The sequence below is a fragment of the Macrotis lagotis genome, chromosome 2 (genome assembly GCF_037893015.1).
Source record: "Macrotis lagotis isolate mMagLag1 chromosome 2, bilby.v1.9.chrom.fasta, whole genome shotgun sequence".
Lineage (NCBI taxonomy): Eukaryota > Metazoa > Chordata > Mammalia > Peramelemorphia > Peramelidae > Macrotis > Macrotis lagotis.
The window spans coordinates 147,534,193-147,678,371 of record NC_133659.1 but is presented as its reverse complement, the minus strand read 5'-3'; the positions used below and the strand labels follow the sequence as shown (position 1 = coordinate 147,678,371).

The 144,179-nt window shown below is 37.4% G+C and overlaps 1 protein-coding gene and 1 non-coding gene across 4 annotated transcripts; both read right to left on the bottom strand.

The window, feature by feature from the left end:
• Positions 1-28,774: 28,774 nt before the first annotated feature.
• LOC141515722 (U6 spliceosomal RNA) lies at positions 28,775-28,880 on the bottom strand. The gene has a single exon (XR_012476474.1). It is a non-coding gene; the product is annotated as a U6 spliceosomal RNA (small nuclear RNA).
• Positions 28,881-56,518: 27,638 nt separating this feature from the next.
• GNG4 (G protein subunit gamma 4) lies at positions 56,519-143,959 on the bottom strand. 3 transcript variants are annotated; one of them, XM_074220451.1, is made up of 5 exons: positions 142,492-142,696; positions 115,948-116,003; positions 90,651-90,791; positions 85,461-85,575; positions 56,519-57,301 (listed from the first exon to the last, which is right to left on the bottom strand). In XM_074220451.1, the coding sequence occupies exons 4-5, from the start codon at positions 85,557-85,559 to the stop codon at positions 57,173-57,175; spliced, it is 228 nt and encodes a 75-aa protein (XP_074076552.1). In that variant the 5' UTR covers positions 85,560-85,575; positions 90,651-90,791; positions 115,948-116,003; positions 142,492-142,696; the 3' UTR covers positions 56,519-57,172. The 3 variants fall into 3 exon arrangements, with proteins under 3 accessions (XP_074076552.1, XP_074076553.1, XP_074076551.1); XM_074220452.1 differs by lacking the exons at positions 115,948-116,003; positions 142,492-142,696 and adding an exon at positions 143,904-143,959; XM_074220450.1 differs by lacking the exon at positions 115,948-116,003.
• Between the last annotated feature and the right edge of the window lie 220 nt (positions 143,960-144,179).

The following is a 144,179-nucleotide window of genomic DNA, read 5'->3' as shown; positions in this document are numbered from 1 at the left end:
AAAACCAAAACCCATACAATGTTCTGTTTATAAGAAACATAGAAGCACAGTGACACACACAGAGTAAAGGTAAGAACTCCTCTAAAGATTTAATTACAGTTTTAAAAAAAGGGGTAATTCAGACAAAGCAAAATTAGGTCTAGAGATAAGGAAGGAAACTGTCTTGCTAAAAGTATCATAGACAGGGGTGGCTAGGTGGCACAGTGGATAGAGCACTGGCCTTGGAGTCAGGAGTACCTGAGTTCAAATCTGACCTCAGACACTTGATAATTACCTAGCTGTGTGGCCTTGGGCAAAGCCATTTAACCCCATTTGCCTTGCAAAAAAAAAAAAAAACTAAAAAAAAAGTGTCATAGACAATGAAATAATTTCAGTACTAAATCTACATGCACCAAAAAATATAGCATCTAAAATTTTAAAGAAATTAAATGAGTTATAGAAGGAAATAAATAGTAAGACTATACTAGTGGGAGACCTCAACTTTTCCCTTTCAGAACTAATTTACTCCAATCCAAAATAAACAAGAAAAAAGTTAAGCAAGTGAATAGATTTTTTGAAAAGTTACAACTGATAGATTTCTGAAGAACATTGAATAGAAATAGAAAGGAATATATACTTTTTCCCCCAATGGTACATGGCACCCAGGCAGAAGTTGACTATGTAGGAGGATATTAAAAACCTCACAACCAAATATAGAAAAGCAGAAATATGAAATGCGTCCTTTTCAGATCATAATCCAATAACAGTTATATTCAATAAATGGCAGTAGAAAGATAGATTAAGGGTGACTAGGTGGCATAGTAGATAAAGCACCGGCCCTGGAGTCAGGAGTACCTGGGTTCAAATCCAGTCTCAGACACTTAATAATTACCTAGTTGTGTGGCCTTGGGCAAGCCACTTAACCCCATTTGCCTTGCAAAAGCCTAAAAAAAAAGATAGATTAAAAACTAATTGAAAATTATATAACCTAATCCTAAAGAATAAGTGGGTCCCATCTGTATCGGGAGAAAGAACTATGGAGTTTGAACAAAGACCAAGACTATTACCTTTAATTTAGAAAAATAAAACTGATATCTTATTGTCTGATCTTGCTAACTCTTATACTTTATGTTTATTCCTTAAAGATATGATTTCTCTCTTTTCGCATTCAGTTTGGATCAATGTATACCATGGAAACAATGTAAAGACTGGCAAATTGCCTTTTGTGGGGGTGGGGGGGGAGGAAAGTAAAATTAGGAGGAAAAATTATGAAACTCAAAATCTTTAAGTGGAAAAAAAGTAAGTGGGTCAAAGAACAAATCATAGAATCAATCAATTTCATTAAAAAGAATGATGACATATCAAAATTTAGGAGATGCAGCCAAAGCAGTATCTAGGGGAAAGTGTATATATCTCTAAACACAAATCTCTAAACATAAATAAAATAGATAAAGAGAAGATCAATGGATTGGACATGTAACAACAACAACAATAACAACAACAAAAAAGCCCAAGTTAGAGATCTCCAAATCAACACCAAAGTGGAAATCCTGGTAAAGTAGAGATTGAGTGGGTTAAGTGGAGGTCTCTCAGTCTGAAGAAAAGAGCTATCAGTCCCTTTAAAAATAGGTCAGGAGGCCCGTTTCCAAGAACTATCAGTCCCTTCAAAATAGGTCAAGGGGGGGGGTGAGTTTCTAAGGACCCCCCCCAAGCAGATGTCAGGTATTATCACTGCAGCTGTCATAACCACAAAACCCCCCCACACTATTGCAAGGCTTGAGCCAATCATTTGAAAGGTCAACAGAAATTAGGAAGGTTGTGGTTTTTACCTATAAAGCTTGGCTGCTAACGCTTTTCAGGTGGCCTCCACCCCTGGGTGTCCCCATTGCACCCTGGGAGGACCACCCACTTCTTACAAGATTCTAATAAATGACATTCTGCTCTGAACTTTGAGAAGCCTCTGAGTAGTCAATTTGAGTAGGGGTCTTCATCATCCCATACAAGATTAATAAATTGAAAATAAGAAAACTTAAACTAATAATCTAGAAGCTTCTTTCATAGGGAAACACCACCAATAAAACAGATAAACCATTGGTTAATTTGATTTTTAAAAAGGAAAGAAGAGGGTGGCTAGGTGGAGCAGTGGATAGAGAATTGGCCCTGGAGTCAGGAGTTGGGAGTCAGTTCAAATAAGGCTTCAGACACTTAATAATTACCTAGCTGTATGGCCTTGGGCAAGCTACTTAACCTCCATTGTGTTGCAAAAAAAAAAAAAACCCTAAAAAAAAAAGGAAAGAAGAAAACCAAATTATCAGTATCAAAAATGAAAATGCTGAATTCACCACTAAGAGAAAATTATAGCAATTATTAAGAACTATTTTGTCCAATTATATACCAATAAATCTTTCAATCTAAGCAAAATGAATATTTACAAAAATGTGAACTGCCCAGATTAATAGAAAAGGATATAGAATCTGTACTTAAATAACCCATTTTAGAAAAAGAAATTGAATAAGCTATCACTGAATTCCTTAAGGAAAAAATCCCTAGAGCCAGATGGATTCACAAGTGAATTCTAGGAGTGGCCTCAGACACTTAATAATTACCTAGCTGTGTGACCTTGGGCAAGTCACTTAACCCCATTGCCTTGCAAAAGCCCCCCCCCAAAAAGTGAATTCTACCACACATTTAAAAAGAAATTAATCCTATACTATCTAAACTATTATTAGGAAACCTTACAACACAAGTATGGTGCTACTTCCTAAATCACAAAGAGACAAAACAGAGAAAGAAGCCTATAGACCAATTTTACTAATGATTATTGATACAAAAATTTTAAAGAAAATATTATCAAGGAGATTACAGAAATAGGATCATATACTATGATTAGGTGTGATTTAAACCAGGAATGTAGGACTTTAGGGAAATTGTCAGCATAATTGACATATCAATAACAAAACCAACATATCATATGATTTATCTCAATAGGTGAAGAAAAGACTTTTGACAGATACAGTATCCATTCTGTTCTAAGAACTTTAGGGAGCATAGGAATAAATGGAGCTTTCCTTTAAAATAAGTAATATCTATCTACAACTATCAGCAAGCATTATCTGTAATGAAGACAAGTTAGAAGCCTTCCCAACAAGATGAGGAATGAAACAAGATTGACTATCATCACCTCCATTATTTAGTATTGTACTAGAAACTTTAGCTTTAACATTAAGAGAAGAAAAAGAAATGTAAGGAATTAAAATAGGCAATGAGAAAACAAAACTATCACTCTTTGCAGATGACAAGATGGTTTACTTAGAGAATCAACTCCAAAACTACTTGAAATAATTAACAACTTTAGCAAAGTTGCAGAAAATAAAACAAATCTACACAAGTCATCAGCATTTCTATATATTCCAACAAAGTCCATTAGGGAGAAAAAAGAAAAATTCTAGTTAAAATAACCATAGACAATATAAAATATTGAGAGTCTACTTGCTAAGACAAACCCAGGAACTATATGAATACAATTATAAAGCACTTTTCACAGAATTAAGTCAGATCTAAACAATTGGAAAAATATCAATTGTTCATGACTGGGCTAAGCCTATATAATAAAAATGATAATTCTACCTAAACTAATTTACTTGTTCCTTGTCATACCAAGCTACCAAAATTATTCCTTAAAGAGAGGCGGCTAGGTGGCGGAGTGAACAGAACACTGGCCTTGGGGTCAGGAGTACCTGGGTTCAAACGTGACCTCAGACACTAAATAATTACCTAGCCATGTGGCCTTGGGCAAGCCACTTAACCCCATTGCCTTGAAAAAAAAACCTAAAAAAATTATTCCTTAAAGGTAGGAAAAATAATAACAAAATTCATCTGGAAGAACAAAAGGTTAAGGATATTAAGTGAATTAAGGGGAAATATGCAAACAGAAGGTGGCCTTTACACACACACACACACAAAATATAGTGACAATCATCAAAAATATTCTGATATTGGCTAAGAAATAGAGTAGTGGATCAGTGGAATAGATTAGGTCCAAATTACACCTTTCCATATAGGAAGTCTCTCTAATATCCCAGATATGATAAGATAAACATTTTTCACCAAATTCCAAAGATCATATACCCATTTTGTTTAGTTTAAATAATCACAAGGTATAAAACAATGCAACCAATAACAGCCCTTAGGCAAAATTTTCAGTATAAAATTAGAAGTGCAATCAATTTGTTCAGAAGGCATTTGAGGAAGAGTAACACCAACTAAAAGAAAACTTTATAAAATGAAAATTTCAGCAGTTAAAATTCACAGTGGAAAAAACAAATTTCCCTAAATAAGCATATATATCACAAATTGGGGTGCTGAGTTCAGTGCACAGATCTATTTAACCATAAAGATCAGATCAAGCACATATTCCTACATACACTATACTCTTAAATAGTTCTCTGACTCTCCACTTAGACACAGGGAGATACTGCTTAACTCTTTGATCTTGAAAATTTTTATACATAGGTTACCCAATTAGGTCTTATGGATCCAACCCCCTTTCAGTTAGCTTCAACCTTCTTCCCTTCATTACTGTTGATCAAATTCCTTTACAAAAAAGCAACATTATATAAATGCCTTATTTAACTAGCTTACATAAAAAAGAATTGTTGCTTCTCCCCACTCCCCATTTCTGAGGCATTGTTATAATCTCTGGTTCCTTGAACTTAGAGGCAGCAGGACTCAATGTAGAGAGTACTGGGCTTTGAGTTGATGTCGGTTCAAATTTACTTCCAACACTTACCAGCTGAGTGACTATGGGCAAGTTAGTCATTCTCTCTTGGCCTTAAGTTCTTCATGTATAAAATGAGAAAATTGGACTAGATAACTTCTAAGGTCCCTTACAACTTTTAATCTCCAGTCTAGTTTAGATGCTTAATTCAGATATGTTTGAGCTACTGTTACTGCTAGTAAAAGAAGTGTCACTACGACAACTTCTCCCTATTTTCCTTAGCTTGTTCCTCAATCTGGAAAGGGCTTCTGCTCTTGCTAATCATCTGAGTGTTTGAGACCTCCAATCTCTCATTGTTTGAACATTGCTAGAGAAGGGGCATAATTAGACTCAAGGACTGGTCTATCTAGTTTCAATTCAACAGAACCAGATGTCCCTGCCTGGATCTTCTAGACACTCCACCAGAGTGCCAACTCAAGACTTTGACTCCACCTCTCTCAGTGTGAGGACTGGAGGGTAGAGGACCAAACTCCTCACAATGCCTTCTTTTCTAGAGGATAGGGATTGGACTCTTAGATCCTTCCACTTTGCATCACTGCTCAATCTGGTTTCACCTCCACCAAACAAGATGCTTTCTGGTGTTCCATCCCTCAATTCTCCACCCCTGGCCCTTCACTTCCTCCTTTTGTGTGTGTTGTCTCCTCCTTTAAACTCTAAGACCACTGAGGGCAGGGATTGTCTTTTTTTTTAATTAGCTGTATCTCCAGCTCCTATCGGAGAAGGTAACTATTTAATGTTTATTGGATTGGAGTGACTTCTCCAGACCTACAATTCTCCAACCATTTAAAGATCCAGAGAGGTTCTTCTGTCACACACTTGCATCATCTTGTTTCATATTCTTTTACCCTGTGGTAGTATAGATATGAGTAGGGAAACATAGTCAAATATTTTCTGTCTCATTTGTTACATCTAACTTTACTCATATTAATAGACATATGTCCTGTCTCTCCACTTCATCTCTTGGTGAAAATAAGAGTTAGCAGTAAGTTACCTTAACTTCCTAAACTGGGATAACATATAACCCAATTGGACTAACTAATTTCCCAATTGGACTAACATATAACTAAAAGAACCTCTTATTTAACAACATTTTGAGACAGAGGGGTACTTCTCAATTTTTTAAATTTTAAATAGGCTTATTTTTTTTATATCATATAATTTCCCTAGTATCTCTCCCCTTCTCAGAAAGTCATCGACATAACAAATAGTATGTATGTAGGTATGTTATATATCATATATAATATAGTATTATATAACATATATAATATATAAATTATGTTATAAAATAATATTTTATATTATTATATAACTATATGTGATATTTAATATATCATATATAACCCATGTATACATATGTCTGTTGTTAACATATCTTGGATATCAAAACCTTATCAGAGAAATGTAATACAAAGCAGTTTTTCCCTTCTTTATCCTTAATATATTCTATTTGCATAGAAGTATTTTTAGTTTCATATAATAAAAGTTATTTATTTTATTTTGGTGATTGTCTCTATTCCTTATTTTATAGTATGATCTTAAATATTAAGATCACGACTCCATTTAGATGTATTTTGGAATATAGTATAAGTAAGGTATTAGTCTATGCCTAATTTTTGCCATATTGTTTTTTGAATTTTTCTCAGTTGTTTTTGATTTGGTTATATGATAAAAATGAACAAGTAGGATTTTCTTGTTTTAAATTGTATTTAAAAAAAAATAGGCAACTAGATGGTGCAGTGGATAGAGCATCAGCCCTGGATTCAGGAGGTCCTGAGTTTAAATCCTAACCTCAGACACTTAATAATTGCCTAGCTCTGTGACCTTGGGCAAGTCACTTAACCCCATTGCCTTAAATAAAATTTTAAAAAAATATTTTTTTCACTTCATCCAACATTTAATAAACACTTTAAACATCTACAATATGGGAAATATGGGTTGTGTTTGAGAAATGCAACGAGTTAATGCTTGTAGACTACTAAAAAGCTCCATATACATAAATACAAAATGCAATTGGTCACATATAATTGAATTTGTAATTTACTAAAGCATTAAGTACTATATATGCATATGTATATCATGTACAGTGATGATCTTGATAAAAATTGAGAGGTAGAAGGATTTTGAGGTCTCAATTGGACAGATAACAGAATTATGATTCATAAGGCAGAATGAACGAGAGTGATAAAATATTATGATCAAGTAAAGAAATTCCAGTGTTTGTGAACATGAAAGTAGGACAGTTGTGGGTAATGACAAAATCAAAAGTATGAACATCTCTGTGTGTAGCTGAGGTGGAGTAAAGGAATAAACCATGGGAAATGAGTAAATTAAAGAACTGGTAAATTAGAATGTTTGAGGGAACATCAATATGTGTGTGTGTGTTGAAATTCATATGAGAGCTAGAGTTGAGTTGGAGAAAACATTGTGAATTAGGCATGGACTCACTGAGTGTAGAGAGTTTCCTGAAGCTTCATAGATCATATTGCTCAGAATCTTACTTGCTTTATCTGTTTGGATTGAATTAACTTCAAAGGAGTAGAGGGTTTTCAATGATGATGGTGGCTAAAAAACCTAAAAGTAGCTATTGTGAGCAAGCAGTATCTAGATTCCACCATAATCAAGTAGTTGTAGGATATGAATGAAAGTACAGCTAGTATTGAAGGGCATTGTCAGGAATTTCATAGCATCAGGAGCTAGTTAGGTTTCAAAGGAAAGATTAGATAAAATTAAATTTGTTATCTAAAGAGCAACCATTTCAAGACAGCATAGTGCAAGGGATGGGTAAATCTGAAGTGTAATATTTGAGGGACAAAAATGTAAAGACAAAGGTGAAAAGTCTGATACCTATGAACTTTCTTCCTAACAGAACAGAAATAATGCACATATGGAGGTATGTTCAAAATATACAAGGTTATCTTGGAAGGCAAGATGTTAGAAACTGGTCTAAGGAGACAAACTCACGTAGAAAGTGGCACTTGAGCTATGTCTTTTTTTTCAAAGTATGTTTGCCTAAGTGTCCTTGGACTTGAATTTTTTAATTTTATTTTCCTTAAAAATGCTTATCTTTAGTATTTTATTTTCCCCCAATTACATAAAAAACAATTTTCAACATTTGTTTTTTTTTAACATTTGTTTTTAATATTGGATTCCAAATTCATTCTCTTCCTCTCCTCCATCCCCTCACTGAGAAGGCAAGCAATTTGATATAGGTTATACATGCATAATCATGTATAACATATTTCTACAATAGTCATGTTGTAAAAGAAAACATAGATCAAAACTTAAAAGACCCAAGAAAAAGAAAGTTAAAAAAAAAGTATGCTTCAATCTATATTCAGACTCCATTGGTTATTTCTCTGGGAATAGATAGCATTACTTCAGAATTGTCTTAGAATTGTTTTACTGAGAATAGCTAAATCATTCAAGTTAATTATCTTACAATATTGCTGTTATTGTGTACAATTTTCTCCTGGTTCTACTCATTTCACTTTGTATCAGTTCATATAAGTCTTTCCAGGTTTTTCTGAGATCATCCTGATCATTTTTTTTTCTTTTTGGTTTATTTATTTTACATTATTACAACAATCTTATTGTGAGAGTAAACATATTACCCCCTCCCCCCCCCCAAAAAAAGATAGAGAAACCTCAAGAATAGTGTGAGAGAAAAAAAAAGTGAACTTCAGTTCGTGTTCAGATTCCAATGGCTCTGTCTCTAGGATGAATTGCCTTTTTTATCATAAGTCCACCAAAGAAATTGCTTCACGATTTTTCCCACAGTTGCTATTACCATCTGTATTTCCCTCTACTCCAGTTTATTCCATTCGCTCTCTCCTTTCATCCTGTCCCTGTGTGTTGTATCTGAATACCCTCTCCCATTATCTTCCCTCTCTTCTATCACCTACTCCCCCTTCCCTCCCATACCTCCTTATTTTTCTCTAAGGACAAGACAAATTTCTTTACCCTATTAAGTGTGTATGTTATTTCCTCTCTGAGCCATTTGTTTTTTAGATTTTTTGCAAGGCAAATGGGGTTAAATGGCTTGCCCAAGGCCACACAACTAGGTAATTATTAAGTGTCTGAGACTGGATTTGAGCCCAGGTACTCATGACTCCAGGGCCAGTGCTTTATCCACTTTGCCACCTAGCCGCCCCTCCTGAGCCATTTCTGATGAGAATGAAGGCTCGTTCACTCATTCCTCCTTGCCTTCCCCCAATTCCATTACATAGCAAAAGCTTTATCTTGACTCTTATTGTGAAATATCTTAGTCCCTTCTTTCTCTCCTTTCCCTTCCTCCCAGTACTTTCCTTTATCACTTATTGACTCCATCTTTTTACTATATTATACCATTATATTTAGCTCCTTCCTGTGTCTTGTCTATATATGCTCCTTCTAATTGCTCTTATGAATGAGAAAGTTCATATGAGTTATTAGTATCTTCTTCCCATGCAGAAATACAAACAGTTCAACATCATTAATTTCCTCATAATTAATTCTCTTCCACCCCTCTCTGTGGTTCACCTGAGTCCTGTACTTGGAGATCAAACTTTCTGTTCAGCTCTGGTTGTTTCAATAAGAAAGTTTGAAAGTCCCCTGTTTCATTGAAAGTCCATCTTTTCCCATGAAAGAGGAGGTTCAGTTTTCCTGGTTAGCTGATTCTCAGTTGTAAACCAAGATCTTTTGCCTTCTAGAATATCATATTCTAAGCCCTATGAGCACTTAATGTAGATGTTGCCAGATCCTGTGTAATTTCTGACTAAAGAGCCAAAGTAGTTGAATTGCTTGTTTCTAGAAGCTTTAGTATTTTCTCTGTGACTTGGGGAGTTCTGGAATTTTGCTATAATATTCCTGGGAGTTTTTCTTTTGGAATTTCTTTCAGGAGGTGATTGGTAGATTTCCTCAATTTCTATTTTACCCTCTGCTTCTAGGATCTCAGGGCAATTTTTCTGTATTATTTCTTGAAAGATGAAGTCTAAGCTCTTTTCCTGGTTGTAATACTTTTTAAATTATCTCTCCTAGATTTGTTTTCAAGGTCAATTGTTTTTCCAATGAGATATTTCACATTTTCTTCTAATTTTTGCTTCTTTTGGTTTATTTTTGTTTCTTTTGCTTCTTTTGGCACGGTTTTATTTGTTCCTGGTTTCTTGCAAAGTCATTGGTTTCCTTTAGTTCCGTTATACATTTGAAGGATTTATTTTCTTCAGAGAGCTTTTTCCAGCTGGCCAATTCTGATTTTTAAGGCACTGTTTTCCTCATTTGCCTTTTGTGTTGCTTTTTTCATTTGGCCTAAACTGGTTTTTAACATATTATTTTTTTATTTTTTTTTTAATTTATTTTTTATTCTCATTTTATACAAATGTTTTTCTTTACATTAATAAAATATACTTGTTTACAAGTAAACAGAATACCCCTCCCCCCATGAATATAGATAGACTTGCTTGGGCAAAAAAGTAAAGGGGGGAGAAAAAAAATTAAAATTAAAAAAATAATAGTAATAACTGTAGGTACGGCCAGGTGGTGCAATGGACGAAGCATCAGCCCTGGAGCCACGAGCACCCGAGTCCATATCCAGCCTTGTAAACCCAATAATCATCCAGCCATGTGACATGCAAGCCACCCGATCCCCACTGCCCTGCAAAAACCAAAAAGAAGGGAAAAAAAAAGACCCAAAATAAACTAAAATAGTAATAATAGTAGGGGTGGCTGGGTGGCAGACAGAGCATTGGCCCTTGAGCCAGAAGCACCTGGGTCTGAATCCGGCCCCAGACACCCAATGATCACCCTGCTATGTGGCCCCAGGCAGGCCACCCAGCCCCACTTGCCCTGTACCCTCCCCCAAATAATAATAACAAAAAATGTGTTTCAGTCTTTGTTCCAACACCATCAACTCTGTCATGAGTGGATCACATTGTTTATAAGTCCATCACAAAAGTTACTTCCATATTTTTCCAACGTTGCCATTGCTGATCGCAACTCCCTCCTTTCTTATTTCTCCACTACCATGTACTATATTTTCTCTCTCCTTTCACTCTGACTCTGCTGTAGGGTTGCTGAGTGGCACAGCAGACATATCCCTGGTCCTGGGGCCAAGAAGCCCTGAGCCCCCATACCACCCCTTAGGCCCAGAATCCACCTGGCCCTATGGTCCTGGGCAGGCCATCCAATCCCAGCCCCTTGCAAGAAGTAAAAAAAAGAAAATGTGTTATATCTGACCACTGTCCCCCCATGGTCCATCCTCTCCTCTTTTTATTTACATCCCCACCCCTTCCCCCTGCTCCCCCCCTCCTTCTTACTCCAGTTGTCTATACCCCATTGAGTATATCTGCTGTTTCCTCTCCTAGCCATCTCTGATGAGAGCAAAGGTTCCCTCATTCCCCCTTGCCTCCCCCCTTCCATATCATTGCAATAGCTCATTGTAATAAAAAAAAAATCTTATTATGTGAAATAGCTTGAACTATTCCCCCTCTCCTTTTTCTTTCTCCCATTCCATTTCCCTTTTTTTCCTATTGACTTCATTTTTACACCATATTTTATCTTCGAATTCAGCTTTCTCCTGTGCTTCAACTATTAAAGCTCCCTCTACCTGCTCTATTAATTGAGATGGTTCATATGAATATTATCAGTATCATTTTTCTATACATGCAGTTCATCCTCATTAAGTCCCTCATATTTCCCCCCTCTCCTCCAATCTCCATGTTTCACCTGAGTCCTGTATCTGAAGATCAAACCTTCTGTTCAGCTCTGGCCATTCCAAAAGGAACCTTTGAAATTCCCCTGGTTCATTGAAAGTCCATCTTTTTCCCTGGAAGAGGACATTCAGCCTTGCTGGGTAGTTCATTCTTGGCTGCATTCTAAACTCTCTTGCCTTCCGGTATATTGTATTCCAAGTCCTATGAGCTTCCAATGTAGCTGCTGCTAAGTCCTGTGTGATCCTGACTGCAGCTCCACGATATTTGAACTGTGTCCTTCTGGCTGCTTGTAATATTTTCTCTTTGACTTGGGAGTTCTGGAACTTGGCTATAATATTCCTAGGGGTTGTTTTTTTTGGGATCTCTTTCTCTGGGGGATCGTTGGATTCTCTCCATTTCTATTTTGCCCTCTGCTTCTAGAATATCAGGGCAATTTTCCTGTAGTAATTCTTTGAAAATGATGTCAAGGCTCTTTTCCTGATCATGACTTTCAGGTATTCCAATAATTTTCAAATTATCTTTCCTAAGTCTGTTTTCCATATCAGTTGTTTTTTCAATGAGATATTTCACATTTTCTTCTAATTTTTCATTTTTTTGGTTTTGAAGTATTGATTCCTGATTTCTGGTAAACTCATCAATCTCCCTGAATTCTATTCTTTGTCTGAAGGATTTATTCTCCTCAGAGAGTTTTCTTATCTCTTTTTCCATCTGGCCAATTTCACTTTTTAAAGCATTCTTCTCCTCAATAACTTTTTGAACTGTTTTATCCATTTGACCTAAGCTGTGTTTTAGCATGCTATTTTCTTCAGCATTTTTTTGGATTTCCTTGACTAAGCTGCTGACTTCATTTTCATGTTTTTCCTGCATCTCTCTCCTTTCTTTTCCCAGTTTATCTTCTAACTCCCTCATTTGATCTTCAAAGTCTTTTTTGAGCTCTATCATAGCCTGAGCCCAATTTCTGTTTTTCTTGGAGTCTTTAGATGCAGGATCTTGTGCTTCCTCATCTTCATACTGAGTGTTTTGATCCTTCTTGGGCTCATTTGTGAAATATTTCTCAATGGTCTTCCTCTTGTTTCTTTGTTCATTTTCCCAGTCTAAGCCTGTTTTTTGGGGCTACTTCCTGAGCTTTTGGGACACTCCCACAAGGATCTCAGTGTGTGAGGTTCTGTCCTCCCTGCTGGTCTGTGAATGACCATAAGTGCCCCACTCTGCTAAGGGGCTGAGGTGGGGGGGGGGCGCCTGCTGTTCTATGGGGGGGGCCTAGACTGTGATCAGGATCTGAATGTGGTCAGAGCTCCAGAGTCCTGTTCCAGGGGCAGAGGACAGAGCTCTGCAGTCTCTCTTCACTCCCCTCCCTCAGCTCAATGGGCTCATGCCCTGGGGGCTCCTGCTTACCGGCTCCACCTGCTTCTGTTTCTGGGTCTAGGCTGCCGAGAAAGACCAGGCTGTGTGCCCTGAGGGTTGGGATCCACGTGCTTGCTCTGGCAGAGGTCCCCTGCTGTTCCCCCACTTTGTGCCAGTGCTCCCCGGGGTGCAGCTCAGGAGACTCCCCCCACTGCTGTGAGCTGAGGCTCCCAGCACCCTGGGGCTGCCTCCAGGAGGCTGAAGTTCTTTGGCTCTGGCGGGCCACCCCTCTGGTGGGCTGCCCCTCCGCCCTGGGGAGCAGAGCCTTTCTGCTCTTTTCCAGGTTACCTTGAATAGGAGAACTGCCTCACTGGGTCCCTTTGTGGGTTCTGTCTCTCAAAAGTTTAGTTAGAGTCCTTAGTTTATGAGTTTTTATCAGAGAGCTCCTAAGACTCAATCCCTTCATGTCGCCATCTTGGCTCCGCCCCCTAACATATTATTTTCTTCAGTTTTTTTTTTTGTATTTCTTTCACCAAGCTGCTGATTTAGTTTTTATGATTTATCTGCACCAATTTTCCCTCTACCTCCCTTAATTGCTTTTCAAAATCTTTTTTGAGTTCATCCATAGCCTGAACTCATTTTCTATTTCTCTTGGAGGTTTTAGATACAGAAGCTTTTGACCTGATATCTTCTGAGTATGTATTTTGATACTCCATACAACCAAAGTAATTTTCTGTGATCATATTCTTCTTTTTTCTGTTGTTTGCTCATTTCCTCAGCCTATGACTGATTTACTGTGCTTCCAAAGCTTTAGTTTTTTTTTGGGGGGACATCCCACAGGGTCCCCAATTCCTCCAAGGTCTTACGAGAAGCTCTGATTGCTCTCTTGCCTGTGCTCTGGGCTATGGGTGATCAAAGGCCCTCCCCTCTGCCCTGGAGCCGTGAGGAGGGTCCCTCCTTGGCTATGGTGGTATGGGGGCCCAAACTGCACCCTGGATCTGAGTGCAGGCAAATAGCTGAGTTCTGCAGTCTCCTCCAATCCCCTTACTGTCTGTGGGCTGTGCTCTGGAAGTGCTGGGTAGCTTCCCCAATTCCTGCTGCAGGTTCTCTCTGCAGGGCTGCTCTGAGGCTGGCGCTCACTCTGGTACAGCAGAGTTTTCTCATCAGCCCTTCAGGCTGTCCCCAGTGATCCCTGGGCCAAGAGATCTGGAAACTGCCCCCTCTGCCATGGACCCAAGCACCTCCAAGCACCCAGGCACCCACAGGGCTGTTCCTGGAGGGCTGGAACTGGTTTGCTCTGGCCTGTATGCATTGCTACAGATCTTCCAAGTTGTCTTGAACTGGGAAATTACATCACATAGTCTTTCTGTGGGTTCTGCCCCTCTAAATTTTGGCTAGAATCATAATTTGATGACTTTTGGAGTTTTGGGGGGGAACAAGTTTCCAACAATTCCTGCTTTCATGCCACCATCTTGGCTCCACTCCTAAAAAATATTTTTCCCAGAATAAACTTTGCCAGTAATCTAAAAGAGATCTAGTTATCAATGGGTTAGACTTCTTTGCTGCCATATTTAACCTCTTTAGTTTGTCTCCTTTTCGTTAGGTTGGGTTTTTTTTGGCAAGGCAATGGGGTTAAGTGACTTGCCCAAGGCCACACAGCTAGATAATTATTAAGTGTCTGAGATTGGATTTGAACTCAGGTCCTCCTGACTCCAGGGCTGGTGCTCTGTCCACTGCACCACCTAGCCACCCCAGTTTGTCTCTTTTTATCTATTTGGTACCTTGAGCAAAATTTGCTTGGTTTTTCATCAGAAGGAATAATACTTGACCCATTGCTAAATTAATGTCTACATTCCATTTTCAAGTCCATCAATAGTTTTTCCCCACAATAATTTTACCATGAAATATCATTCTAAAAATAATCTTTGAAAACTGAATTTTTAGTGCAGTATCTTGTTTTGTTTGAGCATTTTATATGAGCATATATTAAATGGTTGTTTGAGTCTGTGATTTTAGAGGAATTTTCATTTCATTTTTGTGCCCTTAAAAATGTAGACTGTCATTCTATCTTTTATCCCTTAGTTTCTCCAATTCTATATTATGCATACTCTGCTAAATTTTCCTTAGTATTCAATTGACTCTTTTTTTTTTTAGGTTTTTTTTTTTTTGGCAAGGCAATGGGGTTAAGTGGCTTGCCCAAGGCCACACAGCTAGGTAATTATTAAGTGTCTGAGGCCGGATTTGAACCCAGGTACTCCTGACTCCAGGGCCAGTGCTCTATCCACTGTGTCACCTAGCTGCCCCCTCAATTGACTCTTAAGTGAAATATCTTAGCCCCTTCTTTCTCTCATTTCTTTTCCTCCCAGTACTTTTCTTTATCATTCATTGACTCCATCTTATTACTATATTATTCCATGATATTCAGCTCCTTCCTGTGTGCCTATGCTCCTTCTAATTGCTCTTATGAATGAGAAAGTTCATATGAGTTATTAGTATTTTCTTCCCATACAGGAATACAAACAGTTCAACATCATTAAGTTCCTCATAATTAATTCTTCTCATCCATCTTCTTTAATGGTTCATCTGAGTCCTGTACTTGGAGATCAAACTTTTTGTTCAGCTCTGGTTGTTTCAATAGGAAAGTTTGAAAGTCCCCTGTTTCATTGAAATATAATGCCTTATGTACTCCAGAGAAATTGATTTTATGCACATATGAAATGCTAGTTTTTATTTCATCTTCCTTGGCCAATTTCTTTTTTTATTATAATAAATTCTATATTACTGTTAGATTCTTGCTTACAGGAGATCAAAGCTAAAGCATAAAATTCTTCTACATGACTTTGTTACCTATTTCGCTAAAAATCAACATTATCATTTCCATTTCCCTGAGGTCATCAATTAAAATGGTTCCAGTATGTGCAGAGAATTTTTTTTATGCTAAATTGCAAAGATGCTCTACAAATTTATTTCAAGTTTCTGAGGGAAGAAGGTGTTAAGATTTCAAAAGAAGAGGGCAGATAGGTGGCACAGTGGATAGAACACTGGCCCTGAAGTCAGGAGTACCTGGGTTCAAATCCGGCCTCAGACACTTAATAATTACCTAGCTGTGTGGCATTGGACAAGCCACTTAACCCCATTTGCCTTGCAAAAAAAACCCAACAAAACCTTAAAAAAAGATTTCAAAAGAACATTATAGTAAATATATGGTATATAAACAGTACATAGATACTATATGTATTATATGCAGCAAATATATCTAATACATATTTACTATATGTAGTAAGCATATATAAATATGTAAGTTCAGCAACATCTTGAAATCAAAGGAGAAGTTTTTCAATAGTAAAAGATAAAAGAGCAATTTAAAATTGTGAATTATAATTAACATTCATTACCTATGTGATTATAGGTGTTGGGAGGAATTCTCACAGAATTAAATTTTCACTTAATATTCAATTTAAGCGACTTTCATCTTTACATGAAATAAGGCTTTTGTTCATTGAAATTCTTGAACTTAGTGTCTATAAACATTAATTTAACTATTGGTATCCTCAGTGTGAGAAATTTGTTTAGTGATCAGTGAGTGGACAAACTTTTGGAGTAAATGAATCATCTCAAAGTTGAGATTCTTGTTAGAAATGAAACTAGAAGATAAAAGGAAGTTATAATTAAATAAAAGGATGGCTCATGGGTCTTTCCTGGAGAATAAAACAAAGGAATAGGTTTTATTGTTAATCTAAAAGGAATGAGAAACATTTCATGCTATATTTCATCATCTAGTATTATAGACTTTGTGATAAATATTTGCAAATACAAATAATTGCAGCTTAGGTGCCAATATCTGAAACAACAACAATAACAACAATAACAACAAAGAGAAAGTAGAGAAGTCTACTAAGAATGTGGTAAAATCCTCTGAATGTAACTATAATTAGTGTTAAGGTGGGCATAGGTAAGCATGACAAAAAATTGTGTTGGTAAATATGCTTTAGGAGTAAGAAAAGAGATATAGAACAAAGATTTATAGACTGTATAAAAACCTCATACATACATATCATAAATAATTTCTTCGAGAGGCCCTGGATGGTGAACATAGAATAATATCACAAAAAAAATGAAGCTAATACAGGAGAAACAATTGTTAACTGATGTGAGATCTATTTGCAAATTGGCTACTATGCCCATCTATAATAGAGAAATGACAGAAATAAATACCAAATTGGAAGAATAAAAATTCAAACTTACAGTATATTATTGAGGTCATTCTAATTTGACTTGATTAAACAAATTGTTGATATTTCCAAATGAGAAATAGATAAAAGAAAAGACATTGAAATAGATCATTACCATTTCCTAAGGAAGGATTTCTCAATGTAAATCAGTAACAAAAAAAATTAAAATCAGTTGGCAAACTTTTAATTTCTTTGCCAAATGAAGAGATCTGGCAGTCCTGGGCAACACTAATTTAGCATATATTGGTAAAATGTTAAAGGATGACAAAGGATCATGAGCATTATAACCTTTAAAACAGAATCATTGAAATGAAAAACAAGTTTACAAAAAAACTTGTTGAATGATTCAATTAAGCCAGACGATCTTGAAAGTTTTTTTAAATTTTTTAAAAATTTTTATTTAGGTTTTTTTTGTAAGGCAAATGGAGTTAAGTGACTTGCCCAACCCCACACAGCTAGGTAATTATTAAATGTCTGAGGCTGGATTTGAACTCAGGTACTCCTGACTCCAGGGCCTGTGCTCTCTCCACTGTGCCACCTAGCCACCCCTTGAAAGTTTTTAAGGACAAAAGTAAGAGAAATATAGTAAACAGGAAAATGGAGGTGAGGAATGTAGCTTCCTGAAACAAAGTCTTTTTTTCATCAATCACACTTAAACCACTACATTTGCAATCTGATATCACAATCCTTGTTATGCATGATGAAGAAATGGAAATAGCTTCAAAGAAATAAACATGCCTTAAAGTGAGCAGAATATACCCAGAAGAGTTCCATTCCTTTTTTTTCTCTTTTTTTAGGTTTTTGCAAGGCAAATGGGGTTAAGTGGCTTGCCCAAGGCCACACAGCTAAGCAATTGTTAAGTGTCTGAGACCGGATTTGAACCCAGGTACTCCTGACTCCAGGGCCAGTGCTCTATCCACTACGCCACCTAGCCGCCACGTTTCTCTCTTTTTTTAATTTATATTTTTATTTATTTACACACTACTAAAATAGTCTTGTTTTAAGATTAAACATAATCTCCTTCACCCCCACAAAACTAAAAATCCTCATGAGAAATAAAATGAAAAAAAGAGGAAAAAAAATGTGCTTCAGTCTGTGTTCTGATACTATCAGCTCTGTCTCTGGGGTGGATCAAATTCTTTATCATAAGACCATCAGAGAAGTCACCTCCATATTTTTTCCCACAGTTGCTGTTGCTGATTGTAATTCCCTCCATCCATTCCTCCCTACTACCATCTATTATATTTTCTCTCTCCTTTCTCTCTGTCCCTCTCCTAAAATGTGATATGGGGCAGCTAAGTGGAACAATGGACCGAGCACTGGCCCTGGGGCCAAGAGGCCTCAAACCAACATCCCACCCCAGAGATCCAGCAACCATTGGGCCCCATGGCCCAGACAGACCACCCAAGCCCACCACCATGCAAAAAAGTAAAAAATTAAATATGTTATATCTGACAGTCATCTCTCATGATATACCCTCTCCTCTATCACCTATATCCCCCCTCCCCTGTCCCCTTTCTCCCATACCCCTTTTCTCCTTTTTTCCTCTAGATTTCTATACCTTATTAAGTATGTATATTGTTTCCTTTCTGAGCCATTTCTGATGAGAATGAAGGCTCTTTCATTCCCCTTCACTTTCCTCCCTTCCATACCTTTGCAAAAGCTATTTCTTGACTCTTTCACATGAAGTATCTTAGCCTATTCCACCTCTCCATTCCTGGGATGCCATGATTTTGAGGGTACTGAGGGATTTTCTGAAATCATGACCAAAAATTGCCTTGAAAGTGAAGATAGTACAATGTCTGGCACAAGATGGGCACTTATTAAATATTTGTTGATTATTTGTTGTAAAAAAAAATAGTCTGAGTCAAGTAAAATGCTATTTTACAGGAATTCTCTCCAAAAATGTTTCTCCTGTGCATACATAGTATTGAATTACCAGATAAAATTTTTATATATAGGACAAACATATATATATGTTTGTCTATTTTAGTAGTGTGTAATATGTATATATGTATGTCTATTTTAGTAGTGTGTAATATATATATACATATATATATATAGGACATACATATGCATTCCAGTTTTGATGCTTCATTTTGTATTTAAAATTCACACACACACACACACACACACACACACACACACACACATATGGAGTTTGGTACTCAACACTTATATATGTCACAGCTTCAAAGGTTGGGTATTATTGCCTATAAGTTTCTGTTCTCGATGAAATGTGCCATGAATGAATAATTTTATTTCAAACTAGATGTGGAAAAGGCCCACTCAATTTAGATTAAGAAGATGGGGCAGGGATGTTAAGATAGATTTCATAATAATTAACAACTGGTAGAATATACTAAAGTAGACTTTATTTTCTTTCCAACTAGATGACCCTTGATGTCCTTTCCAGTGCTAGATTATTCTTCGGGCAAAGTTCATGAGACTTTACACTTCTAATAGCCCTAATCTTTTGAGTGTCTATCTGTCTCTCTGTTCCCTAAACCCTAGAAGACCTAAAAGATTTCCATTTCTTCCACCTGGCCATTAGTTCCTATGGAATGCTTTTGTCAGAGACTCCTTTAGCAGTTAAGAGAATGAGAACATTTATTCCAATGAATAACAGGTATTCATTGGCAAATATTCCCCAACTGTTCTTTCTGTTGTTGACAGAACTGTCTGTCACTGTTGGAAATTAGAACCAATAGTCTTGGGGGCTGAGGTCAACTAAGTATTCACTGACAAAATCTTGGCTTGTCTCTGTTCTATGTAACACATTTGCTAACCTAATAGCAGTTAGGGTATGGTATATGCTTAGCTCTCTTTTTTCCTTTCTATTTCTGCCTTTAATTCATATTGTGCTTTCTTTTCCATTTTTACTGAGTTGCAAGTCAAAAAATCACATTTAAGTCTAATTATGATTTTTAATTTCTTCCTTTGACATTACCACTTCATTTTCTCCAATTCTTTGTTTATCTCTTACAACTTAGATAACCTCTGTTACAAGTTAGTGGGGACCTCTTTGCCTTGATTTAATAACTTTTTTCCTGGTCCATTTCTGATAATTTAATTCTATATTTTCTGCTTCCAAATCATATTTCATTATTTCATATTATGTTGCAAGGCCTTGTCTCTCCATCTCTAAGTAGGTCACCTCATTAGTTTTCACATTTAATTTTATGTCTTCTTTCTGCTTCGGTTTCTGTTTCCCTTGTAAGCTAATTTATTTTTTTCCTTTAATGAGCTAAAAATGTTTTATTTCAAGATATGTGAATTACAGTGCCCAATCTATACAAGTTTCTTCTTTAATTCCACATGGCTTAAGGCCTATGCAATTTAAAAAATATTCTACATATAATATGGTTCTAGGATATCATATCAAATTACTAAGCAGAATTTATTTTCTTCCTAAAACGTTTTTTTTTTTTTGAGTTTGGCCTTTTGCTTAATTATGGTGGCAAATGTTCCTGCTGGCAATTGTATAGCAGTTACTTATCTCTTTACTTAGTTCTAATTTCATTTAGCTATTTCAGGCACCATTGCCAGTGTTTTATAACTAGACTTGTATATAATTTCTTGAGAAACAATGCAATCTTAAATTATTTGAGCAAGTCATACTCTCTAATTTTAAAGCAAATATCTAAATGTCACCTTTGCTGTTATCTAAAAGGTAAAGCTACAATTTTATAATTTTATGTAGGTTACATCTATGTAGTCATATGAAATATATTTCTATATTAATAATGTGAAAGATAACATAGACCAACCCTTCCTCACACACATAAAGGAAAAAAATAGTATGCTTTGGTCTGTAGTCAGATAGCATTTTTAATGTAAGTCCTTCAGAATTGTTTCACATTTTTGTATTGCTGAGAACAGCTAAGTTGATCATATAACTGCAATATTATTTTAAGAATGACATTAAGTGAATAAATCCTTTTTACTTTTATAAATATCCAAATTAACTACAAAGGACATATGAAGGACGATGTTATCTTTATCCAGAGAAAGACTGTTAAATAGAAGTATGTATAGAATGATTTTGAATATACATATATATTACACATATATACATATTTGTGTCTAATAGTAGCCATCTTTAGAGGGGAGGGATGGAAAAAAGAAAAAAAAAGAAATTTACATTCCAGCTTTATTGTATACCTAAAAGGAATAGCAAATTGTACTTAATAGATTTGTAGTTTCATGATGATCATCTTTTTAAATTATTCTGTTTTTGCAATGCTCATTTTATTCCATAAATTAAAAATAAAATAAATTTAAAATATTCTTATTTGATATTTTCCTATTTCTACTCTTCACTTTGTATTGGTTCATGTAAGACTTTCCAAATTTTTTGAAAGCATCCTATTCATAATTTAATATAGCACAATTAGTATTCCATCACAATCAACAACATTTTAGCCATTACTCAATTGACAGACATCCCCCCTGCTCAATTTTCAATTCTTTGACACCACAAAAAGAACTGCTATAAATGATTTTATATATAGGTCAATTTCACATTTTCTTTTTTTTTTAGGGTTTTTTTTTTGTGAGGCAAATGGGGTTAAAGTGGCTTGCCCAAGGCCACACAGCTAGGTAATTATTAAGTGTCTGAGGTCGGATTTGAACACAGGTACTCCTGATTCCAGGGACATGCTCTATTGACTGTGCCACTTAGCCATCCCCAATTTCATGTTTTCAAAGGAGAAAAACCAACAATTTGTTCAAACTACACCCCCAAGGATGGTTTCCAAACTAAAAGGCTGCTACTACTCTTTGCTGTAGGCTTCCATGTAAGAAGAAAAATCTAATGAAATAAGGGAATTGTCTAGGATAATTGAGAAACACTATATGAGATAAAAGATAGGAGAAGCTAATCAGTAAGAGTAAAAGCATATGAAATTTTTGTTGTTTATAAATCAGCCAGTTGGGCAAGTGGAAGGATTGAGGGGCCTTATCGCCAGTAAAAATGTATTTGAAATAAGATTCATCCGGTCTTGAATCCTAGCACTGTCACTCTTGCAAAAACCAATGCAACCTACCCTTGAATGACCTGTTTTTGCTTTTTTTTTTTTTAACCAAACTGTAATTTAAAAGCAAACACTAGGGGTCTCTACTAGATTTGTTAAAAACACTCTGGGAAGATGTCGATATGTTAATGGATAGATGCTTGGATTATATAGCCTTTCAATCGAACTTAAGAAACTGGGCCCAGCTCCAAGAGAAGGGGGTTCAATCCAACACTCCTTTTTGGAGGTATAAGAAATAAAGCATCCCCTTCTTCCCAGACAATAACTTCTGATCTTTAGTCACTAAATAATAAGGTGCTTGGTTGGCTGAATCCTGATGAATAAGCCAACTCTATAGTTAGCCAGAAGTGGTAGTAGTAGGGGTGGGCACATTTTCTTTATCTCATATGGAACATGAGATTTTCTGTACGAGTATATGGGCTAGGGGCAGAGAGGTGGCACAGTGGATAGAGCACTGGCCCTGGAGTCAGGAGGACGTTCGTTCAACTCTGGCCTCAGGCACTCTTGGGCAAGTCACTTAACCCCATTGCCTAAAATAAAAAAATAAAAATAAAAAAAGAGTAAATGGACTGGTAATATGATCAATTTGGGATATTCCCTGCAAGAAACCTGGATCTCAAGGCTGTTGTAGAGGGTCTGAAGTTTCTCCAGTCAGTCCCTTGTCAGTTCTTGCCCGTGTCGATCTCATTAAGCCTTTCCACCCATTATATCCCATATGATCCTAAGAAAATGAATATTTCTATGCCCACTTGTATAATGTGGGAAAAAACCTTGTCTCTGTGCCCAAGTACAATTTACATAAATTCTTGATTTTGTGATTCACTTCCCTCCTAATTGGGTTCTAGTCATAAATGGGATTGCTAGAAACTCAAGAATAAATTTATCATGTCAAAGGCAGCTTACTTTTAAAATTCAGGTATCTCAAAACCACAGAATAGGGTTCAGATGTGGGGTTCAAAATGGGGTGCCTAAGCTCACTAAATGGTAGCACCTATAGTATTGGTAATTCTTTTTTTAAGTCAGGACTGTCAGAAGTCCATTTCTGTTTATCATTGGCAGGTAGATGATGAGAGAGAAAGCAAGATGATGTAGAAATACAATATTTTTTTGCCCTGTGTTCTGTTGAATTTTGTAACACACTGGTAAATGAGGCAGTTAACCTTGGTCTGGTAAAAAGGAAACAAATGTACAAACTTTCATCTCCAAAAAAAAGAAATAAGAAGGAAAAAAAAGGACCAGCCAATTTTCCTACTGCTCCTGCAAGTTCCCACAGAGTGTCTGGAGCTTATAGCATTGTTTAGCTTGGCAGGGAGTCTCTTGCTACACACAGAAACCCTAGTTTCCTTGCTTTTTATTGAGAAAGCCTGTGTGGGTGTATGGGTGGATATGCATGAGTGAAAGACCTTGCTCGAAAGGTCTTATGTTCATCTTTTCCCAAGAGGTGAGTGATTTGGGTGGGGAAAGGATCCAAGATGCTTTAAAAAAATTCCTTTAAGAATTATGATTTTTTTAAAATTTTTTTTCTATCCCTACGGAGAAAAACCAACTGGAAACTAATTGCAACAGTCAAGCAGTGATAATGTGATCTAATACAAAGAAAATAAACCAAATCTGAGCTTTTCCCTACATGGAAAACACAGTCATCTAAGATTTTATAGCAAACATAGCTCTTTTTTTAAAAAACCATAGCTCTTTGTCACCTCTAAGGTACACATTTTGATAAACCAAAGAAAGGTGGCTTTCAGAAGAAAAAACAAGAGCTTTGGGATATTATTTCCATTTGATTTAATAAGATCCTCTGGGGACATCTCTTCGGCAAGATAATTTTATTTGTTAACTTTAACAAGGGTGCTCTGGTTACCATAGCAACATGTGTGCTGATCCCTTTGTCCAATGAGGCTGTAGTTTAGACCTGAGTGGGGATGTGGTAGCAGGGAGAGATTTAGGCCATATCTTTATTTGCAAAGGTTTTACATGATGGTATTGATGGTTTTGGATATCAGAATTTGTTCCTCTTTCCTTACTGTAGGACAAATTTTCCTGCAAACTATTGTAACCTTTAAGGGATAAATTAGTCTTTCCCCAATCTAAAATTGGCACATTAGTATATTTTTGTTGATGAAAAAATGATTAATTTGTTTTCCAAATCTAGATTTTAAATTATCTTACATCAAAGATGTAGATTGTATAGAGGATAAAGAATTTTCTTTGAAGATAGGAAAACCTGAGAACAAGTATTGGCTTAACATACACACTGCCTTTATTACTTGTCTCCACCCCTTCACTACTCCCACCAGTTTCCTCCTAGAATAGTTTCATATAATGTGCATTGGCAGAAGGAAGTCCCTGATCTGGAGATCCCTATAATCAATGAAATCACAGGTCCAGGTGAACCCATCACTATGATGGGAGATAAAAACAGTTGAATATCAGGGTTTGTGTTTGTTTTTTTCAGGATTTTAGTAATTTTGGAAGAAAAAAATTAACTAAAAGTCAGAAGATCTGTATTCAAAATCTTACTTTGTGGTGTGCCAATTTCATGACTTTGGAGAAATCATTTAAGCCTTCTGCATTCTGAAAAATGTGAATAAATTAGTGATGATAATATATGTGGATTTAAGGAAAATGTCTTATAAACCACAAAGTGCTACATAAATATGAGTTGTTATCTGGAAAAAAGGTTAACAAATTTAATACATACAATCCTCATCCCCAGACAAATTGATTTGCCAATGCTCCAAGGCTAAACCTTGAGGCATGTAATTCTCTAAACTTCTTAGCTCAAATACCTGCATACTTTCCTCCAAGATTATAATGCAAATCATGTATTTGGTCAGGTTCATCACTTTTGGAAAAGAGCATTTAGCTTAAGTTAACACAAAAAAAAAACATTTGGTACAAATGAGATAATTATAAAACACAGCACAAGTGTCAGGCACATAGTAAGCTCTCTCTATATGTTAGTTATTATTCTTGATATCCTTCCTAACATTTCTGATACATTTATGCACAAGTATACACAGAGTCCAGGGGAAACTGGGCTCCATCTTAGCATGTATGGCAAAGGAGTGATTCACAAATTCTATTTGTTGAAGGTCTTTTATTCTCCCATTTATGGGATGCTCAAGAAATTCCTATTAAGCACAGCGAATCTCCATCCATCTCTCCACGACTCCCAATACAGACATCGCCACTAGCTGGTCCAGGGAAATTGCTGCTGTTCTTGGGTAAGGCATGGGACATAGTAGGAAGATGGGAAGTCCAACATATTTTGGGCTTTTTGAAACTGGATACCCTCCTCAAAGGGGAATACCTGGTTGAATCCAAACTGAATTTTTCCTCCACTCCTGCCCAATCCCCAAGTGATTTTTTTCTGCTGGGGGCTTTTTACCATAACTTTGAAGTATCCTCCAATTTCCAGAAATCCTCTATTCTAAGTCACTTGATGCTGTTACACAGTCTCCCATGTTTCATTCCCTCATCCCAGCCAAGTACAGCAGACTTCTTGCCTGGTGACATTTCACTTCATCAAATAGCTTTCTATGGTAGTTTTACATTATTTCTATAGTAGATGATCAAATAGCTTTCAAATAGTTTTCCACTTAACCCAAGGTCTATGAGTGAATGGTTGAATAGGGAATTTGTAAGACACCTCTGTGATAATAAGCACCTTGCAAACCTTTTACCACCTTATAAATGACAGCTATCATTGATTGAGAAATATTTTCATCTAGTTAAGACATCTAGGTTAATGTGAAATGTAATGATTTTGACCCAACCTCATAAATACATCAATAAATCAGTCTAATTGCACTTAGCCCCACAGGTGGGTTCTTTCATATTAGAGGTACAATTAGCCAAGATATAAAAATTTCCATTGTAAAGTACTGTTAACTTTATTTTTCATTCCTAAATGCTGAAACTAGGACAAAGCAAAATTGATTCCCACCAAATTACTTTTTTCTTAGAATGAAGCTTCAAGGTCATTACCATCCTTAATATGACAGAGCGGATTAATGAGTTAAATTCAAAAGTTAACACTTTACCAAGAAACTGATATGCAGTGGAGGAAAGGTTGCATGGACAGATAAAACTATATTTACAATGCATGTCTGTGAGAGATAAACAATTCACAGGAGTGCTTTATGTAATATGGAATCCTTTGTCTTCTGCCTTCTCTAAAATGATTTTCATTTTCTATCACCTCTTCTCAGATGACTACAACAAAGGCAAATAGACTAATTTGAAGATCCTGATAAAACATTAATGTCAAGTGTTTAATTCTTCTGGAGCCTTTTGAAACTTTAGAATTCTTCTGATTATATTCAATAGTGTAGTAACTCTAGACACTCAGGAGGATGAATGATAATATAGAAATACAGAATGTTTCTAGGAAAACTTTGCATAGTTTCCATGCTGACAAGGCATTTATAAATTTAAATGGAAATAGTATCACTTGTACTGTGCTGTGACTCTGTAATTAGCTACTGGCTGTCACTGGGTGGATTGTTATGTGATTTCACTAAGACAATAAGGGTATATGAAAAAAGAATTTGAAGTGATTCAATAGTCTTATAAGATGGAAAAACCTGAAAAGCTGTAAAAATAGAAGTTTTTAATATTATATATGTAAATTTTTTCAAAGAAATATCTTGATAACTACATTTAATATGATCCTTTGTAATTGTATGTATTTTAATTTTTGCATTTAAAAATATTATTCAGTTATTCAAAGTGGTGTTCCATAGGCTTCACCAATTGCCAAATGGGTCCATGATACAAAAAAGTTTATGAATCCTTGCATTAAAGATCTGAATTCAAAATGGAACCACTGATATGATTTATGGCAGGTTCACCAAACAAAAGGCCTTCTTTACCATAAGGCCCCTCTCAGGTGCCATTACCATTGAGTTTCTTCACCAACTCTCCCCTCTTCCAATTCAATCATTTGAGTTTTTTGATAAACAAGTATCTCTCCAGGGCTGTGGTTAGCAAATTTCTACCTCTTTTCCCTTAATTTCTTTGATTTTGAGTTGTTTTCTCTGGAGGGGGAAAAAAAGAAAAGATCCTTTCCCTTACTGTCTCTCTTCAATCACACCTCTCCTATTCCTTCCTAATCTCTGTTCTTCTCTCCCCAACCTTCCAACCCTCCTTCAAGATCCCATGTTGCATCATGAACATTCATTTAAGCTCTTCTCCTTCTCTCATATATTATCCATCTTCTGGCACTCAGAGAATTCTGGTTTTCTCTGGCAGATACTTAATTTACCTCCCTCTAGATCTGGCTACTCCCCACTGCTAATTCTAGACTCTCCCTCAGAAACCCAGAATTTGAATTAGAAAGATCCTTAGAGATCATCTAGTCCAATCCATACCTGAACAAGAAACTCCATTAAACACATAACTGAGAAATCTAGCCTTTGCTGAAAGACAAAAAAGGAATCCCTAAGATATTTCATTCTACTCTGGAATTATTCTAATTGTTGGAAAACTTTTCTGTCTATCAAGCTTAAATTTACTCCCAGCTCTGATTTCTATTTTACAGTCAGCTTTATTTAAAGGTAAAAAAGCCTCATAAGCCAGACATACTTTAAAATTTAATCCACATTATTAAAATTCTCTCTATCACTTCCTTGAGTCTTGATAATCCACAAAATAATAAATGTTGTATAACTGCTCATAATGAAAATTTAATAACAAGTCTCCTTAGTGGGTAGCTAGGTGGCGTAGTGGATAAAGCACCGGCCTTGGAGTCAGGAGTACCTGGGTTCAAATCTGGTCTCAGACATTTAATAATTACCTAGCTATGTGGCCTTGGGCAAGCCACTTAACCCTGTTTGCCTTGCAAAAACCTAAAAAAACAAAAACAAACACACAAACAAAAAAAAAAACAAGTCTCCTTAGACTTTTAAGAGTTGGGTCCAGAACTCCTGCTTGGGACCAAGCCACTCTGTATTCTCCTTTTTTATTTTATTTTATGGGATAGAAGGTTGGATTTTAAAAGGGAAAAAAGTTCATATCATATGGGTGTATAATTCTGTCTGGAAGCTTATTGTTGTAATCTGCCATTTTTCAAGTCACTCTCCATTCAGGTAGTTTAGAACCTGCCTTAGTAGTCTCCACCCAAAGATGCATCGAGACTACAAACAGAATCTAAGCAACTTTCCCTTGTATGTTTTCAGAAGAGTTCTGCTAACCTGGGGTCCATGAAATAAGTCACACTTAAAATCCTTTTCCTTCACCTTTAAAACATCCCAAACTGTTGCCTTGTATCTCTCCTTTTCAATGCCAAACACCTAGCAAGAGTTATTTACACTCTTTGCCTCCATTTCCTTACTAATCCATTTATTTTCTCAAAGCTTTGCAACTTGTCTTCTGACTCTTTCAAAATGCTTACTTAAATGTTGAAATGACTTTTCTCAGTCCTCAGCTATCCTGACCCCATCCATCCCCTTTTTTCTGTATGCTTTTTCAGAAGTATCCTTTGCATAATACTTCTTTCTCTTGCCACTGTTCTCTGTCTGACAGCTATTCCTCAATCTCCTTTGTTTGATCATCATAGATATCCTATCCCTTAAGTATGGATGTGCCTCAAGGCTTTGTGCTAAAGCTTCAATTTGTTTCCCACTTTTTCAGTGATTTTTATGTATAATGATGGTTTCAATGATAACTTTTTTTTTAAATGGAAGCTTATTGATCTTTTAATGGTCAAATTACAAGTAAAAATTTGAATTGTTCTACAAAATATATGTAATCCTTGCTCAGGAGCCATGCCAATCTTCTTTGTAATGTCAAAGTAAACATTTCAATGATCATTTCTACATGGATTCCCAATTCTATAGATGCAGCTTCAATCTTTCTCCTAAACTCTGACTATATCTCTAACCGCTTATAGAACAACTCCATCTAGATGTCCCCTTCGAAACTTTAGCTGAACATATCTAAAATTTAACTCATTATCTTTGTCCCTTCTTCAGACTTCTCTGTTCCATTGAAGGTACCTAGCTTTGCTACCTCATCATCATCACTGACTCTTCTCTCTCAACTCCCATATCCAACTAAGATGCTAAGTCTTGTTGATTTCATTACTAGGGTATCAATAGCATTGATCTCCTCTCTCTTCACTAAATTCACTGGCTTCAGATACATCCCCCCAACTCTAGTCTTTCCCTTCTCCAGTCCAACTTCCATACAAATGCCATACCATGTGACTCCATCACTCTCCTCTGCCATCTTTAAAAGCCTTCAATGAATTCCATTTGCCTCTAGGATGAAATACAAACTGAATTTGGCTCTTGAGGGCTTTTACAATCTGGTTCCAGCATATCTTTTTACCTTAATTTCTAGCCACACTGTCCCTAATATATTCTATGTTCCAAGCAAATTCACTAGCTGTTTTCTGAGCTCCAGTGTTGCTGCCACAACCTTACAGTCTCTCTTGTCTGGAATGTACACCTTTCTTCACTCTACCCCACAAGAATACTTCCTTTAAGGCTCAACTCAGATGTCCCTTCCCTTATGAAGACCCTATTCATTCCTCAGTTGTCATATTTGCTTCTTTAAATTACATCAGCTTGTATACCTATATGCATACATATGATGCAGAAAGCAAACTCCTTGAGGACAGGTATTGTATTGATTTTTTGTATCTCCCATGCAAAACATAATGCCTTATATCCAATAAATACTTAATAATTCTTTGCTGAACATGTGTAAACTATATCAGATTGCTTACCATCTTGGGCACAGAGGAGAGGAAGGAAGGAGGGAAAGAATTTGGAATTAAAAATTTTTTAAAAAGTTTAAAAATTGTTTTAACATCTAATTAGGAAGATACTATAAAATAAAAAAATAGTTCTTTGCTGAATTGAATTCAATTGAATCTAACAAATGAGATAACATGCAAAGAGCACTTTGCAAATCTTAAAGTGCTGCATAAATTCTAGCTATTTATATAGTAAGATGGCACAGTGGATAGAACACAAGACTGGGAATCAGGAAGACCTGGGTTTAAATCCTGTCCCAGACACTTAATAGCTAGGTGACCCTGGGCAAGTTACTTAACTCCTATGAAGCTCTTTGAAAACCTTAAATCATAATAAAAATACTAGCTATTATTAGTGAATGCTTTCAAAGCTAGAATAGTTCAGCAAACTTATAGCATAAGCCATCATACATTACAGTTTTTTTTTGGTCATGCCTAAGACTTAGATAATTCTCACTTTATTGTAGTATATAATATATATATATATATATATATAAATATATATATATTATTACATGTAAAAATAATGACAGCTATAGTGCTTTAAAGCACTAAATACATGCTAGCTCACTTATCTCTTAGGATGATTAAAGCTGCTATAAATCTGTTAGAGTGTTAGAGGTGAACATAGCTGCCATTTGAACAGTTCATTATAAATTAATGCTGGCTTTGGGGAAAGACTTGAGGTATTCACAGCAAATGGTAGGAAATGCAAGAAGGATGAACGGAACTCAGCAAAAGTGATAAGAACCCCTCCCTTCCCCCGGGACTTTAGATGAAAGTTGAGTATATAAACTAAGGAGAAATGCATGGGAATGATGCTCTCTGTAACTAGTTGTAGGGGAAGATGAGAAGTATTCAAGTGGATTATATACAATTGGTTTAATTTACAAACATATAAGCTTAAGAAGTAGTCTTATGGTAATATCATTTATTGGCAATGTTGTATTATGTATTACATCTACTTGATTATGAAAGAACTTAATATAAGGGTTCAGCATTGTTCCAGGTCTCACAAAATAGAATTAATATGAGGGGTTCCCCTTTGTTCTAAGTCTATACCACCTTCCATCTGCTCTGCTCCTGTCATGGAAAAACTGGGTAATGGAAAGTAGGTAATAAACTTTGCTTTTCTGCATTGTTTGTGCATATGACAAGTAGAAAGAAGTACTTTACTGATGATCAGAAAAGGACATAATTCCTGGATCCAAGATCTGACTTTACCTAATAGTCAGATAAATTTTGGGGTTTGAAGGGAACCATGGTGGGTTCCTCAGAGGTGTCTCCAAGCAAACAAATGGAGTAGCACAGCATTTGTTTTGTGCTCAGTTTTATTAGAAATAAGATTTTTTTTTTAGAACATAAACAGGTTGCTGGATAGAGATGATTGTCAGCCAAGTGTTCCTTTTTTGACGCAAGATATATGGGTTTAGCTACTGCTGTGAAAAATTCTCATAGAAAGTTCTAGAAATTACCTCATTCTGTAGAATTTTACATTTTACAAGTTACTGGTTAATTACAATTTACAAGTTACAATTTAGGAACAGAAGGGAAAACAAACCAAAATTAGAATTTGGCATGCTAAATTATACTAGTATCAAATAGCTTCAAGGATTTCTACAATGAAATAATAATAATACAAGTCACTATTCAAACAAGAAATTTTTTAAGAAAAAAACTAAATTATATATATGTATATATGTATGTATAAGATATTGTTGTTACCTTTGCTGTCTTATGTAGGTATTTGTATGTGACTCATAGTTGCTTTGATATCTCTAAGGAACTCACCATCCTAAAAGCACAAGATTCCCTTCAGATGACAAGGTTTACCTGACCATAATTCCTTGGATCCAGGAATTATGTCCTTTTGTGATAGTCAATGGAAAACTTCTTGCTCTTGTCACATGGACATACTTAAGTAGGAAAGCAAAGTTTATTATCCATTTGTCATTACCCAATTTGTTCTTTGAGAGAGAAAGAGCTGATAGGTGAGTGGCATAGGCCTGGAACAAAGCTGAATCCTCGATATTAGGTCTATTTTGTCTTGATTACAGTTAGAGGTCTAATAAATTTCTAGTTAAGCCTGTGTTATTTAGTTTTAATTTATTGTTCAGTTGGATGCCCTGATATGCTACTTCCCCAGAGGGGAGAGGACCAACATTATTTAGGCTATGATTATTTTTTTAATAGTTTTTTTGCAAGGCAATGGGGTTGAGTGGCTTGCCCAAGGTCACACAGCTAGGTAATTATTAAGTGTCTGAGACTGGATTTGAACTCAGGTACTCCTGACTCCAGGGCGGTGCTCTAACCACTGACTCACCTAGCTGTCCCTAGGCTATGATTATTTACAGAACCAATTTAATTTAATTTCTTTTAAAATCATCATTTAAAAGCATTATTGGGGGCAGCTAGATGACACAGTGGATAGAACACTGGCCCTGGAGTCAGGAGGATCTGAGTTCAAATCCGGCCTCAGTCACTTAATAATTATCTATCTGTGTGACCTTGGGCAAGTCAAGGCAACCCCATTGCCTTGCAAAAAACAAAAAAAACTCATTATGTTCGCAGGTTTTTCCAGACTACCTTTTTTTCTGTTTAGGTTTTTGCAAGGCAAACAGGATTAAGTGGCTTGCCCAAGGCCACACAGCAAGGTAATTATTACATGTCTGAGACAGGATTTGAACCCAGGTACTCCCAACTCCAGGGCCAGTGCTTTATCCACTATGCCACCTAGCCACCCCTTTTTTCCAGACTACCAAAGGATTTTAGGACACATATAATGGTTTCAAACCTCTCTGATCTTTGACTCTGAACCTAGAAAGATTGTCATAGAAGATCTCTGATATCTGTTCACCCTGGGATAGCTGAGAAAAATAAACTCCGGGCCCTGGTGCTCTCAAGGTCTGATAGTGTGCAGTGCTCAGCATTACCCTGTTAAATATGTCAAGAAATAGATCTTTTAGGAGGATGACCAAAAGAGAAGTCATAAAGCAATGTTGCTCCTCACAATCCCTTCAAAAAAAAAAAAGAAACAAAGTGACTTAGATATTTTTATAATATAATGAAAACTTACCAAAAAGGCAGTAAACAAACAAGGTGAAAAAACAAACCCTCGTGAAACAACAAAAACAAAAACAAAAGGAATTGTTCAATGAAACAATCAGTGGAGAACTTGGGTCCAGTCTAGCCTCTGACAAGTTGTGTGTCTATGATTAAATAATTTAAGCTCTTTGAAACTTGTTAGTTAATTTTTAAAAGGGGAATAATAATGTTTATAGGATCTACCTTTTGGGTAGTAGTTTTAACTAAATGAGATAACATATGTAAAGCACTTTTTTCAAAAGCCCTATAGAAATGAGCTATTGCTATTACCAGAAGTTGCTTCAGAACATACAAAATTGAAAAACTCCTGAGAGATACATTTAAATGAATTTGAGGAATCAAATCATCAACCAAATCACAGGAGAAATTAAAGAACTGAATAGAGCTACGATATCTCAGGAGAAGATAATGGAAAATCTTACAAAGACCCACAATAAGACCATGAATTGCAATGTTAGAAAGAGAATTAGTGCAGTAAAGCAAAGAATGGCAGGTAATGTGTTAGGTGGGGGGTGGAAATGGGGTGGGGAAACTCAGTAAGTAGGTAACACAAATGCAAAAAAGATTTGGTGAGAGTTATAGATATGAAGTGGGGCAGCTAGGTGGAACAATGGAAAGAGTGCTGGGACTAAACTCAGGAAGATTCATTTCCTGGATTCAAATCTGGCCTCAGATACTTATTAGCTGTGAGACCCTGGGCTAGTCACTTAACTCTATTTGCCTCAGTTTCTTCATCTATAAATGAGCTGGAGAAGGAACTAGTAAACTGCTCCAGTATCTTTGCTCAGAAAACCCTAAATGGAGTCATGAAAAGTTGGACACTTAATAAAAAAAAATGATTGAATAACAATAGTACAAATGAAAAATAGATTAGGGAGAACAAACTGTAGACATATGAGAATCCTAGAAAATATTAAGAAAGAAAAGTATATGATTGCTATGTCTCCTGACATTATACGAGCAAATTTTAAACTATAAAAGATAAGCAAATGGAAAGAAGTTATGAAATAAAGTTACAGCTGCAAGAAATGAAAGAAATGAGCATTTTTTTTAAATTTAGGAGATGAAATTTTATAGGTAGGGTGGGTGCCCTAGAACTCTTCGTTCAGTTGGAAGCTTAATAGCTTAATACCTATTATCAAGAAAACATGATTTAAAATGGCTTAAAATAAGATCAAGATAGCGTAAAAATAAGCTTAAAGTTGCATTGAGATTTTTGGGACACCTGTATAATGTGTTTGCATATACAGATAGTCTAATGGATAAAGCGCTGGACCTGAAGTCATGACTTTTATTTGCCTCAATTTCTTCACTGTTAGGTAATAAGATGTATCTATCAGAGTTGTTGTAAAGATAAAGTGAGATTCTTTAGTAAAGTGTTTTGTAAACTTTAAAGTTATATGTAAATATTAGCTATTAGTAATATTTAATATTACTATTAAATGTAAATTCGTTGAAGGTAAGAACTGTTTTACTTTCATTCTTGTATCCTATCTAGCAAAGTGTCCAGCACATAATAAATATTAATCTAGATAATAATATATTATTATATTGTAATATTTATATAACATAAATATATATTTTATATAATAATTTATATTTAATATACTTATAATATATAATATAATAAAAGTAAATCTGGAAAATCTAAGAGATTGAACAAAATAATTAATTGAGCTAATATGGGACATTAGCAAGGCAATGAGTTATAAAAGAAACTCACAAAAATCATCATTTTATGTATAACCAATAAAACTCAGGATAAACAGAGAAAGGAAAATACTATTTATAATAATAACTCACATTTCTATAACACATTAAGGTTTTTTCAGAGCTTTCCTCACAATAGTTCTCTGAGATAGAGCAATTATCATTATTTCTGTTTGTACAGGTAAGGAAATGAAAACTGAGAGTTTAAGTAATTTGACCATGATTGCAAAGCTAGTAAGTATCCAAGGCAGAATTAGAACACAGCTCTCATCTCTCAGGATGATAAAAATCTAATATATAATTACAGACCTCAAGAAAGACAACCTTTAAATGATTGTCAGTCCACTCATATACCTCTAGAAATATGGCAGTTATATATAATTATGGCAAGCTAATATAGTTTAAATGTCAATGTTTCTGACATTGATTAACATATTTAATGCAATAAATCCAAAATACAATGGGTTGTTTTCTAAAATTAGAAAGCACAATATTTCATATTATATGAAAAAAATCAACAAAACAGTAAATCAAGCCTCAATTTCTGATGTTTGTGTATTGGAACTTGTTCCAGCAACCCCTGACTCTGAGGTTAAATTTGCCTCCTCAAGATAAGATCTCTACTTTGACCTCATCATTATCCAAATATTATGCATTTCTTTAAAAAATTTTTTTATTTAAAGCAATGGGGTTAAGTGACTTGCCCAAGGTCACACAGCTAGGTAATTATTAAGTGTCTGAGGCCAGATCTGTTATGCATTTTTAGTTATATTATAAAGGATTTTTAAATTCTAAACAGAGAAGGTTCTATTACCATCCTAGAAGTAACAGGGGAATGATATGTTGCTTCAGTACATTTTGTGAGCTTAAATTTTCTGTACCACCAGTAGACAAATTTAGACTAAACTTAAAATTGTGCTTTATATCCTTTTTTATCCCTTGGAGAATGAGTTGATAAACATTTATTATCACATCCCCACATATGGATAAGTAAGACTTGATAGAATGGAACATATGATTGGAATATGACTCTGGAAAGGTATACTTCATTAAAAAGGAACAGAAAAAAATAAGGGGTAGAGAAACATTAATATGTATTTATATGAGAAAACACAGGAAGAAAGAGAAAAGATAGTATTGCAGAGAGGATCAGTTAAGTGAGAAGTTTTGTTCTGGGAGTATGCTTCAGAACATTTGAACCAATGGGGGAAATAGATGAGGAGCTCAGAAGGCAGATTACAAAATTGGCTTAGAGGTGGAACACTTTCTTTTTTTCTCCTCTTAAATGACACAGGATATGGGAAAGTGCTTTGCGAAACTTTTAAGTACAATATAAATGCCAGCTAGTAATATTATTATTATTCTCTGACAGAGCAGCCAATAAATACTTGTCTTGCTTTAATTATAAGATGGAGGAAATGTTATTTTTGACATAATTTTGAGCAATAAGAATTAGCTAGTAATTGAAGTAGAAATAATGAAGACTTTTAGAGGAAGTAAATCATTTTATCTTGGAATTCATAATGAAGAAGAGGAAAGTCAAATATAGTCTGACATACCATCTAAGGTTTTTTGGGGTAAGTGGGGGTAATGATGGAGTAGATTTCAAAGACTTCATATATAAATATTCATACACATACATATATATACATACATATACAAACAAGGTATATGCAGAAAAAAGGGAAGTTATTAGAAAAGACACTAGCATTAAAGGAGGGTTGGGAAAGGCTTCCTATAAAAGATGAAATTTTAGTTGAAACTTAAAAAAATCAGAGATAATAGAGTTAAGGAGAGAGTTCCAGCTGTGGGGGACAGCCAAAGAAAAATTTTGAAGCTAAGAGATAGGAATGTCTTCTTTGTAGAATAGCCAGGAGGTCACTGTCATTGGATCAAAGGGGAAATGAGGTATAAGAAGATTGGAAAGGGTTGGATTGGGGTGGCTAGGTGGCATAGTGGATAAAGCAACCTTGGAGTCAGGAGCACCTGGGTTCAAATCCGGTTTCAGACACTTAACTATTTAGTTAAGCCTAAAAAAAAAATAAAAAAGATTGGAAAGGTAGAAGGAAATTAGGTTAAGGATATTGAAGTTCAAACAGAAGATTTCACCTGCAGAGGAATTTGACCCAAGATAAAAGAGCAGCTTTTAAGAATGAAATTCTGAAGCCTGGAAAAACTTGCATTAACTGATGCTGAGTGAAGTGAGCAGCTCCAGAAGAACATTGTATATATTAACAGTAACATTGAATTATGCTCTTCTCAGCAATACAATGATCAAAGACAATTCTAAAGGACTTGTGATGGAAAATACCATCCATATACTAAGAAAGAACTATGGAGTCTGAATGTATCCAAAACATGCTGTTTTTCAATTTTTAAAATTTGGATTAGGTTTTTTATTTTTTACCCTTTCATGGTTTTTTCCCTTTTTTTTTTGTTCTGATTCTTTTACAACATTAGTATGAAAGATGGTTAATGCTATAAATGGCCCATGAATATATATAGTCCAGAGTGATTAAAATGGTTTTTCATTAAGACATTTTAATAAATGGCATACCTCTCTCAAGGAGAAGAGGGTCCCCCAAATCCGGAACTACTAGGTGTTATATGTACTTTGAAAGACTTTATTTTTGTCCCTTAGTGCCAATCATTGGCTGGGGTCACAATCTAATTAATATAATTCGAACCCATACATTTTCCCCAACCTGTTCATTATGCTAATGAGCAAGAACAGCTACCTCCTTGAGCAGTATACACAAAGGAGAAGGATGCAGACCCTAGTTAACTCAGAACTAGGTGGAGCAGTCCAGACCTAATCTCAGGTTTTGATAAGATTGAAGCTAAATCTTTTGTCTTAACTCACATTGCTGCCCATAGACAACAATACAAGCAGATCCCAGTCTTTGAAATGTAAACCATCAATTCTCTCCAAGCACCCCCATATTCCTCACAGTTAACATAGTTTATACACACAAACACCCTATATTAAATTATTCTCTGTCAAGGGGAAGGGAAGAGAAGGAAGGAAGGAAGAAAAATGTGAAACTCAAAACCTTACAAAAAGGATTGTTGAAAACTCTCTTTACCTGTAGTTGGAAAAATAATATTTAATTTTAAAAAGAATGAAATTCTAAAAGAGCAAAGAGAAATAGTTCTGAATCTAGGTAAAGGAGGAGCTGTCTAAAGATCCAGTTATCAAATACAAAAAAGGGGTACATGTCCTCAATTTGGAAATACCTTTTATTGGTACAACTGGCAAGTCATCTGTACAAATTTCATTCTTATATTCCCCAAATTGTGTTGGAAGCCCAACAAGATGGATTCCTAGGATTCTTCCTAGATTTCTCCTACCATAATAATGGCATATGTTTGACCATTCACTGCTCATCCTTCACTCTTATCAAATGATCAGTTCATCTTCTATTTCTTATACAGAATTCTTTGATGACATCCTTTATGCCTGTTTTTCTTCCAGGTTCCTTCTTATTAAATATTGTAACCAGATCCCACCTACCACAAACCTTTCCATTGTCCTCCTTATGATTACCATCTTTGGTTCTTTGGATGTAGTAGTGTTCCAGATCTCATAAAATAGTTTGTCATAATAATTTTTGAAAATCTCTTACATTTTTCTTCTCTTTGTAGTCTTCTTTCTATTTTCATCCTTGAATGCCCTTGGGATGACTTTGCTTAGTGGGATATCTTGCCAGGCTTTAATTAGATTTTTTTTTAACTCTCTGCTGCTTCTGTTCATCATCTTTCTTCATAAAATTTTATAAATGAGTTTACATCCTAACTTGATGTTCTCTTTGGCAGTCATATTTCCTGATTTGGCAAGTAAGTCAAAAGCTGGCTAACTAAATTGCTTTCAGGGCTCATTTGGTCTCCTTGTAGCAGCAATTAATATACACTGATTTAAATTTCAGATTTCCTTTGTAGTATTTTGGGCATTCTATTTTATTTTGAACACTTAAAACATTATTTTGAAAAGAGTTCTTAGGCTTTACTAGGGGAATTCACAAAAAAAAAAATGAAAAATATCTGGTCTAGAGCATACTTTAGATATCCGTTAACATTCTGTTAGAAAGTTTTTGTTTAGTACTTTATATGGACTAGCTAGTAACTGTACAGGACTAGAAAAAACCCAAATCCATTGACTAAATGTTAATTTGTCTTTAATGAAATTCTCTAGGATTCCATCCTCAGCCCCAAGTTATTTAACAATTTTATCAATGACTTGGCTGAAGGAAACCTTGAAAGACAGATTCTTACACTACCTTAATTTAAGGTATTTAAACACATAGATGATCACCAAGGAAATTTATATATCATGAAGTTTATATACCAGATTGATCAAATCCTAAAGTAGCTAGTTAAAATATTCCTTTTACAACTTCTGACTCCTTAAGCTTCATTCTAAATTATCTTATGCTACAACTTTAGATCACTACCAGTTGGATGCAATTATGTGATTTATTAGTGCAACCTTCATCAACCCTGGTGAGGTAGGTTTTCCTTGGAAAGAATTCTGTGATGCTTACTATGTATATATAAGGAGATGTAACTCCTGATTGACTGAGAAAATAGTAAGCTACGATGTTGCATGAGTAGAGAAAGGACTTCCTTCAGTTTGTCAGAGACATGGTTCAAATGAGAATCTCAAGAGAGAAAGGTTGTAAGAAAGAGGTGAGGCAGAGACTTTGAATGGTAGATTGGAACCTCAGAGCCACAAAAAATCCAAGGGAGCCAGCTTTCATCATGTCTCAACTTCTAGCACCTGTAACCCTAAAGAACTGATTCCCTTTGGTGAAATCATTCCTTTTCTTCTTGGTTAAGTTGATATTGTATTATTCCCAATGATTAACTTATTTTTCTTGTGTATTCATCAATTATATTGCAACTGTATAACTTCTCTGATTTCTGTTTACTGCTTTATATGATATAGAAGGGTACTGGTTATTTATGATGGTCTTTGGGGTAAGCACTGTGTTGGAAGCTAAAATCTATCTTCCCTCTTAAGATCAGCAAAGTGCCTCTGTTCTGATCCAACATTTGTGACTCTAGCTTAGAGATATTTAGGGGTTGGTAATCTGATATAGTTGTAGCCTGGTAAGTCTCTTAGAGACTGGAGGAGAGATCAGCAAGCTTAGGTAGTTCTGAAATTGATCTGTCCCTCCCCCCAGCTAAATTTGCAGGCAGTGAAAGCACAGACTTCCTTTAACTTTTCAAAAAGGTCAGATACCAGATGATTCTATCCCTTCATTGGTTAGAAATAAATCAATTCTAAGAAGCAGCAGAGTGTAAGGGGCATTGGATATATAATTAAAAGAGAATTGCATTTGAAACCCAACAGATAGTAGATTATTAGATAATTAGGTATTAGAATTAGATATAAAACTAAAGTAAGCAATAACCTCTATGAGCCTTGGTGTTCCCACCTATAAAATAGGGATAATAGCATTTTTCATTATCTATCTCACAAGGTAGTTGTAATTAAAATGCTTTGTAAATTTTAAAGTGTTCTATAAATATGAATGTTCATTATTAATCTTAAGAATTATAGGTACTTAGATATCCAATAAAAAATTAATGACCTAAAGGATTATTATAATGCAAATGACATGTGCTGGAGCATCTATTTTTAAGATCTAATTTCCCATTTATTCTGTCTTTTTTTCCTACAAATTGCAGTTAGCTCATATTCCCTTTGGTTAGGTGTTAGCATGACATTTCCTTTGGAATTTATATAGTTTGCTTCTAATTAAGGCAAGAAAATTTCAGATAGTTGAAATTCATCAGGGCACTAGGATATCCTAGCAGCTGCCTTGTTTTCAAGTCAAATAGTTGTTTTTAAATAGAACTTAATTTTAGGCAATACAGGTTTTGCTGTATTAATAAACCATAGTAACTTATGCTGTTATCAGACTACTAAAATATAGTGGTTAATAATATATTATCAATATCTAACTCACCTTCTCTTCTTCCATGGAAAATTAATCACTTATGTGATTTTAAAAGCAATTTTTCTATTGATCTAGTTTAGGTAAAAGATATTTTGAAACAAGCTCTGACTTATTGTCAATAGATTTTGGCATTTCATTTTCTATTAGTCATGGTAATGAATGGAATATGTCTATTTTCATAAGCTGGCATGAACATTTAAATCTTAGCAAATGAAAATGTTCTTAATACCCACATCATCACTACAAAATAATTATTGATTATGAATAAGAGATCATTTTATATTAGAAACTGTTCGACCAAAATGTTTAAAGTACTGACAACCCTCCTCTTGAAAGGGTTGCAAACATCTGAAAAAAATGTTATGGTTTCTTTGTATGTGTTTTACTTAAAAATGGTAAAGGCTGATATTTTTTAAAAGACTTAATAGTACAAAGTAATACAGAAACCTTGCAAAATATCATTGACTCTGTCACACACACACACACACACACACACACACACACACACAAACATTATGAAGGGACAATAAGCAGAACCCAGAACTGAGGAGAGGAGTAGGGTGGATTGGCTTTGGAAAACTAAAAAGTCCTTTTAACAAGCTTGAAACTTGAATGTGTATATTTGAATTTTTACTCATGAACACACAGCAATAAATACATCCAATACATGCATACATATATGTGCTGACATACCTATTCATGACATATAAATTAATAAATGCTCATATACATTTGTGTACATACATTATGCATATTTATATCTATCTATTTCTATACTTACATATTTGAGATGTATTAATTTCCATCCAATTACATCTCATAGTTTGAACAACAGATATTCTTTATCTACATGAGTTTTCCTATTGTAAATGGTTAAGACAAATTCATTTGAGTTATTGTGGATCTCAATTATGAGTCTCTTTATTGCCACTCAGGAAAACACAGATTCATCTCTTAAAACATTTGACATTCTGGCTCCGGGCTACCTCTCTATTCTTACTCCCTTCCATGAAATCTACTGTTCAGTTAACCATCCTATTGGATCTTACTCATATACAACATTCCATTTTCTGTTACTGGGCCTTTGCCTAGGCTGTGTCCACATCTGGAAGGCTCTTCCTTCTTACCTCTGCCTCTTAGAATCTCTTTTCTTTTTAGAATATGTTTTCTTCAAAGCTCAGTTCAAATGCTACTTCCTGCATGAGACTTCCCTGATCCCCCAGATATTGGTGCCTTCACCCCTCTCCCCATCCCCATAAAAAACTTATTTAGCATATATTTTGTATTTGTGTATGTTTCATGTTGCTTCCTTTGTAGAATGAAAGATGCTGAGGGAAAATGTTTAGTTTTTGTTTTTATATCTCCAGCAGCTACCTAGCTCATAAAATATCTGTTGAAAGATAGATAGGGAATAGATGATTAATAGATATGCATAGATAGATGATAGTTGATAGAGATAAAAGATGATAGATGATGAATAAACATAGAGAAATAGATAGGTAATGATAAGTGATAGATAGATGATAAGTAATAGATGATGAATAGGAAGACCTAGATAGATAGAAATAGATCATGATGTCTTGGGTCCTTAAGATGTCTTGTATCAGCACATAATCCACAAATAGGAGCATCTGGAGCACCTGGAGCACCTCACCACCTACAGGGATTTGGTTCAGTAAATATCACTTCATAAAATGAAATCTGATTCTTTTTTTTGTATTTATCTTTCTTCTTATGCAATTTTCTTTAATTAAAATAATGGTAGTGGTAAGTGAGACTTATTCTCCATCTCATTGTTTTATAACAACCCTGTGAGGCAGATAATTTAATAAATATTACACTATTTTACAGATGAAGAAACTGAGACTTTGGGACTTGAAGGGTATAATTAGTCAAGCACTTGATATACAATTAGAAGCACCTGATATATTAACTCAGGTCTTTTGACTCTAATTCTAATATGTAAGTGTTGAAATTCTCTTTGGTATGTTAAAGACCAATGATGGAAATAATGGACCTATTGGTAATTTTTCTCCAATGGGTATTATCAAATTGCTGTCCAGTGTAGAGGATCCTGTTTATTCCAGAAAGTGACTTGACCTGATTCTTTTCCAGGAAAATAGTATTGTCTTGAAACTGAGTTAAAAGTCCATTTAACAAAAAAGTAAAAAGCACAGGACCATAGCTCTCCAATTACACAATCAGGATATGAAGAAAAATCAGAGAATTACTAGTTTCTCAGCCAAACTTGCCAGGTAATAAGAGGGCTCTTTTCTCCAGGAGACACTTAACTACCCCTTGCTTCAAAGTGGGCATCAGCCACCTCTTATTCCAAAGGGGAAAAAGACCCTCATGTTTAACATTGCTTTTGTGCTTCAGACAATGTCTTTCTTGTCTGCAAACTGTTCTTTTGTTTGTCATCCTCTCTACTCCCTCATCCCCACAAATCCTGTTCACTATAATTTCCTTAGTGTTCAGGTGTATTTATAGAGTATAGGTTCTTTTCAGGTTTGTAAATGGTGAGTTAAAATAATACAAAAACCATCAGCCATGTGTCACAATATCATTTCTTAGGGTATTTTTAATAGATAATGATTGGGGAGGCATCCCCCCCCCCAAGTCTTATAGAAATATTGCTTTTCAAGGATCTTCTTAGGATTCATACAAATTAGCTAGAAGTTTAGAGGCAACCCCTTGGGAAGAAGAGATTAGGCTGAAGATTGTTAGTCTTAAATGATAACAGCAATTTCCATCATGCTTAAAGACTATAGGACTTAAACAAAAGGAGAAAAAATATTTGTGGGTAGGTATGTATGTCAGAGAATCAGGGGCAATGTGGCTTAGTGGATGGTGTTCTGAGCTTGCAGTCAAGAAGACCTGATTTCAAACCCTTTCCATGACACTAGCTATGTGACTGTAGACAAGTAACCTTATGTGTCTCAAGTAACTTATCCATTAAGTCTGAAGAGGAGTTCTTACATTGGACATTTCCTACACAATGAATGTTATTTTATGACCATTTTGTAATTTTGGAATGCATTGAATGTGTAATCTGAATTTCAGTTCTTTATTTTCTGTCTGGGCTAGGTCACTCACCCAACCCATAGTCATATCATCAGATGGGAGGGAATTATAAAGAATAAATTAAGGGAGGGAGGGAGGGAGAGAGAGAGAGAGAGAGAGAGAGAGAGAGAGAGAATGAGAGAGAGAATGTAGAAAGAAATATATGTAGAGCTACCACATACAACTAACTCCCACGTGGCTACACTCCTCTGACTTCCTCCTCATGCAGTTTGGAAGAACCCTCCAGCTTTCAAAATCACAGAAGTCACACCTGGACAGTGCCCTCTGATTCTGGGCTGACCCCCATACCCCTGCCCCTCTGGAGGGTGGAGATGAGAGAAAGCCTCCCAGAACTTCCATTTAAGTAGGGTGCCCAGGACAGCTATTTCCCATCCCTTTGGACTTCTCAATTATTAGCCCCGTACAGATTTTCAACCCATTTGCATACTGTCTTTTCCCATTAGATTGTAAGCTTCTTGAGAGCAGAGATTAGCTTTTACATTTCTTTGTAACATCCAAATGTTTATTGACTGACTGAAAGGTATCCATTTAAATGAATTAGCCACAATGACACCATTAATTTTAATCATGAAACATTTAGTAAACATAATGCAAAGAAAGAATAAATTTAACATGACATATACCCATTAATCTGAGTCATATTTTCCAACAATGCTTATGAGGTAGAGTAGTACCTACCATCAGAAATCCTGTGAGTAGAGAAATTCATGTTCCTGGGACAAACTTCTGGATGAGAGATTTTGGTGTTATTGGTCTTGTACCAAGTCATCTGATGGGTGGGCTGCTAAAGGATGTTCCAACTTGAACCAATCCTTCATTGAACTCTAGGGAATTTTAAGTCAAAGTAAGCTTCTAAGATTGGGATCTGCAGAGCTAGTCTCTTGAAGAGCTCTGAGTAGTTTCCCCTTTTCAAGCCACAGATAGTAGAAAAGGGCTAGACAAAAAAGCATCTCAATTCCTTAGCCTGCTCTGTCAAATTGCAATAAATATACAATTTGTTTCTACTTGTAGAAACAAAACTTTTCCAAGCTCAGCCTCCACCATTACATGCAAAACCAGTCTTCCTTCAATCAACCAATCACAGAAACATTGCAGGCTCTAAGCTCTTCTCCCGGCTCTCTCAGTTCAGTTGTTTTGATATGAGCCATTGTTTTAATCCTTTCAGATAGCAAAGGGACAGTCTTAATTTTCTTCTCCATTTATTCTTTAGATTCTTCTTTGGTTTTTCTATCTGTTCTGCTTCTTCAGTTGCTAACTGACCTGCCTTAATGCAGGCTCTCTTTGTGCTAAGTGACTCACTCCTTCTTAGGGTGAGAAAACAAATTTCACATTTCTGTCCTGTATACCACAGGGAAGTAATATGCACTTGTCTCATAGTCACCAAAAAGTTATATTTTTCAGGACTTTCTATTTATTTACTCCCAAATACTCAAAATATGCATATGTAAACTCATTGTTGAGAAATAAAACATTTTAGCCATCTTTGCCCTCAGTAATTTTCTCTGAGCTGTTGCTTTCTTAGAGGTTCTCTCAGACCCTTCTAAATTTCCTGTTCCTTTCTATGAATAAATTGTTTAAATCAGAAAGGGGCAATTCTTTACACATGTATGATTAAAGCTTGCACATAAACCAGATAGGAGAGGAGCTGTGTCAGTAGATTCTAGGATTGGGTGTCAGAAGATCTAAGTTTCAACCTTGTTCCTTATAAGTCTTGGCATCCTGGACAAGTTGCTTCAAGACCTTGACCTTAAATTTCCTTATCTGTGAAATGGGAATAAGACCTGTAGCTCCCTTATAGGGTTGTTGCGAGGCACAAGACAGTTAATGGACATAAAAATGCTTTGTAACTGCAAAGTGCTGTATAATCGGTAAGTTGTGGTTATTCTATCAAACAATGGCTAATGGAAGTTGATGTTCCATTCACACTCTATTTCCACTTCCTCACAATATCATACAGTCTTAGCTTGGGCATTTTGTTTTTGTTTTCATCATAACTTTTATTCATGATTTCTCGGTAATGTCTGCCTCCTCTTTTACCACCCTTACTCAGGAGTCTGAGAAAACACATCCCAGGCTCATGACAGGTAGTTTATTTAACTATTCAAGCCCCTTTCTCTCCTAAAACTTGCCCATGACTTGAACTTTCCCACCATCCTGCAGAGAATGAAAGGAGTAAGAGCAGGAAATGGGGATAAAGAATGAACCTGTTGTCTCATTGGTATAGGAAATGGCCAAATCAGTAAACTTCTATCAATTCGGGTTAACATCTTTATAATTTATGGTCTTGGAGAATTGTCTAAGACACTGAGAAGTTAAATGATTTGTCCAGATGTTTGTCTCAGGTGACACTGGAACCTGGGTCTTCCTGGCTTTGAAACCAGTTCTTTATCCACTATGTAGTGCTTTCAAAGACATAGGTGTGTGGTACTCAATTCTATCCAATCTGTTCCCACATTCTACTTCCTTAGAATACTATAAGCCCCAAATTCAAGAAATTGGAACAAAGATCTTTGGGTCTTAGTTAACCTGTATTCACTCCCCATGCCAATGATACAGATATTTATGGATACTAATCAGAGACTGATAGGAGAGTCTATGCCCAGCATTTTAGAGGATGCTGACTTAAGATGCTCATAATCACAGACAGAAAACCCAGATCAACAATATCTCACTGTGGCAAGAAGTTATAATATTCACCAACAGGAAAAGGAAAAGAAGAGAACTCTACGATTGGTCACTCAAGCACTGTCAACACTTCCTACTTTGCTCTTTAAAGAGTTATAGGTAAGTTTTAGACCCCAAAGAATAAAGCTGTGTGAACCTATATTGATTTTTTAAAAATTTAAATTTTATTTTTTCCAGTTACATATAGAAAATTTTCAGCATTCATGTTTTGAACGATTTAAGATTCACAATTTTCTTCCTCCTTTCTTCCCCCTTCCTCCCCTGCTGTCTTCCCAAGACAAGAATCAATCTGATATAGGTTATACATGATATATATATTTTTGCATTAGTTTTGTTGAGAAAGAAGGAAAAAGAACAAAAGAAAAAAGCACCCCCACAAAAAAGTGAAATAGTATGCTTTGATCTGCATTCAGACTCCATCAGTTTTTTCCTCAGGAGGTGGATAGCATTTTCCTTCATGAGTCTTTTGGAATTGTCTTGAATCATTGTGTTGTTGAGAAGAGTTAAGTATACTATTGTAGTTGATCGTCTCATAGCGTTGCTGTGTACAGTGTTCTCCTGATATTGCTCATTTCACTCAGCATCAGTTCATATAAGGTTTTCCAGTTTTTTTCTGAAATCCTTCTACTCATCCTTTCTTATACAATAGTATTCCATTACCTGCCTTTACTACAAGTTGTTCAGCCATTCCCCAATTGATGGACATCTCTACAATTTCCAATTCATCACCACTACAAAAAAGAATTGTTATAAACATATTTTTGTACATGTGGGTCCTTTCGCTTTTTTATTATCTCTTTGGGATAAAGAACTAGTAAAGATATTGCTGGATGAAAGGGTATGCTCAGTTTGATTGTTCTTTAGGCAGAATTCCAAATTGTTCTTCTGATTGAACCTTCATTATTTGAATTTGTTTTCAATATTTGTATTTCCAGAGGATGCAAGTGAGGAAAATTAGAAAAATATCAGAGAGTGGTGCTTTCATTCTATCCATTACTGCAAATTTAAGAATAGAGAGCATTAAAGATCCTCAGTTTTAAAGTACCTCAGTCCATCAAGTCCATCTGTATGGGCTTTTAGTTTACTGAGTAGTCTGACTTGCACCTGAATCTAAATCTTCCACCATGGCCAACAAGTCTTCATTGAACCTTTACTCTAAGACTTTCAATGGGAAGGAACCAAATGCTTCCTGAAACCTCCCATTTTACTTTTGGACAGTTCTAAATCTTAGGAATTTTGTTCTTTATATCAAATCCAAATCTGCTTCTTTGTAGCTTCTTTAGGTCATTATTATTTATATCCTTTGAGGCCTTTAGATCTCTGTATAATAATCTATTCATATTTTTGAAGACAGCTATTATTTTAAGCCCTGTTTTCTCAGAGCTAAGCATTGCTAGACATTTGACCCATCTTCATATAGCTAGATTTCTGGTCCCTTTAACATCAGGATTTCCCTCCTCTAGATACGCTTCCATTTGCCTATATCTTACCTAAAGAATAATATGATGTACATTGTTTTACTTTTTTTGCCTTCAGTCATTTTTTAGTCATGTCCTTCATGACTCCCATTTGGGGTTTTCTTGGAAAAGATATTGGTGTGCTTTGTCATTTCCTTCTCCAACTAATTTTACAGGTGAGGAAACTGAGGCAGGCAGGTGTAAGTGACTTTCCCAGAGTCACATAGTTAATAAGTGTCTGAGACCAGATTTGAACTCAGGAAGATGAGTCTTCCTGACACCAGGCCAGGAACTCTATCCACTGAGCCACCTAGCTGTCCTTCTGCAGGGTATAGCAGTTATTATCATCTCTTTTTTCAGAAACTAGAGATTTACTAATGTGTTCTAAGAGTATGTTTGCTCTTTTTGTCTGCCATATTGCACTGTTAATTCATATTGAACGTAAGAACTGCACAGGGTATTCCAGTTATGGCTTGACCAGGACCGAGAACTATAAAAACATAACTTTCCTCATTTTAGAGGAAATTTAATTTTAATAAATTTAATCTTCATGAGTTCAAATCTGACCTCAGATACTTGCTGGCTGTGTGACCCTGGGCAAGATACTTAATCCTATTTGCTTCAATTTCCTCATCTGTCAAATGAACTGGAGAAGGAAATGGCAAACCATTCTAGTATTTCTGCCAAGAAGAAACCCCATAGTGATGATCAACCTTAATGGACTTGTTCATTCCATCAATGCAATAATCAGGGATAATTTTGGGGTATCTGCGATGGAGAATGCCATCTGTATCCTGAGAAAGAACTGTGGAGTTTAAACAAAGACCAAAGACTATCACCTTCAATTAAAAAAAAAAGTTGTCTTATTACTATATAATTTTGCTATGTCTAGTATTTTGTTTTTTCCTCAAAGATATGATTTTTCCTCTCAACACATTCAATTTTGATCAATGTATAGCATGGAAACAATGTAAAGATTATCAGACTGCCTTCTGTGGGGGGTGAGGGGAGGGGAGGGAGGGAGGGTGGGGGAAAATTGTAAAAATTCAAAAAAGCTACTGTTGTATATAATTGGAAAACAAATGAAATATTTATAAAAAAAGAAAAACCCCCATATAGGGACAGACATTACTAAAAAATAAAAAACAATTGCATCCTCTTCCATGCCCAGCATGCTAGCCACGGGGCCAACTACCTCCCTCCTAGACGGAAAGACATTGGTTAGAAGGAAAGTATCCAGAAGAGTTTGACCAGAATGGTGAAAGGTCACAAGATCCAACAACAAGAGGCTCAGGTAAAAGAAGGGGGACTCTTGGGTCAGAAGAAGATGAGATCTTGAGGGTTTATGATAACTCTCTTCAAAGCTTCAAAGGACCCTCCCTCAGATAAGGAGTTAGCTTTGTTCTCCTTGGCCCCAAGGGACAGAACATGTTGGCCTTCAGTGGAATTCTTCAGGCAAAGGGCAGATGGTCATCTGTCCAAGATACTATCATGAGGATTCTTGTTCCAGGACAACTTGGACCTCTGAGGTCCCTTGCAACTCTGAGACACAGTGATTCTGTGAAAGAATCAAAGAAACCAAATGGAGTTGGACTAATCTGAGACAAGCCCTATGAAGGAATCATCTGGTCCAGACTTTCTGATATAGTTTTAGGTTGGAGGGAAAACTCACTTCATTTCTCATAATATAAAAACAACTAATAATGATAACAATAATAGCAATTATATATCTCTAGTATTTTTTAAGTCAATCTACAGCTAATGTTTCTACTCTCAAATGGTGTCATTAGTTATAGTTGACATTTAATTATAACTTTTTTATTTTATTTTGGTAATAATCCCATTTTTGTAGAACGCTAAATCCTAACAATCCTTATCTTCGTTATTATTTTTGGACCTCACAACTATCATCTCCATTTGTAGATGAAGAAACTGAGACTCGGAGAGGTTTAATTTTTTTTTTTTGAAGGTCACAGAGCTGGAGTAGAATCCAGGTCTTGGGCCTGTGGAGCCATTTTCTCTGATCTACTACAGTGATTATAAATCTATTTTAAGTTTTTTTAAATATTCATAACCATACAGAGCATCTAGCAAGGAAACTGATTCCTTTCCTTTTCCCCTACCTTTAATTCTGTACTCTCTTTGCTAGAGGTTGGAATACTCTGAATACATCAGTACCACTACTAAGGGAGGCTAATCATAGTAGCCAACGACAACAAATTGATCAGTCAATGCTTATTATGTCCCAGAAATTCTACCAAATGATAAATCCTGAATGTGCTACTTGTATTTTCAATCAAAAATGAAATAATTGCTACTCTCAGGAGTTTAAATACTCATCTGGGGAAACACAACAGCAGCAAATGAAACAATCTATGCAAATAAATGTAAGACCATGGAAGGAAGGTCGCTAACGTGGGGCAAGAGAATTAGGAGAGGTCTTTGAAGATCGAGGCGATTGTAGAAGGGGTCATTTGAGTTGCCCCTTGAAGGAAGAAATGATTCCAAGAGGTGGAGGTGATGAGAGGAGGCATTTCAGACCAGTGCAGGCCAGATAGGCAGCAGCAGCTCCAGATGGTAAGTCAAGACATCACACCGATGATGTCCTTTCCCAGAACAAAAGACAAACAACAACCCTCTGTCCCAGGTGGGAATCAAAGTACATTGTCTTGAAAAGCCAGGGCTTCAATTCATCTCGGTCAGGTTGAATGCGCTAGGGTTGGACTGTTTCCGAGGCGCGGTGGGGGTCTGAGGAGCAGGGGTTCTGGTGAATGACACTGCATTTCTGAGCAGGGGGAGTCTTGTGTGTCCTCACTCTCAACAACTGACTTTTCTTGAGAGCCTGGGGTGTGAGCAGCACACTACAGAAGGATTCCCTGCTGCTCACCCCAAGGCTCAAGCATTTGTTTTCTCTTGCTCTATGCCTCAGATAACCCTTTACACAGCTAGTATCAAAAGGAAGCTGAACCAGAAAACACTATAGAGGTGAAACACATCTTTCTTAAATGAAAGATGAAAACAGCATTTATTAAGAATCTGCTATGGGCAAGGCACTGCCCTTACTAATATCTCATTTAACTTTTGGTGTTTTGGGGGTTTTTTTGCAAGGCAATGGGGTTAAGTGGCTTGCCCAAGGCCACACAGCTAGGTCATTATTAAGTGTCTGAGGCTGGATTTGAACTCAGGTACTCCGGACTCCAGGGCTGGTGCGCTATCCATCGCACCACCTAGCCGCCCCTCATTTGACTTTTAAGGGCAGCTAGTTGGTGCAGTGGTTAGACACTGGCCCTGGAGTCAGAGGTCCTGAGTTCAAATCAGCACTTTATTCTTACTAGTTGGGTTACCTTAGGTAAGTCACTTCACCATCTGCCTTGCATCCAGGGCAGTCTCCAGTTGTCCTGACTCATATCTGGCCACTGGACCCAGATGGTTCTGGAGGAGAAAGTGAGGCTGGTGACTTTGCCCAGCTCCCCTTCACTCAAATCCAATTCGCTTGCTTGTCAGGGCATCACCTCCCTGACATCATGATCTTCTTCAAGAATGAAGGATAAACATCAATTGACTTTCACAACCTTGTAAAGTAGATATTATTATTATCCTCAAAAACAGGCAATTAAGGCAGACCGAGTGATTTGGTCCAAGTCACACACCTGCTATCTGAGGGCAGCTTTGATTCAGGTCTTCCTGACTCTAGACACAACTCTCTAGTTGTTGTCGCTTGTCCTTTGTTCTTGAAGAGGACCAATGAATCAGGAAGGTGATGGCATAACTTGCAAGTGAATTGGATTTAAGTGAGGCAGGACCTCACCGCCTTCTCTTCTGGAGCTCTCTGGATCCACTGGCACTGGATGACTGCGGATGGCCCTCAAAGCAATGAGAAATCTTGGTCTTTATAGCTAAGGTCTTTCCCAGGTCCCTGAAGCAATGTGATTCAGTGATTAAGGCCAGGTAAGCAATGAAGCAAAGAATCACCTCTTTGACCTAGTCAAAAAAAAAACAAAAGCCAAAACAAAACCTATTTCTTAAAGATGAAACAAAAAAGAATTAGGAAAAAGTAAGGGTAGGAGAAAGCAGCAGCTTGTTTGTTCAATTGTTTTCTGCCCTTTGTGATTCCATTTGGGGTTTTCTTGGCAAAGATACTAGAGTGGTTTGGCATCCTCTTCTCATTTTACAGATGAGGCAAATAGCAGTAGGTGGCCTATTCAGGTTTGGTGACTCACTGCATGTCTACTGTGGATCTGATTCAGATCTTCCAGATTCCAGGGCCAGGACTCTATCCACTGTGCCACCTAGAAGCTCCTAAGCAGCTTGGGGATGAATAGTCAAAGGGAATGAGAACAGGAGGGATGTACCCTGGTTTTTTTTTTTTTTTTTTTACTTTGTCTTGATTTTATTCAGTCTCTATAGTGCAAATGAAGGATGTTCCACTCTAAAGTTCCCTTTGTCTTATCACCTTCTCTATCCCTTGGACAAAATTTATGTTTTGAAGTTTTCTTAGGTCAATTAGGTGGTGGGGGACAGCAGATAAAAGCTACCTAGCCATCAAGCCCAAGGGATTTAAGATAAATTGAATTTTGGAATCACTTTATCATTCACAGTAGATAATTTATCTTTATTTGCTTGATGAGTAAAGTACTCTCAGGTACCTTACAATTGATATTGTGAGTACATCCTAATGGGACTTTAGAACTAAAAGAACTTTCAATAATAGAACCAAAACACTAAGATGACTGCAATCATTTAAAAGCTATCAAGTCTTTAGTTCTGTTAAAAATCAATCAATATCAATCAATAAACATTTATTAAGTTCCTTCTATATGCCATCACTGTGTGAAATGCTTCTTTGTAAAGAATTTTATGTTAATCCTCCAGACACATGAAATGATCTTTGATGATATCTAGCTTCCCTTTATTATTCTCATGCAATGAATATGTTTGCATTTATTTAAATGCATTAAATATATTAAATAATCCTCTTGAAGGGTGAGGGTGATGAGGTACAGATTAGATAGTTATATTTTGCTGTGCACAGTGCTTTGACGTGATTACCTGAGACATTGTGTTAATCATACTTGTTTTGTTATACACTGATGTCTGCTTGATTACATGTTGTATAATTACTAGAGTCAACTCTATGACACCTAATTTTGTAAGGGACTGCAAAATTCCAAACCCCAGGGAAGCCTGTAATGACTCTTGTGAAACGGGGGCTGGATTCTGCCTCTCTTGCAGGTAGGAGTGACCTGCACTTGCATTGACTTCTGGGATTTTAAACTGGAACACTGCATGTGTTTGGTTTGCTAAGTATGAGATCCAGAAGCCCATGGAGCTTGATCAGAGGAAGGGCTCAGGTGGAAAGCCAGTGCAATCTGGTGGAAGCAGCAGTCACACTTACAGACTGTTCAATGGAGTGGAAAGCAACTGGGCTGCTCTTGGGCGGGGGGTGGTCAGTGCCATTGTCCAGGCAAAAGAGACCACCACATCAAGTAGCTGGGAGGAAGAACCTAAGCAGTCCAAGGCTTTCCTTGCCTCAGTCATGAAGCCCGATGGCTGAGGAGTCTTTCTTTCTTTTCGCCTCTCTCATTTTTCTATTTATTTAAACAAAACAGAGCCCCTACTGTGCTGTATTTTTTCTATCCCCTTGCTCATGGAAGATTGTAAGACTAATTCTCTTTTAATAAATGAGTTGGTTCCTAATATCTTCTGGCATAAGGTTATTTGAGATCAGAGTGTGCATGGGGGTGGGATCCTGAGGGGTTTTGTATTTCATAGATTCTCTATTCTAGGAACCTGCAGCTCCATTGCTTAGGCAAAAAGATCTCCCTGGGGGTTATCAAGTTACAGTTTGATTTTATTAATAATCCTATAATTCTATCAAGTAGAACTTTAAAACCTGAATTTGGGGTTCACTTAGAATTCCCCACAAAGAATAAACTGGTAAGCCATGTTTACCTAGGAGTGTTGGCATTGGTCTTTGAGGCATAACTCCATTCCTTTTACCTACAGGGTGGGGGGAAATAGGTAGAAGGTACCAGAAGAGATAGTCTTGCCTCCCGACTGATCATTGAGGTACAAATCACTGGAGATTCCTGCCCTACCCTTTTCTGCTTGAGTGGAAAGTGAAGCCAGCATGGGCCTCCTTTGTACCTAAAGCAACACTGCCATCTTGCATGGCATCATGATCCTCAGCTGTGACTTGTAGGTTATGCTTGCCACCCAAGCTCTAGCAGGTAAAAAGTCCATCAATCAATAAGCCTTTAAGAAGCACCCAGTGGGTGCCAAGTATTCTAGCACAGGGTAAACATCTCTACCAGAGAGTAGCCTGGCTAAGTGTAGAGAGGCTTATCACTGGAAGATTCACCAAGGGATTATTTTTAATTTTTTTGTCCACAGCAATTCAAGATGATGATGATGATGGTGATGGCCATTTATATGGTGCTTTAAACAAAAATTTATGAGGTAAGTATATTTGATGCAGGGAAAAGATGTAGAGAATTGTGAATGTGGCAGGAGCAAAATCTGTTGACTGGGTCGAGGTTCCCACTCTTGTGATTCTGCCTCCCTTGGACACTGTTGATTGTATCCTCTCCCCTTGACCCTGTTGTATCTTGTCTTCCATTTCCCTCTTGACTTAACCTTGGCCTGGACACTGGCAGCAGGAAATGACAGGTTAAAAGTGGTCATCAAGTACCTTGAGACAGGAAGGACCAGCACTTAGATTGCCATTGGAAGTTACTCGGTCCAAGGTGAAAAGACCACACTCCAAGCACCACCTACACCTGCCTACAAAGGAGGGGTATTTAACAGGAAGCACTGCCCCTTCGAGGTCTCTCTCTTCTTCCAGCCTCCCATCCAGAAGGATGGGCCTTCCTCTGGCTCTTCATTAAACTACATGTAGCTCCATGGGCTTCACTATGTGGTCTGGTTAACCCAAGCCCCATGGCTTCCTGCCTTTCTCTCTCTCTCTTTCCAATAATAATTTTAATACTTTTAAATAAATTTTTAAATAAATTTTTCTTTCCACACTTGCTTTCCTGGGTCTGGGTCTAACAGTGATTCCTCACAGGCAGAATTGAACTCAAACAAGCCAGTGGCTACATATTGACTTAGGTCTATGATTCCATTGGTATGAGGAACCCTTACCAACATATACTGGTACATGTTCTACAACTTAAAGTTTTATTTTTTATTTTATTTTTATTTCTTATTTGAGGCAATGGGGTTAAGTGCCTTGCCCAAGGTCACGCAGCTAGGCAACTATTAAGTGTCTGAGGCCAGTTTCTCCTCACTCCAGGGCCCATGCTCTATCCACTGCATCATCTAGCTGCCCCTACAACTTATAGTTTTAAGAGAATCATCTGAGGCACTAAGATACGAAAAGACTCGTCCAAAGTTATTTAGCCAGGACAAATAAAAGGCAGGTCTGAAACCTACATCTTCTTAACTTTGAGATCAACTTTCTAATGCACTTAGCATTATTTCAGGTGTCACTATTCCCATTACACAGATGAGGAAACTGAGGTTCATATAACTGAAGTAACATGATCAATAACTGAAGTCATACAGTGGATAGGATTCAAAGCTGGGGCTCCCAGACTATCCCAACTATACTGCCTTTCAAAATTGTCCACCAAGGGGTGGAGATAATGTGATTTGTCACTATGGAAGAAGTATCTGCACTGATAAAGTCATGGATCTTTGGAATATTTCTAGAATGGAAAAAATAGGAACTCCAGTCTCCAAAGAGACTGAGAGAGAACATAAAATAAATGTTTCTTTATTCCAAAATTTATACTCTTCATCTCCAGACACCATTTTGGATGGAATCCAGTCCTTATCCTATTGCAAAGGTGGGGAATGTCCAGCCTGCAGGCCATCTAAGGCCAGAGAAATCATTTGGTCTAGTGGCAACTGCAGGCTAATTTTTAAGTTGATAATTTTGTATGGCCTTCAAATTATGCATATTAAATGATATATATCATTATAAAGATCCAAATGGCCCTTGGCAGAAAAAAAGGCTCCCCTATGTATGGGTTTAATTCAAGAATAGCCTAGAGGGGCAGCTAGGTGGCATAGTGGCTAGAGCACCGGCCCTGGAGTCAGGAGTACCTGAGTTCAAATCCGGACTCGAACACTTAATAATTACCTAGCTGTATGGCCTTAGGCAAGCCACTTAACCCCACTGCCTAGTAAAAACCTAAAAAAAAAAAAATAGCCTAGAGAGCATTGGAGAAGCTCTAAGAGATTTAGCTTAATCAAGCCTAATTTTCTATAAGGTGTCTTGGTAAGTTGTGGGGACTAGCTCCTGTAACTCTGGTAGTGGTGGTGGGGGGTTGGCAAGACAAGTATGTTTCATGGCAGGGCACAGCGTTTAAACATCTATCAATCAGCTACTACTAGCATATTTTTAAGCTTCTCTGCTTCCTCCAAGGTTCGAGCTTATGACTTTCTTGAGGGTGGGCTGGCTCCTATTACTTGTGGAGGGTTTTGCCCATAGTGGACATTTGATCACTGCTGCCAGATCTGCACGAATATCCTTCTCACCAGACTAGAGTGGGAGGGCGAGTGATGGATGGGGATGAAACGTTTAGTTTCCTTAGCTTCCCATTCCTCCTGCTATGACTGTGTAGAGGAGGAAAAACCCTGGGAAATCAAGTTGATTTTTAAAAAAAGACAGCAGAGCCACAGCTTGGATTCATCATAGTCAGATTTACTCTAGGGTTCACTCAACATTCCAGGGTAGCAGGGGTTTCCAGAATAGCTAATAGCAGGCAGTGCTACAGGAAAGACAAGGGCGCTCATATAGGGGGAGGACTTCAGAGAGGCATCAAGCCTGAGGGAGAACAAACCAATCCTCATTTCTCTTCTTTCTCAAAGAGGAGGATGGGAAAGTAGGAAATAGAGATACTTCAGATTAGCTAGGACTAACATTCTCTTCCAGGAAAGGAAATAAAAATGTTACAGTTGGTGAAAAGGTTTTTAATTGGATATTTAGTGAAGATTCTTGGCTGCAATTTTTCTTCCTCCATGAAAAAAACAGTGCTCCTCCCCAATAAGCATATTTCTGAAATTAATTAATTTAATACACTTAAACTTTGGGATATAACGATTAAAAAAAAACCCAACCCCTAGCCCCACGTTTAATTCTACTTGGCACATGTATCATTTACTATAAAAATGTACACTGCTTCTTTAATAAGTAAATTTAAAAAGCACAGCACCCTAGGCCATTTTGAGATAGGCGGCAGGAAGAGTCATATTCTCTATTGTCCTCTAAAGCTAACAGCATGCATGATGTCTATGGGGAGGTTTCACAGACAGAAAAGGGGACATTTCATTACAAATGGACTCAGAGGATGGTACAAAAAAACTTTTTCTCTCTGAAGGGGTTTTCTGATGCAGGCACTGGTATAATAAGGGGATCTTCTCGGATGTGGGCATCACAGTATGCCAGGAGGTCTGCTGCAGCCTTGGAGACCTACAAGGAAAACAAGATGGGGAAAAAACCTGTTAGGATCAGTACACTGGGTATGGTCCAATGATGACAGACATTTCTGTAGTTCTGCAAAACTCTGTGAGGGAAGCAGTTGCAACTATTAGGATTCCCATTTACAGAATGAAAGGCAACAGGTTTTATTAAATGCTTATTCTGTACAATGCACTGTTAACTATTGGGCATACACATTAAAGTAAAGCAAACAAACCAACCAAAAAACCCTGTCCCTGCCCTTTAGGAGCTTAAATTCTTTTTGTTTTATTTTTTTTTGCAAGGCAATGGGGTTTAAGTGGCTTGCCCAAGGCCACACAGCTAGGTCATTATTAAGTGTCTGAGGCCAGATTTGAACTCAGGTACTCCTGACTCCAGAGCTGGTGCTCTGTCCACTGCACCACCTAGCTGCCCCTAGGAGCTTAAATTCTAATGGAAAGTGTGTCAATTTTCTGGCATGGAGCCGGCAGCCTGTCCAGGTTGCACAGGCATATGGCAATGCCATGCCAGAACATGGAACTGATGAGGTGTGACACCGAAGTTCTCTCTGAACTGAACTGCTGAGCCTTCCAACTCTATTGTAGAGAATGGGGAACTCCAACGGGCTGGCCACATCATTTGAATGCCAAATGTAAATTTTGACTAAATGATGATTTTAGAGAGAACTTACACAAGGCAAGCATTACATAAGGTCAGAAGGAACTACATAAAGACACTTTCAAATTCTCTCTGAAGAACTTTGATATTGATTGGGAGACATGGGAGACAATGGCACAAGACTGCCCAGCATGTTATACTTTGACCCCAATATTATGATGTGTTCTCTGTCCTCTTCCAGTTCAAAGGATAATGACCACAGTTATTCTAATGGGGAAAGACAACACACAGAAGTGGGGAGAAGATGAAGTTACGTGTGTAGGAGTATGGTGAAGATGGAAGCAGAGTAAGATGGAACTGAGTGTAGGAGGAAGGTCAAGGGACCTAGATATCTGTACATGATAAATAAGAAAGCTACATTGGGGGATGCCTACAATTGGGGAATGACTTTATTCTATGATTATGATGGAATACTGCAGTGCTATAAGAAATGAGGAGTTCAAAGATCTTAGAAAACCAGGGATAGACATAGGAAATGATGAAGAGTGAAATGAGCAGAACGAAGAGAACATTATAGACTGTTTGTTTTTGTTTTAAGAACAACTTTGATCAAATAAGTCATTTTTACTATTATGAATATCCAAACTAACTATGAAGGACTCATGAAGGAAGATGGTATCTGCATCTAGGGAAAGAACTAATAAATAGAAGTAAGTATAGAATGATTTTGCATATAAATGTATACATAGATATGTGTCTAATGTTGCAATCTGGGGGAGCAGGGAGGGAAGAAAAAAGAAAAAAGTACATGGTAACTATTATGTATTTAGAAGTTATACATAATAGATTTGCAGTTTTCATGTACAATCATCTTTTTTTATACTATGCTATGAAAATGCCTGTTTTATTCTATAAATTAAAAACAAAATAATTTTTCTAAAAAGCTGTTTCAAAGATCTCCTCAATTCTTAATCAAAACAGAACAAAATAAAACCCCCCAAAACCTTCTCTAGAATCTGCAATCACTTTAAACTATCATTCTGCTACTGGAATTGATTTCTCTGAAAAGAAAAAACAGACATTGTAGCATGTATAGAAAATATAATTCAGCTAGAATAAAGACTTGGGAAAGGAATATTTTCAAGTACATGATGCTCACAATGGTTCTGTGAACATTCAGGTCTTACCATCTGCGCTTGAGGCCTTTCCAGGCTTTACCTGCACACTCAGGTACTATCATTTGTGCTACTGACATAATATTAGGATCTCTGGTGCTTGCTATCTGCCCATTGCTGAACGCTTAGGATTTCCAAGCTTTCCACCTGTCCTTTAATCGACCTTTTTAAAAAATGTACTCACCAGTTAGTTATCAGCTCCCTGAGAGTTGAGAATAGGTAGATTTTTTAAATTTATATTTCCAGGACTTGGAATAGTGCTAAAACATAAACATTCAATAAATGCCTTTTCTTATATTCATTCAATACTTTTCTCTTCCCTTGCAGAGTCAAATTCAAAGAAAAATAGGACCACTCTATTGGCTTCCAATTCTTCACTTTCAGCTCTTCAAGCCCTTGTCGAATGACTTCCAACATTACCACCTGAGTGAAAGTACTTTCTCCAAGGTTACAATGTTCTCTAAAGTACAACATTCATGGGTCTTTTCTCAGTTCTTTATTATGACTTCTCTGAAGCACTTAAAACTATTTATTATGTTGTCTTTCCTGTATTTTCACCATACCATGCCATCTTATTCTTCACTTATCCTGGCTGCTTCTTCTCAGTCGCCCTTGCTGTACATCCTACACACTGCGTGTGTGATCCCCCAAAGTTCTATCCTGGGCTCTTCTCTTCTCTCTTTACAACGCTGAGTGAGTTGGAAAACCTGAGTGATTGGAAGGATGGTGGTGTGGTGTGATAAGCAGACAGAGGAAAACTAAGAGCAGAATGAGATTTCAGAAGAAACATGGGAGTTTTGTGCTAAACATGTTGAGTTTGAGATTCTTATGAGTTATCTAGATAGAGATAGGTCAGTGTAAGTCTGGAGCTCAAGAGAGAGCTCAGATCTGTCTGTCTGTCTGTCTGTCTATCATCACTTACCTATCTCTGTCTACCTGTCTATTGTCTATCTATCTCTAATCTATCTATCTCTATTTGGATATAGATATAACACATATACATATTATATCTATATAGCCTGTACAGAATCGATCAATGAATCCAAAATGGCTGATGAGATCATCAAGAGAAAGTATAAAGAGAGAGAGAAGAGTCATTAAGAGGTCCCTTTCACAAACATGGGCATAGCAAAGACCACTACACAAAGCAGCAGCAGTTGCTGAATTTAGGGAGGAGAGAGGCCTGATAATGACCTTAATGTATCTCAGAAGCAAACTGACCTCTACGATGAGAGGTCACTGTCTAAGGAACTAGCCCAGCTGAGCAAGAGAATGCTGCTGCATCTATCTGGGATGGCACACGCAGGAACAAACCTGGCAAAGACACACACACACACACACAATCTCTGCCTAAATTCCTTTGTTTAGATATTCCCTGAATAAATGCATTGGTATCATTGTGTTTTAAGTTTGCGTCCACTCTCCTCAGTAATAGAGGATATGCAAAGACTACACTGTACCTCTAGTTTAGGGGATGTTTGTTAACTTTTGCCCTTGCTATCCTATTTAAAGGGTAGCCTTTTAAATTAACTAGTTAATCAATACTGGTGGGAGGCAGCATACTGGAATGGGGGGTTTGTGAGAAATGTTAAAACCTATATATAAAAGGGTTATACCATGTTTCTTGGGGAGAAAGATTAATCATCTGCATTGGAAACCCTGGTCATCAGTGTGATGAATGGAGGGAAGGAGGAAGGGTGCTATAAAAATCTGAGAAAATTGGAAAAGTAAGAAGAAGCCTGCTTGTGAAGAATCTTAACTAAAAGAGGACTTTATATTTGATCTTAGGGGAGTTAGAAAGCCATTAGAGAGTTTTGAGGAGGGGGGTGATATAGAAAAATCTATTTAAGAATCACCTGGGAAGTTCTATGGAAAATGGATTGGAGAGAAGAGAGACTTGAGGCAGGGAAACTAATTGGATGTTGTTGCAATAGTTTCTTTTTTCAGGTCAGCTTTGTCTGACCTCCATGATGAAGATGGTATCTGCATCTAGGGAAAGAACTGATAAATAAAAGTGCCTGGAGTTCCTCCATCCCATCCCATTTCCAGCTGCTTTTTGTGTTGTCTTCCCCAACTAGATTGTAAGCTCCTTGAGGTCAGGGATATCTTTTTCTTATTTGCATTTCTTGTGTAAGTGCTTAATCAATGTTTACTGACTTGAACTGACTAGTTTAGGAGAGAGGTGATTAGTATTTAAACTTGGGTGATGACTATGAGAGTGGAGAGAAGGTACTTAAGATAGGTTCCTTCCAGAGCTGCTCCTTAGATGAGGCCCCTCCAGATTCCTCCCCCTCTCTCACTTTGGGTAGACATATGCCTGCTTCATTTTTGGCTTTCTAACCCTAGTGCCCAGCCCAATGATATATAATAAATGGCTATTAAACCGAAGAGATTTATAGAAGGGACCTTAGGAGGTCATCTGGTTGAGCCTCATGCCTTCAGGCAAATAAGATATTATTTCAGCTAGTAGGATTCCAAGGATTGGAATTCAGACTGGAAGGTTAGAAACTTTTTTTTTTTCTATTCTCCATCTAATAAATTGTGAAGGGTCTCTAGGATAGGAATTATTAAGATCTCCAAGATTTATTTCCTCCTCTCTGGAGGAAGATAGCTGAGATTAGCTAGTGATTTTCTTCCAAGTCTGAATGACTACTTTTTAGGAATTTTGTAGGAGGCATTCCGTTTTAGGCATAGATTAGACTTGACTTCTGAGGCTCCTTCTGGTCCTGTGAGACTATGACTCTGATCCTGACTCCAGGTCCAGCACTCTCTACACATGCACATGCAGGTCAGGAGGACCTGAGCTCAAATCCAGCCTTTTCTACTTCCTAGTTGTGTGTCCTTGGACAAGTCACTTAACCCTGATTGCCAAACATCCAGGGCCATCTCCTGTTGCTAAAATCCATGTCTGGCCACTGGATCCAGATGACTCCAGAGGAAAAAGGTGAGGCACCCCCCTCACTCAAATCCAATTCATGTGCATGACATGATATTATATCCCCAGTGTTATGCTCTTTAAAAATGAAGGACAAACATCATCACATACATTTATGGAAGTAGTTGATGGTCCAGTGTCTAGAGTGTGGACCTGAACTCAGAAAGAATCGAGTTCAAATCCCAATGTCGATACAAACTGTGTGACCCTGGGCAAATCTGCCTGCCTCAGTTTCCTCTGCTGCAAAATGAAGATAACAATAACATTTACCTCATAGGATTGTTAGGGTTGTCCAAAGAGATAATATATGCAAAGTGCTATCCAAATCTCAAAGCCCTTATAAAGGTTTTACACATATAGAAAGGTTAGCTATTATTGCTATTATGTACTTAAGATAGAAATAGTACTGTTTTATATTCAGCAGGCTAAAAGCCTGCTGTTTTGTTTGTTTTTGTTTTTTCCAAAAGTACTAACAGTTGCCTAGAATCTTTTGCATATACCAATCATGAATAATGGAGATAAGGATTTGTTCAGGGTTTAGAGTTTCCTTAGAGTATGGGTTGAGAGGGATGAGGTTCTACTCATATTCTAGTCATTCTAGGAGCACAGGCTGGCCAAAAAAGGCATTCCCAGTTTATTGTTGGTGCCATAAAAATTCACTCTGAATACCAATGTAGCTAGGCAATTTGTAATAGAACCTATTTTTTTTTTAAACCACAAGATGGAATCTCCAGGCCCTTATGTGAAAGGGTCCCCATGTTCTTCTCTAAAGAGAGAAGTACCATCAGAGGACTTGCCTCATATAAGCAGAAGATCCTGAAGGCTTCCAATGGAGAAGGACTAATAACAAGGTAATAGAGACTAGGTTCCATTGATGGTATATTGTAAATTTCCCCTCCCAGTTTCCCCACGGTTCCCACAGTCACCTGTCGCCACCTCTCTCCATCCTTCTGACATGCTTCAATTAGGCAGCACAATAGTACTCCCAGGGAAAGTCTATGCCGCCCCCTTCTCCTCCCCAGGAACAGCCAGGTAGCAGGAGGCTAGGCCAGGGGCTGACATTCACTAAGACATAGGAGGAGGAGATCAACCTCATTTCACTTGCTGTCTGTGAAATGAAACATGTTTGGCAAATGAATGGCTTGAACATTAACCCATCCTGCCAATTAGATTGTTCTGCCTATGAGTGCTTATTAAAGGCTTACAAGCAGGGATAAGTATATAGTAGTCAAATGAAATCCTTTTAGTATATTTTTTGTGACTAAATCTTCTTCAGAATGATACATACTCCCTGAAGAAAGAATATCTGGTTATTTTCTAAAGCTTCCAGGGCATCCCATTTTTAATTTGTTCATCTTCCAAAATTTATAGTAATCCTATTTCTGATTTTTATCCAAGGCCAAAACACTTTAAATGATAGATAAATTCCTACAAGTAATTCTAGAAAAGATGTATTTGGGAGTTTTCTCTTCAAATGTTTAGTTAGAACCATAAACTTAAGGATATGAACAGATACTTTTCTAAGGAGGCAATAAAAGTTATCAACAATCATATGAAAAATGCTCTAAATTACTAATAATTAGAGAAATGCAATTTAAAGCAATTTTAAGGTTTTTCTCTCATACCCTTTACTACTATGAGATCTATATTTCAAAGAGATCAAAGACATTAATTAAGGACTTATATGTACAAAAATATTTATAGCTGCTCTTTAATTTTCAAAAGTTGTAAACTAAGGGGATATCCTTTTGGGGAATGGCTAAACAAATTATGGCAAATGATTGTAACATGATATTACTGTGCCATAAAGAATGTCTTAGAGACAGGAAGATCTAAGTTCAAATCCAGTCTCAGACATTTATTAGTTGTGTGACTCTGGGCAAATCACTTAACCTTGACTATGTGGATGGAAAAAAAGTAGGCTATATATGTGTATATTTTTGAGAGTCAATGTTTTACCAAAATACTTTTGTTTGATGGTGGCTGTTGCTTTACTGGATCTGATTTTAGCCCTATTCCTATACTGATGGGGTGAGGGTCTTGCGCCCCAACTGCAGATCAGCACCTTTTTTTGACACATAATCTTAGAAAGTTGCCTCAAGCATTGAAATGTAAATGACTTTACAGGGTTACCCAATCATTTTGTGTTTTAACTGGGACTTGAACAGAGGCATTCCTGACTCTCAAGATTTTTCTTCCTTTTATCTTTAAGATCTGTTGTCAAGACTTTTCAAAGACATAAGTGGGTGGCAATGGATCCCTGTATTAGGGTTCTGGCAGCTAGAATAAACAGAAGATAGATGAAAGAGATATTATGTATGGAATGTGAGGGAGAAGGAAGAGCCTGAACTAACAATAGGAATTTTGGATACCACTGAAGAAAACAAGGTGGTTTTGGAAAAAAGATAACAGGCTTGATTTTGGACAAATTGAGGTTAAGGGACCAGTGGCTCATCCACTTGGGGAATGGTTTATAGGTTAAATTAAAAAGAAATAAGAGTTAGTGGCAATCACACTGAACCTAAATGGTGACTGTATGGTTAAGAATTTTATTTCTTCTGTGTTTTTGAAGACCAATGACTAGAATTGGGATCCATGGTGATATGAGTGTCTTGGAGGGACCCTGGGCAGCAGAGGAGGGGGATAACTTAATTGACAGAAGTGGTTTAGCTACAAACTAAAACCCAACAAATTGCTGAACTTTTTTTTTGTGCACCTGGTCAGTATGCAATGGCTTAGATGATATTGCCAAATAATAAGTACCTAGCTTAAGATCAAATGCATAAAACTGGTTTGGTTCCATGCAATATTAATTTTTCTAAGTATACTCAGCATTATTTTAAAATTTTTGCTCTGCTGGGTGGCTCATTTAATGGCACCTCCAGTCAATAACATACCTTGCAGGTTAGATTTCAACAAAAATGTCTGTATCAGCAAGGGATTTCTACACTTTAACTAGGAACCCATTTATTAAAAATATGAGTTCCTGTTTATTCCAATAAAACCAAAAAATGTTTTGACAATCCCCTGGGTTTGCAGTAAAACAATTTTCTATAATATAAATTATAAAAATACATTTTATAAAACATCTAATAATTATAACTTGATCTTTATAAATATTTATAAATAATAAATGTTATAATATTCACTTTTCAGGGAGGGTGTTAGGGTCCAGGCTTGTCATGTTTATTGATCAATTTATGGCACTGTTATAGGGAATTCTTTGGTGTGGAAACTCTTTTCACTAATGGGAAATGGCAACTCACTTGATCTTACAGTTGATGCAAAGTTGCCTGATCCTTTAAGAGTTTATGTAAAATTGATCTCTGTTTCCTAGCTATTAAAGATAGAACTTGAACCCAGGTCTTCTCAGTTCCAAGGACCTCTCAGGATTCACATTATAGACATGGGGGGAAAAATCTGAATACACAATGAGCATCAAGGCTCATATCTTGATGAATGAATCTAGTATATAATAATGTTTTCTATTCAAGCAACTCTTTGCATGTACAGCTTCACATATATAATGCCTCACTTTAGTCTCAGAACAAGCTTATGAGGAATACAAGGGAATTTTTCTCTACTTCATTTTATAGATGAGAAAACAAAGGTCCAGAGGTCCAGAAAGTATGAATGACTGATCCAATATCACCACAGCCAGTGAGCTACCTGCAGAGTATGATAATCAAGACCACAGTTCTTTCCACTAGTCTACTATGTTGCTAGAAATATCATCTAATATTTTAGTGTTTCAAGGTTTGCAAAAAATTTGACACACATTTTCTTATTATGCTGAGAAGCAAGGGTTAATATTGTCCCTATTTTACAGATGAGAAAAATGAGGCCCAGGGCCACTTAATGTCAGAGGCAGGATTCAAATCCAGGTCTTATTGATTCCAAGTCTGGTGTTTTCCATTATACTATACAACTCACTCTCCAGAATAATTCATCAAACTGTTTCTCAGTCTGTGGGATAAGATTTTTTAAAGATAAACACCAGTTGATTTTCACCAATGTTTGAAAGCTTCCTCCTGGCAAATAAAAGAACACACTGCAGATGCTTCTAAACTCCCCTGAACATCTGCAAAACATATGGATGATGATCCAGAAGAAAAGTCCTTATTTTGATTGGAAAATTAAGAATATTCTTCTCCTTTACTTTTCCAAGTCTAAAATGTGATTTACTCAAGATCTAATATTATTGAATTCATGGAGCTCTTGTACTTCCTCTTCTTGGTACTAAACTGTCAGATTTAATAGAAACGATCAAAAAGAATCCACAGCCTTAAAATAATGGTGGAATTTTACCATTACATTACAGAGCAAAGGAGGTGATTAAAACAGCCCAAGTTAGCACATAATCCTGTTGGTTGCACTATAATTATAAGCTTCAATGACAGGAGAAAATGCTGCAATTACCATAGTCTCATTCCATGACAAGACAGATGACATAATTACTATCCTTGCTGTGACACCCACTCGATTTATCCTCAGCATCTAAAATGAAGAGACCCACACCTATTTCTCAGAAATCCGGTGCTTTGTCTAGCAGAACTGAGAATCACTTAGAGACATTTTATTTGGCCTTATTTTCTTTGCAGAGATTAAACAGTAGGAGTAAAGGCCTTGAGGCTGTCCCTTGTAGAATCATAAATATAGAAGATTGTTTTCCACAGTGATTTGAAGTGTGATTTAATCCCTGTTACTGAAGGGTGAGAAAAAGGGATATATTTGATTCTGAAGCCACAATTCCTGGAATGTTACAGGTTTATTAAGGAAAAGTAGAAGTCCTTCTTATTCCTAGATAAAACAAACTTTAGAAATAGACTCTATTGAATAAGTTGTACTACCAGGACCAATTAGGACCCAGAAGTAACTCCTTGGTACAAGCTATCAAGTCTAGTATGAATGCAAATATAGCAGATCTATTAGATCTGCATAGTTCTTGATTCTCTGCAAATTCATTACTAACCCATAGGTTGTTTTCTTGGACATAGTGCATCTGTACTCTTGTCATGCAGCTGGGTTACAAGCTGCAGATAAATGCAATTGGGTTGAGTTAGGCAAGGAGATGGACCTAGAAATTTCAGGGATGATGCACTGGTGAGAATGTATCTCTCACTGCTTTAGTCCCCAATCTAAGTATCTTTGGATTATCCACCATTTGATATTCTCATTTCCTCCATACTAGGATGTGGTATTAAGAGTTTATATTTTTTTTCATAAGCAACTTGAAGAAAGTCACATTTGTCCTGTTTTTTGAATCTGTGACACAAAGCTGAGAGAGAGTTAGCACATAAGATGACAGTCAGGATCCAAAAAGAGCTAGACAGTCATAGGGTTGACAAAATTCAACAGTGATAAATGTAAAATCTTATATTTGGATTAAAAAAATCAGCTCCCCAAGTAAAAGGTGAAATGACATTTTGTTAAGATTGTAGTTAGTTTAAAAATTCTAGGGGTCAGTGTGGATTTCAAGCTTAATATGAATTCACAGAATGATGTAGTGACCAAAATCTTAGATTGAAGTGATAAAGGTTTAGCTTCCAGTAATAAGGAGGTCATAATCTCTGTTTTCTACACTGGTCAGATTGTATCTAGACAGCTGTATTAATTCTGGGCTCCAAAATAGGACATTGATAAATTGGAGAATGTCCATAGGAGTACAACCAGGAGGTTAAAGGTTTAAGAATCAATATTATATGAAGACTGATTAAAGATATTGAGAATGTCCAGGCTAGGGAAAGGAAGACTGAAGAGCAGGGGGAGGACACATTTTAGACTTTAGTTATCATGGGATCTGTAAGACAAAAATTTTCTATGACTATCAATTGCAAAGCAGTAATACAGAAGTCACCATTCCAATAAAATCAAAGATTCAGACTTTCCTTTCAAAACTGTTTAAGTATATGAAGGGTCATAGTATGAAAAGAGGGAACAGCCTTATTCTTTGTTCTTTTTGGTCCCAGAAGGCAGAATGAGTACTAGTGGGTGAGAGTTGCAAGGAGGCAAATCGAGATTTGACATCAGGATAGAAAAGTAAGGCTATACAAGAGTAGAATGGGATGCTTTGAGAGGCTGAGGGCTTTTCCTGCATTGGATGGTAATAATCCTCTCTAATCAATATGATGTGACTCAGGATGGACTAAATAATCTCTGAGATCCCTTATAACAAAAAATTTTGATTATGATATTTAATGTAAGTTCCTTTGTGTATCCTTATACATATATGTTCATATGATTGTTTAAATATGTCTTAGAGGTAACATGAATTCATATTTCTGGAACATAACCACACTTCTCTGAAAGAGACTGATTTTTACCTTAAGAGAAGTTGGGGATGGAAAGAGAAGAAGCTGGGTCTTTGCTCCTTTTTCTTGCAAATCTCCAAAAAGGACAACACATTAGAATTTTAACTATTGCACCCTTTTCCTACCCACTCCCATCCTTCAACTACTGCTGCTCTATGTATACAATTTTGATTTCGAATAAAAATTTCTTTCTGGTCACTTGCCCTTAACTTACACTCACTAGCTTAACTTCTTCCTACCCAATACTGATTTTACAAAAGACTTTTGCAAATAGTAAAGAAATTCATTTATCCAATCAAAATGACAAACAGATTATTGAAATTCCATAGATTTGACTATACTAGAAAATGTGCACGGATGAATGAGCTCTTTTTTTTTTTTTAAGATTCTTGCAAGGCAAACAGGGTTAAGTGGCTTGCCCAAGGCCACACAGCTAGGTAATTATTAAGTGTCTGAGACTGGATTTGAACCCAGGTACTCCTGACTCCAGGGCTGGTGCTTTATCTACTACACCACCTAGCCGCCCCTAAATGAGCTCTTCTGATGGCAGTTAAATAAGATCCCAACTTAAACTAAGAGAGAGACTTCAATTTCAGTGGGATCATTTGAGGGAACAAGGATTTGGCCACTTACTGGATGTCATGGTCAAGGTACTTTCTCATTTGATAATGTGGATCATTATAATGATAAAAATAGACTCCCAGGGTTGCTTTGTTGTTAAAATATGAGAATAGATAAGGAAACATAAAGGAGTTACATTTTTAAAGTTTTAATTTATTATCCTTTCATATTCTCACTAATGTTCCTTGGTTAAGACCAAAAAACTTATTTTTTCTGCTGTCTAATATATCACAATTGCTATTTTTGTTATTTCTTCTCAAGTTTTAATTTTTTAAAAAATGAATCATAAATAGGGACTGATCAATGAGGATCCTCTACTTGAAGTGTACATACAGATATTATTTATCTGTGTGCTGCCAATTTAATATGTGGAACTGGAAGAAGGTTTCAGTCATGATGACTCAGACGTTGTACTGTTTGGTGCTGAAAAGGCCTCAGAGTCAGAAGATGGACTAAAGAGGTACATAACCAGAACTGAGTTGTCTTTTCCTTCCTGGCAGAAAGCAAGCCAAGATTTCACAGGTTGGGGAGAGGCATCAGGATTCTATCTTGTACATGGTTACCACATATAGGTAAACAGATAATAATTCTCTTTCCTTATTCCTTCCTGACATTAGGTGAATGAGTATTTAAGAGGATGAAGACTTGTGAGACTAAAAGATCCATCAAAGCCTTTGGAAGATCTAGTTGGTACCTGGAGCCAGTAGCAGCAGTCAAGTGGGATGTGTTGGGCCTGCTTGAGCCAGCCCGGTGAGTGCACTGACTCGTCACCGAGAGACCTCAGCCAGCACAGAGCTAGGCCAGCAAAGCAACGGGATGACTCAACTATTGCTACTGAAAGCAGCCTCTGGAAAACGTCTTCCGAGGGCAGAATCGGAGAGGACAGCTTGACTTCATGTGTTCCCCACATGTGTGTCTCACTGCACTTGTGCTGTAAGTTTGAACTCACTCTCCTCCATGACTGTCTGTGTGCAGAGAGAATGTACCCCCTAATTGGGGTGGGTTTTTTTTGACATCTGTCCAAGCTATACTTTCACAAAAAAAAAAAAATCCCTCTGTAAATGCAAGTTGATGTGAGCTAATTGATTATCACTAAGGAGAACACACCAGATTCATGAGTGAGAGCCTAGAAACACCACAATCCTCTTAGGGTTATTCCTGATTGTTAAGAAGTAGTCATTATCCTTCTGGAGACCCAACCTGCCAGGGAGAGGAGGAGTTGAGAGAGTGAACTCTGAAAGGGTGCTACAGGTGTTTTGAAAGGGTGCTTTGAACTTGAATATGTTCATTTCATTTTGCTAACAGTACAGGTCTAACTGAAAATCTTGTATTTCCCTTAGCAGAAGAAGGGGATCTATCTAGAATTGTAGAATCCCATGTTTGGAAAGGACCTCAAAGGTTATATAAGCCAAACCCCACCTGAAAATGCAATCATGTTTAACATTTCCATATTAGTCATGTTGGAAAAGAAGAATCAGAACTAAAGGAAAAGAAAAACTAAATGAGAAAGAAAAAACATAAAACAAGTTTAAAAAAGTGAGCTTTGGTTTACAGTCAGACTCCATTCACTAGATGTGGATGGCATTTTCCATCACAAGTCTTTTAGAATTATTCCTGATCACTGAACTGCTGAGGAGTAAATCCAGTATAATCTTACTGTTAACATATACAATGTTCTTCTGCTCTCAGTGCCTCCTTATTAACTATAAATACACTATGCTGTTTCTTTACCCAAATGTTTATGGTAAGTTGAATTTTATCTCAAACACAAAGAAGCCAGGGATTAACAAGGGATAAATATAAATGTAAATTAAGGTAGAGAACTAAATCTCTGCCTAAATGTTAGGGATTTTTATAATGAGGAGATGGGAGTGATTGCAATGTTATTCCAAACTTTTTGTTTAATATTAACTTTATAAGCAAGAGTGGAAGGAACCACATTAACCTTAAGGACCATTGCCCCTAAACTTAAAAATGAGCTAATTATCATATACTCTTATGCATTATATGCATATGAGAAAGCTGACCCTTACAGAGGTTAAGGGGCTTACTCATAGCCCCAGAGCAAGGAAGTGTTAGGAGTGAGATATTAACCTTTTCTTCCCAAGTCCATCATGTTACTACAATCCATTGTTTTTATGTCAAAAGCCATAAGGATAAGTATCCTCCCTCTTCTCTAGCTAGTTAGTAGATTGTCTTTACTGGTTTTCCTAGGGTAAAAGTGGATCTTTTAACTTTAGCTACATCCTCCATCTTAGACTTCTGTACCTTAAATTGTTAGTCCTTTCAACTTGGCTATTTTTGAATGTCTTACTGTGATCATATCATGATTTTTGCTATTTCTCACTTCTCTACAAAGGAAAGCATAACATTTGAGCCTCTCTTATATTCTAAATGCTTCAGCAGCTGCCTCTCTTAAGAACTTTCTCGTTTAGTTTCCAAAAAAAGTTTGACAATTTTTCTTCTTTTTCTTTTAGAGAAAAAAACCTAAAAAACTAACACAAACATTTTGTTCTCTCAAAAAAGTCACCAATTGGCAATGCTTCTTTTCACTTCTGGGAAGTGCAAGAAAAATTCTAGATTCAGACTGCCAAAGTTAAAGGTAAGACACGTGTTTAAGACCCAGCTGCTGGAAGAGCTGTTAAGAAGTTAGATTATCAAAGGGAGAAAAACACTGATTCAAATATAAGTCTGAAAAAACAACCAGGAAGACTGAGTCACTGTTTAAGAAAACTGTATCTTCCTCAATATCTTCACAGAATGTGAGAATTAGAAGGGAGCTTAGAAATCACCTAGTACAACTTCCTTATTTTAAGATAATGATGCTGCAGCTGCTGGTGGTGGTGATAATGATAGCATTTATACTGTACCTTCAGGGCAGGCTGGGTGGTAGATAAAGCAGTGGATAAAGCATTATGCCTGTAGTCAGAAAGACCCGAGTTCTAAATCTAGGCTCAGAGACTTATCAACTGTGTGACCCTGGGAAAGTCACTTAACCCAACTGCTTCAGTTTCCTTATCTGTAAAATGAGCTGGAGAAAGAAATGGCACACTGCTCCAGTATTTTTTCCAAGAAAACCCAAATGGGTCACAAAGAGTCAGACATAACTGAAATGACTGAACAACTGATAGTATTATATATATATTATCTCAAGATAACATGACAGAGCAGAACTTGAACTTAAATCTCTTAGATTTAAGCCTGTTGAGATTTTCTACTCTATCATAATTCTTCCCTTGCTTTTTTCCACTAAAACCTGCTCCAGTGATTTCTCTCATTTTCCCTATAATCAACTCTCAATGATCCAGGTTCATCAGTTTGTAAAGAACTAGTGGTCCAGATATTCCAAAATCAGTTTATATTTAAGTTTGGATGTTATTATATGATTTTTATGCAGTAAATCTGCTTTCCTAGCTATGTTTTCCTTTAGACTGATATTAAATTAGATATTAGCATTTCTTGTACATACAGAGTTTGGTAGCAATGAGAGAAAGGTTGGGGTTAAGTTGAGTGACAGAAGCACTTTGGTTTAAGTTTTTAAATGTCATAGATAATCTACATAGTGTATAATCTAGAGTTTGTCAGAACAAGAGTAAAAATGCCAATACCAATAATACCAATGTGACTGTAAAAATGTGTAATATAGAGCTCAAAATAGAGGAAAACTATGGAGTAATTCTACTGAGTCTTTCTTCTAGGTCAACTTTTTATGTTCCAGATTTTATAAGAACTCAGAAGTCTTATATTATTTGTATTCATTTTTTTGCCTTGACTATCCATCAGAGGTTCTGCATTTAGAGGTGTGAAGAGTCATCTAACTTGATCTATAATAAGGAGAACAGTGAACTAAGTATTAAGAAATTTGATTTGTGGGAAGTCAACTGGGTAGCTGTAGTGTGGAATGCAACCAAGCAGTGAAAGGTTTAGGCTGTTTAAATGACAGACACCCTCTCAGCCACTTCATCCAGGCCAAACAGCTCACAGACGGCAGAGTGGATCATACAAAAGGAAACTAGATCTTCATGGATGTTGAAGTTCTGCTTGAGGAGTCTCTGGGACAGGTTTAGAGATATTCTCCCAAGTAGAGTGGGAAAGCACTTTAACTGCCCTATATAACTACAGAATTAGCAACTACTCTTCCTTTTCTCCCCTCCCCTCAAAGAGAAGGAAGCAAAGGGATAGATAGCTCTTATAATGAGCAGATGTGATCTGATAGCCAAAGTTAAGGATCTGGTAAAGTACAATCCCATAGAAAGAATGTAATTGGCATTGCCAAATCACCTAGGTCCATGTATTAAAGTTTGCTTCCATGACACAAAATGAAAATATGTACCATTAGTTCTTCACCTTTTTTTTAACCTGAGATCTGAACCACAGTCATAGATTTGGAGCTAGGAGGGAAGACAGAGGTCATCTAATCAAAGACCATTATTTGAAAGATGAATAAACTGAGACCCAGAGAGGAGAGGTGATTTGCCTGATGTTACACATATGAATGTCAGAGGCAGATTTTGAACCTAGGACTTTTGACTTCAGAATCAGTTCTTAGTTTACTATTGGATTATGCTGCCATTATGCTTAGTACTAAGAGTAGTCTGCAGGTCATCCTGAACACTAAATTGTATTATAATCCTAGAGACTTTAAGGGGTGAGGATCAGACCATGTGTTCTGTTATTGGGGACAGGTGTGAGGATCAATTATAGTACCTGGGCATTATCTGAAGGGAAGGAAATGGTAGGACCAGTGACTTGATAGGACTGGGGTTGTAATATCTATGTCAGATGACTTGTCATCACTATAGTATCACAGATCTTCCTGATAGAATTTGGAATAGTTTGATTCTGTGTTCACTGGGTTACAGGATGAGTCTCTGTTCACATGGCTTTCTTTTTACAAAGGACCAAAAGGATATAATTTCTAAATTTATTCCTTTATGACACTATCTATTTATTCTTAGAAATAGAATATCATGTCTAGACTTTACTTTTTTGAAAGTCACATAAATTTTGCTTCAAGCTTTTATTTTTAACTGTCCCTATGTTTTCACATTATTTGCTTTTACCATTTGATAAGCTCCCTTATAGAACTTATTGCAAATTATTCCTTTTTCTCTCTCCCCTTTCTTTATTATTTACTTTTAAAAAATTTCCATAAAAAATAAAAAACTTTTCACTCATTTGTGACATAAATAGTAAACTTAAAACCTGTCCTACAAGTAGATTATATTTGTATAAACCACATTGGCAGAGAACACACTTAAAAGTCTTACTAATAAAGTTCTACAGTCATAAAAATGATGTGGTAATAGTGCAAAATATTTAGTGTAACAGAAATTGGGTTCAAATTCTAGCTCTAAAACTTACTGTGTTTCTATGCCACTTTGTGCAAGTAATATAGCATCCCTGTAGGTCTCAATTTCCAAGCCACACTGCTGTGAAATTGGGATCTCTAAGCTATGTCCTTGACTATTTTAATCACCTGCCCTCCTCAGTGTACCTTCCTCATCTACTGATTTTTCTGCCTAGATTCATTCCCTAATTGTTTTTGTATATTCTTCCTACCTCTTATTTTTGCCATCCCAGTGACACCGAGGACACTTCTTGCTATCTGTTCTCTCATTTCTAAATCTCTGATCCACTGTAAGAAGATTGAACCTGGTAGTCTAGAGCTTCATGATCTTCTTTCCTTAAGGGAGGCTGTAAGCTTTTAGAGAACATAATCAAGGAAAAATACTGACAAGAATTTTTTCAAAGGTTGGCACAACTGTGTCCCCAGAAAAATATTTTTTCTACCATCTTGGTTTTTCTCCCTGATAACACCCCCCCAATAATATTTTGTCTGACCCCTGACCCACAATTCAGCCAGCTCCAAGAAGGCCATCCAAAATCATAGCAGAAGAACCCCATTGATGAGTACTTTGAAGCCTTTCCTCCTCCTCCACAGGAATATTCCCTCTTCCTTCCTAATGGATCTATTTCTCTGTGCTCCCCTTTAGCTCTCTTTCCTCTCCCCATTCCCTATTGCTTGCATTAAAACTTTGTGTTGAGTTGATTCTCAATATGTTACATTTTATACTCGGTAGCTGAACTCATTAAAGGAATTATTTTCCCCAATGTCTTTGGCTGGCTCACAGGCCTTTCTTTAGCCATTAACTGGGTACCTGGACAGACATTTAACCTATTGACAGCCTCACCTACACTGGAGGAGTAGGGGACTGTACGTCCTTTGTCCCTTATGCCAGAGGACTCTTAAAACATTCACCCATGCCCCCACCATGTCCCATTCCAGATCTGCCCAATTTTTCCACTTAATTTTTCCACTTTTCTCTTAATTACCTGCTCCATAATTAACAAATTCTTTTAATTTTAAACAACTTTAAAATTCTTCAAATTTTCTTTTAATAAGCAAATTCTTTTAACTTTAATTTCTTGTACCTTCTGTTTTGTGGCACAATAGAGATGTGATTCTCTATGGATGATACAACTTCCCTCATCCTTTTCAGTATTGGTTATACTTTCTTTCTTGGTTTCTGGACTCACTGGACCTGGATGGAGAGTTGGGATCCTCCTTGCCTCCACATTAGATTCCCATCAATCAGTAACTTCTCCTCCTTTAAGTTCATGCTAGTCAGATTTATAAATCAAAAAGAAAAACAAAACCCCCCCAAACTCAGACAAATGGCTTTTATTTACTGACTTCCTCCCTTAATAAGTTTGGGGCCTGATTCAGTTTCCCTTTCCATTCTAATGCCTGTTCTCATTTTAGGAGATTTCAATACCCTGACTGATACCTCTCAAATGCCTTAATTTACCTCCAGTCTTCCTCAGGTGCACACAGGGACTGTGAGACCTTTGACCTTATCACCTACAATTGTTTCAAGAATTCTAAAATTTTTTTTTTGAAATCACATTACTAAGCATACTGTCTTTCCTGATGCCTCACTTGGAAAGCGTCTGGCATATAGACGCTTGCTTCATGAGTGCTTATTTCTTCCTTCTTCTTCCTTAATCCTCCGGTACCTTTTCATCCTTGCAATGGCTTTCAGTTCCTTGACCCTTCTATATTGTCCCAGGTTGACTATACTCTTTACTTTCCCATACTCAACCTTTTAGTGAACTAATTCAATTCTACACGATCATCTATACTCAAATCTCTGGCCCCTTTGTGCTAATGACTGATCAGACCTTGCCACACCGTAGCCCAGTGTTACTTCCACCACCCCACCCTTAGCTCTTACTCTCATGCTACAGAATGAAGCTAGAGAGAATTTAAGTCATGCTGAGAAACAGTGAGGTGGCACAGTGGATAGAGCTCCAGGCCTGGAGTCAGGAGGACCTGAGTTCAAATCCAGCCTCAGACACAGAATAATTACCTAGCTGTGCGAGTCACTTAACCCCACTGCCTTGCAAATACCACCCCCCCAAAAAAGTCAGGCTGACTGGATTCACTACAAATTAGTGCTTTCTAATCTCAACTGGGTCTTCAATGTAGTAAGGAAATCTTTAGCTTCCTCCCTAATCAGTTATCTCACTTATCACAGCGGGTATTCCAAGCCTTCCTTTTTCTTCCATGGCAACCCCTCTCACCACAAGGTTGAGAACACATACATCCCTTTCTATGTCACATTCTTCTGAGATCATCTGCTCCTTTATAAACTCCAGGCTCTGATAAAGAGGAGTCTCTTCTCATCCTGCCCTTTGCCTTGATCCTATCTCATAAGTTTTCTCCAGAAGATTGCCTCTACTCTCATCCCTACTTTATCTCCCTCTGATCTTCGATTTCTCCCTTTGTCATCTTTGTGAATGAAGAACAAATAACCAAAACATCAATTTCTCCCTATCTACTGATTTCTTCTTAACTATTCACAAATGTCCCAGTTTTCCCCAACCTTGAAAAATTCTCACTTGATCTTAACCATCCCCACAAACTATTATCTAACATCCATCCCTTCCCTCTCAGCTACATGCCTTTAAAAAAAATCATCTAAGATCAATGTCTTCACTTCCTCTGCTATTGATTCTTTCTAAATCTTCTGAAATTTGGCTTCCAACCTCGTTCAACTGAAATTACTTTTTTCAAAGTCAGGGTAGTTGTTTCTAATTGCTAGATTTAATGGCCTCTTCTTAGTCCTCATTTTTCTTGAACTTTCTTCAGCATTTGATACTGCTGATTACCCTTCCCTTACCTCTAGGTTTTTTCATACTTCTCTTGTCATTTGATTTTTCCTCCTATTAGAATTACTGATTCTTCTCAGTTTTTTCTGCTGAGTCTTCAGTCATATCATACCTATACAGGTATTCCCCAAAACTCTTCTGGTCCCTCTTTTCTTGTCGCTCACTTTGTGATTTCATCTTCTCCCATGGGTTCAAGTATCACATTGATGCCAATGATTCCTAGATTACATCCAATCCTAACCTCTCTCATGCATGCCAGTGCCTACAGCTAATTGGACACTGTCCCATGGGCAACTCAAATGTAACACATTCAAAAAAGAACTCATTATCTCTTCCCCCATCCATCTTCTGACATTTCTATCATAGTGAAAGTTATTGATATCCTATTCACCCCTATCTTCAACCTCAGTGTCATCTTTGACTTCTTTCTCAAACTCCACACTTCATTAAGTGCCAATTCTTTCTGTTCCTTTCTCCACAACTTATCTCAGATACATCCTTGTCTCTCTTTTTAAAAAAAAGTTATTTTTCACTTAAAGAATACAACAAGAATTTCCATAATATAATACAATAAAAAGGATGATTGCATATGATATTGAAAACCTACTAGGCAAACTTGTTATTCCTTTCAAATATGCAATAAAATTATTATGTAAATCTCTTTTATCTTCCTTCCCCCCCTTGCTCCAGAGATGGCTATGTTAGATACAAATAGTTATATCTCTCTATATTTGATATATGTATATATATATATATGTAAAATTATTCTAGAAATATTTTTATTTATCAGTTCTTTCTCTGGATGCAGATAGCATCTTTCTTCAAATATTCTTTATAGTTAGTTTTATAATTAATTAATTATAGTTTGTTAGGTATTCCTATCTCTGTAACCACATAGCCACACCCTAATTTAAGGTCACCTCTCATATGAACTGTTAAAATAGCCTCATTGGCTTCCCATTCCAAACCACTCTTCACTGACTGTCTCCCAAGCTTGGGATGCTCTACCTCCTCACCTTCTGTCTCTACCAAATTCTTAAATGGAGATGAGTTTTGCCATCCACAAAAATGGAGAGATCTAAGAAGCACCTTGCTGATATTATGAGAGATATTTCATAAAACACCAAGGAGTAGAGAGAAAAGGTAATTTATAGAAAGCTTGGCAAAAGACCAATAAAGCAAAATTATACTGAAGAAGTTAAGAATGAAACTAGGAGGACAATGTTCAAATAAATAATGGAAAAAGTCTGTCAAGATTTCTATAACAAACTCTTTTCTTCCTATTTGAAAATAAAGCATTACAGTTTGATTCTAAAGTTACAGACTCTGAGGTGGTTTATGAAGATGCAGAAAAGACACTAAAAAAGAAAGAAAAGAAATATTAGAAGAGCAATTAAATAAGATCAAGTATGCACATAGGAAGTCAAAATTTTAAAGGTGTCAAGGGGTTGACCAATACTCCTTCTTCATCAACTCTTTTTTTCTTATTTTTGCAAGGCAATGGGGTTAAGTAGCTTGCCCAACATCACATAGCTAGGTAATTAAAAGTGTTTGAGGCTGGATTTGAACTCAGGTCCTCCTGATTACAGGGCTGGTGCTTTATCCACTGTATTACCTAGCTGCTCCATTTACCAGCTCTGTATAAGAATATATAGATACATTGATGGCATCTTTGATAAAGGTATGAGAATGGAAAAGACAAAGTTTTGCAGATGCTATTTGATAACACACTACGTGTTTACAGTCATTTAATTGATGGAAAAATGTTATCATTTTATTATTATTTTTGGCTATAAAAGCCTTTGATTTGGTAGAATAAAACTGTCATTAAGACTCTTCCCTAAGGGGCGGCTAGGCGGTGTAGTGGATAAAGCACCGGCCTTGGAGTCAGGAGTACCTGAGTTCAAGTCCGGCCTCAGACACTTAATAATTACCTAGCTGTGTGGCCTTGGGCAAGCCACTTAACCCCATCTGCCTTGCAAAACAAACAAACAAAAAAAAAACTCTTCCCTAGCAAAGTATACTTCCATACTTCCTAGTTATGTCAAAATTGTAGATAATTCTTTGAAGAAAGATGTTACAAGATAGATGGTTTTGTTCAAGATGATCTACTAAGGCATAAAACATGATTCCAGTGTTTGTCACAGGTGTCTACCATTCAGACAGGCAAGAGCCTCAATGGAAGGAAGATTCCCTAGCAGATGGTGAGGTCCTTCAGATGCTTTTGTTTATAGTTGACATTGTGCTGCTGGCACATCTTAAAGTACTGAAGAACCCATAATCACTACAGGCTATGATCATGTAAAAGAATTAAGCTTTCTATCTATGAAGGAAAAACTTAGTGTATGAATGTCTTTTGTCCAGAACTTGGTATATATTGGGACATACAGTTCAAGTATTACTATGAAGGAACAATGAAGTGGAATTATAATTTAACAGAAGAAAGGCAGGATGGAATGAATTTGGAAAATTGTGCCATCTTTTTTTTTAATGATTCCAAATGTCTCCCAGAAACAAAGGTCCATCTTTTTAACACCAACATTATTTTGTTGATGCCATATGGCTGCAAGTTCTGCAATATTTAAATCTCTAAAAGTTAAAGTAATCAAAGGGCACTGGAGAAGGTCATATCAAGGCTGCATATCAATGAAGAATTCCACAGAAAAATCAGTGTGAAGGATGTTATCAAAGTGATGTAGGAAGTTAGAGATATTAAAGTTAAAGAGCTGGACTGGTCATACATGAAGAGTGAAGGATACCAGATGGGACAGCCTGTTTGCAACACATCCTTCATTTGAAGTCAAGAGAGTCAGAGGAAGGCTTCTAGGAAACATCACCAAGTGACTAGCCAGCTTCTGCTCAATGATCTCCAGTATGGAAGAAACTATTACCCATATTTCAAGGGAGGTTATTCAACTTTTGGAAAGCTCTAATTGATAATTAATTTTCTTTACATCAAATCTAAATCTGCCTATCTACAACTTTAACTTATTACCCTCACTTGGTAAGCATTGTTCTCTGGGGTCAAGAAGAACAACAAATCTATTTTTTATTTAATATTTTATTTTTCCCCAATTACAGTAAAAACAATTTTAACATTTATTCTTTAAAAAATTTTAATTTCCAAATTCTTTCCCTCTTCCCTTTTTTCCATTTCCTTTCACTAAAAAGGCAAGCAATATGATATTATAACTAATGTGGAGCCATGAAAAAATATATTTTCATATTAGTCATGGTGTGAAAGAAAACAGACCAAAAACCCCAAGAAAAATAATAAAGTTAAAAAAATGCTTCAATCTTCAATTAGACTCCATCAATTCTTCCTCTGGCAATGAATATCATTTTTTATCGTATGGTCCTTAGGAATTGTCTTAGGCTTATTTGTCATTTACATGGATTTAATTGTCATTTACAGTTGATTGTCATATAATATTGCTGTTACAGTGTACAATGTTTTCAAGGTTCTGCTAGTTTCACTTTGCATCAGTTCAAGTAAGTTTTTCCACATTTTTCTGAGACTGTGAATCATTTCAAAAAGTACAATAATCCTTCACAAACATATACAACCAACTTAGCTGTTCTTTCAATTTTTTACCACCAAAAGAGAGTTGAACAAATAGGTTTTTTCCTTTTTTTTTTTTAGATTTTTGCAAGGCAAATGGGGTTAAGTGGCTTGCCCAAGGCCACACAGCTAGGTAATTATTAAGTGTTTGAGACTGGATTTGAACCCAGGTGCTCCTGACTCCAGGGCCAGTGCTTTATCCACTGTGCCACCTAGCCACCCCCCCCCCCCTTTTTTTAGGTTCAGGTTTTTTCCCTTTTTTTTAAAAAAAAAATCTTTCTGGGATCCAGGTGTAGTAGTAGTAACCATGTAGAATAAGTCTAAACTATCTTTCATACAATGACCTTTCAAATACATTGGTATGTCAAATCCAGCTGGTGTGTCTCCCTAAAGCTTAATTTTTTCCAGAAGAGAAAATAAGAAAAATGTTTGTAACTTTAAATCACTAAACCAATGTGAGCTATTATTAATTTACTTCTTTTCTTCACCAACCATGCTTAAAAGTCTGTGGCCTAGAAAAATAAGCCCCATGAAGTAATCTCGTTAGTATTGCTGTCAGATTGGAGGGGAGATTCACTATCAGGGAATTTATCACCAATCCCAAACCTTTATGTTTCAAACTGAATAGAGTCCTGTCACATTTCTGCCATTATCAATAGCACTTCTTTTTTTCCAAATTCTGATTTTGAAATACAATTGTTTTCAACTTCCCTTTCTTCCTTACCTCTCACATTCAGTCATCATGTTAATTATGAATTAAAATGTAAAACATAAAAGTATCTATATGTCTAATACATATAGTATTATATGCTCAGAATTACCATTTCTGATTCTGGGTGGATATATGGAAGCTTTGAGGACTTTTGTTTCTAGCCATTTTAACATATCATTGAAGGGTTGATGAGATGATGAAGAGTTACCTTATTAGTTCAGAAGTCAGAAAAACTGGTGTCATTAGTTTTATAACAGTTTAAAATGAGCTAAGGTTGTTTCAAAATGCTTCCCAAGAGTCAGATGAGTGGAGGAGGGGCTTACCCTAACCCCATCCTCTGTCTCCATGAGACTGTGACCATGGGACAGGGAATCTAATGTATATATATATATATATTCTATACATGAGTCTTTTTTTTTTTTAAGTTTTCCAAGGCAATGGGGTTAAGTGACTTGCTGAAGGTCACACAGCTAGGTCATTATTAAGTGTCTGAGGCCTGATTTGAACTCAGGTCTCCTGACTCTAGGGCCAGTGCTCTATCACTGCACCACATAGCTGCCCCTTTACGTGAACATTAATCTGGATTGTTTCTTTTATGTTTAGCTATTTTTGTATGTTTGTCCTTTCTTGCCCTTATGAAAAATAGTGCCTATCCTGAAAACACATCGAGGTATGGAGGTAAACTTTGAGTTTAAGAGGTCTGGAGTCCTAAGTCCCATCATTGGGTTGAGGCTAAATAGTGGCAAGGGAGAGAGGTTACAGGCAAATACTCAAATTCTCTTGGAGAGGATGGTTTTCAACAAGAGGGAGGCTCCAATCTGACCATCTTATTGGTAGATGTAGAAGAAGTTATTTGGATAGTGCCAAGACAATGTGAAATGTAAAATGAGTAATTAACAGATTTGCAAACTGCTTTATGATCTTATGAAGTATATCTCCTAGTAGATTGTGGTAGTTATAAGTTAACCCACTGAATCCTTTTAAAATTGTTCCAACAATCTTTTAAATTTTTTTCTTTTCTATGTGTGGGAATAAATTATTTGTTCCATATTGCATTCATATTATACACTGAGCACTTTATTTTTAAGGAGGTGCATAGATATGATGGATCAATTTTTCTATAGTATGCCTAAGTCAACATGTATAAGAAAAGGGGATCTCAACTCTTCCTTGAGGATAGGCTTATCTTGGACTCCCCATATATCTAGGTATAGAAGAGAACAAAGCAGAGAGTAGGCATAGTAGTCCAGCCTTTGTGGACCCACCAATGGTAGCCAAAGGTTAGATAAATATATATCCTGAGACTCTACTCTTCCTTTCTTATCCTCTTATTCTTTCTGCTACATCATCTCATCTGAATGACCTAACAGCATCCTAATTAATTTTCAGATTTCAATATTACCCCATTTGAATCCATTCTGCACACTGATGCAAGATGAATTTATCTCAAATACCATTTTCATTCCATTCTTCAGGGATTTAGAGTAGCTCTCTATTATCTACAGTCATGAAATAATCCCACTTCTCAAGGAACTTACAAATAATGGGGAAAGGACAAGAACCTAAACAACTATGATACAATTAAGAGTAGTTTAAGTGCAAAGGAGAAGCCCAGACAAAATGTTAAAAATACATTTTCACCAGGAAGACAGGAAGAGGAGGGGAAAACAGAAAAAGTTTCATGGAGGATATTACATCTTAATTGGGCTTTGAAGGAAAGAAAGTACTTCAATAGAGATTAAGAGAGGTAAAGGTAGGAAGGCAGAATTCATTTTAAGCACTGGAAACAGCATATACAAAGGCATGGAGTTGGAACAAAGGGAAGATAGGATTAGGAGATAGAAAATAGTTCAGTTTGATTGAGAAATATGTTTATCCTTCATTTTCGCAGAAGACCACAACATCAGGGAGGTGATATCATGACAAGCATGTGAATTGTATTTTGAGTGAGGGGGTGCTGTGCTAAATTGCCAGCCTCACTTTCTTCTCCAAAGCCATCTGGGTCCAGTGGTCAGATATGAATGAGGATGACTGGAGATGGCCCCGAATACGAGGCAATCAGGGTTAAGTGACTTGTCCAAGGTCACACAGCTAGTCAAGGGTCTGAGGTTGAATTTGAACTCCCATCTTCCTGACTCCAAACCAGTGCTCTATTCACTGCACCACCTAGCTGCCCTGAGAGTGGAGAGTAATACTTGGAGACAAGGTTGATAGGTTGGTAGTACTGGATTTCAGAGGGCCTTGAATATCGGTATAAGGAATTTGCACTTATTCAATATGGATATACTAGAGATTTTTGAACAGAAGAGTGATTCAAGTGTTGGAATTCAACTCAGGTAACACTCTGGAGGATGGGTTGGACATGGAAGAAAAGGAAGGCAGAAGACCCATTAGTAAGGTAATGCAATAATTCAAGTTGATTGTGATGAGAGTCTCACTAGACAATAAAGAAAGAGAGAAAGGAATAGATATGAGAGATTCTGAAGAGGTCAAATTGATAGGATTTCACAACTGACTGAATATGACAACTAACAAAGAAGAAGTCAAAGAAAATAATATATTCCTTCCATAGGAGAAAAGGTGAATGTTAGTGCCACTGGTGGAAAACTGTAAAGTCAGAAGGAGGAAGATACTTTTGGAATAAGCTCAGTTTTAGACATGCTGGTTTTAAAGTATTTAAGAGATTTCTAGGTTGGATAATTCTTCCAGGTAGTTGAAAATCAGATGTGGAGCTTGGAAGAGAGGACAGGGCTGGAGATGTATATCTATGAGACATTTGTATAGAAGGAAAAACTGAGATTACGAACATAAATGAGATCATAAAACAGTAGAAACTGGCAAGAGAAAGGAAGGGGATGAAGGACAGAACCTTGGGAAGTATGCACCTAAAGTATCAGGAAGAGGATGAGAAAGACAGTGAAGGAAACACAGAAGGAATGGCTAGAGAGACAGGAGAAAAACCAGGAGAGTGTGCTGCCTCTGAAAAGCAAGGTCAGAGAAATTATCATTGAAGGCTGAACTAAAGCAAAAGATCATTGAATTTGGTCAATGGAGACCCTTGATTTGTTTCAGTAGAATGTTGGTGGGGAGAAGAAAAGGGTGGGGGGGGGGGTGGAGAGAGAGAGAGAGAGAGAGAGAGAGAGAGAGAGAGAGAGAGAGAGAGAGAGAGAGAGAGAGAGAGAGAGAGAATGTAGTCAGCAAGGAATTGAGGAGAAAGTAGGTGGTAAGGAATTTGAAGTATCAGGTGTAAACAACATTTTTTTCTAGGAAATTTGACAGTGAAAGGCAAGAAGTCAGATGGGTATCTAACCTTTCTGAGTTCTAGATGCTTGCATAAGGAAGAATGAAAAGTTTGATAACCACCTAGGACACTCTGAATTTTTACCTATTTGTCCATATTCATTACAGATTCCTAACACTATCCCACTCATCAAAACAGCGATGCATTTTTAATGCGATGGTCTTTGCCTGGCCTCCCATGCTTCCCTAGAGAACATCTGGTGAATAGCTGCCTTCTTTCTGCTTCAGTTCTCCCGGTTTGAAGAATTCCCCACTCAGCTCAATGAACACATGGAGGATTCTCTTGCCCCCTTCCCCTCATTTCCCAAAGGAACATTTGATAAACATGTTGTAAGTTTTGATGCTTTAGCCCTCAAAGATGCCCTTGTCAAGATATCAGATATTGTCTAACTTAGAATACACAGTGCGGGCTGAGAAATTGTGATTGGTCTCATTGTTAAAAACTCTCCTTGCTTATTGGCATGACAACTGAGCTAAATAGAGCTGAGATGAATGCAAAGCTATTTTTGGTGCCTCCTCTAGGATTTCACGCACACTGTGTATTTTGCATCATTTTAATACTTGGGCATACTAAGGAGTCTGAGAAAAACACTCGTTTGTAAATGTTACAGCCTGCCAAGCTTGGGTGGATGTTTTTCAGGGTGACGTTTTTCATCTCACATGATTACATTTGGCAACAGCCAGAATGGGAAAAAGATTTCATTTTTTAAAGCTAAAACAAAGTGTTAGTTCAGTTTGGTAGAAAGACTGGCTCTCACATACCTTTATCCTGTCCATACAGGCTTCCATTTTGAGTTGCTCCACAGCTTTTCGGGCTTGAGAGATACTGGTTGTGCTGTTATTAGACATGCCTTCTTTCATTCTGTTTCCCCAGAAACTGTCAAAGTTAGAGAATTAGAAAGAAAGAAATTATAGCAAGCGCAATGATGTGCCTATTATCTCCAGATTGTAAACACTCATGCAATAAAAGTGATGTTTTATCCTCCAAAAAGAATAGGAACAGTAATGACCAATATGTATAGTACTGACCAAATATCATGAAATGCCTTGAAACTGGGCACTGTCAACAAATGGGAACAGAAAAGTTCAAATCCCTAATTACCATCCTCTAGTAACTATTATAATGGACCTCATAAGCTTATATACAAACCCAAATGTCCTGTTATTTCAATAACATTTTAAAAGTCATTCACTGCATTATTGAGGTAATAATTTTTGACAGCTGTCTTTAAATAATGTCAAGCAAGTATATAAATACAAACATGTACATCATAAAAAACTGTCAATTGCCTTTCCTTTATAAAAAGAGAGGACAGTTCCAGGGACCTGGATGAGTACTGAGGTTTACAAGACAAATATTGGCTAATGGATACATGGGGGAGTCTCATTAAAAGAGATCTATCATCTATCTATCTATCTGCCTATCAATTTGTCTGTCTGACTGTCCTCTCTCTCATCATATGTGTCAGTTTCTCTCTCTATCTCTATCATGTTATCTATCTATCTGTCTGTCAGTTTGTCTCCATCTCTCTATCATCTATCTTGTAAGTTTCTATCCATCCATCCATCCATCCATCCATCCATCCATCCATCCATCCATCCACCTATCCATCTATCTATCCATCTCTTCCCTGTACCATTCTACTGATTGTTAGATCAGTTGTAATCAGTGACCAAGTTCAATAGCCCTGATTTTCAGTCCTCATCCTGCTTGATCTATCTGCCCAGTCCTTAGGAATAATCTCTCCTTTTGTCTGTAGAGAAACCACTTTCCTGGCCCCCAAACAGATGAATACAATGCCAAGGGCTCTATGGTGGCATATTTATAAAGCATATGCTCTGACTTAAATTGCATCTAACGAGAAGCATTTGGAGAGAGCCATCATAATTAAGGGCTCAGAGACAGTAGGAGGCTGACCGAAGACAAATCTTTGATATGTTGTGTAAGGAACAAAAATAATTTCTAATCACTGCACAGCAAGGGGTAGGAAGATATTATTTTGGCATTCAAGTCAGTCTTTTTCCTCTGGATTTTTCATTTTTCAGGCAATTGTCTTATTTAGACAGTTTGTGATATAGCACAGAATGGTTAAACTTTGCCCTAGGGGATCTAAATTTGGAGGGGGCACTGATAGTCCTTTGAATCCCTCAGTAACAGAGCAACAACTGAACTTAGAACCCGGTTAGCAAGAATAATAATTTTTTTACTTTTTAAAATAAATATTTTTATTTATTTCATTAAACATTTCCCAATTACATGTTAAAATTTTTAACATTAATTTAAAAAATTTTGAGTTTCAAATCTCTCCCTCCTGCTCTTCTTGACCCAAGAATAATGAATTTTAATAAGAAATTAGCATGCTTCTTCCCTCTTAGCACCCTGTCGCTTCAGCATTTTAATCTTGTTTGCTCCTTCCTAGTCCAGAACCTCCAGGGCAGTGGCTTCAAGTTTTCCTAATGCTTCCATTTCTCTTTCCTTACAAAAGAAATGAAGTCACATTGCCACTTGCCTTAAGCATAATTTTTTCTTGTCCTAGCAATAAAAACTGATGACTGCATATCTTACTTTCCCAGTCATTAGAGGTTGAGTACAGGAGAAAAAAAGATATTCTAAAAGGTAGACTAAAGGAAGGAGAGTATCCCAGGCATGAGGAATAACCCAAGTAAAAAGTCACAAAGAAAGGAGATGGAGCATCTTGTGTGAAGAATAGTAAGGAGGTCTGTTTGGCTGGACCATAGAGTATATGTGGGGACAAGAAGGAAGCATGCTGTGAAGAGTTTAAAATGACAGGCAAAAGAAAGCCTTAGAGTTTATTGAGGGAGGTGGGAGAGTCTAAAGTCAGACTTGTACTTTAGAAAAATTACTGTCAGCTGTATGAAAGATGGATTGGAAGGGAGAGATTTGAGGCAAAGAACCCAATTTATGCCACTATTGAAACAGTTGATGTGAGAAGTGATTACAGCTTAAACTACAGCGGTGGTCACGTAAGTGGAGAGTTACATTTGAAATAAATTGTGGGGAAACAAACAGTAAGAGCTGGCAACTGACAGGCTTTGTAGGGAGAGTGAGAATGAGGAGTTAAGAATGAAGCTAAGATTGAGAGCCTGGGTGTCTGGAAAGACAGTGGTGCCTGGGGAAGTTTAAATGATGGTGGGTTTTGGGGGGAAAAAAAAGATGAATGTGTTGAGTTTGAGATGTTTATCAAATCTTCCATTTGAAATGTCCAATAGGCATTTGGTAATGTGGGTCAAGAGTTTAAGAGAGAGAGCAATGAGAACCAGCTGGATATATTGATCTGGGGATCATTTGCATAGAAATGATATTTGAACCTATGGGTATTGCTGAGATGACCAAATGAGTAAGTATATATAGAGAAAAGGGAAGAGGACAAGGACAGAGCTTTCAGAGATATCAATAGTGTTATGACATGAATGAAGATACAACAAAGGAAACTGGGAAGTGGTTAGATGGATAGGAAGAAAATCAAAGGACAGAAGTGTCATAAAACCCAGGAATCATGATCAGTAATGTCAAATGTCATAGAGAAACCAAGAAAGATGAGAATCATTAGTTTTGGCAACTAAAAGATCAGTGAAATTTTAAAAAAGCAGTTTCCATTGAATGAAACTGGAAGCCAGATTGTTAAGCATTTAGAAGACTCTGTGTGTGTGTGTGTGTGTGTGTGTGTGTGTGTGTGTGTGTGTGTGTGTGTGTGTGTGTGAGAGAGAGAGAGAGAGAGAGAGAGAGAAAGACAGAAAGAGAGACAGAAAGACAGACAGAGAGAGAGGTAGAGACAGAGAGAGGGGGGCAGGGAATAAGTGGAGAAATTGATTATAGAGATCTTTATTAAGAAATGGAGCTGATAAGGGGAGGAGAGCTATAGGTTGATAGATATCTAGTGAAGGTTTTTAAATGATGAAGATGCCTTAGGTTTGTTCTAGGCAACATCTGAACTACTATGTTTAGTCCTGAGCATCACTGTTTAAATAAACTGAATGATGTCCAGAGAAACTAAGGTTGTGAAAGACCTCAAGCTCACATATGAAATTTTATCAAAGGAAGTGGGTATCTTTAACCTAGAGACGAGATTATTATAATAATAATATTAATAATGATGATGATGATGATGATGATGATAATGGTTAACATCTACATAATACTTTAAAGTTTGCTAAATACTTTATAAACATCATCTCATTTTGATCACACAACCATCCTGGGAAATAGGAGCTGCTATTATCTCCAGTTTTATATATATGGGGAAACTGATGTTAAGAAACAGAAGTTAAGATTTGCCCAGGTTCACACAACATAGTCAGTATCTGAGACTTGAGTCTTCACATACTCTATACTGCACTACTTAACTGCCTAAGCATTTCATGGAAGTTGGACATCATAGTTCTCTTCAACTATCTGGAGGACTGACATGTGGAAGAAGGATTAGATTTTTTTTGTTTGGTTTGGTTCTAGAAGGCAGAATTTCCTAATACCCCAATATAATGGGCTGTAACGGGAGTCTGTGGATTACCTTTCATTGTAGATCTTGTTGTGCTTGTTGAGGAGACGAGAGAAGGGAATCTTAATGGATGACTTCTGTGGTTCCTTCTAACTCTGATACTATAATTTATCTTAAGGACTGAGGGGAAATTGCAAAGATGAAACTGAAAAACCCAACTCTGTATATGTGGAGTATACTAAAACTTAATCATTTCTTACCACTGGCCAACTCATCGAAACTTTTATCTTTATTGTATTACTATTCATCTTTTTAAAAAAAAAGTTTAAAAAAAAAGCTAAAGAAAACTGTTTTTATGCATTTGTGTATACAAGTTCTGTTCCTATAATTAGTTTGTAAATAACAAAATTTCCAGGATCCCATATTTTATTTCCTTCCATTTCCCACAGTTCTTTGTATATAGGAAATGTTTCTCATGTAGGATCATAGAATGTAAGATCCAGAAGGGGCATAGGGATACACTATCATAAAAAAACTGGCTTTAGAGATGATATTTAGGTCCAGAGAGATGAAATGATTTATAGCAAATCACATAGATACAGATACTTAGTGGTAGAGCCAAGACTAGGATCCAAATCCAGTGATTTCTGCTCAAGAATCTCTTTACCCTCTAGGGTAACTGCAGGTATGTAGCCTGCACATACATATGATTTCTCTGGAAGAATGCAAGAAATCCTACTCCACTGAATTATTGGACAGATTCTCCTGTCTTTGTTCCACCTCTTCCTCTGCTCTCCTCATCCCACCACTCCATCTATAGGGATGATTTCTACCACTACCCTTTTGGTCCCTCTCATCTTATATTGTGGATTAGGCCAAACAGAATTATGGAGAATGGTAAAAAAGAAAACTAAGTGAATGTTGCTAACTTGTTCTAAAAAAGGTCTGATCTTCTTATTATCTTTTCCCTTCCAATATATCAGTTTTCATTTTGTCCTGTCTTGGCATCTCCAATTTGCTTTTCTCATTGAAGATTTTCTTTGGTCTTTGGTATAACCAAAAGTCACCATTTAACAAAGTTGAAAGGAGGATAGTTTGGGATTTTCCTGAAGTAAGCTCCAAATTCTAGTAAGGATGGTTTTACCCAAAATGTTTCCTCTATCATCCTCCTCCAACATCCACACCATGATCTGAGGTAATGTTAAATGGAACAAGCTCCTACAGGAAGGCACTATCTCCATGAAAAGGGGGCATTGAAATTTTACAAAGAGATCTTTCTGGTAGCCCAATTTTTGCCACAGAAACCTGGAGAGGTGGTGGTGGGATGGACCCTCACTTGGAATGAGACCAAGAGCACTGGCAAAAGAAGAATGAAGTTAATATAATGGAATTGTCTCTTCCCTTACATTCTGTACACATTGGCAAGAAACTCATAGGTCTTAGGGACTATCTAGTCAGAATGACCACAGAATCACAAACATGTCAATTTTCTTACCTGTTATCAGGGCAGGTCCAGTGACCTGGAGCAGATGGATCACAGTAATCTGGAGGTATAGAATTATCAATGCAGATCCACAGAATGGTAGCAAAGTATATATGATCAATGCTGAAGCAAGGCTTCTAATAGGAGTCTCATCTGAAATAACAACCAAAGAAAGGGCTAGAAATGGGAAAAGAAAGCTTTCCTCTCTGAAATGTCAAAAAAAACCCAACAACCCGCCCACAAACTACTCTGCTTTTTCCCCTTTCCCATGGAAATACCAGGCCTGATTACATAATACTGCTCAAGTTGGAAAGGTGAGGGTTATGGAAGCAGGTGGAGTCTGGAGAGAGTATACCTCCTAGAACAGCCATAGACTGGGTCTTTCCTAGAAACTACTTTCTTCAATGTTACTGATGATCTCTTGATTGCCAAATCAACTTAATGTGTTTTCTCAAGTCTCATTCATGAATGTGGAAGGGTTATCTATCATCCTTTTTTCTTTAGTTTTTTTTTGTGTCACTGATGTCTCTTGATTTTTCTTCAATATCTCTGAACACTTCTCAGGATCCTTTGTGCATCTTTGTTCACATTGTGTGTTCTTCAATTGCAATCTCTATGCTGATTCTCAGATCTATTGATTCAGCCTTAACCTCTCCTAACCTCTAGACTTACATTACAACTACTTATTGAACATCTCAAATTAGATGTCTCAGACATCTTAAACTCATAATGTCCAAAACAGAAATAATTTTCTTTCCTTTCTAAAGCTCCCAACTTCCAAACTTCTCTATTACTATCCAGGACATCACCATCCTCCCAGTTAGTCTCAACCCTTATAATTAATCATTTGCCTAATTCTGTCCTTTCTACATTCATTTTTGTTGTTTAATTGTTTCAGTCATGTCTGACTTTTTGTGACCCTATTTGATATTTTCTTGGCAGAGTTATTGGAGGGGTTTGTCATTACTTTCTCCAGCTCATTCTACCCATGAGGAAACTGAGGCAAACAGGTTTGAATGGCTTGCCCAGGGTGACACAGCTAGCAAGTGTCTGAGGCTGGATATGAACTCCGGTTTTCCAGACTCTAGGGCTTACACTATCTACTTTGCTGCCTAGATAAGCCTTCCACATTCATAACATCATATACATATATACACACACATGTGTGTATGTGTTTGTGTGTGTAAATAAATCTTCCCTTCTCTCCTCTGACACTCTTGACTACCCTGGTGCAGACCCTATCATCTCATACTTGGACTACTGCAATGGCTTGAAGTTTCCCTGCTTCAAATCTCTCTCTACTCCAGTCCATTTTTTGATCAGCTGCCAAATTAATCTTCATAAAGTGTAGATTTGGGCATGTTATTCCTAATCCCTACCCACTCACCTTGTTCCATAAACTCTATGGCTCCCTATCATCTCTAGAATAAATATAAAATCTTTGCTTGATGTTCAAAAACTTTCATAAGCTGGTCCCCTTCTACTCCCCAGTCTTTTCAGCTTGCATATCTCCACATATTCTGGAATCCAGTGACTTTCTTTCTTACAGTCCCTAGCACAAGAAGCTTCATCTCCTAACCTCCATGCATTTTCAGTGGCAGTTTCCCATGCTGGAATTCTCTCCCTCCTCATCTCCACATCCAAGATTTCCTAGATTCCTTCAAATCCCAGTGAAAACTTCACCTCATGGAAGCATTTCCCAATCCCCCTTTCCATCTCCAATTTATCATGCATATATATCTTGTTTATGTATGGTTGGTATCATGTTGTCTAATCTTGCTTTCCTTAAGAGCAGGATTATCTTTTGCCTTTTTTTGATATTCCCAGTACTTAGAATAAGGCCTGAAGCATAGCAATAAGGTGCTTAGTAAACACTTGTTGACTGGCTCTGGAGTCTATTAGAATCTTTCCAGTAGCTATAATGACCAAAACCAGGTCTAACAAGGAATATTTTTTTTTTTGCAAAACTTTATTAAAAGTACCCCTTCTCTTAGCTGCATCATGGTGTAGTGCAGAGAGCCCTGACCAGGAACCCAACCATCGCTGTGCCAGCTTGGCCAGTGGATGGCCTGAGGCAAGTCATTTAACCTGGCTGAGTTTCAGGTTCTTGCCTATCAAATGGAGATAATCATACTTGCTCAACTGTGAAAACTGTTGACAAGAAAGTGCTTTGTAAAATGAAAAGTGCTATGTAAATATAGCTATTATCATTTAGTCTTGAAATCGGGACTATCTGAAACCCTGCATGTAAATTAAAGGCACCCCTGGCCTTAGATCTATTGAAGAGCTCTCCTCTATACATGTGGTACTCCAACTATCATTTTAAAAAGTATTGTTTTTATTGATATCTTTTTTCCATCATAATTTCTACCAGTATCCTTCCCCATCTCATTCCCAGAGAGCCATATCAAATAATACTTTTTAAAGTTAAAAAGAAAGAGATCATCATCATAACTGATCAATTTGTTGAAAAAAATCTTAAAATATGTACAATGTAAAATATTTGTAGATTTTCATATCTGTTAAAGGGGATGGGATATCTTTTCACCTCTTCTATCAGCAGGCTTATTTTTTTTATAATTTTACAACATTAATTTGTATTTTTTGTGATTGTTCTTTCCATTTACATTGTTATAGTCATGTGTATATTTTTTTTAATTTGTTTGCTTCACTCTGCATCAGTTCCTTCAGAAGTAATATTCCAAATGTACCATAGTTTGTGGATCAATAGACATCTACTTCATTTTTTATTCTTTGCTATCACAAATGTTACTGTTCTAGATTTTTTGGTATATTGGGAATTTTCTTCGTATCAATGGCCTCCTGGAGTATAAAACCAGTAAAAGAATCTCTGGGTCAAAGGTATGGCTTATACCATTTTATTGGGTATAGTCTATGTATTTCACGTCACTTTATATATTTTAGTCACTTTAGCCGCTTAGCTCCAAATTACTTTTAAAATGGCAGCCATTGAAAAAATGGTGAGGACCAGCCAGGTAGTACAGTGGATAGAGGAACTGGCACTGGAGTAAGTAAAACCTGAGCTCAAATTTGGCTTCAGACACTTACTAGTTGTGTAACCCTGGATAAGTGGACTTTTCCTGTGGATAAGTGACTTATATCCACAACTGCCTCCCTCCAAAATGCCAACCACAATTTCTATTCCTATGTTCATTAATACTTAATACACTGACCAAACAGAGAGGAAATAACAATATTGAGTGGAAGGTAACTTTAATATCATACACACACTGATATTTTTTAAATCACCTGTCATCATGCACACACACAGACACACACACACAGACACACACACATATATCCTCAAGGGTCTTTGTTTAAGAGTCAGTGTGATATAGTGATCAGGAGCCTAGCCTGAATTCAGGAAGACCTGGGTTCAACTCCTGTCTCTGACACACACACACACACACACACACACACACACACACACACACACAGGCTGTGTGACTGTGGACAAGTCATTTCTCATTTTTCTAGGCAGATTTTTAAGATAAGTTATATACAGAAGGTGTCCATTGATGCTGAAAAGAATTTCCTCAGCTGAGAGCAAAGGTCTAGTCCCTATACCTCTCAAAAGGTTTAAAAAACAAAGCCTGAGATTAAATGGAACAAGAGAAGAAGTTTAATTTTAGCTTGGCCCAAACTGACTTTGGTTTTGAATATCAGGGGATCTGTTTGACTGTTTCTCATTTCCTCTGTTTGACCTGCCTATCCATTGCCTGGAACCTCTAGAGTATACTTTTTAATTTTAATTTTTGTCAGAACTTCCTCCTTATTAAGCTTGAGGGATTTTATTGTTTTATTTATTTATTTTTATATGGGGGTAGGGCAGAATGGGAAAGGAAAAGTAGCTATTTATCTAAATCTCTAATTTTATGTTGTTTCATTTCTTCTCTATGATCTTTGAATTTTAGCTTTGGGGCTGCCTGTTTTAAAAACCATTAACTGATTCACTCATTTCTTTTTTTTTTCTTTACTTGCATTCTATTAAAATTCCTTTCCATCTATGGGTGGGTTTTTCTTTGGGGGGGGAGGGAACTTATTGGTATTTCCATTAGTGCACAGGAGCCAACTGCAGTATTTCCAATATAACCACATTTCCCTAAGTCAAAGTTCTACTTTTCCACCATTTTCATTCCCATGAGAGTGACAGAAAGGACTGCCTATTCAGAGAATGGAGAAGGATATTTTTCTGCCTTAAGGACAATACTTCCTGGGCTGAGGCTTTAAAATGAGGCTACAGGAGTCTCTTAATATTTTCCAACTATCGTTTCACCTCTTTGGAATTCTGGATTGTACCAGCTCTTCAGTGGCTTATTCAACATTTCTTCAATTAACACTAATGATGGTTGGGCTGACTAGTAATGCTGCTCTACTGGCACTCCAAGTCAAGAGACAAATGATCTTGAATAGATAGGCCTCTTCAACATTGTCTATATTTTGAAGACTCAGTTTCTATTCCCAGATCAGCCTATCTTGACTACACATCTATACAACATTGGTGAGGGTTTATCTTGACAAGAGAATCTAACAGGCAGTATGCTGTGTCTACCAATATAACAAATGAACTAACTCTTATACGCAAGAAGCTTAAATCCTGCTGGGGAGAGAACAATGATCTATTTAAGTATAGTCAGAGCAAATGTATAAAAAATAAAGCAAAATAATTATAAAATAGTTAAATACAAGACAGTTTGAAGAGGGAATGAGCAGTTGTGGAGATCAGGAACTGGTGCTTAAGATGCATGTGAAAAGGAAAGAGATTCTAGGGTGTAGAGGTGATACAAGAGTGCATCTTGGATACAGGGGCCCCCTTTGGTGAGGGAAGAGACATGGGTAAGGAACAGAGGTTAGCTTTGTTGGATAGCAGAGTACAGGAGAAGTACAATGAACACTGAGGCTAAATAGTGAAATTTAGAAAGCCAAATAGGAAAGTTTATGTTTTATCATAGAGGCAGTAGGAAACCATTTGGTAGAGAAGAGATAGTCATATGATTAGATCTGTTATTAAGGAAAATAACATGGGCAGCAACGTGGAGGATGGCCTGGAATGGGGGGAGACTTGAGGCAGGAAGACACTTAGGAAGATGCTAGAATTATCAAGGTGAGAGGCAAAAATTGTGTACACTAAGATGGAAGTTGTGTGAGTAAAGGAGTTAGATTTGAGACATTGTAGAGGTAGAAATAGCAAGATCTGGCAACTGATTGGATAAATAGGCTGCTGCGGGGGCAGGGAAGACTCATGAAGGATAATGCTGACAATATGAAACTGAGATCTTGGAAGGATCATGATGCCTTTAACAGAAATGGGGAAGTTTGGAAGAGCCATGAGATTTGAGGGAAAAATAATGAGTTCTGTTTTGGACAACATTGAGTTTGAGATAGAATTAGGACATTCAGCTTGAAATATCCAAAAGGCAATTGGTGGTCTGGGATTTTTGGTAAGAGGACAGACTAGGGCTGAACATAGGTAAGAGAAGTTTGGTGAGGAGGAAGAGGAAATCGTAATTAATTCATAATCAAGCTTCACTGTCACAGATTCTAGATGGTATTTAGCCATGATTTTAATTTATGTTTGCATGCTTGTATATATGTGTATCTGTGTGTGTATATGTCTAGTCAGTGAGTTAACGGATATTTATTAAGTACCTACTATATATCAAGAAAAGGGAATATAAAGAAAGGCAAGGACAGTCTATCCTCAAGATACTTAAATTCTAATAAAGGAGAAACATGAAAATAGGAATAAACACAATAGAGTGTGGAAGGAAATCTGAGAAAGGGAAGGCAGTAATTGTTGGGAGGGGGGTGGTTTGGGATTTAATTCAGCTGGCATTTATTAAATGCCTCCTAGTGCAAGGTCATTGGGTAGGCCCTGGAGACATGAAAAACAAAACAAAACAAAAATCCTTCCCTTCAAAGAGCTTGCAGTCCATTGTGAGAGAGAGTACAATACAACTTAATAATATAACTTAATAATAGTACAAACAAACCAGAGAGCTCATTAGCATCTGGGGGAAATCAGGGAAGGTTTTACCCATACATGAAAGAAGCATGTCTATTCTTCTTTCATATCCTTGCAAAAATTAAACAAATATTGCCTAAAATATAGCCTTGAAATCCTCTTGCCTTTGCTTGTTAAATTTCTAGTCTAGATATGAACTTACAAATATAATTAATAATAAAAATAGCTTCTATTTCTATAGAACAGGGTTCTTTTTTTGAATTATAAAGATTTTTATTTATTCTGAGTTTTACAATTTTCCCCCTAATTTTACTTCCCTCCCCCCACCCCCACAGAAGGCAATTTGTCAGCCTTTACATTGTTTCCATGGTATGCACTGATCCAAATTGAATGTGATGAGAGAGAAATCATATCCTTAAGGAAGAAAAATAAAGTATAAGAGATAGCAAGATCAGACAATGAGATATCAGGTCCCCCCCCCCCCAAATTGGTCTTTTGTTCAAACTTCACAGTTCTTTCTTTGGATGCAGATGGCATTCTCCATTGCAGACAGCCCCAAATTGTCCCTGGTTGTTGCACTGATGAAACGAGCCAGTCCATCAAGGTTGGCCATTGCCCCCATGTTGCTGTTAGGTTGTACAAAGTTTTTCTTGTTCTGCTCATCTCATTCAGCATCAGTTCATGCAAATCCCTCCAGGCTTCCCTGAATTCACATTCCTCCTGGTTTCTAATAGAACAATAGTCTTCCATGACATACATATACCAGTTTGTTAAGCCATTCCCCAATTGAAGGACATTTACTTGATTTCCAATTCTTTGCCACCACAAAGAGCAGGGGTTCTTAACCTGGATTCTTGTATAGATATTAAGGGATCTGTGAACTCAGATGAGAAAAAAATATATCTTTCTTTTTCCTAACCTCTATCTGAAATTTGCCATTTCCTTCAGTGTTGAATAAAGCAACAGATCACAGTAATATTAGACATGCCTGGCCTTTGTCACCATTAGAAATCATATCATATCATCTTATAGTCTTGCAGATACCTCAAAATGTGGTCTATACACTTCCCAAATTTGAAAATGTTTTATTTTTAAATCCATCCCTAGCTGGAAAGTGATTATGTTCTTTTTGACTGTAGATAGTTTTTGTTTGTTTTGTGCAAGGCAATGGGGTTAAATGACTTGCCCAAGGTTACACAGCTAGGAAGTTATTAAGTATCTGAGGCCAGATTTGAACCCAGGTACTCCTGACACCAGGACCCATGCTCTATCCACCTGCGCCACCTAGCCACCCCAATATAGTTTTTTTTAAATGTGATTAGTTTACTGTGTATTTTATTATATGCATTTAATAATAGTAGGAGTTAACATTTATAATGGCACCTACTATGTTCCAGAGACTATGCTAAGCATAGGAAATTATAAAAGTGCTTGCTATGTGTCATTCACTTTTCATTAAAAATATTAACTCATTTGATATACTAAGCCTAGGAGATAGTTGCTTTGCCACTATTTACAGTTGAATAAGCAGAATTTAAGTGACTTGCCCAGGGTCATACATAAGTTAGTAAGCACTTGAAGTCAAAGTTGAACTCGGATCTTGCTGTGTCAAAGTCCAATGCTCCATATACCACACTACATTAACTACTCTATTTGAAAGCCTTATTCTGTAAGAGGTCTATGGGCTTCACTAGATTGCCAAAGAGGTCCATGACACAGAAGCTAAGAACCCCTGCTTCATAGAAGTGGGAGATTCACTTTTTGCACATATTTTTGACTTTTTTTAAATATAGTATTAATATTATAAAACACTTCTCACAGAAATAAAATCAGACTTAAATAACTGGGCAAATATCAACTGCTCATGGATAATCCAAGCAACTATAATAAAAATGACAATTCTACCAAAATTAAACTTGGTTAGTCCTACCAATCAAAATTCCAAAAAATTACTTCAATGATTTAGAAAAAACTGTAAGTAAATTCATATGGAGAAATAAAAAGTCGAGAATCCCCTGGGATTTAATGGGAAAAAAAAGTGTAAAAGAAGGTGGCTTAGCCCTACCCAGATCTAAAATCATATTATAAAGCATCAGTCATCAAAACAGTCTGGTATTGGCAAAGGAAATAAAGTGGTGGATCAGTGGAATAGACTAGATGCAATAGCAGGAATGGATTATAGTAATTTTCTGTTTGATAAACCCAAAGAAAGAGTCCAGTTATTGGAATAAAAACACTCTCTTCGATAAAAACTGTTGGGAAAATTGTAAGTTAGTATAGAAGAAACTTGGAGACCAATACCTCACAACCTATACCAAGATAATATTAAAATGGATACAGGATTTAGACATAAAAGACAAAATTATAAGCAAACTAGAAGATCAAGAGTAGTTTACCTGTCAGATCTATGGAAAGGGAAGTAGTTTATGACCAAGGAAGAGATGGAGAACATCATTCAAAACAAACTAGATAATTTTGATTACATTAAATTAAAAAGTTTTGCACAAATAAAACCACTGTAGTCAAGATCAAAAGAAATGTAGCAAATTGGGAAAAAGTTTTATGACTAGTGTTTCTGTCAAAGGACTCATCTCTAAAATATACAGAGAACTGAGTCAAATTTTTAAAAGAAAGATAAGTTATTCCCAAATAGACAAATGGTCAAAGGATATGCAAAGGCAATTTATAGATGAGGAAATCAAAGCAATTCATAATCATCTGGAAAATTGCTCTAAATCATTAATTATTAGAGAAATGCAAATTAAAACATCTCTGAGGTGCCACCTCACACCTCAGATTGGCCAATTTGACTGGAAAGGACAATGATCAATGCTGGAAAGGATGTGGGAAATCTGGGACACTAATACATTGTTGGTAGAGCTGTGAACTCATCCAACCCTTCTAGAGAGCAATTTGGAATTATGCCCAAAGGGCAATAAAAATGTGCATATCCTTTGATCCAGCGCAACATCACCACTGGGTATACCCTGAAGGGATTATGAAAAAGGGTAGAAACATCACCTGTACAAAAATATTCATAGCAGCCCTGTTTGTGGTGGCAAAGAAATGGAAACTGAGGGAAGTCCATCAATTGGGGAATGGCTTCACAAACTGTGGTATATGTACATCATGGAACACTATTGTTCTATTAGAAGCCAGGAGGGACGGGAATTCAGGGAAGCCTGGAAGGATTTGCATGAACTGATGCTGAGTGAGATGAGCAGAACCAGAACACTGTATACCCTAACAGCAACATGGGGGTGATGATCAACCTTAATGGACTTGCTCATACCAACAGAGCAGTAAGGAGGCACAATTTTGGTGTGTCTGTGATAGAAAATGCCATCTGTATCCTGAGAAAGAATCGTGGAGTTTGAACAAAGACTAAGGACTATTACCTTTAATTAAAAAAAAAAGTCTTATTATGTAATTCTGCTATATCTTATACTATATATTTCTTCCTTAAGGATATGATTTCTCTCTCATCATATTCAACTTTGATCAATCCATACTATGGGAATGATGTAAAGACTAGCATACTGCCTTCTGTGGGGGAGGTGGGGGAAGGAAGTGAGATCGGGGGAAAAATTGTAAAACAAAATCAATAAAATAAAACCTTTCTAAAATTAAATATATATTAGTTCTGTTGATTTTTTTTCCTCTTAAAAACAGTATTGTTTGCTACATGGGTTAGCTCTCTGGGAGGAGGAGGGAAGAATACTCATGATTACTAGAATGATGTAAGAAACATAAGACATCAATTAAAACTTACTCAAAAAATACTTATTTTAAAGGGTTTAAGCTGTAAGGTTTATAAAATACTTTCCTCTTGGTAATGCTATTAAAGAGACAAGGAGCCTTATCATCTCCATTTTACAGATATTATTATTGTTTAATTTTTTCTGTCATGTCCAACTCTTTGTAACCCTTTTTTAGGTTTTTCTTGTCAAAGACACTGGAATGGTTTACCATCTTCTTCTCCAGTTTATTTTACAGTTGAGGAATCTAAGACAAAAAGGGTTAAGTAACCTGTCTGGGATCACATAATTAGTAAGTATCTCAGGGCAGATTTGAATTCTGGAAGAGGAGTCTTCCAGACTCCAGGCCCAGCACTCTATCCACTGTGCCACCTAGGTGCCCTTTTTACAAATGAGGGGATTATAAAAATGTACTTGAAAATTATAATTTTTATTCTTGGTCACAACCATCCTATTAGGAGGGTCAGTTATACTCATCTTTGAAGAGGTCAGATGCTACTTGGATATCCAGATCCATAGGGAAAGGAGACTTTAGTGATCCAGGGGAAGCAGGTACAATGTTTGGTTTTTATACACCCCTTGGATGTGTATTGAAGACCAGCATGGCTCAGAAAGAATCCTTATTGATTGTACCACATTTCCATAGATGCTTGAATCATTGCACAAATTAAATACGGGTGCTAGTAAAGCATGAGACATTTTGTAATTTGGGTCTCAATTACTCAATTTGCATCTTGATTGCCTGATAGCATCTGCCTGATTTAATAACATCTAATCACACAGATGCTAAACAAGAACAAGAATAAAGATGGTATGTACCATCACGGACTGTAGAGGAAGGAATGAGGTTGCCAGGAAGCACCATGTCTGTATGATTCCTGCCTGTAGAGTTATGGGGGTGAGATTCATCTCTGAGTTTCTGTTATTTTATTGCCAAGCCTTAATACCTCTTTGTTGTTCTTCCTCAATGGATGGAAAAAAATTGGAGATGATTTAAAAAAAAGAAGACAAATTAGCAGGCAGATTTAGAAAGAGAACAACAATAGTGGCCCACTTTCCTTTTTTTTAATTGTAATAATTTACTCTAACAAATAGAATCAATAATTTATACAATATTTTTAAGGTTTGTAAAGTTCTCTCATCTATTATCTCATTTGTATCTACTTCTGAGAAGGTACTACAGGTATCCCTATTTTATAGATGAGGAAAACTGAGGATCAAAGAAATTGGCCAAATTTTACATAGTCATTAAATATCCAGGATTTGAAAGTAGTCTTTTTTGTTACAGATAGCTAATTTATGTAGCATTTTGAATTTTGCAAAGCACTTTCCAAATATCTCATTTTATTCTCATGATAACCTTGGGAGGTTAATACTATTATCCTGATTTACTTATGAAGAAACTGAGATTAAATGACTTTCTCAGACCAGGCATCTAGAGGTTGGATTAGAACTCAAGTCTTTCTTGAGACTCATGCTCTATCCACTGAATAACCTAATTGCCTCTCATAATCCACTACTCCCTAATCTCCCTAATCTCCTTCATTCTTCTTCCTAAATTAAATCTTTTTTTACTTTTTATGTTTCCTTTATTTGCCAACTAGCCAGTGGTTTAACTTTAAAGATAGGTTCCCCAAATCTTATTGATGATAGCTAATTTATAAAGTGTTTAATCACAGCAGTCCAGGGTGATAGATAAAGTAACATTATACCTAAGGTAAGAAAACTGAGGCTCAAAGAAATCAAGTGATTTAGCCAAGGTAAAAAAGTTAATAAGAGAAATAAGTGCAACTTGAATGCTGATGTCCTCTCAGATGGATGCTCTTTCCAAACCATAATGCCCAATTCTTAGCTCCTTTCCCTTTTTTCCATGTCTCCCTTTACCCCAAGTTAGACTTGCAATTTTCTATTTGGCCTGAGTTTTCAGAGTTGAAGGGAAAGATTAGGGGCAGGGGATTAGGAGCTTATCATGAATCCAAAAAGCAATTCCCTATCAATTAAATGGCAAAAAGTTGTTTCAGTTAATTAAACAGCTCTAGGCTTCATTCAGGGATATGATTTACAAAAATGAAGAAAGAAGACTGTGTCACAAGGCCCACAATTGCTACCAAACTTTTATTGATTGTCTATAGAGTGTTCACATTGTATTTCAGTTTAGAGTTTGTGTGAGTCATAGTCTCTGCCCTTGGGGAAATTTGTAGCCCACAATGGAGACAATGAAGATAATATCGATATTAGAATTTGTAATTCTAATAACACTGAACTTCATATTCAAAAATAACACCTTGAGTTTTTCCAATAATGTTGAATTGATGCAGGTCTATTCATCTGTCCCCTACTAAGTGGTCTTCTTTTAGAGGGAATTCATGCTTCAAAGAGGAAATGAACTAAATGCCCTTTAAAATCCCTTTCAGTTCTAAGAGTATGATTTTTATTCTACTACTACCAACAATAATAGCTGCCATTTATATTTAATTTCTGCTTACAGAAATTTGTTGTGGACATCATCTCTTGGAAACTTCACAATAGGAGTTAGACATGGTGATCTCCAAGGTCCCTTACAGCTCTAAACCTCTGACTCTATGATCATATCCCTATGAGGTAGGTAGTACAAACATTATCTTCTTTGTATAGACAAGGAATCAAGTTTATAAAGATTAAGTGATCATGCTGTCTCTCAACAGTCCACATTTACAAAGCAGCTGGAGAAGGTTAAGGATGTAATCTTTGAACTTGAAAGAGAGCAAAGTGAGTTAGTTCACATGAGAACAGTCATGGAACCCTGACTGAATCATGTTACCATGTATAAGAAAAATGGGGGCAAGTGTAGAGAAAGGGGTAAAAGTGTTTAAGCTGCTGTTACAGTGCACTAGCTATAGGGAGAGGCTTTGAAAGAACAATTGACTTCCTACATGGAACACTGAGACACAGGTAGGTTCTCCCACCCCCACCCCAGGAAAGAGTGGAAGCAAAGATGGATGCCTGGCCAGTTGTAATGAAGGATGTTGGTTTTTTCCTCTGGGACTAGCTCTGAGAAAGAATGTTCTAACTCTACAGTTTGGGCATATTTATATATACCAGATCATCTTTTTTTTAAATTTTTTCTTTACAAAAGACAGTCGGGGCGGCTAGGTGGCGCAGTGGATAGAGCAGCGGCCCTGGAGTCAGGAGTACCTGAGTTCAAATCCAGCCACAGACACTTAATAATTACCTAGCTGTGTGGCCTTGGGCGAGCCACTTAACCCCACTGCCTAGCAAAAACCTAAAAGAAAAAAAACCCAAACAAATAAAGTCAGTTTTCAACATACATTTTTTTTTCAAGGCAGTGAGGTTAAGTGGCTTGCCCAAGGCCACACAGCTAGGTAATTATTAAGTGTCTGTGGCTGGATTTGAACTCAGGTACTCCTGACTCCAGGGCCGCTGCTCTATCCACTGTGCCACCTAGCCGCCACCCCTCAACATTCATTTTTTTTTTTTGGTTTTTGCAAGGCAAATGGGGTTAAGTGGCTTGCCCAAGGCCACACAGCTAGGTAATTATTAAGTGTCTGAGACCAGATTTGAACCCAGTTACTCCTGACTCCAGGGCCGGTGCTTTATCCACTATGCCACCTAGCCATCCCTTCAACATTCATTTTTGCAAGATTTTGAGTTCCAAATTTTTTCCCTCTCCCTTTTCCCCAAGACAGCAAGGAATCTGATACAATGTGTACATATACAATCTTGTTAAATATATTTCCAAATTGTTAATCCTTTGTTGTTGAAGAAGACAATGACATCAGGGAGGTGATGCCATGACATGCACACGAATTGGATTTGAGTGAGGGGGCTTTGCTACGTCACCAACTTCATTTTTTCCTCTGGAGCCAATGGAGTACAGTGGCCAGATATGAATCAGGATGACTGGAGACAGACCTGGATGTGAAGCCTAGGGTCACACAGCTAGTAAGTGTCAAGTGTTTGAGAATTCAGATCCTCATGATTCTAGGATCAGTGTGCTATTCACTGCACCATCTAGTTGTCTATATTAGTCATATTGTAAAAGAAGAATCAGAACAAAAGGGGAAATCACAAGAAAGAAAAAGCAAAAAGCAAAAAAGTGGAAATAGTATGCTTCAATCTGCATTTAGATTCCATAGGTATTTCTCTGAATGTGGATAGTATTTTCCACCATGAGTCTATTGGATAGTCTATGAACACCGTATTGCTGAGAGGAGCTAAGTCTATCATCCTTGATCATTTCACAGTGTTGCTGTTACTGCGAACAATGTTCTCTTGGTTCTGCTCACTTAACTCAGCATCAGTTCATGTAAATCTCTCCAGGTTTTTCTGTAATCTACCTGCTCATCATTTCTTAAAGAAAATAGTTTTACATTATAGTCATATACCATCCCCAACTGAAGGGAATCCCCTCCATTTTCCAATTCATCACAAAAAGAACTGCTATAAATTTTTTTGTACATTTCTCTTTGAGATACAGATTTAGTACCAGATCATCTTTTCAAACAAGTGGAAAACTGTTTCTTTCCAAAGCTAAGATCACTCATTTCTGCATTTTGTTTTCTTTGGTCATTAACCTTTGCTCTATCCTCCTCTGGATAGTGTTCCCAGACCAGTTGAGTATGGGATGTGGGAGGAGAAGAAATAGAGGTGATTCTGAGGTTTTAAGCCAGCAGAACTGAATCATGGTGATTCTATCCAAAGAGAGGAAATTTAGGAAAAAGAGGCAGGTTTGAAAGAAGACAATGAGCTCTGTTTTGGACACAATAAAGTTGAAATACTAGTGGGACAACCGAGGCAGAAATGTATAGCAAGTAAAAGGAAATATAGGACCAGAACTCAGAGGAGAAATTTGGGCTGGTTTTGTAGATTTATGAATTGTCTGTGTGGAATGGGCAATAATGACATTTGGTAAGGTGCTTTAGGGTTTGCTAAGTATTTTATCTGTTAAATTTAATTTGACTCATTTTCATTGATATCTGTGAAATGGGTATTACTATTAGTCTCATTTTATAGATGAAGGAACTATGTATGGTTGAATGCTTTGTTCACAGCTAGTTAATGTCTCAGGAAGGATTATAAATGCAAGTCCACTAAATTCCACATCTAGTACTCTATCCACTGCATCAGTTAGGAACTCAACTGAGTGATAATTAAATCTATGGGACCATAGTATATAGAGAGGGAGAAGGTCTAGGGATATGCATGCTTAAGGGGTGGGATGAGGTTCATGAACTAGCAAAGATTTGTATAGACAGGGTAGAAGGAGGTCTAAATATCATTAATTGGTTTGTTCCAGTCCTGTTAGTGAGCTTGTCTGACCAGCATTAGGCTTGAAAAGAAGAGAACAATCCAGGAATAGTTCCTTTTAGAAGGGAACATGAAGCAGGGCTGAAAGTGAGAGAATTTTGGAGGGGGGGGGGAGAAGACAGTAGAGAGCTTTTGGGATAGTGCAGAAAGAGCACTACATTCGGTATCCAAGGTTCTGAGTTTTAATCCCTGTTCAATCAATTATTACCTTTGACAAAGTGTGTGTGGGTGACTTTGATTAGGTCACTTGACCAAATTTTAATTTTTGTCACTCTCCTACCCACTGAAAAAGAAAAACAAGACTTTTGTAATAAATAATGAGTGGTCAAGTCAAACAAATTCCCACATTGGTCATATCCCTATAATGTGGTTCATTCTTTGTCTTAAGTAAGTCTATCAGAAGAGCTGATCAGAGTTCTTAAATCTTTTTTTTTTAAGTTGTCTGTCTTTAAATTCGTTGTTATTGTAGAAATTAGAACAGGCATTTAAAAATATATCTAGAATACTGATTATTTCATGAAGGTAAAAAGCCTCAAGAGATATTTCCTCCTTCTTCTCCATACTGTCAAATGAGAGAAAATTGAGCAGATGGTCAGGTAGTCCATCTGTCTGACTAGAGTGTTCCTAAAAATCAAAAAGTTTTAGAATTGCTGTTGAAATAGATAAAAAAGTAGACCTAAATTTGAAAATGGGGTAAAATTCCAATTCATTTTTTAATAGATGTGTTGTTTTTACAAACTTAAGATTGATAGATTTTTTTTTTGTCCTTCATTTTCAAAGAAGACTACAACATCAGGGAGGTAATATGACAAGTGCGTGATTTGGATTTGAGTGAGGGGGTGCTGTGCTAAGTCACCAGCCTCACTTTTTTCTCCAGAGCTATCTGGGTCCAGTGGCCAGATATGGATCAGGATGACTAGAGTTGGGTCAGGATGCAAGGCAATAGGGTTAAGTGACTTGCCCAAGGTCACACTGTCAGTAAGTGACAAGTATCTGAGGTTGCATTCAAACTCCTGTCTGCCTACTCCAAGGTCACTGCTCTATCCATGGAGCATCTAGCTGCTCCAAGATTGATAGATAAAGATAATGCACCAAGAGCCTTCCTTGTCTTCTTCAGGCAGAATGGATAGAGTGCTGAACCTAAGAGCTGAGTTCAAATTTGACCCTCATACTTATTTGGTGTGTGATCCTGGAGAAGTCACTTAATTGCCTTTCAATTTCCTCAAAGTTAAAATGGGAATAATAATGGTATCTACCTCTCAGGATCTTTGGAAAGTTAAAATGAGCAAACCTTTGTAAAGTGCTTTGTAAATCCTGAAACACTATTTAAATATAAGCTATTATTTGTTATTATTTTCATTATTAACAATGCTATGAATTCATAATTTATAATTCATAATAACAATTTTGTTAGCTAGGAATAATTTTTAAAATGCTGATAATAGTTACAATAATAATAATAATAAAATAATGATAATAGTAATTTGTTGCTAGCCAGTACAATACTCAGGTTATCCATCCTGATATTTCTCCTTTGCTCTTAGGATTATAGATCTAGAACTGGAAAGGACCTTGGAGGATATCTAGTCAAAATGGAAACTCAGAGAGGTTAAACAATTTCCTGAGGGTCACGAGGATCAAGCATAAAGAGGTAGTATCTGAACTCAGGCCCTCTGCTTTTAATACCAGTAATATTTTTATTATATCATGTGGTTTAATTAAAAAAAATCATTGGGTTTATAGTCAGAGGTCCTAGGTTTATATCTTGCCTCTGATACTTACTAGTTATATGACCATAATAAGTGATTCATTTGAGTTTCAGTATCCTTATCTATAAAATGAGGGTAGTAGACTAAATGGCTCCAGTTCTTTGATCCTTCTGGCCATACATATCCTTAATTATAGCTCTCAGACTACTTCATGCACATTAAGCTCTCTTGGTAACATGCTGTACCCTACTTATGCCCAGCATGTGTTTTTCCATTACAGGTCTGGAAGGTAATCTTTGATTTTTTTCTGAGAAGTTCCATGATTTATCATCTCCTAAATTCATTATGAGAATGAGGATGAGGGTTAGGGACTCCCTCTCCAAACACACTTTCTTTGCAACCTACAGTTTTAGAGATTTACACTGAGAAGTTGTGCAATATGCCCAGGACAACATAGCCTGTCAGGTCTTCCTTTCTTCCAGGAGAGCTCTCTACTTGTGGCTCCTTTCTACCTTTCCAGTCTCCTTAAACTTTACTCCTTAGATCCTCTATGATCCAATGATATCTTGTGGCTTCTCCTTAAACACAATATCTCCACGCCATTCTTGGAATGTGCACTCTCTGTCTTTCTCTCTTTCCCTTGCTTCTTTCAAGACTAAGATCAAAAAGTAAAAAAATTAACTTATGTAATTCTGCTATATTTCATATCTTTATGTTTCTTCCTTAAGGATATGATTTCTCTCTCTCATATTCAACTTAGACCAATGCATACTATGGAAACAATGTAAAGACTAACAGACTGCCTTTTGTGGGGGGTGGGGAGAGGGAAGCAAGATTAGGAGAAAAATAAATAAAATATCTCTTTAAAAAAGGGACTAAGATCAACTTCTACCTTCTGCAGAAGGTCTTCTTTCTCACCCCCCCCCCCCCCCCGGGAGATTACCTTCTATCTACTCTAATATAACTCGATACCTTATATGTACACGGTTGTTTTCTTGTTGTCTCTCCCATCAAAATGGAAGCTCCTTGAAGTTAGGGACTGGATTTTGGTTTGGGATTTTTCCTTTCCTTGCATCCTCAGTCCTTAGGCACAGTGTATTTACTAAAAGCTAGTTGTCTGAATGACTGCTACGCAGCACTGCTTCTAGACAGATGAAGCAATAGACAACTCTGGGGTGTGTAGTCATCAACTGTGTTTCCAGAGGACTGATGTGAAGAAAGATACCTCCCTCTTTCCAGAGAGGTGATGTGTTGAGGGGGTTTTGTCTGTGTATGTTTTCATGGTTTTGGTCAAATGCAGCAGGGAGAGATGTATAGCTACCTCTGGTATCTCACTCACCTGTCTCCAAGGGAGACTTTGATTCTTACCTGTAGGGGGTACAGGAAACTAGGACTATGAAGACAGTCCACACTGCTCTTTTTTCAGCAAAGGGATACTGGACTAAAATTATATCTATTACTTCCTTATCCTATAAAAATGTTGTTTAGGTTTGAGACACTTTCCTGATCTCTATCCCTCAAAAGAGAAGTAGTACTTCAAGCTGTACCTGAAAGCCTGGGTCCTTTCTAACCAAATGTCATTTACAAAAAGACTCACAAATAGTCAGCTAGCATAATGAATAATTGGAATCTGGAAGTCTCATTTTCATGAGTTTAAATCTGGCCTCAGTTACTTAACTAACTATATGACCCTGGGCAAGTCACTTAATCCTGATTGCTTTGCATCCAAGGCCATCTTCAGGCCTTCTGATCCAATATCTGGGGCCACTTTTCTCTTAGGGAGAAAGTGAAGCTGGTGACTCCAATTCATGGCATCATCTCCATGATGTCTTGGTCTTTGAGAACGAAGCACAAACATCTTCATGATCATTTCATCATATTTATCTATCATCATCATAAATAGTGACAAGCAAATAAACCCATTTATGCAAGTTAATATCAAACAGAAAAGAGAGAAGCTATACAGATTAGAATATATTAGATAATACAGAGTGTGAATGGAAAGATATCTCAGTGAAGCTAGAGAGAGAATCTCTGATCTCACCTAAGGGGAAATTTTCTGAAGTCTCCAAAACAGCAAACTAGAAATTGAGGACATGCCAAAGTTCTGGTTTCTCCACTTGTCTGCTCCTTCCTAAAGCCTTTCTCTCCCTCCTTGGGTCTGAAGAAAGTCTAACTTCTCTCAAAACTGGAAGGCAGGCGCAGCTAGGTGGCACAGTAGATAAAGTACCAGCCCTGGAGCCAGGAGGACCTGAGTTCAAATCCAACCTTAGACACTTAATTATCTAGCTGTGTGACCTTGGGCACTTAATAATTACCTAGCCGTGTGACCTTAACTCCATTGTCTTTCAAAAACAAAAGAAATTGGAGGGGAAAAAAGAAAATTTCTTTGCTTCTAAGTTCTCTTCAATTCTACTCAGACATGGAGAACCTAATAAACATTCTTTCCCTCAACAGTAAGTCTTATGAAAATGCACAGGGTTGAATTTTAGATTATAGATGAACTAAATATGCATAATGAGATATATTTTTTCAAGATGGTAAAAATTGTTCTAGGAATTTGTTTTGTCTGATTATGCATATTAATTACAAGGGTTTTGTTATTCTTCCCCTGTCTCAAATTTCCTCATTGGGGAGGAAGAGTTGGAGGAAGGGAAAACAATTGCTTTTTAATTGGACAAAAAATCAATAGAACCATTTCTCAAATTCTCAAAAAAAGCTTATTTTTTAAAAAAGTGGCTCATGTCCCAACCTGCCTAGATTTTATTTTCATTTTAAAACACAACAAAAAAGACAAAACAGCTCCATTATAGACTTAACTCCCATATTTTCTTTTCCTCAGAGTTCCTCAGTAACACGTTATGAAAACTTTCCTTAATATCCAATTTAACTTGTTACTAACTTTGAACTAGATGTCATTTTCAGAGTGGTCCAAAGTAGTCAAGGATGACATGGAGTTCTTGAGAGCTATACTCCCATATCAGCTGAGAAAAGGTTCCTTTGAGAAATCTGAATTTTCTTGCTTGCTGAATGAGGAACTCTGGTACTTTGAATCAGGGAAGAACCAGGGGAGCTTTTTAAAGGATTATCTTACTGAGAATGATCCAAGTAAATCAGAACTGCTTATAAGAGAGAAGAAATTATTAAAATGGTTGATAAGAAATGACCCAGGTTGCTTATGAACCCTGGTATATGGAAAGAGGAAAAGAAGTTTGGACAAGGGGAATAAGAAATGAAAACTTCTCCTTATTTAAGCTTAAGAAGAACTCAAAATATCTCTTACTTCTAGTTCATTTTTCTCTTCTCCTTTCTCCCTACCTTGGGTATTTCATCTTACTCTCTCTGTCCCCTCCTGTAAATGTTGGTGATGTTAGTGAGATGCCTCCATGATCCTTCAAGGCAGTTGAAGCCCTATAGAATGAACACTGTAGCATATGCTTGGAGGTAATGATCTGAAGGCTTACTTCCCCTGAGGAATAAGATCCTTAATCTCTGTCACTATATTCCCTCATGGTTCTAGGATTAGTCAAGTGGTGTATGTGATCCTCAAAAAAGACCACGACAAGCACATGAATTGTATTTGAGTGAGGGGGTGCTGTGCTAAAGTCACCAGCCTCATTTTCTCCTCTGGAGCTATCTGGATCTAGAGGCCAGATATGAATCAGGACAACTGGAAAAGGCTCTGTGTAAAGGACTGCTGTGTGTGGGAGTACTGTAAACCTTTTTCACCTGGTGTCCTCTAGTACCAGAGCATTGTTTTACTAAGTGCCATGGGAGTGGGAGTGGACCAGGGACTGGGGAGGATATTTAAGCACTTGTATTCTAGTAAATAAATGGAGAAGGAGATCCTGGAGAACTTATCATCCTTGTCTCCTGCCCCTTCAACATTCACCTGGGTAAGGATAGACTAGCTGGCAGGAACCTAGCACATCCTGAGCAGCTAGTCTAACAGAAACATAGCAGCCCTGAATGTGAGCCATTCCAGATATAGCTGGTAAGTGTCAAGTGTCTAAGGCTGGATTCAGTCTCCTGTGCTCCTGACTCCTAGGCCAGTGCTCTATTCACTGTGCCACCTAGCTGCCTATTAGGAATGTGAAGATTTTCTCAAGCTATATATACATAGTTCAGAGGTTCCCAGTGTGTGCTTCCCCTCAATATTTTCAGTGAAGGATAATTTAGTCACCTAGAGTTAGTTTTTAGGTAGGAATATTTATTATGGTGGAATTTAGTGATGGAATAGTAAAAAACAGCTATTATATAACAGCACCCCCCACAAAAGTCTGTGACAGACTCTTCCATCATTATATGTGGAATAACTGGTCAAGGGGTAAGTCCTAGCTCCTGGCTATTGAAAGTCTTTTTCACCCCTTTGTGAGGTATTCAAGAAGTTCCCTGTAGGCATACAGGCAACTTTTTGCTGAACCTTTTGCAGAGCTGTGGATTTGTGCCCAGAAGTCCTTGGCTTCTCATGAGGACACTGCCATCAGCCACTGCTACTCCGGGGAGTCACACTAGGACACACCAGAGGGAAGTCCCAAATCCTCTGAACATGAAAAAATTTATAAGATCTTCCTCTGGCTGAGAGTGGAGGACAAACTGGACCAGAGCCAATTTGAAATTTCCCCCTCTTTTGTAAAGACCTTTTTTTTCAGGGAATTAGCTGGAATGATCTCTCCTCATCTGTCATTCATTGGAATTAAAATTCTCTGCCAAATATTAGGTTCTGATTGGGTTTTCTATTTTAAATATGGTACACAGGGCATAACTAAATTTCCTCAGATGGACCAAACAATCTTCCAGTCAATGTTATTTCAGATAATCTTAGGACATTTCACATTTAATTTAATGTATTTGATTGATTGGTTGATTGGTATCAAGATGTTTTATCACTTACTTTAAGAGGACTGGACTGGAGGGACTCAATCAAGCTCACTTTCAGACAATCTTTCTGCATTTATCTTACTTTCCAGTAGAAAATTTTGTGATGGAATCTGGCTCGGTGCCTTCTCATCTACTCCAATACTTCTCCCAGGATGACTGGTATGCTTTGGGAGCCAGGAAATACCTTTGGAATTCTCAGAAATACTTATGATCCTTTGAACCTCTAGCAGCTACCCAGGTAATCTCCAGGAACGGACAAGTTATCTTCATGAAGAAATACAATTTGAAACAAGTCCAGGACTCTGTCTGGAGATGGGGAACTTTGACTAATCATCAACACAGCCAGATTTGAGTAATGTTGTTTCTTCTTGGCCTCTCTCTCCTGATAACCAAAGACTCTTGCCTGTGCCAGAAGATGAAGATTCTCAAGGATGGTATGGAGGAAGTGTCTTCTTTGTCTCAGTAGCTTGGACAAAAGATGGAAAGGAGAAGCAAAAACCTAATTCTTATTGCTTAAGCATAGTCCATCCCAGCCATCTCATAATGTCAAGTGGTTTAGAATAAAAGAATCTGCTGTTTTCTTGTTTCTATTTTGACCTTTCATACATTTTCATTTATTTTATTAAATATTTCTGAATTACATTTAATAATTATGAAATTTATTTTTGTAAATTTTGAGTTTCCAGTTTGAATCTGTTGTTTTCAATGATAGCCACATGATATATAAGACTAAAGAGTAGCCCTCCCAAGATGGCCCAAACAGGGAAATTCTGATGTTGCTGAACACCTGATCTCCTTGAGGAATCCCAAGTTCTTCTCCTGAGTTCCTGTTCTTCTGCTGACTTCCAGAGGTACCCATTCGTGTAGTTGCAGGCTCCCACCCACCTCCTTACTCTGCTGCCTCTGTCCAGGACCTGTCTACTCTTTTAACAAGGAGGAGGAGAGAAGCAGGTCTAAATCCAGAGCAAGTCCAAATGGGCTGCAAACAAACAGTGGATGACTAAACTTGGCTTCAGCTGTAAGTGTGTGGTTCCTGTCCCTCCCTCTCTGTCAGGATGGGGAGGAGTCACCAGGTTAGTGACAGGTCCTCTGGCCATCCAGTACAGATGAAGGACAGGCATCGAGGAGTAGTAAACTTTATGGGGAGATTCTTCTGGTCACTAAAGAGTCCTTTAGGGACCTAAACCAGGGAGTTTTAACTTATTTATATCAAAGCTAGAGCCTAAAACTTATTGGAATAATTTGGGGGCAAGGGGATGAAAGGAGTATTGTGGGCTAATGTTAACCATTGGTAATATATGACAAATACTATTAGTTGTCCTAAGACAAAAATTAGACAGGCACCAAAATACTGGAAAAAACTATCAAAGATTTAAAAATGTAAATTGGATGAAGGCTTGTTGAGTACTTACTGTGAGCCTAGTGGTAAAAGACATTTGCGTTGGAGTAGCACAATGTAAACAGGGTCTTGATTTTAGTTTCATACCTGAGATTCACTATCTATGTGAACTTGAGCAAATCATTTTCCTTCTCTAGGTCTCAGTTTCCACATTTATATAATGAAGGGGATTGGAACAGTTAGCTTTTGAGGTCCTTTCCAGATCCAGATGTAGGGTCCTATGACTAAAGTTCTTTAAGTTTCACTCTGGCTCTAAATCTATGATCATAGCTGTAAAGGAAAACTTCTGAAATGAGCCTTGAAGAAATGGCTAGATGATATAGATGATCAGCTTATATTTGTAGAAGCGAAGTGAAAGGGCAGTCTCAGGGAAGGGTAACAATATAAACAAATCTCAAGATGCTTCTGGGACGGGATGAGAAAACTTGGTGAAATCAGGGTCCAGTATGTTATCAGGGAGTAGAGGTTAATGGATAGGTATTATAGGGCTAGATAAGATAGTGAAAATTCTTGAAAGATAGGAAGATGAATTTGATTTGATTCATTGGGTAATAAAAGTTATTTTTGATTACTTTGCAAAAGTGAGATGTGATAAAAGATAATTTTTAAATGATTAACTTGATGATCTTCCACTAAAACCCTCATTAGATACCTCCTTACAGCATGGAGGTGACACTGGACCTCTAAGGTCTCTAACAGCTAGGTTCAACTCTGGTAATATGGAATGGGTAGGACGGTATCATGAATACCTGGGTTTGTCTCCCGTCTCTGGCACATTTAGCTGTATAACCTTTGACAGATCACTGAAGTTCTGTCTTGTCATGAGGATAAATGAGATCTCAAAGTGCTTTATCAGTATGAGTTCTTATTATCTGAGTACAGTCTTGGTGTTGGATCGTGTCTCTGTTATCTGAGAACAAGTAATTAAATTTAGAGAATCACATCATCAGAAGATTGCCCACAACAACTTAAGAAATACTAGTCACCAAGGTGAAATATATATATGGGAAGGAGGGAGTGTGTGTTGTTATCTAGCTCTGTGGGATAGGGAAGACAAATCAAATCAAAAAAATTTTTAAGTACCTATGTTCAGACACTGCTAATATTAGAATATCCACATGGATGAAAGCATGGATCTTTGGAAATATTTAAATAAGTCTGATAGTAATCAATAAGATGGATTGGAGGGGAAAGAGAGCAGAGATAAGATTAGTAGGTAGCTAGGTGTGTTAAGCTAGGTGTGAGATGAGGAAAGTCATAGATTAAATTGGCAAAATCATGTATTATTGTGAAAAGATTATATCATATGGGAGAGGTTGTTAGGTGGCACAGTAAATAGAGTGTTGGACCTAGAGTCAGGAAGACTCATCTTTCTGAGTTCAAATCTGACCTCAAACACTTAACTACCTTTTTGAATCACTTAACCTTGTTTGCTACAGGTTCCTTATCTGTAAAATGAGTTGGAGAAGGAAATAGTAAATCACTCCAATAAATTTGCCAAGAAAGCCTCAAATGGTGGTGGTGGTGGTGGGGGTCACAAAGAGTCAGGCAAAACAAAAATAACCAAACAACAAAATCTTACATGGGGCTACAGGAAACCTTTCCATGGACATAATGATGGAGAGTGGGAATGGAACAAGTGGTTGGGGAGCATTTATCTATTTCAGGTCATTTGTATACATCCTGTAGACAAAAACTAAACAGCTTTCTTAATGTTTACAACACCTTTCTTTCAGGGTTTTGGTGGGAATTGAAACTATCACATGTGAATTAGCACCTTCAGTGTGGCAGATCATACTGACTTCTGTAGTGTAGTAAAGTCTTTGGAAGAAAGGGGAAATCTGAGACAAGTGGGGACAAAGCTTTCCAATAGCTCTGACATTTGGAGTGTCTGCGTGACTTTCTAGTGAGAGTTTGGCCTCTTGTTTTCTTGGCTAGAGAAGCTTCTCATTTTTGTTTTTGGAGTCCATCACCATGAAGTTTTTGGCTTCTTTTCCTGCATTGTGATTTTACTCTCACATAAACCCTATACCACCCCACCCCCACCATCCAGGAGGCTCTACCTCAGTCTCTCACATCCGGACCATTCATTAAAAGGCTTCTTCTTTGAAAGTTTGTAGCATCCTGATCACTTCCTGGCAAACAATTCTCCTTCCAGTTAATCAAACCACTGATACTTACCAGATTGATCTAGACTTCAGGGACATTTTTGATAAGCAATTTCTCTTTGATCAAAACTGTTCTATTTGGCTGCAACAAAGTTAATCACCTGCTTAATCTTTCAGGCAGAGAGTTAATTAGCATTCTGGTCAGAGTGATCAGGTCCTGTGCAAAAGCATAATGAAAGTATGAATCCAGAGAAAAGTAATTAATTTTTCCCCACCATAGAAGTAAGAATTTAATAACTTCAGTAACTCTTTTCAAATGTCAAGCATGTTTCTGAGAGACTGAAACAAAGTTGGCAGCAAACTTTTATTCTATTATATTGATGGCATTCAAAATGAAGTTACTCAAAGTCAGGGCTGGAGAGTTGTCTATTCAAAAATAGAGAAAAATCTCACTTTCAATTTATTAGTCCCATTTTAGTTTGACATCATAGGATAATAGAAAATAATACAAATTTATGTATAAATAACAGAACTTCTAAACAGTTTCCTTAAAATTTTTTTTTAAATTTTTGGTTCCAAATTTTTTCTCTCTCCTTCCAGCTATTCCCTCACTCACTAAGAAGTCAAGAAATGTGATAGCATTTATACAAATGAAGTCATACAAGGCATTTTCACTTTAGCCATGCTGTGGGGAGAGGGGGGGGAAAAAGAGAAATGGGAAGGAAATTTCAGAAAAAAAGAAAAGTTTGCTGACACTGCCTAGCACTACCACTGCTGAACATCTTTTAAGCCATTCACATTTCTATAGGGCTTGATAGTTTACAAGGTGCTTTCCTATAACAACCTTGTGAGAAAGGTAGATATCATACACATTACAAGTCTCCATTTTCCTGGTGAGAAACTGGAAGCTCAGGTTAGATGACTTGTCCATGGTCATACAATAAGTGACTTAGCTGAGACTCCAACCTAGGACTCTGAATCAGTTGTATTTCTAAAAAACACCACTATTTCCTGCTTATGCTGAAGCATTCTTTACATAACACACTGTCAACTCTTCTCAATCAAGGCTTCATGTTAGACAGAAATGACAGTATTTTTATTTAGAAGAATGCTGTTATCTCTCATTTCTCACCAACTGTGATAGGGAATTCATTTCCACCCAAAAGGACAGTCCCATACCAATGGATTTTGGGGCAATGAACAACATGACCTCAGAAGTTCCTGTCAGCCCTAAAATGCTATGATTATAACATAGCCAATACAATTCAATAAAACAAGATTTTACATTCTTACTATGAAATAGACCTTGTCCTTAAAGAGTTTAAAGTCTGCTGGGGGAGACAATATATCTACATCTAAATATACACAAAATAAATATATGTATAAGATAACTTTTGGAATATAACATAGGACAGATAAAGTTATAGCCCTATTATAAACTAGTCTCAAAAATATGTGGAAACCCACGTTCTTTTAGATTAGGGTTAGGAAAAGATTATTATGACACTGCCAAAAAATATAAGAGGAAGAAGAAAACACCAAGTAGTAAGAGACACTGTGTTATGTGAAGAAGAGGTGCAAAGGGTATGGACTTGATATTGGAAGACCTAGAGTTTGAAGGGATGTGAAAGTGTCCCTTGCTTGAGAAACCTCATGTTAGAGTATTTTAATTTTTCTTTTCTTCCCCATTTTTGTGGGCAATGGGGTTAAGTGGCTTTGCCCAAGGTCACACAGCTAGAAAGTATCAGGTGTCTGAGGTAGGATTTGAACTCAGGTCCTCTTGACTCCAGGGCCAGTGTTCTTTCCACTGCACCATCTAACTGCCCCAGTAGTTTAATTTTCAATACTAGCACAGATATATTTTAAGTTAAATGATTCCTTGTGGGTTACTCTTGGAGTTTGAACACCATAATATTTCTCTGGGAAAATACTTTGAGTTCCAAATATAAAAACAAAATACAACCCACTTATATTGTGAGAGCTGCCTCAGCTGTTGAAAACAATGAGAAAACAAATCTTTATTCTTGGGATGGATTTCTTATGGCCTTTTCCATCTCCTTTCATTTAAGCAGAATATTTATCCTGCTTTGATTCATAGGAGCATCTACTCTGTGTTAGGAACTAGGCTAAATTCTTGGGGTAACAAGACAAAGAAATGAAGGTCTGCCCTCAAAGTGCTTATGTTCTTAAACTGTCAGGAGACAACAAGTACATGGAGAAGGAAGTGTGAATACAAAGCAGTTTTTGTAGGGGTGGGTAGGACACCAATAACCAGTGGAAACAGGAAAGGCCTCTTATATAATAGGCTACATTTAAAGTCGAATTGTTCTGCAAACTGGAGTCTGAGCTGTTGAGAGAGAAGCGGATGGATTACCTAGCCTGTGCAGAATGAAAGGGACAAGAGTTGGAAAGTCATGCAGGGGAAGAATAAGGAGGGATCCCAGTTTGGCTGGAATGTAGAATCTGTGAAAATGGAATAACATACAGTATGTCTGGATTTGAAGGCTCTGACAGACTGTGAAGGAATTGAAATGCCAAACAGAAAAATTTATTTTTTTGTGCTAGAGGAAAGAGAGAGGGTCTAGAGCAGAGGAATGCTCTAACTAGATCTCTACTGTTGGAATATCCAACTATATGGAGAATGGATTGGAGAGGGGAGAGACTTTAAACAAGGAGATCAATTATGAGGCTTTGATGGCCAAGATGCCAAACATAAGCCAGAAAAACTTTTTAAGAAATCCTGTAGTCACCTCTCTTAAACTTAAAAGTGAGGAAATCTTTGGATCCTGTCCGGCTTCTTCTGCAAAGTCTTCAAGAAAAAGTACAACTATATGACTTCTAAGGTCTCTTTCAGCTCTAAATCTATGACTATTAACTAAATGCTAAGAGTCGCTGTCCACTGTCTTTCCATTCAGTTCAATATTCCTTATTAGTAAGGCTAGTCAATAAAGAATCTGCCCTTAGGGAGTTTATAGTAAAATGTGGAAGAGGGAAAAGGAAATCCAGTTAAGTACAAAAATAACTTTGCTACATGGCAGACTGTCATCAGGGCAAAAGAAGAAAATCTCACCAGGTGCAATGAGAAACCTGAGTAAGGAGTGGTTACTTTCACCTGTGGGAGAGTTTTCTCTAGGAATCCTTTATGGTGTCAGTGATATTTCAGCTGGGCAGGGAAGAAAAGATTATCTTAGATGTAGGGGGATCGGGAGTTGACTATTGAGGGCTGGGGGTATTGGTATGAGCAAAGGCATGGAAATAAAAGAGAACTTGGAATGGAACTGGGAAATGGAATTAGCTGAACTGTAAAATAAACAAAGGGGAATAAGTATTATAAGAAAACATTTGATAATAAATAGGCTGGACCTAGATTGCCAGTAGCCTTAATTCTCAGTGTCAGGGAGAAGGGGGAAAGAGTAGAAACGAGAAATTTATATTAAAAACCTGCTACTCATTAATACAAATTAATCATATAGTGAATGTATAAACAGGAATTATCTAACAATAGTTAATTATTGGTGCATTATAGATAAACTGAAGAGCAGTTAGGAGGTGCAGTGAATAGAGTGCTGGGTCTGGAATCAGTAGGATCTGAGTTCAAATATGGCCTTAGATACTTACTAGGTGTTTGACCTTATTCAAGTCACTTAATCTTAGTTTCTCATCTAGAAAAGAAAATGGCAAATACCTCTAATATCTTTGCCAAGAAAATCCCAAATGGGATCATGGAGAGTTAGACATGACTGAATAACAAAGGTGGACTAAGTCATAAAGCTCAAACATTATAAATGGAAGAAATTTATCAAAATTGTAGAACTAGAAGGAACTTGAGAAATTTTCTAGCTCAATTTGCTCTGCCTGTAGGTGAGGAAACTGAGGCTTGGAACACAAAACAGCCTGTGAGAAGGCCATCCTGATTCAATTTGTCATTCAAATGCATATAAGGCATAAATATCCTTGATTAAGATAAGATAGGCAAATAAAGATCTGTGGCAGGATTTGAACCCCGGTTCTTTAGAGTTTAGAGTTAGTGTTATTTCCATTCTGCCACCCACACTACAGTTTGGTAAGAATTAAAGAGTAGGTCCTTGAAAGGAGTTTCATGGAAATTTGATTGTATTCCAAAAGAAAATATTTTAGCCATAGTATGGTATGTTTTTCTTTAAAGTGCGGCAAGCATTTACATTTCAAGGCAATATAGTTGTCACCATAAGGATTGTTTCTAAAAAAAGTAGAGGTGGTAGCATGGAATAATGTGGTAGTTGACAAATTGGGTCTAGAATTATTCTGTGTAGTTTCAGAAGGATTAATGGGTGAATTTCAGATTTGGGGCTCAATGAGAGTTGGAATTCCCAAATTGAATTGTCCAACAATGAATCTGTAAAAGTCACAAGATTTTTATTCCTGCAAGTGTTACAAGTAGAAATTAGAGAGTCACTTGCTGAAGGACATTGTGCTGATTACCCCATTCATGCTTCGGATAGCAGAATGATGAGGCATCCATTGGAAGGGTCCTTTCCAATTCCAAGACTCTATTCTGTGGAATGTATGAGACTTCATATAAGGTCTCCTTTCCAATTCTACATCTCTATGGTTTTGTGGAAAGGAGAGACATTCAATAGGGTCCTTTTCAGTTCTAAGATTCTATGGAAGGCTGGAGATGTGTAGTTAATGGCCCATGCACCTTTCCCAAAGGGAAACTATTAAAAATATGCACATTCTTCTATAACAAGTATTTCAATATTTTATGTTTGGATAGTGGAAGAAATATAAACAACCAGGCATTGAGCCAAGCTGCTCAAATAGTCCCTCTATGTGTTTGCTAGCAACTCTGGTCAGGAGGACTACAGTCTGAGAGAAAATTCTAAGGATATTGGGAATGTGTATAGAACACACAGAATTTTTGTGCTTATGAGTTATATTCTAAGGAAAATCTTCCCTTAGGGAGAAGGGAATAAGCATTTCCTAAGCATTCCTTTATAAATATTTATCTCACTACTTTTAAGTGCTCACTTCCCTAATCCTTCTCAAGTTAGTTTTTCTGTACTTAGCAGTTTACATATTATATTCCTCTAGAAGAATGTAAGTTCCTTGAAGACAGGAACTGTGATTTTTTTTTGTCTTTGTATCCCATATGTCTTAATAATTACAAATTTGTTGAATCAGACAACCCAATTTGATGAAAACATTGGGAATATCTGTCCTAGAGAAGGATAAAACCCAGGACAACTGAATAGTTCTCTCTTCAAATATCTGAAGAGCTGTCAAGTGGAAAGTGGATTAGGTTTGTTTTATTTTACCCAAAGGGCAATTTTACACAGGAGAAATGGAGGGTACAAAGAAGCAAAATTCAGCAAGATAGCAAGAAAAGCTTTCTATTCAGAGGGGCTCCCCTCCATGAAAACCAAGAGCTTAGATGACCATTTGTCATGTATATTATAATAGATTTATTTCATTTCTGGGATGGTCTAGATGGTAGTCTGGGTACCCTTTCACCCCTCATGTTCTGAGAGTCTGTGATAAGCTCTGTGCTATATTAGAGACTAAATTGGAGAAAATGTAGAAATAGAGCTAAATTCAAAGCTAAAAGTGAGATTTAACTTAGTATCCAATAGAGAAGAAATGCTAGAGGATACTTTTAGAAAACTGGTGAGGTTTAAAGGATTTAGGTTGGGGGGTACACTAGTAAACCTCTCAAAAATAAAAGAAAAGCTTGACAAGAAATCAGTCCCACGACTCAGATCCACTTTTTCAAACCAGGTGAGAGAGCAGCAATAGCTACTAATTTTGGAACTCTATCTTGATCTCTGAGGCCAATCTCCTCTACTATCTTGTGGGACGTCTCCAATTCTTGGAAGATCTGTCCTCTGAAAGACTTGTCCTTCCCATCTCCACCCAACATTGTGGCTTTCTTGGAATATGCCCAGACTACTGGAAAAAGGCCCAAGTCTACCTCTAAAAGGTTATTTATGCCTTATATACATTTGGATGATGAATTGAATTAGGATGGCCTTCTCACAGGCTGTTTCTTCTGCCTAGAATATTCTCTCTTCTCACCTCCTCCTCTTAAGAAGCTCTAGCCTCCTTCAAAGCTCAGCTAAAGTGCCACCTCCTACATGAGGCCTTTCCTGATTCCCTCCCCCAACTCCCTGAGGTTACTTTGGATATGTAAACCTCCTCTAGGGGTGAGCCAGGGAGAGAAGATGAGAGGTCTGAGCCATTCCAAAATATGGAAGATGGCCAAAGAGTCATAGGCTGCTCCAGGAGATGATGGTTGATGACAGAGCTATTCCTATTCCCTACAGCTTCAACTGGGCACAACTGGGGCTTGTTTCTAAGGATTTTCTATTATTCTGTTATAAACTGTGCCTTGCAAAATTAATTTTACTCCTCATAAAGTACTATAATTGACCTAGACATTTGTATTTCCTTTTGTATTTTAGTTAGGGGCAGGAAGGTGGGCAGATAGCTGTTGAAGTCACACAAAGGAGATAATAATCATTCCCAAATTTTTCTCTGTGGCATAATCAGGAGCTATTCATGTTTTATAATAATATTTTCAAGGGCAGAAATGGGTCTTTCTGTCTGTCTCTCCTTCAATGAATTTATCCTGTGATTTTGCAGCATAAGTCAGGTAACTGACATGTGAAAATCAGTGTACCAGAGATACCTGATGTTCTCTCTCTCTCTCACACACACACACACACACACAAACACAATACTGTACTTTCTGTATCCCCCAGGAGAAAGCATCCTCTTTGAGGGAAGGAACAATTTCATTTTCCCCTTATTTCTTCATGTAGTCCCCAGCTACAAGAGGGTAAAGTAGAGGTCTCTATAGGAATTTATGACCCTGACTGCTATGGGAAGGCTCCAGTAACAGCTCCTCTTTGCTGTCTAACCCTATTGGGGGAAGTGTGCTGAGGGGAGATTTCTGGCCATTCTGGAATAGAAAGACAACTGCACATCAAAAAGGTTTCCTCCTAGCCTGGTACTAGGCTCCTTGATTGTTTGGGCACTGCCTGCTCTTCTCAGGTCTATCCTGTTTCCCATTTAGAGAGTTTGAGTTTGTGCATAATGGCAGTGCCTCACTGTCTAGGGGAGTGAACCTGCCTTCTATGGCAGGAGCCTGGACCCCGAGCCCAAAGTATGCATTTGTGAGGTGTTTATGCTGTGGTTGGGGTGGGAATTTGAGGAGCAGCAGCATGGAAACAGAGGAGAGAACTGGGGAGGTGGTGTTGATATTCTACCATTTAACATAGTTTGATCTCTCCCCTGGATAAATGCTCACCACCCCCTTCAAGACCCTACTTCCTGGTAAAGTCTTATCCTATAGTGTTTTTTTTGGTCAGATGTCTAAATGGAGTGCTAGGTTCTAATATTTTCAGAAACTTCCCATTCCTTGTTTTTTGTGACCACCTTAATTAACTAAAAGGAGGCTGGCCACCAGTCAACAATTTTTTTGAGGGAATGAGTTAAACACAATACTTTAACCCCAGGTAGCCCTTTGGCAATCTGCCATGATGGTGACAAAGGACTAAGAAAGGGGAAGGATACTCACATGGTTTTTAGACTGCCAATAAACTTTAACTTGACTGGTCGAACTTTAAATGTGAGATCTTTGTCCAGTGACCAGGAAGTGGATATGTTGATTGAGGACCTGAATTACATCAATCTTCATCATCATCATCATCATTATCATCATCATCATCATAATGTTTGTCCTTCATTCTTGAAGAACACCATGTCATTAGGGAGCTGATGCCATAACAAGGACATGAATTAGATCTGAGTGACGGGGGCTGTGCTAAGTCACCAGCCTCACTTTCTCCTCCAGAACCAGATATGGCCAGATATGAATCAGGGTGACTAGAGTTGATCTTGGATGCAAGGCAATCAGGATTAAGTGACTTGCCAAAGGTCATATTTACTAGTAAAAGTCAAGTGTTTGAGGCCAGATTCTAAGCACTGTCCTCCTGAACCCAAGGTTGGTGCTCTGTCTACTGTGTCATATAGCTGCCCATCAATCTTGATATTCTAGTTATAAATGACCTCAGAAGAAAGAAGAAAGTTGCAGTCTAATAGAAGAATGCTTCATAGGTACTCCTTGAAGAGGCAATGAAAGCAGTTCATATAGAGGATTTTAAGTAAGACAATAGAAACATTATTTCAAGGGATATTTGATTATAACATATTGCAGGACTAATGAAAAGTATTTTCAAAAGATTACCATGAAAACAATGACACCTTATGCACTAACAATGGTTGTGGAGGATGAAGTGACAGAGAAAGTCTACTTGATTCGATTGTCCAAATCAAATCAACATCTACTCTTTGATGACTTCAGTGCAAAAGTGGGAAAAGGTAAAAGTAAGGATCAGTATGAAGAAAATGAGAGACATCAAAGATCTGTAGAGTTCAGAGAAGTCACTAGTTCTATGAAAAATGAATGCAATAAGCATGACAAACAATCAATAAAACCATGAAAAACCAAATAAATGTAGTTTAACAGACAGGTAGTGATTATTATTTATTATTTATGTGGGAGTTTTCCCTGAATCTGCTATCTATCTATCTATAGTCAAACCACTGTCTTTTCAGAGCTAAGATCAGAACTAGTATAAAACAAGGTAAGTAAAAGAAAAAGATAAATGGTACAGTTGAAAGAAATTAACTATCAACTACTAAAACAAGTAACTAAAAATCAAAGATGAGAAATGGACAGGAGAAATGATACCAGTACTGACAAAATTTATCCTGTATACACATCATGTTTGTCATGTTTTTTGACTTACCATAATAATTTTGTCCAGAAATTTAACCCATGTAAATTAATTGCTATGATATAAAGGTATAGAAATCCAAGAATGGGTTGTTAATAGTCAATATGAATTATTAGAGAAAGAAGGATGCAACAAAGTCAAAACAGGTTAGAAGATAAAATTTTATGAAAAAGGCTGATGGGAGAATATTAGTAGAACCATCTCATAAACAGACACAGTAGAGAATAAAAACAGTTTTTAAAAATCTTGGCAAGATATTCAATTAAACAAAACCATACCAAGGGCTTTCAAGGTTGATGTTGGAAGGAGGACTACAAACATTAGGAAAATGTAAAAAAAAAAAGATTTACAAAGACCATTTTACCAAACTTTTTTCCATCAAGAATGGTGGAGCTACCATACCTAGAACCTAGCAATCCAGTTTCAGATGTACTTGGTATTAAAGAAAAAAAAAAGAATATAATAGCAGCCTAATTGAGCAAGCATATGCAGGGGAGATCTAAGGTATCAATATGCAAAGTATCTGAAGGAAAGAATGATAGCAAAGATATAGGGGAAAACAAACCTTGGACCTTGTAAAATACTGAAAATAAAGTAACCAAGAGACATCAATGGTTACTGTCCTATATGTGTTGTGTTTCATATATCTAAAATCTTTTTGGTCTTCATCTGTATATGAATCAAGGACATGCTCAATGAAAGCATTAGTAGAGAATAAGCAATATTTCAAAAATAATATTCAGCTTTGGACCATGTATTTGCCATTTCATAATTAACTGAAAGTTGTAGAGAAAATAGGATCTTACTGGGCTTATTGCTTGTTTATTTGAAAAAAATTTATTTGATAGCACTAAACATTACTTTTCAGGCTCTTTTATAAAACAGTGTCTACCTTTGAATAGCAAAATCATTAAAGTTTCTTTAGAAGATATAACATAAATGATGACTATTGAATGACTTTAATAATAACACATCAGCCCAGGGTAAACAACAAATAAATAATAGAAAAGAAAATGTATGTTTGCCAAAGGCATTCACCATTGTCACAGTGGAGATGCAATGCAGAGTACAGGTTAAGTAAGAATTTTCGGTGCATGGTGATATCTTCCAGATACTAGTGTTTTGGGTTAAGTGTGCTGATTTCATCAAGCCCCAGAGTATTGTAGAACCTCCTGGATTTTAGTAATAACTCAAATGAGTTTGGCCTGTCTATCTGTATACAAAAGACCAAGTGGATAAAGAATGACTACTGCCCAGATTTCAATATGCATCTGGATTTATATTTCCTAGAGCTTGTCCAACAGAATATATACATATGAAACAGATAGTGCAGAAGAATGATAAGGTGGGCCCAGAGTTGGACAGGAAGAGGAGAATGGGCTAGATTGCTTTTGGGAAATTACAAAGTTCATTTGTTGTCTTCAAGTTTTTCATGAATGACTCATCTTTTCAATAAAGACACTCTACCAGTGTTTACGGGGCAATGAGAAATGTAATTCCACTGTGGCAATGCATGGTAGTTAGCTGAAAGAAGGCTGCAACATACAATCAAAGAGGAACTTCAAAAAAGAACAGGAATAAGAGACAGCATCAATGAAGTAAATGATAGGAAGGGGAGGCTGCAGAAGGCAGAAAGAGTCATGGAACAAAAATGAAGGATGATACAATGGCATCCAAAGTGTTCCACTGGTACTCTCAAAAACAGGAGAAAGGGAAAGTATATTGGAGTGGTGAACTCTTAGGAAAACATAGACAAGAGTTGGATATGATAAGCTGATATATATAGGGTGCAATATGCATTGCTGGGAAGAACTTCCTGAATCAATGAAATCCCAATATGAACACTAAGTATTCCTAGTGTCTAACATTGTGCCGGATGACACAGTAGGTATTTAATAAATGTCTGCTGGATGAGTGAATAAAAAAACAGAAAAGAAAAGCAAATAGACCCGGGATATATCTGGAAAATGAATTATCCTAAGACTGCTAATTAGCTATTTCTAATGCCCTTTCTGTTTGCTTTGTGAATGTGCATGAATGTGTGTATGTTTTTTTGAGGTGGGGTGGTACTTATGTGGCTCTTCCCACCCCGATGAGTCAATAAAGAGCATCCTGGAAAGTCAATTAGCATATAAATTAAGCTGATACACCTGGAGAAGCTGTTTCAGGCTGTTATTTATCATGTTTAATGTGAAGAATCTTTGGAAACAGTGAACAAAAATCTCTTCTTTCCCTTGTCTAAATAAAAAAATGGGGGTAGGAGTAGAGTAAGTGCTAGTTTTGAAGAGCAAATGAATAGGGGCAACTAGGTGGCACGGTGGATAGAGCACCAGCTGTGGAGTCAGGAGGACCTGTGTTGAAATTCGGCCTCATACACAATAATTACTTAGCTGTGTGACCTTCAGCAAGTCACTTAACCCCATTGCCTTGCCAAAAAAAAAAAGGCAAAAGAATAAAAATGAGCAAAAGATCAGGAGTGGAGTGGCTGGTCATGGAAGAAGGTGGGGAGAAAGAGAAAAAGAAAACATATTACAGCATGGTTATCATACCCCTCTAAGCATAGGTTTTGAAAAATTGATTGGAGGATCCCTGAACCACTGAAACTATAGGAAGATCCAGGAAAGGTAGAGAGAAACATATCAACTAGTCTTAGCAGAATCATCTAACTTGCATCTAGCTTTGCTAATCCATAAGAAAGAGTTGAACAAACCAGATCCCAAGCCTCCAGAGGTTTACAGGGATCTACTACTAGATCATATATTCCAGGTAGGATTTGAATCCAGGTTTTCTGACTCCAAAGGTAGTGTTCTTCCTACTGAACCACTCTACTTTTTAAATTTAAGTCTTTAATCCATTTACACTTAAAGGTTATATGATTTAGTTGTGAATATATGTGTGTGTTTACACATATCTATATTTTGTTTGTTGTACATTTGTTTCAGTTGTGTATGACTCTCTGTGACCCCACTGAGGTTTTCTTGACAAAGGTACTTAAGTAGTTTGCCATTTCCTTCTCTAGCTCATTTAACTGATGAAGAAACTGAGACAAACAGGGTTAAGTGACTTGCCCAGGGTCACACAGCTAGTAATGTCAGAGATCAGATTTGAACTCAGGAAGATGAGTCTTCCCAATGCCAGGTCCAGCACTCTATCACTATACTACCTATCTATCCATATGTGCATGTGAATAGCTATGTGTGTATGTATATGTAGATCTTTATGTCTCTAAATGAATGTATGCATATGTGCATATATATGCTTACACTAATCTAATCTTTGTCTCTTTCCCACCCAACTCCACTCTAGTAAAATGGGTGAGATCCAAGTTCCAAGGCAATTTAGAGGATTAGATATCAAAAACCAGTTGACCCTTACAAGTTGATTATGAGCCCATCCTGGAAGAGGAAGGTGAGGGACCAGCAGTTGGTTTTCCTAGGTCCTTGTCTGAAGTTCTGATTTGGTGAGATTAGATTACTAAGTGGAGAACTGGCTTCCCCTTTTTTTTTCTAACCCCTTTCATAAGTATCTCCAAATGAAATCTCTTTGTATACTTCCCACCACACCTACATAGAGAGAATGATAGTTATGCAATTTACCAATTAGAGGCATAGGATGATCAAAGTTGGCTTGAGGACTAATGTAAAAAAATGTCTCTGGATTTATCAATTTCTCAAATTTTCACTGGCCCCATAAAAGTAACACAGAGTGGTATAGGAGATAGAGGGGCTAGCCTGGATCAGTAGTCCTTGTTTTACATACTACCTCTATTACTTACTAGCAATGGGATATTGGGTAAATTACATAATGTCTCAGTGCCCTAAGTGACTCTCTAAGATTTCAAATTGCATATAATTTCCCAATTTGCATTGGTGGAAGGAGTTTTCCTAACCATAGACTTACCATAAAGACAAATCCATAGATCAAGATACCCTAAGAAACAAAGATTGCACCACTCCTTGAATGGTCCCTCTTTTTTATTATTACCATGCTGCCTTTGCATGTGGGAAAAACTAAGTTGCCAAGAGCCTCAGTAACCTATCTGCTTAGGTGCCTAAGCATAGTAGAACTCCGGATAGTTCCCACATCTCCTTTCTATCTTTGAGTTTTATCTTCCTTATCTTAACACATCCTTTATTCATGGGTATGACTCTAGATCAAACTATTTAGGGTATAGAATGACGAATTTTTCTGAGAAATCTAATCAAATTTGAACAGCAAGGACCATTGGGAGAACAAAAAATAAAACAGTAAGATCTTCAAAAGTTAGAATTTAATGCTGGGAGAGATCTCAGAGATCTGTCTTCTAGTCCAATCTCATTTTATTTATACAAAGTCACCCAGGCAGCTGGCATAACAGATATTCAAACTTGGGTGTTTGGGCATATTTTAGAAATGTGATTTAATAATATGGATCTATTTTTAGTACGGTTATATAGATGTAGTGCCTATATTACATTATCTTCTATTGGGGGAGAGGGATGGAAAGGAAGGGAGGGAGAAAAATGTAAAAAAAAAAAAGGATAGTTGAAACAACCATCACATGCAGTTGGAAAAAAAAAAGGAAAAAAGAAAAAATGATTTAATATGGTGGTCCTAAGAGATGTGTGATCTGAGTTACCCAGGCTCAAATTGTTGGTATCATCTTTGATTCCTTCCTCTCACTCAACCAACATAGTCAACTAGTTGCCATAGCTTGTCATTTTCTTTTTTCCATAGCATCTCTCGAAAGTGTCCTTTTTTTCCCTACTCAAATAGCCACCACCCTGGTCCATGCCTTCATTATCTCTCACCTGAACTATTACTGAATATCTTTGACTTAAATCATCCCTCATTTCAATTTATTCTCCATTAATTGCTAAAATCATTTTTAAAGCATAGATCTGACGTTATACAAGAATATATCCAGTCAATAAATATCAATGGCTCCCTATTTTACCTCCATCAGAGATAAAAAAAAAAGTCCTCTGTATGGCATTTAAAACTCATTATGACCTAGTCTTTCCTACCTTTCCAATCTTCTACTCTCCTTCATACACTGAATATGACACTGATTTGCTCCTTATTCTTGAACAATCTGTCAGTCTTGATGACTTTTCACTTGCTTTTCCCCCATGTCTGGAAGGCTCTTCCTCCTCTCTAATAAATTCCTTCAAGACTCACCTTCTATAGGAGGATTTCCTTCATCCCTCTAGCTGCTAGTGCTTTCCCTTCTGGAATTCCCTCCTGATTATGTTGGATTTATTTTGTATGTTATCTTCCCCATTAGATTGTGAGATCCCTGAGGACAGAGATTGTTTTTACCTTTGTAAAAGCATAGCACAGTGATTGGTACATAGTAAATACTTATGGACTTAATGTTCTGGATGACTTCAAGGATGGGGGAACCTTGACAGAGATAGGGATGATAATGAATTCCATTTTAGACATGTTGGATTTGAATTACTTACCTAACAGTAAGATGACAATGTATGATGGACAATTATTGAAAAAATTATGCCAGCCCACCTGCAGGAGCTGATGAGATCACAGAAAGAAAGTGCAGAGTGAGAGGAGAGGAGAGCTCAGGACAAAGTCTTGGGGTGTCATAGCAAAGAGGGCTGAGAAGGAATGATCATCACTAGTCTTCTTTGGTAGATGGGATGCTTTCCAACTTATTGATGCTTTTTTCCAAGATGCAAAGGAAAACAATCCTCAAGATGTAGTCTGATGAGGAGAAAGTCTAACACCTCCTTTATTCTTTTTTTTTTTTCAAGGAAATGGGGTTAAGCGGCTTGCCCAAGGCCACACTGAGGCTGGATTTGAACTCAGGTTCTCCTGACTCCAAGGCTGGTGCTCTATCCACTGCACCACCTAGCTGTCCCTCCTTTATTCTTTATACCTTTGTCCTCCAATTTAGTTTCTACCCTAAGCTCACCTTTTCCCACCTTACTATTCCTCAGCAGCATTAGATTAATAGAGCTTTAAATCACCTATTTTTACAGGATATATTTATAGTCATTCTCAGTCTTTGCAGGTGCATCTTGAGCACTTACTTTGATTTCTTTGGGTAAAGAGACCTTTTTCTCCTCTTTGGAATTTTCTTCTCTTTGAATCTTCATAATTTCATTCTTCAGGGCTTCTCAACCATAGTGAGTTGAGGTCTCCTAAATTAATTTTTTCTCTAATCTTTTCTCTGGGTCCTTTGAAATATGTTCTCCCCAAATGTAGGACATATGCTAATTTATTCTAGTTTTCTTTTATTTCTCTATCGTGGAAGATGAAGTGGTGAATTCCCCACAATTTTCCTTTTGTTTTTACATAGAGGTAGCTAGGTGGCATATTTGACAGCATGGGCCTGGGGTAAGGAAATATTGAGTTCAAATATGACTTCAGACATTCACTGTATGATCCTAGGAAAGTAAATTTCATTTGCCTCAGTTTCCTCATCTATAGAATAAGCTGGAGTAGAAAATAGAAAACCACTCCAGTATTTTTGTTAAGAAAACCCTAAATGGGGCCATGGAGAATCAGATATGACTGAACAACAACAATTTCTGCATACATTCTTCCTCCTTGGAATTCTCCTTATTCCAGTTCTTTGTATTGATTCCTCTCCTTTTTAAAAGAAGAAATTATTAAAACAAACTAAGACTTTATTAGTTGCTCTACTTTTGAGAGAAAGTGTGATCTTGTAGATGATCCCCAATCACTACTATATTATACCTCTAAGCCAGGCTTGTGATATTTCTAAGCTCATCTATTTCTTCCTTCTGTCCAGGTGGTCTGACACTGGGTGAGCAGCAAGCTTAGTAAGAACTGCCTAAATACTGTTGCTACAAATCCCACTACAGTGAAAATTTCTGCATCATAAAGAAGTGCCAAAGCCCCAGCTCCCTGCACCACACACACACACACACATATATGTGTTGTTATCGTCCTTCAATCTTGAAATAGAGCTGACATCAGGAAGGTGATGCCATAACATACATATGAATTGGATTTGAGTGAGGGGGTGCTGTTCTAGGTCACCAGCCTTACTTTCTCTTCCAAAGCCATCTGGGTCCAGTGACCAGATATGAATCAGGATGATGAGATGACCCTAGTTGTGGGGCAATCAGGATTAAGTGATTTGCTATTAAATATCAAGAGTCTGAGATTGAATTTGAATTCAGTTCCTCTATATTCTAGGGCCAGTGCTCTATTCACTGTGCCATAGCCCTATGTTTGTAATATGAGCCTATTTAGCAAAACTGAGAAAGGGATGGAGGGATTCTAAAGTGATACTCATTGGGAAGTACTACAGGAAAGAGCAAATGGGGATTTCATTATTAAGAATAACTCAAGAAGAGTGGAAGTAGGTTCCAAAAATCAGCAACAAAAACCAAATTTAGACTGGTAGAATGTTGTTGGATGATAGGGAAGGGCTATTCTTAACTGTGAAAGCTGGATTTTCAAGTACCTAAAAGGCATAACTCTTAAGATCATTGTTTTGAAGTTGGAAGGAATATTAGGGATAATCTAATCCAACTTCTTCATTTTGCAAAAGAGAAAACTGAGACCCATAGAAGTTAAGTAATTTTCCCAAGATCACAAATGTAAGACATTTTTATTTAACTATTCAGATGATGGTTTGTTAAATGCCCTCTATTAGAATCTTTTCTAGACTGGTTACTACCAAGGGTTCTTATCCTGAGGTATGTGAAAAATTTTTTTTAATGTTTTGTTGACTATATTTAAAAATAATTGCTTGTAATCCTATGTATTTTATTTGATGCATTTACAAACATTATTTTGAAAAAGGTTACTTTTGCCAGGAGACCAAAAGGATTCGGGACACATAAAAGTGGTTAAAGGACTAGTTGTTTGTCTTTCCATCTCAAAGAAGAACAAGACCTCAGGGAGGTGATTATGTGATAAGCAAGTGAATTGGATTTAGGTTGAGGGAAGGCAAGACAGAGATAAGGATGACTGGATTTTGGCTCAAAATGTAGTGGAGATCTTGATCTTTTAAACCTAAGGTCTTTAACAGGTTTCAGTCTAACTGAGGCCACACCCATTCAGTGATTAAGGCTAGGTAAGAAAGGAGACAAAGAATGGCTTCTGAAACCTGGTTAAAAAAAGTCAATGTGAGAGGGAAAGACACTCAGTATTTCTGGCTATAACAAACAATTGCTTTTTACATTTACTCTGAGCCTGTAAAGGCCCAAAAAAGGACCAAGTGGGACTGGTCTGAGACCTTTGTTGATCAATCAATGAGAAGCAGTGATTTGGGTTTAAAGCATTAAGAAATCTAGTCAGTCAAAGACAAGATAACTTGCTAAATTTCCTGATTAAAAAAAAATTACATTCTTTTGGGCAGAGAAGAAAGAAAAAAGAAAGAAAAGAAAGATAGAGATAAAAAGAGATGGAAAGAAAGGAAAGAATGAATGAAAGAGAAAGATAGAAAGAAGTGGAAAGAAAGGAAGAAAAAGAAAGGAAAAAATTAAAGAAGTTGGTCAGCTACTACTAGATAGAAGGCAGTTGTAGGCCCTGAATGATCCAGTGCCATTATGGATTGATTCTTAATATGTTTCTCATATGGGGCACACCCTGCTTTTCTTCTCCTTTGCAACAATTCCCATCAACCCCCATCTTCAATAACCTAGTTCAAAATTCACCTCCAGGAATTGGGGTTGAGAACCCCACCCTACTTTTTCCTCTATATTGACTCTGTATCCAAAGTACCTTTGTTGGACCTATGCCAACCAAGATGCATTTATTTACTTGTCACTTTGCAAATGCTTAAATAACTAATTTCAGTTTATGTGGTTTTCTCAGCTCTGCTACACCATCTTCAAGTCTTGCTGAATAATAGTATGCTGTAGAGTTGGTGTACTTGGTGACTTACAGAAAGCATTACTACTATTATTGTAGATGAGGCATATTCTGGAACAGTGAAGAAAATTATTTTTTTCCAGCATGACTGAAATGAGACTTGAGACCAGAACATAATATTCACTGAGCCCGACTTGAAATCTCTGGATTCTAGTCTTACTATACAGAATGAGGTATGTCAGAGGCAGGTTCCTGTATCTTAACTTCTATTGTTCTCAACAAGAGCACAGTTTCTTTAGCCTCTTCTTTAGTGTTCCTTTTTTCATCTCAGTATTCTACTACTACTATTACTACTACTACTCAACTGTGGTTGCTGATCACCATTCTTGTTATGTTTCCTCTGCTTTTCCTATTTGCCTGTTAAAAGTCTCTTCATTTTCGGAAAACCAAATTGCTAGTATCAGAAATGAAAAAGGTGAACTCACCACCAATGAGGAGGAAATTAAAGTAATAACTTGAAATTATTTTGCCCAACTCTATGCCAATAAATTTGATAATCTAAGTGAAATGGATGAATATTTACAAAAACATAAGTTGCCCAGGTTAAATGAAGAAGAGATTAAATACTTAAACAACCCTATCTCAGAAAAAGAAATTCAACAAGCCATTATTGAACTCTCTAAAAAAAAATCTCCAGGGCCTGATGGATTCACAAGTGAATTCTACCAAACATTTAAGGAACAATTGGTTCCAATTCTATATAAACTCTTTGGAAAAATAGGGAAAGATGGAACTCTGCCTAACTCTTTCTATGAAACCAATATGGTGCTGTTACCTAAACCAGGAAGAGTTAAAACAGAGAAAGAAAATTATAGACTTATTTCCCTGATGAATATAGATGCAAAAATCCTAAATAAAATCTTAGCAAAACAATTACAACAAGTTATCACTAGGATAATACATGATGATCAAGTAGGATTTATCCCAGGAATGCAGGGTTGGTTCAATATTAGGAAAACTGTTAGTATACTCAATTAATATCAACAACAAACCCATCAGAAATCATATGACCATATCAATAGATGCTGAAAAAGCTTTTGAAAAAATGCAGCATCCATTCCTATTAAAAACACTAGAAAGTGTAGGTAGGACTGTTCCTTAAAATAATTAGCAGTATCTATCTGAAACCATCAACAAGCATTATATTCAATGGGGAGAGGCTATCGGCATTCCCAATAAGATCAGGGGTGAAACAAGGGTGCCCATTATCACCACTACTATTCAATGTTGTATTAGAAATGTTAGCATCAGCAATTAGAGAAGAAAAAGAAGTTGAAGGAATTAGAATTGGGAAGGAAGAGACAACACTCTCACTCTTTGCAGATGACATGATGGTCTACCTAGAGAATCCCAAGAAATCATCCAAAAAACTACTGGAAACAATTAGTAATTTTAAGCAAAGTTGCAGGTTATAAAATAAACTTGCATAAATTCTCAACTTTTCTATATATGTCTAGCAAGATACAGCAGGAAGAGCTAGAAAGAGAAATCCCATTCAAAGTAACCTCAGACAGTGTAAAATATTTGGGAGTCCATTTGCCAAGACAGACTCAGAATCTTTTTGAAAACAATTATAAAACACTTCTCACACAAATTAAATCAGATTTAAATAACTGGGCAAATATCAACTGCTCATGGATAGACAGAGCTAATATAATAAAAGTGACAATTCTACCAAAACTAAACTATGTTTAGTGCCCTACCAATCAAAATTCCAAAAAATTACTTTAATGAGTTAGAAAAAATTGTAAGTAAATTCATATGGAGAAATAAACAGTCAAGAACTGACAGGAGCTTAATGAAAAAAAGTGCAAAAGAAGGTGGCTTAGCCCTACCTGATCTAAAATTATATTATAAAGCATCAGTCATCAAAACTGTTTGGTATTGGCTAAGAAATAGAGTGGTGAACCAGTGGAATAGACTAGGTATAAAAGTAGGAGATGATTACAGTAATCTGCTGTTTGATAAACCCAAATAGTCCAAACATTGGGATAAAAACTCCCTCTTTGATAAAAACTGCTGGGATAACTGGAAATTAGTATGGAAGAAACTTAGATTAGACCAACACCTCCCACCCTTTACCAAGATAAGATCCAAATGGTTACAGGACTTAGACATAAAAAAACAATACTATAAGCAAATTAGAAGATCAAGGATTAGTTTACCTGTCAGATCTATGGAAAGGGGAGCAGTTTATGACTAAGGAAGAGTTGGAGAACATCACCAAAAACCAATTGGATGATTTCGATTACATTTAATTAAAAAGCTTTTGCACAGATAAAACCAATGTAACCAAGATCAGTAAATTGGGAAACAATCTTTACAACTAATGATTCTGACAAAGGACTCATTTCTAAAATATACAAAGAAGTGGGTCATATTTTTAAAACAAAAAGCCATTCCTCAATTGACAAATGGTCAAAGGATCTGAAAAGGCAATTTACAGATGAGGAGATCAAAGCAATCCATAGCCATATGAAAAAATGCTCTAAATCATTAATTATTAGAGAAATGCAAATTAAAGCTTCTCTGAGGTACCACCTCACACCTCTCAGATTGGCCAATATGACCAGGAAGGATAATGATCATTGTTGGAAGGGTTGTGGGAAATCTGGGACACTATTACACTGTTGGTGGAGCTGTGAACTCATCCAACCCTTCTGGAGAGCTATTTGGAACTATGCCCAAAGGGCAACAAAAATGTGCATACCCTTTGACCCAGCAATACCACTACTGGGTCTATACCCTGAAGAGATGAGGAAAAAGGGTAAAAACATCACTTGTACAAAAATATTCATAGCAGCCCTGTTTGTGGTGACAAAGAATTAGAAATCAAGTAAATGTCCTTCAATTGGGGAATGGCTTAACAAACTGTGGTATATGTATGTCATGGAACACTACTGTTCTATTAGAAACCAGGAAGGACGGGATTTCAGGAAAACCTGGAGGGATTTGCATGAACTGATGCTGAGTGAGATGAGCAGAACCAGAAAAACACTGTACACCCTAACAGCAACATGGGAGTGATGTTCAACCTTGAAGGACTTGCTCATTCCATCAGTACAACAATCGGGAACAATTTTGGGCTGTCTGCAAAGGAGAGTACCATCTGCATCCAGATAAGGAGCTGTGGAGTTTGAACAAAATTCAAGGACTATTCCCTTTAATTTAGGAAAAAAACAGATATCTTATTGTCTGATCTTGTCACCTATTAGACTTCTCTTCTCTTCTTTAAGGATATGATTTCTCTCTCATCACACCCAATTTGGATCAAGGTACAACATGGCAACAAAGTAAAGACTGACAGAGTGCTTTCTGCTGGGGGTGGGGGTGGGGGGAGGGAAGCAAGATGGGGGGGAAATTGTAAAACTCAAATAATATCTTTAATAAAAATTAATTTTAAAAAGTCTCTTCATTTTCTACCTTTCATTCTCTCTCTGTGTCTTTCTTTCTGTGTGTGTTTGTGTGTGTGTGTGTGTGTGTCTTTCTAAGAAATGAGAATAACTCTACCAGAGAGATGAGAGTCTAAAATGCTACTTATTGGATTTGGGGACCATTTTCCTACATTTCTCATCCATCTCTATTTTCTACTGAGCAATAAATACTTAGTAAGACTGTATTGGATGCTTAAAACATTTCTTTACTGCCCAGAGTCTCATTTACCTTCCTGTAATAAAGGTCCATCTAGAGTCAGTTAACATAGAAGTAGTATTCAGAAAGTATAAGAGAGAAGGCAAATATGTCTTGTCCTTTGGAAAAGCAACTATCTGATATATTCCTGAATGAATGGGAACGATTTGCTATCCATCATTTGCTATTTCGTGAGGCTTGGCTCTATTTCTTTCTGGAACTCATCACTACTTTGTCTCTTCTATTTGTGCTTTCTGTCACTGATTCTATCTTCTCCCTAGAGCATGTTATTTTTGTTATTTTGCTTTTAAAAGCATTTGTTGATGATTTCTGTTCTTTATATATCGTAGTCACATTCTAATTTGCATCCCCTTAAAGAGTCCTCTTGTAACAAAGGGAAAGAGTTAAGCAAAATAAACACATCAAAAGATACTGCACACAGCATATGAAGTATTTTATACTCAAAATCTACCACTTCTTTATAGAGGAGATATTATAGTTCATCTTCAGACTTCACAATAAAAATAAATGGTCATTATGTATTCTGATATCTTTTAGTAGTTTACTTTTACTTTAATGTGGTAATTATGTACACTGTTCTCTTGGTTCTGCTTTTGCTCTGCATCAGTTCATACCTCTCAAGTTCTCAGTTCTTGTTTCTTGTTTCTCATGGTGTTATAATATTGTATTAAATTCAAGCATCACTTTTTTTTATAAAAGGAAATTTCAACACACAAGACTCTCCTCTCTTCCCTCCCCTCCCTCCTTCCCTTCCTCTCTTTCTCTCCTCTCAACCTCCCCTTCCTCCACCTTGGAGAGAGGAAACTGGGGGACAGGAATGACAATTTATTTTCCCATAGTGCTGCTCTGGAACTACATGCCAAGGCATAAATAACCCTGTTGTACTTTTTATAGATCATGACCCAAAAGTATGCTCTGCTATACGTCACCCTTCAAAGGGAAAAAGGGGGGGATACCAGGGTACCTCAGAATCACTAATCAATTACCCTTATCTAGAGGAATTGTGAGAATCACAATAATGGAGAGAAAGATGGAATGCAATTGTCTTCCAAAAAAATTTGAAAGTCTCAGTTGCTATACTCCTAACATTCTGCCCCCATTCTGGTACTGTAATGGGATGCCTAGGATGTAGGGCCTCAGGGAAGAGGAAAGGTTTTTACCTTTTCTGGTAAGGTCTTCTTTGTGTTCTAAGATCAGTTCTGTCAGAAGACTGGGGCAGGGTTCAGAAGGTAGAAGTATCAAGTGGGATAAAATGGGAGGTATTCCCAGGAAGGGCTTGGAGAGTCTTCCACGGTGGGGATGGGGTGCTAAGCAAAAGCTAGATGGTCACTTACTATGGAAGAAATACCTGCTCAGGTACAGGTTGGTCTACATGGCCTCAGAGGTCTGTTTTAACTCTGAGATCACATAACTTTTTTTGAGTTCATAATTAGTTTGACCAAGCCATTGGGTTCTGTAGGAAGTGATGGTCGGTATCCACTGTGGTTATATAAAGGTATTGTTTTGGGATTTTGTTTTCCTCAGGGTTTCTGCAATATGGATCAAATCATTAGCGTTGGAAGGGTCCTTGAGAGGTCATGTAGGTCAACTCCCTTTTCCTCCAGAGGGAAATTCTTTTTTTTTTTCCAAAGGAAACTGAAGTCAGAAGAGTTAAGAAATTCACTTAATGTGATACCAGTAATAAACAGAAGTAAGGTTTATACTCAGGAACTGACTCTCCAGGTAATCACAGCATTATACTGCCTCCCCCACAACAAATCAAAACATAGTTTATATGTAAGGCTTAAAATGCCTGGTTCTTATGAAATAGTTTAAGTATTATTATCCCTGTTTTTCAAATTAGAACATTGAGGAAGATTCTGAGAAATTAATTGACCTAACCATTTAATTATGTATCTGAGACAAAATGTGTATGTGATCTCCTGACTGTAATCATATATCCATTATGTCATGATCCTTCTCTTATTTGTTATATATGCTACCAGTTCTAGTTCTCTTCAGTTGTATCTTTAGTGATTTACACTAAAGACCTTGAATCCATATCATATGAGGATTAATTGAAGGAGCTGGAGATATTTAGCCTGGAGAAGATTCAGGGAGGGTGAAATGATAGTCCTATGGCATTTGAAGATTTTTCATGTGGAAGAAGGATTAGATTATTCTATTTGGTCACAAAAGGAAAATCCAGGATGAGTGGAAGTTTCAATAATGTAAGGAAAAGTTTCCTAGCAATTAGAGTTCTCTATAAATAGAATAGATTGCTTTGGAAGGGGTTCCTCATTATTGGAAATATGCTATAGTGGGTATTCTTTTGTGGGGATGAGTGGGACCAGAAAACCACAGAGGACTTCTTCCAACTCCAAAAATTAGGCCACTTGGAGTCAGAAGATTTTGTTTCCCTGCAGGATCTACCATTAATTAGACTTTTAACTTCTTAACCTCTATTTGCCTCAGTTTCCTCAACTGCAAAATGAGGATCACAACAGTATCTAGCTCACCAGGTTGTTGTGGGGATCAAATGAGATATTTGTAAAGGGCTTAATACAATGATTGGAACATATTAGGCATTGAATATATGCTTATTCATTTCTGCCATATTGATTACTTATTGACCAAGCCATTGGGTTCTGTGGGAAGTGATGGTCGGTATCCACTGTGGTTATATAAAGCTATTGATACCTATAAGTAATCTCTAACTCCAGTCTGTTCCTCATTTAAACTTTAGGACACACCCATGTCCTCAAGTCCCTTCATTAGGATGGAATTCCATCTAATAGTCTACTATTTTGCTTGCTCAGTTTCTGCTTAGAAAAAAAATGACTGCAGATTAATTCCTGCTTGAACCCAATTAAAGCAGTTTGGAAATTATTATGATTCACATAATAAGCTCACAAGCTTATTTAATTGATTTCTTAAGCATTCTGCATTATTTTTATTTGTGGTGGGTTTTTTGGGAGAGAAGGAAGGGAGAAGTCTCACTGTCATTTGCTTTGCAGCATTTTTATTCTTTTGGCAGGTTGCTTTGTTTGATTTTCCCTCATGTTGGGAAAAATGTATTTGCATTTTCATTCTCTTTATTTGTCTGTGACTTCAGGGGCTTTTTCCCCACATGGTTCAAGCTGCTTATCCCTTTCAGGAACATGATGCAATTTTTTTATATTATAATTTACCTTCCTTTTTTTCCCTCCCTTTACAGTCATTTAGTTCTTATGACTTTCCATTAAAATGTCTTTGCAAATCACAATTTTGTGAAGGGTTTTTTTTCCTAGTTGTAGCTTTTTATATATTAATAGAGTTAATTTCATTTTCTGATCTGCAAAAAATGAATAAGTAATCCTTTTCACTTGATTAGCAGAAATTCTGTAATGCATGAATGACTGGAGTGAATAAGGATATCAAATAAAATAGACAATGTGCAAGACTGGATTAACAGTACATGCCTCACAACAGCATTATGAAAACTGAGCAGGCAATATTTTAAAAGCAAATGTTTTAATTTCTGTAAAGAAAAGGATAATCTACAAATGTGCAATTTCATGATCTAAAAAGAATAAAAGATATAAGCAAGGAAGAGTCTGATAAGGAGATGAGTCTATCAATAAAGGAGGAAGATCCATTGATCCTCTCTCAGAAATATGACTATGCTATTTTTTTGACTGTTATTCAATAAATAATTGGCTGGAAAGAGGTGGAAGTGGTAGTATGTCAAATATAACCCCTTCTAAAATCGGTTTCCAAACCATGTGGTCAAGCTTATTGTTGGGAAAATCCTTCTCCAGAAGCAAATAAGCAAAACAGTATCTCTTAATCCTTCTCTACTTACTTGTCTTTCTCTCTTGCTTTTCTTCTTGGAAGGCAGCTAGGTGGCTCTCAGCATTGGGTTTACATAAAACATTGGGTTTAGGATTACAGCTGAAATTTGGAATTTGACTTTTAGTCTCTTACTAACTGTGGGACCCAGGGCAAGCCATTTATTTCTGTTTTCTTCAGCTTCCTCAATTGTAAAATGAGAACAATAACACTTCTCTTTCAGAGTTATTAGGAGTATGAAATGAGATAATATTTGTGGAGCACTTAGCATAGTTCCTGGCACATAATAGGTATGATACAGATGCTAATTCCCTTTTCTTCCCCCTTTGTCTAGGAAGAATCTAAGATTTGAAAAAGATATGGAGCTGTTAAAATGTTTTATTTCTGTAAACGAATTTTTGGGGGCATATGAAAAAAATCTCCAGCTTTTCCCCTGAAGGTTTGGAAAAACAATATGATCGGAAAACAAATCCACAGAACAGTGATTGGGAATTTTGTTTTCTGAAGGATGTCATTTCTGAAGCTAACTAGCGCTGGCTAGGCTAGCCAGGAAGCCTAGGATCTTGCCGCTGGAGCAAGGTGCTTTTAAGGAACAGGAGGTGTGGAGCTGTAGATGGGGATGAAAGACATGGGAGATCTAAGCAGGTATCCCTAAAAAGTCATTTCAATGTAATACAAGGGAGGGCAATTTGATACTTGTACGACACAAGGAATCAGGTATTACACAGAAATTCTTAGTATTTATTAGCTTCTATATTCATTTTCTTCATAAGATAGACTAATTCACCCTTTAAAATATTAATTCACATTTTAAATGTATGCAGCATTTTGTTTCCCGGATTCTCCAAGTGCTCTATGTTTACTCTTTGTCTTTCCACAACAAAGCCCCTCTGTAAACAGGACCAGCTGGTTTAAAAAAAAATGGAGACATAGTGGTGCACAGAGCCACGGTCAGCAGCTGGACTCGAACCCAGCCCGCTTGCCTCCGGTCTAAGGCGTTCTTCCCGGGGAGATTTTGCTCTCGGGAGGAAGCGTCCTCCCTGCTCCTGAGGAACTCCTCCGGCCGCACCTTTGTGCGGACACAAGCAGGCTGGCCCGGCCGGTGCTGTGTGCTGCGGGCCGGCACCCCGCATCGGGGCGGTGCGGGTGGAGCCGGGCATGGGGGCGCGGGGGCAGCTGCGAGCGGGCGGGCGCTCAACTTTACGGCTCCCTCAAACTTGAACACCCCCAAGTTGGCCGGCGCCCCGCCTGGGGCGAGGAGGGGGCCGGCCCTCCCGAGGGCACGAGCTGCGCCCGCAGCCCTGCCCCCTCGCGGGTTCGGCACCGGGGGCGGGACAGAGCGCCGTCCCCGGGCGCCCGTGCGGAGCCGGGCCGCTCTAGAAGCGGCCCGCGCGGCCTCCCACACCCCGGTCTACCGGGCCGCTGTCTCAGATGGGGGCTGCCACGGGCGACGGTGGGTGCCCCGCGTAGGGAGGAGGGGGCCCGGGCTCCGCAGCCCTCGGGAGCTGGGCAGACGCGCGGGCATGGGCGCCCGGGCGCGCCGGCTCCCCTCCGGCTCCGAGGGCGCCGCCTCCCCGGCCGCCCCCCTCCCCCGGAGCTGCCTCAGCTTACCCGGCGCCGCTGGGCAGGGGCGCGCTCGCCGGCTGGCTCACTCGCGGGCTTTGTCTCCGGGGCGGACGGCTGGGGAGGCGGCCGGGCGCCGCGGCATCGCTCTCCTCGGCGGCGGGGGCTCCGCGAGCCGCGGCTACATCACCGCCACGGCGCGAGTGGGAGGCCTCCGCGGGGCCGCGAGAGCCCCCGGCCGGCCCCCGGGCGCTCACCATGGCAACGCGCGCCCGCCCCGCCCCCGCCGCCCCGCCCCCGCGCTCCGGCCGCCGCCCCCGCCCCGCGGCTCCGGCCTCGGCACCCCCCCCCCGGGGCTCCGGCCTCGCCCCCCCGCCCCGCCCCCGGCCGCCGCCCCCGCGCTCCGGCCTCGGCCCCCCCCCGCCCCTGCGGCGCCGCCGCCCACGCGCCTCTCCGGGCCGGGCGGGGAGAGGGGGCTGCGGAGGGACCTCGCGGGGGGGGGGGGGGGGGGGGGGCGGCCCAGCGGGTCTGCGTGTGTACGGATGCATATATAATATATATATATATACAGACACACACAGATGTAGATCTGTCTGTATGTGTGTGTCTGTATAGATATGTACACACCCTCATAGATGTACATCTATATGTGCATGTCTGTATATACACCCATATAGATGTGTATATATATATATCTCTAGATGTGTGTGTGTCTGAGTGAATGTGTGTATTTGTGTGTCTGCGTATACATACCCTCATGGATGTATATCTATCTATATGTGTATGTATATGTATACACACCCATATAGATGTATATCTATACGTGTATATATACATCTGTATATACGTACACACATAGAAATGCATATTTTGATGTATGTGTATGCGTCTGTGTGAACGTATTTGTGTATATGTATACACACAGATGCATATATCTATGTGAATTGTATATTTGTGTGTGTATATGTATATATAGATGTATTTAGATGTATATCTATGTGTGTTTACTGTGTATCTGTGTGTCTGTATAGATGTATACACATATAGGTATGTATGAATTGTGTATTTGTGTATCTATATATGTATGCACACCCATTTATATATATGTGTGGATTGTGTATGTATCTGTATATATGTATACACATATAGGTGTGTGAACTGTGTATTTGTGTCTATATGTGTATACACAGCCATTTAGATATATATCTGTGTATATATGTAAACACATATAGATATCTATCTACATGTGTGTATGTGTGTCTATCTATGTACACACACCCATATAGGCATGTATACATAGCGCTGTGTGTGCGCGCGCGCGCCCCTGCCCCGCCCCCACCCCGCGGCGGGCTGCAGGAGCCGCCTCTCCCCCTCGGGCCGGGGCCGGGGGGGGGGGGGGGGCGCACACCGGCTCCCGCCCGCCCCGCCCCCCGCGGCGCCCCCCAGCGGCGGGGCCGTACCTTCCTCCCGGAGCCGGGCGGGCGGAGGAGCCGGGAGATCCCGGCCGGCCGCTGACGTCACGCGGCGCGTCACTCGGGGCTCCCGCGCGGCGGCCCGACGCACGTGGCCCGGGGCCCGGGGCTGCGGAGGGGGCGGGGCCCCGGGAGCGCCGACCCGGCCCGGGCCTGGCGCGGCGGGGCTGCCTGGGCCAGAGCTTCTCCACGATGCCCCCCACCGAGCCTTGACACCCGAGCGGCTGGGGCAGTGCCCTCTTCCAGGGTCAGATGCCATAGAAT

Bases quoted from the DNA above. Each gene is read 5' to 3' on its own strand.
- GNG4 (XM_074220452.1), bottom strand. From the start codon at position 85,559: ATGAAAGAAGGCATGTCTAATAACAGCACAACCAGTATCTCTCAAGCC. The intron at 57,302-85,460 runs GTATGTGAGAGC...TTTTCCTTGTAG, and splicing joins CCTGTATGGACAGGATAAAG to GTCTCCAAGGCTGCAGCAGA.